The 135,824-nt window shown below is 53.3% G+C and overlaps 9 protein-coding genes, 2 long non-coding RNA genes and 4 other non-coding genes across 21 annotated transcripts in view; 10 read left to right on the forward strand and 5 right to left on the reverse strand.

The window, feature by feature from the left end:
* The window catches only part of OTOP3 (otopetrin 3), a 6,686-nt gene extending 187 nt beyond the window's left edge, over window positions 1-6,499 (forward strand). The window contains 7 exon segments of the mRNA XM_040244506.1: window positions 1-418; window positions 534-670; window positions 1,602-1,660; window positions 1,935-2,053; window positions 4,073-4,241; window positions 4,243-4,888; window positions 6,057-6,499. The exon segment at window positions 1-418 is cut by the window's left edge and continues 187 nt beyond it. Of these exon segments, the coding sequence (XP_040100440.1) occupies window positions 1-418; window positions 534-670; window positions 1,602-1,660; window positions 1,935-2,053; window positions 4,073-4,241; window positions 4,243-4,888; window positions 6,057-6,227 (1,719 nt within the window). The 3' untranslated portion in view covers window positions 6,228-6,499.
* A 943-nt stretch (window positions 6,500-7,442) lies between these two features.
* On the reverse strand, window positions 7,443-27,642 carry HID1 (HID1 domain containing). 4 transcript variants are annotated; one of them, XM_040244507.1, is made up of 19 exons: window positions 27,468-27,642; window positions 21,819-21,968; window positions 20,925-21,095; window positions 20,215-20,331; window positions 19,645-19,751; window positions 19,071-19,187; window positions 16,735-16,957; window positions 16,479-16,535; window positions 15,228-15,368; window positions 14,985-15,075; window positions 14,617-14,768; window positions 14,439-14,517; window positions 12,975-13,139; window positions 10,501-10,728; window positions 10,158-10,264; window positions 9,604-9,684; window positions 8,928-9,019; window positions 8,630-8,788; window positions 7,443-8,411 (listed from the first exon to the last, which is right to left on the reverse strand). In XM_040244507.1, the coding sequence occupies exons 1-19, from the start codon at window positions 27,531-27,533 to the stop codon at window positions 8,348-8,350; spliced, it is 2,367 nt and encodes a 788-aa protein (XP_040100441.1). In that variant the 5' UTR covers window positions 27,534-27,642; the 3' UTR covers window positions 7,443-8,347. The 4 variants fall into 4 exon arrangements, 2 of the variants coding, with proteins under 2 accessions (XP_040100441.1, XP_040100442.1); XM_040244508.1 differs by having other exon boundaries at window positions 20,215-20,328; window positions 27,468-27,636; XR_005721721.1 differs by having other exon boundaries at window positions 9,604-10,264; window positions 20,215-20,328; window positions 27,468-27,636.
* Window positions 27,643-37,679: 10,037 nt separating this feature from the next.
* Window positions 37,680-48,620, forward strand: CDR2L (cerebellar degeneration related protein 2 like). The gene is made up of 5 exons (XM_040244509.1): window positions 37,680-38,166; window positions 43,680-43,792; window positions 44,111-44,259; window positions 45,931-46,095; window positions 47,168-48,620. Exons 1-5 carry the CDS (start codon window positions 38,088-38,090, stop codon window positions 48,054-48,056), a joined length of 1,395 nt encoding a protein of 464 aa, XP_040100443.1. The 5' UTR covers window positions 37,680-38,087; the 3' UTR covers window positions 48,057-48,620.
* Window positions 48,621-52,738: 4,118 nt separating this feature from the next.
* On the forward strand, window positions 52,739-60,540 carry MRPL58 (mitochondrial ribosomal protein L58). 2 transcript variants are annotated; one of them, XM_040244634.1, is made up of 6 exons: window positions 52,739-52,956; window positions 56,550-56,586; window positions 58,681-58,740; window positions 59,650-59,732; window positions 59,826-59,995; window positions 60,217-60,540. In XM_040244634.1, the coding sequence occupies exons 1-6, from the start codon at window positions 52,771-52,773 to the stop codon at window positions 60,299-60,301; spliced, it is 621 nt and encodes a 206-aa protein (XP_040100568.1). In that variant the 5' UTR covers window positions 52,739-52,770; the 3' UTR covers window positions 60,302-60,540. The 2 variants fall into 2 exon arrangements, with proteins under 2 accessions (XP_040100568.1, XP_040100569.1); XM_040244635.1 differs by having other exon boundaries at window positions 52,740-52,869.
* Window positions 54,389-55,884, reverse strand: LOC120866787. Its single transcript, XR_005721735.1, has 2 exons — window positions 55,431-55,884; window positions 54,389-54,574 (listed from the first exon to the last, which is right to left on the reverse strand). It is a non-coding gene; the product is annotated as an uncharacterized LOC120866787 (long non-coding RNA).
* Window positions 60,541-69,476: 8,936 nt separating the features above from the next.
* Window positions 69,477-69,549, forward strand: TRNAR-CCU. Its single transcript has one exon. It is a non-coding gene; the product is annotated as a tRNA-Arg (tRNA).
* A 430-nt stretch (window positions 69,550-69,979) lies between these two features.
* Window positions 69,980-70,052, reverse strand: TRNAR-CCU. The gene has a single exon. It is a non-coding gene; the product is annotated as a tRNA-Arg (tRNA).
* Window positions 70,053-70,379: 327 nt separating this feature from the next.
* TRNAR-UCG lies at window positions 70,380-70,452 on the reverse strand. The gene has a single exon. It is a non-coding gene; the product is annotated as a tRNA-Arg (tRNA).
* Window positions 70,453-70,918: 466 nt separating this feature from the next.
* Window positions 70,919-70,991, forward strand: TRNAR-CCU. The gene has a single exon. It is a non-coding gene; the product is annotated as a tRNA-Arg (tRNA).
* A 3,931-nt stretch (window positions 70,992-74,922) lies between these two features.
* ATP5PD (ATP synthase peripheral stalk subunit d) lies at window positions 74,923-79,811 on the reverse strand. The gene is made up of 6 exons (XM_040244646.1): window positions 79,710-79,811; window positions 78,124-78,254; window positions 77,757-77,853; window positions 76,244-76,315; window positions 75,329-75,391; window positions 74,923-75,178 (listed from the first exon to the last, which is right to left on the reverse strand). Exons 2-6 carry the CDS (start codon window positions 78,243-78,245, stop codon window positions 75,047-75,049), a joined length of 486 nt encoding a protein of 161 aa, XP_040100580.1. The 5' UTR covers window positions 78,246-78,254; window positions 79,710-79,811; the 3' UTR covers window positions 74,923-75,046.
* A 196-nt stretch (window positions 79,812-80,007) lies between these two features.
* On the forward strand, window positions 80,008-95,077 carry KCTD2 (potassium channel tetramerization domain containing 2). The gene is made up of 6 exons (XM_040244624.1): window positions 80,008-80,382; window positions 82,024-82,132; window positions 85,638-85,729; window positions 89,765-89,860; window positions 91,241-91,366; window positions 92,445-95,077. Exons 1-6 carry the CDS (start codon window positions 80,041-80,043, stop codon window positions 92,472-92,474), a joined length of 795 nt encoding a protein of 264 aa, XP_040100558.1. The 5' UTR covers window positions 80,008-80,040; the 3' UTR covers window positions 92,475-95,077.
* A 5,547-nt stretch (window positions 95,078-100,624) lies between these two features.
* Window positions 100,625-108,674, forward strand: LOC120866537 (E3 ubiquitin/ISG15 ligase TRIM25-like). Its single transcript, XM_040244315.1, has 8 exons — window positions 100,625-100,631; window positions 101,205-101,393; window positions 101,687-102,354; window positions 104,498-104,593; window positions 106,325-106,558; window positions 106,795-106,957; window positions 107,181-107,243; window positions 108,091-108,674. Exons 1-8 carry the CDS (start codon window positions 100,625-100,627, stop codon window positions 108,648-108,650), a joined length of 1,980 nt encoding a protein of 659 aa, XP_040100249.1. The 3' UTR covers window positions 108,651-108,674.
* An 85-nt stretch (window positions 108,675-108,759) lies between these two features.
* LOC120866789 lies at window positions 108,760-119,732 on the forward strand. The gene is made up of 3 exons (XR_005721738.1): window positions 108,760-110,712; window positions 113,658-113,662; window positions 119,720-119,732. It is a non-coding gene; the product is annotated as an uncharacterized LOC120866789 (long non-coding RNA).
* Window positions 119,733-119,791: 59 nt separating this feature from the next.
* The window catches only part of SLC16A5 (solute carrier family 16 member 5), an 18,833-nt gene continuing 2,800 nt past the window's right edge, over window positions 119,792-135,824 (forward strand). Inside the window, exons 1-6 of one of the 3 annotated variants that reach the window (XM_040244579.1) lie at window positions 119,792-119,834; window positions 123,580-123,787; window positions 125,312-125,465; window positions 128,344-128,590; window positions 131,730-131,873; window positions 134,896-135,705. In XM_040244579.1, coding sequence (XP_040100513.1) covers window positions 128,392-128,590; window positions 131,730-131,873; window positions 134,896-135,705 — 1,153 coding nt within the window. In that variant the 5' untranslated portion in view covers window positions 119,792-119,834; window positions 123,580-123,787; window positions 125,312-125,465; window positions 128,344-128,391. Of the gene's footprint in view, window positions 119,835-123,579; window positions 123,788-124,060; window positions 124,131-125,311; window positions 125,466-128,343; window positions 128,591-129,536; window positions 130,353-131,729; window positions 131,874-134,895; window positions 135,706-135,824 lie in introns of those variants that run through there. The other 2 variants (XM_040244578.1, XM_040244577.1) reach the window with 2 other exon arrangements.
* The window catches only part of ARMC7 (armadillo repeat containing 7), a 32,666-nt gene continuing 20,723 nt past the window's right edge, over window positions 123,882-135,824 (forward strand). The window contains exon 1 of the mRNA XM_040244638.1: window positions 123,882-123,894. The gene's annotated coding sequence lies outside the window, so the exon portion shown is untranslated. The remainder of the gene's footprint in view (window positions 123,895-135,824) is intronic.

The raw sequence follows: 135,824 nt of genomic DNA on the forward strand, positions 1-135,824 counted from the left end.
GCCCCTACTGAGGCTCCACCCATGGCCACTCCAGAGGCTCAGGCAACTGGAGAGGCTCCGGCCAAGGAGAACCAAGTGGCCTTGGGGTCCGAGTGGACCAGGGCCCCCGCCTCGCCGGTCGAGAGGTCCTGGCTGGTGAGGCACTTCTCACTGCTGCTGCGGCGGGACCGGCAGGCCCAGAAGGCCGGGCAACTCTTCTCGGGGCTCCTGGCGCTCAACGTGGTGCTCCTGGGCGGAGCCTTCATCTGCAGCATGGTCTTCAACAACGTGGCCGTCACGCTGGGGGACGTGTGGATCCTGCTGGCCGCACTGAAGGTCCTGTCCGCCCTCTGGCTCCTCTACTACACTGCAGGGACCACCCGGCGGCCGCACGCCGTGCTCCACCGGGACCCGCATGCGGGGCCCGTGTGGGTGCGGGGTGAGTGTCCGGGCACCCGGAGCGGGGGTGGGGGGTGTAGGTGGGTGCAGAGGCCGGGGGAGGGACGGTCCCCACTCCGGGAGGTGCCAATGGCCCCCACCCGCTGCCCGGCCAGGTTCCCTGGTGCTCTTCGGCAGCTGCACCGTCTGCCTCAACGTCTTCCGCGTGGGCTACGACATGAGCCACATCCGCTGCAAGTCGCAGCTGGAGCTGGTCTTCCCCGCCATCGAGGTCATCTTCATCAGCGTCCAGGTGACTGGCCTTGCCCACCCCCACTCCGCACCCTATGCCTAGAAACAGCCACATCAGCAAACGTCTACACGGCCCAGAGGAGGTGCCCACACACACCACGCCCACCCGCCACCCCGACATGCCCCCTGTGCCCACACCCACGCCACCCAGGAGTATCAGCATCAGCGCTGCTCACGGAGTCTCTGAAAGGCAGACACCTGTTGATACATCTGCCAGTACATACCTAAATCTACACCCCCACCTGGGTATACAGAGCTTTTTTTTTTTTAAATACAATTTATTTTTTATTTGGTTGTGTGGCATGTGGGATCTTAGTTCCCTGACCACAAAGGGAACAGGTGCCCAGTGCAGTGAAAGTAGAGTCTTAACCACCGGACCACAAGGGAAGTCCACAGAGCTACTCTTCTTTTTTAATAATCTTATTTGTTTCGGCTGTGCGGGTCTTCGTTACTGCAGGGGCTTTCCTCAGCTACAGGGAGCAGGGGCTTCTCTCCAGCTGCGGTGGCTGGGCTTCTCTTGTGGGGCACGGACTCTAGGGCATGTGGGCTTCAGTAGTTGCAGCTCCCGGGCTCTAGAGCGCAGTCTCAGGAGCTGGGGTGCACCGGCTTAGCTGCTCCAAGGCATGTGGGATCTGCCCAGATCGGGGATTAAAACCAGAGTCTCCTGCCCTGGCAGGCAGATTCTTTACCACTGAGCCACCAGGGAGGCCCAGGTGTTCCCATTTTAGAGACGAGGAGACTGAGGCTCAGAGATGTTTTGCCACTGGTCCAAGACCACACAGCAAGGAAACAGTGGAGCCAGGAATCCAGGCCAGGTGTCCTCACCGTCTTCTTCCACTGTAAATACACACGAGCCACTGGTGCACACACACCATGAACCCACCACCCACCTCCACCCCAACCCTTCGGGCTCAGAGCCTGTTCTCTTTCAGACCTGGGTGCTCTGGAAACACTGTAAGGACTGCGTTCAGATCCAGACCAACTTCACTAGGTGAGATGTGGGCCCCTTCTCTCCTTGTAACAACTCCTGGGACACCCCCATCCCCCACCCACGCCAGCCCTCCACAGCTTCCCTGGGCAGGGTGGCCCTGGGACTATGGACTGGTTGGGTCCCAGTGAGCCCCTAGGGCCACCCCCCCTGAAGTTCTGACAGCAGGTCGGATCTGGCTTTGGGTGAGAGCAGTCCCCCCAAAGGCAGTGATGGTGAAGCGCGGTACCCAGGGCGCTGGCCAGGCTGTGTGGGCAGAGTGTAGCACTCCCTCCAGGTGTGGCCTAATGCTGACGCTGGCCACGAATCTGCTGCTGTGGCTTCTGGCCGTCTCCAACGACTCCATGCACCATGAGATCGAGGCTGAGCTCAGTGCCCTCATGAAAAAGCTCTCAGGTAAGAGGAGACGGCAACCTCCCCATCTCTGAATGTGCACACACACACGCATACATTCGCTTCCGCAAACGGGTGAGGCTTGGTGACTCTGTACAGTTGGGAGCAAGCTCTAGAGTCCAGATCAAGACTCAACAAAAACACTGTTGCCAGGGGTACTGACTTTTGCCTGCATTCTGGGCCTGCCCCACCAGGTTCTAACGCTCCACAAGCCCTCTCCGGGCACCATCTTGCTATCACTGAGCTAGCCACTAATCCACCGATAAGTCCAGGTAATCCCTACACCCCTGGTATCTTCATTGTACTTGCAAGAAACTGAGAAGCCTCTACAACTGAAAGGAATGTCTTCCTAACACACTTGTAGGCCCCCGGACTATCAGATATCAGGAGGAACAAGATGTTTCTGGGCAGAAAGAACGCCCTGGATTCTCCCATGTACGCAGTACCCCACGTATACGGGGTGCGCTTAGAGGCCATGTCCTACATGGGAAGGAGCATTGCTGTCTGTGGGATTCAGCCACACCTGTGTGTATACAACCCCCCTCCCAGGTGCCAACGCTGTGTTGACTTGTGTACAGCCACGCCTTCTCAGCACACTCATGCACTCACACACCCATTGCATAAATCTTGGCACGCCTGGATACTGTGGCATTCTTTATGCTCCAGATCCATTCCTCAGAAGAGCTATGCAAAGAGAATTTTTGGCAAGTGACATCACGCATTTTTTTATTATTAAACAATTCAGACATCTAGATGAGTAGAACAGGACATACCCATAACCTAGATGTAATCATTTTTAACACTTTGCCGTATTTATTCCAATATTTTTGATGAGTTACTTATCTTATAGAAATCCTGTCATTTCATCTCAAAACATTTCAGTATGCAAGCCTTTAAAATAACATATTTCCCTACATTAGCAAAATGCTATTATAATCGCTAACTTCCTTAACATCATCCGCATCCCCATTTATATGGATAAATCTATATTTGACTTTGTCCAATCAGCCTAAGAAATGTCATTTACAGATGGTTTGTTCAAACATGCAATACACTTGGTGGCTCAGTTAAGTCTCTTTTTCCCTAATGACATTGAGGTTGGTCAGGTTGCTTCCTCATGGTGGCATTTGACTTGTTCCCCTCTTCCCTGCTTTTCCTAGAAATGGGAAGTGTGGACTGAAGTGTTGATTAGATTCAGGGGGAGCATTCTGGGCACCAGCATTCCACCGGGGATGCTGTGTCTTTGCAGGGCACCTCATCACAGGAAAGATGTCTGATCACCGCACGGTGGATGCTGTTGGCCGACCAGGTGTAGCAGCCAGAGCATCTCAGTGCAAAGTTACAGACCTCCCCTTGTGCTCAGCAAGTCATCCGTAGAGCTCTGGCCCTGAAGACATCACATGTCAAATGCTTTATCTAAGCTTGGCCCCTGAGGTCTAGAATCCTTTTGTCAAGAAATGATCATCCTGGGGACTCCCCTGGAGGTCCACTGGTTAAGACTCCATGCTTCCCCTGCAGGGGGCATGGGGTTCGATCCCTGGTTGGGGAGTTAAGGTTCCACAAAAAAAATAAATAAATAGAAATGAGCACCCTGTTATTTCTGCTCTATGTGTGTGTGTGTGTGTGTTGTCGCGCTGGGCCTTTGTTGCTTTGTGAGGGCTTTCTCTGGTTGCTGCGAGAGCGGGTTTCTCCTCGCAGTGGCTTCTCTTGTGGCACACGCAGGCTCAGTAGTTGTGGTGCATGACCTTAGGTGTTCCGAGGCACGTGGAATCTCCCCATACCAGGGACAAAACCTGTGTCCCCTGCATTGGCAAGCAGATTCTTACGTGCAGCGCCACCACCCATTCTGTGATTTCCGACTTCCCTCTCTGGGCCTCAGTTTCCACATCTGTAAAATGGGTGGCTGGGTCTCTTCCACCTCGGCCACACTCCAGGAGGTGAACAGGATTGATTCGTGCCTCTGGTTTCCCCTGAGCAAGGCCCATCTGAACCTCTGTCCCTTCCCGCCCTGCCCCCTCCCAGGCAACGGCACCAACACCTGTCTGTGCCTCAACGTCACCATGTGCGAGGTCTTCCGGAAGGGTTACCTGATGCTCTACCCCTTCAGCACCGAGTACTGCCTCATCTGCTGCGCCGTGCTCTTCGTCATGTGGAGGAACGTGGGCCGCCACCTGGCACCCGCCGCGGGCGCCCCCCCCCAGCGCCCCATCCTTCCACCTGCATGGGGCCATCTTCGGGCCACTGCTGGGCCTGCTGGTGCTGGTGGCAGGCGTGTGCGTCTTTGTGCTCTTCCAGATCCAAGCAAGTGGCCCGGCCATCGCGCGCGAGTACTTCACCGTCTACTATGCCTTCTACGTGGCCGCGCTGCCCGCTATGAGCCTGGCTTGCCTGGCTGGCACGGCCATCCACAGGCTGGAGGAGCGAGAGCTGGACACGCTCAAGAACCCCACCCGCAGCCTGGACGTGGTGCTACTGATGGGTGCGGCGCTGGGCCAGATGGGCATCTCCTACTTCTCCATCGTGGCTATTGTGGCCACCCATCCCCACCAGCTGCTCAACTGCCTCATCCTGGCCTACTCGCTGCTACTCATCCTCCAGCATATGGCCCAGAACCTGTTCATCATCGAGGGCCTGCACCGCCGCCCGCTCTGGGAGGTGACTCCCGAGAGCCTGGCCGGGAAGTGGGAGGCCGAGCCGCCCCGCAGGGGCTCCCTGCTGGAGCTGGGCCAGGACCTGCGGCGGGCCTCGCTGGCCTACATCCACTCTTATAGCCACCTCAACTGGAAGCGGCGAGCCCTCAAGGAGATCTCACTCTTCCTCATCCTCTGCAATATCACAGTGAGTGCTGGGGCGGGAGACGTGGGGGGTGGAGCTGGTGAGATAGCCCCAGAGAGCCTCATTCAGGAAGGAATGGATCAAGGTGCATTCACTGCACGTCGACAGTCCCCAGGGCGACTGGCTTGTTCTCTGATTGCCAAGGACACAGGCCTCTTTCCAATGAGCTCGATGCTGCTTGAGAGTGCCCCCCAGCTCCCTGCAAGGTACCTGGCATGGATGAAGGTGCCAAGCCTGTAGCTAAGTGCTCTTTATAAACATGTATGTAGGATTTCTCTCTAGGGGAGCTTACTGCTTAGTTGGGGACACACAGGGGGACCAGTTAGAGTTATCAAATATTTAATTGTCCCCTGAATTCAGTCAAAGGAAGAGATCAGAAAATGCCTGTATTTCTACAGAACCTCTAGGGGAAGGTCTTAACAGTAACACTCAATACCTGGTGGCTGCTAAGTCTCAAATCCACCTTTCCGTGCACCTCGCTGAATCATCACCCTAACACGTGAAGCAGGCACTATTGCTGTCCCCATTTAACAGATGAGCAGACTGAGGCTTAGGCTGTTTGACCTGCCCATATTCCCAGAGTCTGCAAGGGGCAGTCCCGGGACGACTCCAGGTTGTTTGAGCCCATGCTGCTACTGGCTGTGCTGGCAATGCCTCCGATGGCAAAACCTCTGGTCCAGGCAGAACATAAGTAATAAATTGGCCCTAAAGGGAGGTAGGAGCTCAAAGAAGCAAATGTGGACCCAAGTGTCCAAGGAAGGCTTTGTGAAAGTTTGGCCTGGGCCTTGAGAAATGGGCAAAATTTGGACAGGAGGCAGGGTCGGAGTGGAGTGGGCAGAGAGTCATGACAGCGGAAGAATGGACCCAGAGCAGAAAAGAGGGATGGAGATCGAGGCCAAGGGGACCCCGCTTGATGGAGCAGGTTATCCCGTGGGAGTGGCAGCCGAGGGTCTCAGCTGGAACTCAGGCTGGCTAGCCCCAGGCAAGCTGAGGAGGGGGCTCAAGGCCTTGAAGGGGAGGGAAATATAAGGGCAGAGGGGCTGGCTCTGACATCCTGAGGAGGAGGAGGCGTGGAGGGGGCGCAGGTTCGGGAGGCCTGCTTCCCCTGAGCCAAGGGCCGTGGGGGATGGGAGAACTCCCTGCCTCACTAGCACCCTCCTTTCCTTCCCAGCTCTGGATGATGCCTGCTTTCGGCATCCACCCGGAGTTTGAGAACGGGCTGGAAAAGGACTTCTATGGCTACCGGACGTGGTTCACCATCGTCAACTTTGGCCTGCCTCTGGGGGTCTTCTACCGCATGCATTCTGTGGGGGGGTTGGTGGAGGTCTACCTGGGGGCCTGAGGGCACCCAAGGAACCCATGCCCTGCAGACCCCCGAAGTGCCAGGGCCGGGGAGAATGTCACCCAGATGCCCCATTCCAGGGGCACCTAGACCAACCTGGCATCCCCAAAGCCTGCTCTGCCCTGGAACCTCACTGGGGGGTGGTGTCACTGTCTCCAGGCCCAGACCGAGGGCGGGGTCTGGACACTGAGCTGCTAAAGCCCACACCCAGGACGGAGCACGAGCCTGCCCCCTGCTCCCCACCGCAGTCAGCGCAGCCCAGGAGGAAGCCCTCCCTCACAGCTACCCTCTGGGACAGCCCTGCGCTGGGAGTTTGGGAAGGCACAGCCCCTCCCCAGCCAGGCCTGGGGGCTCGGCCTCCTGCCTGGCCCAAGCTCGGCCCAGGACATCTGGAAGCTCGCGGCTCGGCAGGCCGCACTGCCCTTGTCTCCCCACACGCCCTGTCTCCTAATGAGCTCCTTAATTAGCTGCCAGGCAGGGTTCAACAGCCCTCTCTCCCGCTGCCATAAACCCTGTTTGTTTGATCGATTCCATTCGGGCTTCGTGGCATTTGTTCCTGGGGACAGAGCTGCCGCTCCACATACAGTGGGAAGGGAGTCCCCCTGGGCGGGGCTGTGGGGCTAGAACAGTCCTACTTCTGGGCCAGGAGGGGTCTAAACCCTTTGTCTGGTCCTCCCCTTGTCTGATCCACAGCAGGAGAGGGGAAGAGAGAGGCTGGGGCTTCCACATCCTCCCACCCCTCACCTACCCCTGTATTCCCCAGGACACAGCCCTGGGGGACTTTCCCCAGCTGCTGGGTCCTCTGCGTCTTCGGGCGGGAAGGGAGGGCACTCCTAGCCCATCCATCTCCCTGAGCCCAGTGCAAACAGTGAGCTGTGCCCAGGGTGAGGCCTGGGGTGGGGCCTGGGGAGGGCAGCTCCGCCCCTGCTGGCCGGCTTGTACCCCACAAAGCTGGGTGCTGGTGAGCACACGGCTAGAGTCCCAGGGACCCCCAGGGTGGCCAGCAGAGCCCCTAGGGGCCATACAGGAGGTTGGGAGGCAGACCCTTCGCCTCTCCTGTGTGAACTCTTTCTCTGAGGGCACCACAGCAAGGGAAGCCCAACCCTCCACTTCCTCACCCAAGAAAATGATGGATGCTGGTCGTGTGCCAAGGGCCCTCTGGGCCTGACTCTGGCAGGCAGAGCCCCAGCATCCCTGAAAACAAGAGCCATGGACTGAACCCCCTGTCTCCCCTCCAAGCACAAGGACGCAGGGCCTGGAGAGGGGGGGTTTATTATGTAAAGAGGCCGATTGTACAGAGCAAAGATTGTACTGACACAGACGGGGTGAGGGAGACCAAGAGGTCAGAACCAGGAGGAGGGACAGGTGGCCTCCCAGTACCCCTCCCCCCTGAACATCCAGGTGGTGGGAAAGGGGAGGGAGGGCTGAACAGCGGCTTCCCCTCCCCCACCCCCTCACCCCCGTTTCTGTGTACGAGCCAGGCAGGCTACATCCCTTGACCCAGAAAAATACAACAGGAGACCCTCAACCCCCCACTCCAGACCCTAACACGCGTGAGGTCCTCCAGTCTAGCTGCTGGCGTCCGTCTGTCCCCAGTCCCCTCCGTGAGCATCCTGGCCTCCCTTCTTCCCGGGCTCCTGGCAGTGGGCGGGAGCTGGACCAGGTGGTTTCAGCATAGGAGGCCTGGAAAGGCTCCCCCCACCCTTGCAGGCGCCTCCAGGAACGACGGCCCAAGACTTCCTTGTGGGCAGCATTAGGGCACAGCAGCCTGGTGCCCTCCAGGACCGGGCAGCCCAGGAGCCAGGCGGGCACTGAGGGCCAGCTTAGAAACGGGTCCTGAAGGGCAGCCAGAAAGAGGTGGGAGCTCTGGGCGTGGGGCGGGGGCTGCAGCCCCAGAGAGAGAAGGTTCCGGCAAGTCCAGCCTGCAGGCGGGGGGCGGGGTGGGTCCCCACCAACCCAGCCACAGGGGGCCTCTGGGACCTGCCGCCCAGGACTCGGCCACTCAAGCTCGCAGCCCTGATTGGAGTCATTTAAAGCTCAGAACGGGGGATCGGGGGTCAGCACTGGGGACCCCGGGTCCCTGCCCTCCCCTGGCCCCTGCCCCTTGCAGGCTTCCATCTTCACACCCGCTGGATCTCAAACAGCTTCACGTCTGTGTCGTACCAGACAGGTGGGTCCACGTTCCTGCAGAGCGGGTCGACAGTCACCCGGGGGCCAGGCGGCCTCAATAAAAAGACTGGGGCTGTCTGCCTCCCACCCTGGTGTCCCCACCGCCCCAGGCAGTGGATGCCTGCCCCCATCAGACAAGACCACCCCGGTGGACGGTCTTGACATCAACCCCGCTAGCTAAGGCCGACCCTCAGGGGGGGACAGCAGACCCCCAGAAGCCCCGAGGGGCCCACCTCAGGTAGATGACGCCCCACATGTAGGTGCGGAACCACATGGCCGTGCCCGAGTTGGCCTGGTACTTGCGGATGAGGATGGGGTGGGGCACGGGCAGCAGCCCCACCAGGGTCCCGTGCTGTAGGAACCGCAGGATCTCCGACTCATCCGTCAGGCCCCTGCCAGCGAGACGGGGGGTCTCCAGTGTGCCCACTCCGAAGGTCGAGGGGAGCAGGGGGCTCACCCGTGCTCGCAGCCCCAGCCCCGGCCCGGGCTGGCCCCCGGAGCCCACCTGCCCGGCCACGCCCCCAGCCTTACTTGTCAATGCAGATCTTCTCCACCTGGGGAACCAGCACCTGCAGCAGCCTCATGATGGTCTGCAGCGGCAGCTTCGACTTCCAGGAGAGGACCTGAGGGAGGGACCAGGGGTCCCAGCTGGCAAAGCAGTGCCCCAGAGGCTCTGGCACAGACCTGACCCCTGGCCTGGAACCAGGAGCCCCCCAAGGCAGAAAGCATCCTGGCTCATCACAGCAAGGGCCTGGCAACCGGGCAGGGCCCATGAATAGTGACTGCTATTCGTGCAGGGGCTGCGGCCTCTCATGGAGCGTGTACCGTGTACCGTGCCTTTGATCCTCATGATAGAGTGATGAGGCTGGGACATTTAGTATCCCCGTGCAAACACAATTAGTGGTGAGGTCAGGAAACAAGCTAGGGAGTGAGCAAGTGATGCAAGGAAGGAAACTGGAAAGGGTGATTTATTGAGAAAGGGCTGTGGACAGCCACACCTTAACCCTGCTGGGGAACCAACTCTGGACAGTGTAGACAGAGGAAGCAACCAAGCCAGAGAGGCCAAGGTCACGAGACAGGACTGACCCCAAACCTGAGCCCAGGCCAGTCCCTGGAATTGGACCCATTGCCATCCAAGCCTTTCCTGAGCCAGGAGCCCCCAACTACCCCCACAACACACACCTTACGCCACCTGCCCCACCCTCACCCACTCCGACGTCGGGCTCCACTGCCCACCGGCCGATGCACTGGACAGTCGCCGCTGCTCCCGCCAAGGCTGGCTGGGCTCCTGGTCCCCGAGAAGGAACGAAAGTGAGGGATGGCGGGAGAGGGTATGGATGGGGGGTGGAGGGCAGGCCATCAGGTCCTCGAACAGTCCCTCCCACAGCCTGGGACCCGGAGGGCAAGGAGGTCTCTGCCCTGGCCCATGCTGGGGGGAGGGGGCCCTCTCCCAAAGGAGGGGATGGCCCAGCCCAGCACCCTTTGCCCTGGGCCCCGGGCCCTGCCCGACCCAGCCCAGCCAGGTGACAGGTTTAGGACCAGGGGCTGACTGGGCAGATGGGGTAAAGGCCAGCCCAGCCTTGATAAGGCTGATGGATGAGGAGGCTGAAGGCCAAGGGCTTGAGCCCATGACCAATAAACGAGGGAGGGGTCTGTGAAAGACAGCCCCCACCCCCGCGGAAGAGAGTCAGCAATGCCAACCCGGATGCCCTGAGCACCAGGTGCCCAGCCCCCTGCGGCAGAGGACCCCAGGGGGCCCACCTCCGTGGCTGGGCTGTCCTCTGCCGAGCTCTGCTGGGGCTCAGACTCCAGAGATCGCAGGGTGCCGTCCTCCGACACCTGGGATTTCTCCGTCAGCTTGTCAATGCCTGGGGGTTGGGGAGGGGGGCAGTGAGGACTCCTCCCCCAGCGCCCCTCCTCGAACACCTCTGCGCAGCCCTGCCCCACAAGTCCCCAGCTTCCCTCCACTTTAGAGATGCTGTGTCTGACTCCCCACCCTGTCCAGCACGGAGGCTCAGTCCCCCCACCCAGCTAGCCCTCCCGGGCCCCCCCCCCACCGATACCTCCACCCGACCCTTGCTGTCACTTTCCACAGCCCCCGGACCTGGAGTGGCCACCAGGCTGGTCTTGAGGGTGCCTGGCTCAGCGGGCGCGGCGGGGCGGGACCCCTCCATGGAGGCGCCCTCCTGCGAGCCCGCGCGGGACAAGGGTTCGGGCGGCCGGCGGCGCCGCTGCAGTGCCTTGTGGATGGCCGGCGGGTCGGTGGGCAGGTTGGCCAGCTGGTGGAAGGCACCGCGCTTCCGGATGATGGCATAGACCAGGTTGGAGTTGCCTGTGGGAGGGGAGTGGGGGGTGTCTCAGCGAGGCCCCCTTGCCATCCCCTCCACCAGAGCGGCTTCCTGGGGTGGGGAGAGCTTGGAGGACCAGAGGGGTGTCCACCCCCGGGGGAGGCGACAGCAAAGGGCACAGAAGACGGGGAGTGTGGGCAGGGTGGGGGCGGGGGGACGGGCTGAGGCGACTCCAGGATGCCACCTGTCAGCAAAAGAGCTTCTGGGCTGAGCTCACCCCTGCCCCTCCCTGGTACCTGGGGGACCCTCTCACCACCCAGCACGAAGGGGCAACACCAGGCAAAGCTGGGTGGGCCCAGCATGTCAGGGTCCCACTAAGCCAGCTGTTCAATATTTTGACAGTCCCCCAAGCCAGGTCACTGAGAGGAAGGACCATACGGCGTGTGCCCACACTGAACGCCCTCGGCTCTGAGGGAGACAGGAGGGCTTTCCGGGCCTTCGGTGCCCTGCCATCCCGCCGCGCGTGCTGCCCCAGCCCCGTCCCCGCCCCGGCCCCCAGCCCGGCCCCCCCGCCCCGCCCCGGCCCCCCGCCCCCCGTCCCCGCTGCCCCATCCCGCTTCCACGGCCACGTCTCGCCCCAGCGTCTGTGTGTAGACTGTGCCCCTCCGTGTTTTTCTCCTGTTCCCACCCCACTCATCCCTGATGAGTTAGCGTCAGTCACTCAGTCGTGTTCGACTCTCTTGTGACCCCATGGACCCCACTAGGCTCCTCTGTCCCTGGGATTCTCCAGGCAAGAATACTGGAGTGGGTTGCCATGCCCTTCTGCAGGGGATCTTCCTGACCCAGGAAGCAAACCCAGGTCTCCTGCACTGGCAGGTGGATTCTTTACCATCTGAGCCACCTGGGAAGCCCTTCATCCCCGGTCGATTAGTGCAAATATTACTTATTCTGGAAATGATAACAACTGCTAATATTTAAGTCACAGGCAAGTGCTCAGTGCTTTCTTGAATTATTTCATTAGTCTTCGCAACACCCTCTGAGATAGGGACTCTCAGTACTATTATTACGATCACCTTACAGATGAAGAAACAGGCTCAGGGAGCTGGTGTGTACACAGTCACAGAGCTAAGTGTTCCTTGCTGTTCAGTCGCTCAGTCGTGTCCAACTCTTTGCGACCCCATGGACTGCAGCATACCAGGCTTCCCTGTCCTTCACCCAGAGCTTGCTCAAACTCATGTCCATTGAGTCGGTGATGCCATCCAACCATCTCATCCTCTGTCGTCCCCTTCTCTTCCTGCCCTCAGTCTTTCCCAGAATCAGGGACACGAGTTAGCAACTAAACAACAACCATCCTAAGCTATACAATAGGTCCTTGCTGCTTATCTATTTTATATTTAGTAGTGTGCATATGTTAACCCCAAATACACATAATTTTATTATTTTTAAAAATGGAGAAGGAAATGGTAACCCACTCCAGTATTCTTGCCTGGTGAATCCCATGGACAGAGAAGCCTGGCAGGCTATAGTCCATGGGGTCACAGAGTCGGATGTGACTTGGCGACTAAACCACCACATTATAGCAAAAAGGGTTGCATTTTAGTTACGTGTGTACACATCTGCCTCCTCTAAACACACAGAGCTTTTGGAGGATGAGAATGTATCCTATTGATCTCCAACAGTCTAGCACTTAACAAAATGTCTGATTCCCAGATATCATCAAAAGTGTATCCATTGTTGTTTTCAGTTGCTAAGTTGTGTCTGACTCTTTGTGACCCCATGGATTGCAGCATGCCAGGCTTCCCTGTCCTTCATCATCTCCTGGAGTTTGCTCAAACTCATGTTCATTGAGTCATGGTGCCATCCAACCATCTCATCCTCTGTTGCCCCCTCCTCCTCCTCCCCTAAGAGCTAAGTGGCAAGGCCCTAACTGACACCAGGCAGCCCAGCATCTCTGACACCCAGCAGGCCCGTGACACCCTGAACTTCCCTCCCGTCAGACTGAAGATGACCTGTTTGTCTGGGTGACCATCTGTTTAGAGTCCCCCTCCATGCCTCCCTCCCCAGCTGCGAGCTCCATGGAGCAGGAGGCACTCTGCTTGGTTTCCCACTGAATCCCCTCACTGGGCCCAGGGCTTGGTATACAGCAGGCACTCAATAAATGCATGCAGGACAAACAAACTGGGGAGCGGAGGGCTGTGTCCTCCTCAGATGGGAAGGAGTCCTCGCCCACTGCCCACCCCGGTTCCCCCTGTCCCTGAAGCTAGGCCAGGGGCTTGGGCTGGCACCTCACCATCAAACTGGTACTGGATGATGTTGTTGAAGACTTCCAGGAGGAAGAAGACCAGGTGGTGGTTCTGAGCGGCAGAGAAGAGGAACCAGGTGGTGGAGAAGGCCTCCAGCAGGTGCAACAGCTTGTTGGCGGCCACCATGGACAGGCTCTTGAGGTAGGGCGACACTGCAGGGGAGGGGCTGGCTTACTTCTGGGGCCCCACCAACCAGGCCTGCACACCCAGGGCCTGGGAGGGACACGGTGCTCCCGCTCCCACATCCTCCCTGCCCCCTGTCTGGGAAGTCCCCCTCAAAATCAGGAGGACCGAGCCCCAAAGGGCAAGGCCACACTGGCCATGCCTCCTGCAGAGCCCCAGGGCTCCACCTGGGCTCCGCCCCTGTGGACAGCCGTGTTTACAAAGCCACTCCATCTTCCCCACTCCTCCTCGAACCTGAGAGGGAGGCAGAAACAGGAGACCATTCCCATTTTGCAGATGAGAAAATTGAAGTTCAGAGAGGTTCATAAACTTGCCCAGGATTGCCCAGTTATAAAGTGACGGGCAGGGATACAAACTCAGGATCTTTACATCTTTCTAGAATATCAAGCTGGGAATTCCCTGGTGGTCCAATGGTTTGGACTCTAAGCTCCCACTGCAGGGGGCCTGGGTCCCACCCCTGGTTGGGGAACTGAGATCTTGCAAGCCATGCAGTACAGCCGAAACAAAACAAAAAAAAAAGTTTTTTTAATTAAGTAGAATATCAAGCTGATATTCCACATATAACTATATACGGATCTTCTGCACAGCCTGTGAAGGGGAAGTCAGAGACGCAAGGCTGCCCACGGCTTGACTTCACAGACAGATCTGTCATAGACTGGTCTTGCCCCGTAACTTTCTCCCTCACCGGGATGGGGCAGGGTCGGTGGCTGTCTTGTTCACAAATGCATTCTCAGGTAAGATCTGTGGGATGGAGCCAGTGATGCAAGGCCCAGTTTTGAGCCCTGGTTGAGGAAACAGGATGCCACAGGCTATGCAGTGCAGTCAAAAAATTAAGAAAGAAAAAAGGGGGAAAAATGAAAGCGAGAGAGAAGGAAGGAAGGAAGAAAACTGACCAGCAGGTACTTCGTCTGTTGTGTTCTATGCTCAGTTGTGTCCAGCTCCTTGCGACCCCAGAGACTGTAGCCCGCTAGGCTCCTCTGTCCCTGGGATTCTCCAGGCAAGAGTACTGGAGTGGCTTGCCATTCCCTTCTGCAGGGGATCTTCCCAGCCCTGGGCTCGAACCCGCGTCTCCTGAGTTTCCTGCATTGGCAGGTGGGCTCTTTACCTCTGCACCACCTGGGAAGCCCTGTAGGCACTTAGCTGCCCTTATGTTAATATATCTATTGGACCCAGCAGGTTTGAACCAGGGAGCCCGTGGCAGGTCAGCCTGTGGCCGGGCGCCCCCTGGTGGTGATCGTGGGAAAGGCGCGCCCTGGTCCGCCCCCTACCGTTGACCACGATGGTGAGCAGACAGTCGAACAGGGGCTGCAGCCGCTGGTGCCCGCTGGTGATGATCTTGTGGAAAACCTACGCGGGGAGCAGGGGGTCAGCCACGGGGCCCCCGCTGCCTCCAGTCTCGGCCGAGGGCACGCCACCCCCAGACTTCCAGGTCCCCCGCTGACTTACCACGATGAGCAGGTCGGCGTGGGTACCGGTGAAGACCGGGATGTCCATGGGCACGCGCACGGAGTAGGGCTTGTTCAGCCGTACCCCGAAGTTCCGCTCCCCGCTCAGAAGCAGCAGGATGAAGACACCGATGTGCATCAGGCCCACCCGAGCTGCGGCGCGGGGCGTGGGAGGGTCATCTCGCTGGGTGGGACAGCGAGGAAGGGAGTCCAGGGCAGGGACCCATCTTGGGGTGGAGGTGGGGGGAGAAGCCCTTCCCCGGAGGTCAGGGCACAGGGCCCGAGCTGCTAGGGGGCAGGAGAGGCTGGCCGCAGCTGCCCCTCGGCGAGGAGCACCCCACAGGGATCCCGAGCCCACCCCAGCCTTACACTGATCCGCTCGAGCGTCGTTGAGGAAGTAGAGGATGGGAACCAGGATGTCTAGGACGTCACTGCTCTTCAGCACAAAGAAGAGGAATTTCTGGGGGGCGAGCGGAGACGGGTGGGCGGGGTCAGGAGAGGGGCTGCTCTGCCCCGCCCCTCCCAGGAGTCTCCCTAGATGCCCTCCGCATCCCAGGGGCGGACCGCTGCTGGCCAGCCCGTGCCCCCGCACCGCCACAGGGGCCGGCCCACCTTGTTGAAGTCACAGAGCTTCCAGAAGAGGACCAGCAACTCCTGATGGAACTGGATCTTCTTGGTCGAGTTGGGCAGGTAGGTCTGGAGCAGGGGGTTGGAGAGCAGCCGGGCTATGCCCTTGAGGATGAACTGGAAGTCCTGGGTGGGGTAAGGGCAGGGACCTGTCCAGTCCGGCTCCCTGGCCAGGCCCCCCACAAATGCCTGCTCTACGCCCACTCCCACCCTGCCCAGAGCCTGATTCCCACCGTCAGAGCCAGAGGGGCCCAGGTTCCAGCGTCATCAAGAGCTGTCCTGGGGGTAGCCCCTCAGAAGCTGGGTCCAGGGCAGGTCTAGAGAGCTTACTCCTCCACCAGATGACAGGCTCCCCATCTACACACTGGACTCCTGCCCACCTCTACTCCTGTGGACAGGTGCAATCCTCCCGCCCCTTCCCAGCACCCTGTCACATGTGAGGAACAGTCTATTCTGGAAGAGCTGTCCATCACTGAGCACCTGCTACCTGGACAGTGCTCTCAGCCAATCCTCACTACAAGGCAAGGATGCGGTTCCTGTCCCTGCGTCACAGCTGCAGAGCTTAGAGTCCCAGGGGCACAACACCCTCCCCCAAGGTCACAAGACACATGAACCCAGGTCTAACTGACCTTTCCATCCACTGTAATTCCCCTACCAAACCCACCATCAGAGCCACCTCCTCCCAAAGGTCTTCCTGGCTTCCCTCCCCTAGTTGAGGCCATCAGCCCTTTTCTGAGGCTCAAGACCCTTGCGGTCCAACCCCAAGTCCACCGGGACTGTGGTTCCTTCAGGTAGGGGTCAGGACTCTTCCCTACTCCCAATCGTATCTGCATCCTCTCGCCCCCTGCAAGGTCACAAGCTTTGTGGGGAGTGGGCATCAAGAACCCATAGGAGGACTTCCCTGGTGGCACAGTGGATGGGAATCCCTGCCAAAGCAGGGAATATGGGTTCTACCCCTGGTCTGGGAAGATCCCCAAAGCCACGGAGCAGCTAAGCCGGGGCACCACCGCCACTGGGTCCGCGTGCGGCAGCTACTGCAGCCGGCGAGCCTAGAGGCCGTGCTCCACACACAGCAAGAAAAGCCAGGGCAGTGAGAAGCCGGTGCACCGCCACAAACAGCAGCCACTGCTCAGGCAAGTAGCGAAAGCCCGAGCAGAGCAAGGGAGGCCCGGCGCAGCAAAAAATTACTTAAAAAAAAAAAAAAACCTGCCAGAGCAAGAGCATCGTTCAACTCACCTCCTCTCGATGGATGCGGGACAGGTAGTTCACAAACAGGTTCTCGGGCCCTGGAGGCTGCGGAGGGTGGAGCCGGGGCTCAGCGGGTGCCCTCATCCCCCACCCCCGCCCTACCCCAGGCCAGGTGGCAGTGCCCCCTCTGACTCCAGACACCCCCACGAGGTGCCCGCCGGGTATCCCTTGCCAGGGCTGCTGGAGGGGGTGCCACCCGTGCACAGCCTGGCAGGGCCGGCGGCCCACCCTCTCCCGTGCTCACGTCGGCATCGTCCATGGCGGTGCCCGTGGTGGTGCCGTCCACGGTGGGGCTGGCGCTGGTGGCGCTGTCGTGGTCCAAGGTGACGATGAGCACCTGGGCCGCTTCCTCCACCAGGGGTTCCCGGTAGTCGGAGAAGAGCAGGTGGTTATAGGGGATCCCGTAGCCCACAGGGTCATAGGCACACACGGTGTTCAGGAGCGAGGTGAACAGGGGCAGGGCGTGTCTGCGCGGGAGAGGGGGCGGGGCCTCAGGGACTCCGCCCACCGCCCACTCACGGCTGCGGCGGGGTGGGGGGCGCGGGGGGCAGGTCGGCCAGGACGACCCCTCATCCCGCACTGTCTCAGTGCCAGGCTGTGGTCTGGGGGCCAGCGAGCAGCCCCAGGAGCTCATCCCCATCATTCCTGGGAGAGCAGTCCCCCCTCCTTGCCTGTATCTGGGACCCCGGCCGGGATGGTTGGGGGCCAGAAGGAGTTCATTACCAAGACAGGGATGGCCAGTCCTGAGGGGCTCTTTGTTGAATATCATGTCCACACCCCTTAGATTTTCACCTCCAGAGGTTGAAGCCTATTATGGGTGTTTTTCAATTTTTTTTTTTAATATATATTTTTGTGACTGCTCCACACACTACAGCTGGGATCTTGGTTCCCCAGCTGAGGATAAACCTTCACCCCCGTGCACTGGAAGTGCAGAGTCTTAACCACTGGACTTCCTGGGAAGTCCCTAAAAACTACTTTATTCTTCTAGAGCAGTTTTAGGTTCATAGTAAAACTGAGGGGAAGGCAGAGATTTCCCATAGATTCCCTACTCCGACACACACGGTCTCCACCACCATCCACATCCCCACCAGGGTAGCATATTTGTTACAACTGATGGCCCGACATCAACACACGACTGTCAACCAAAGTCCACAGTTTACATCAGGGTTCATTTCTTTCTTCTTTTTTTCGGCTGTGGAATCTTATTTCCACCAGGGCTCGAACATGCACCCCCCGGCACTAGAAGTGTAAAGTCCTAACCTCTGGACCACTAGATAAATCTCCAGAGTTCACTCTTGACGCTGTATAATCTACAGGCTTGGATAAATGTATAAAGAACATGCCTCTGAGGTTTCTGCAGGGCAAGTACCCTCCCTCGGGGCCTCAGAGAAGCATTGGAGGCCCACAGGGAAGGCAGGAAGCAAAGCACGTGCCCCATTCCCCAGCTCCCAGGCCACAGAAGGCCTCCATTCAGAGATTTGTGAGGTGTCAGAGGTCAAGCTCCTCATCTTACAGATGAGGAAACTGAGACCCTGGGAGGTTCATCAAGTGGCAAAGGTGGCCGTTTGCCTGATAAGGCTGGGGAGGAAGAAAACCCCGGACAGCTTTCAACTGTGCCTGGTGGGGGAGTCACCTGGACTCTCTCTACTTCTGGGGGTTGTGCCAGGAGTGAGGTTGGGCGGAAGGGCTGCAAGACCTGAAGATGGGGTGTGTTATGTGGGAGTCAGAGTCTGGAAGAGGGTGAACCACGACACTTAGCGGCACTAACCCCGTGCTGCCAGTACAGCCCCGGGCACAACAGGAGCTGCAGAGCTGGAGCATACAAACCCGCTGTAAGTATGCAGTCCTGGCATTTGACACCTCCATGAACTCATACGCTCCCCAGAGCCCTTAAGTGCCCCCACGTGGGCCAGGCTTCCCCATTCTTTAGAGTATTCAGGACACCCCCACCCACCCACCATTTAAACAGCACTGCCCAGGAAATTCCCTGGGTAGGACTCAGCCATTGCCGTGGGCCTGGGTTCAACCCCTGGTCGGGGAGCTAAGATCCTGCAAGGCCACACAGCATGGCCAAAATTAAATAAACTGTCTAATACAAGCTACATGTTGCTACGGACAGCTTAACATGTGGCTGGTCCAAAGTGAGATGTGCCGTAAATGTAAACTACACACCAGATGAAAAGTGAATGCAAGACATTTCAATAACTTTGTTTAGTGATTACACCTCAAATACTGATGTTTCAGATGTATTGGGTTAAAATAAATACATAATTAAAATTAACTTCACCTGTTTCTTTTTAACTTTTTAGATGCTGCTAATAGAAATGTCTAAACTGCATGTGTGGTTTGCATTATCCTTCTACTGGACGGGGCTCTAGATGGAGGACCCAGGCACCCTTCAACCAGGGCCCCCAACAGGGACCGCGCCGGTGTTACGGTGCGGCTGTTGTTATAGGTCATCACCACCAGGGGGCAGCGTGCCTCCTCAAATAAGACACATTTGCCAGCAAATGGCCTCGGTGCTGGGCTGCTTACAAGCGGGAGGTGGGAAAATCGAAAGGCAGGCCAGGGCCCCCTCACCTGTTTTCTGTGGAACAAAAAAAGTGCACCCACGGGTTGGTGCTGCTGCTGTCCGGAGCTGGGGGCAGGTACATGGCCTCAGAGAAGCAAGTCAGCAGCAGTTTCAGCAGCTCCATCCTTGGGCAGAGAGGACAGGAGAGAGCCTACCCTGAGGTTCCCAGTTCCCCTGAGGGACTGCATGCCCACCCCACCCAGCTCTCATTCAGGTCCATGAAAAGAAGTGACTCCGTTTTATCCCTGTGAGGCTGAAGCTGGGTCACGAGCGAGCAGGGTCTCCTCTGTTATTGTTTAGTCTCTAAATCTTGTCTGACTCTTTGCAATCCCATGGACTCTACCCTCCAGATTCTTCTGTCCATGGGATTCTCCAGGCAAGAATACTGGAGTGGGTTGCCATTCGCTTCTCCAGGGGATCTTCCAGACTCAGGGATCAAATCCAGGTGTCCTGCATTGCAGGCACATTCTTTACCCCTTAGCCACCAGAGAAGCCAAGGGTCTCCTTGGAAGACCCCCACACATGGCTCCCTCTCTGAGCTGTGCAGGGGCCAGGCCTGGGGTCCAGCCTGAACAAGCTCACCGATTCATGTCATGGATGTAGTTGGGCTGGGGAGAGTGAGCAAAGCCCACGCCAGCCTCCCAGATGTATTCACAGCTGTCCAGGGAGTGAATGTCCTCTGCCGAGTCCTGGGGACAGGGTTAGGGAGAGATCAGCCCCCTACTCTCCTTGGTGGGAGTGGGGGCAAAGACCCTCATCTCTCCTAAAGACAGACCCTCAAAGCACCCCGGGTGCTAGGAAAGCTCATGTTCCTTCAGTCTGGTGCTTGCTCAGTCCAGTGGGAGACAGGAAGAGAGACAGGGAGTGAGCAGAGTGGAGCTGGGGGCCCCTGATGGTGTGTGGGTGTGCGGGGTGGACAACCCTCAAGGTCAGTCCACTGCCCTCCGGAAGTGAGGGGCCAGGCCTCCAGTGCGCCAGCCCCACCCCCCACTGCGGCCCAGGCCAAGACAATGGGCGCTTGTGCCCTGCCTCCCGGATACAGAGGGCAGGGCCCACACCAGCTGGCTCCCCTCCAGCCGTGCCAGCCACCACCCCCTCCTGGGACCATGCGTGCCAGGAACTTCAGGGCCCTCCTGGGCCAGGGGCTCTCACCACAGTGTTCCTCCGGTGGCTCTGCACCGTGAAGTCTGGGCAGAAGAGCAGGTCAGCGATGGCCAGGAGCAGGGACTCAGCCAGGGGCCGGGCGTTCTCATCGTCATCCTCTCCCTGCTTGGGACACGGCCCCCAGAGGCCCCTCAGTCGTGGCTGCCCAGGAGAGGCGGCCCCAGCACTTGGGGAGGGGTGGAGGACAGGGTCAGCCCAGGCACCCACGGCGGTGGGAGAGAGAAAACAGGGGCGGGGTGGGGGGGAGGAACAGGAAGTGGACCCCTAATCACCCCAAAACCTCCCAACGGAGAAGGGGGACAGTGGGGAACAGGGCTGGGAGCAGTCAGGAGGCCTCCCCACTGACTGGGAGGGGCCAGGTGAGCCCCCTAAACTCAAGAGCCTCAGCCCTGCTGAGAATCACTGGGTCCGCCCACCCAACACCGTGCACGCCCAGTTGCCTAGACAGAACCCCAGGGAGGGAGTGGGGTAAGTGGGGGGAGGGCCCAGCTGCCATGCCCCCATTTCTGCCCAGCTGCAGGGGCAGGGACCCCCATGGGGAAGAAACCCAGGACTCGAGGAGGAGTTGACCGCCTCCTCCAGCCCCTCCCAAACCCCAGAAGAGGTTTGGAGGAAGGTGGCCGGCCCTACAGCTTTCTTCCCCTTCCCTGCAGCCCCACCTCCCCCTGCCCCCCAAAGTCCCGGCCAGGCCCACAGACCCCTCCTCGCCCGGCCCCAGGCACTGTGGACCAGAAAAAGCCCCTCCAGTCAGGGTCCTCGAAGATGTAGGGCAGCACGCGGGTGAGCAGGCGGCTGCAGTTCAGCACGGTCTGCCTCTCCTTCTCCGAGTGGCAGCCACTCTCAGCTCCCTGCACCAGCTTCTCGACTGCCTGCAGGGGTGGGCAGAGAGGCGGGGGGTGGGGGGATGAGGCCCTGGCACCTGGGGTCAGGCTGGGCACCCCGGGCTTCAGAGGGGGAGGGAGTGTGTGGCCAACCTGCAGGGCCACCTCTCCAGACAGGGTCAGCCAACCCCGGGGGGACAGGACTGGGCCGGGGGCAGCCAGAGCATCTGGGAGTGAGACCCAGCCCACCACTCACTGGCCAAGACCTTGCGAAGTGACCAGCCTCAGTTTCCTCATCTGTAAAATGGCAACACTGGCAGTACCAACCACACTTGCTCTCATGCTCGGCCGCTCAGTCGTGTCTGACTCTTTGCGACCCCGTGGACTGTAGCCCGCCAGGCTCCTCTGTCCCTGGGACTTCCCAGGCAAGAATACTGGAGTGGGTTGCCATTTCCTTCTCCAGTGGATCTTCCTGACTCAGAAGATCTAATTGCATTGTCTCCTGCTTTGGCTGGCGGAGTCTTTATCACTGAGCCACCAGGGAAGCCCACCAAACACACAAGGTGAGCTAGACGAGGGGACTTGCGGCAAGTGTCCCCCCAGAGCCCAGCCCGGGGGAGAAGTGGGTGAAGCCTTGGGGTCACCTCGACTGGGTGGGGATGCCCTGGGTGCCGGCCCTGTTGGACCACAGGGCTGGGCCAGCTCCAGCCTCGCTGGGATTGTGGGAAATGGCTCGGGCTGGGGTGACAGCGAGGGGCTGGGCCCCCTCACCTTGTAGCACAGAGTGGCCAGGTTGGAGGGTGACTCCTCTCGCACCGCCCGGATCTCCGCTGCTGGCACCAGCGCAAAGACATCCTGCACGGAGGTGGCCGTGTCTGCCCAGAACTGGTCCCAGAAGGCGTCATCGGTGGCTTCCACGGGCTGCGGGGGGACCAAGTGTCCAGAGTTGCATGGTCTCTTGCCAGCAGGCCCACAGTGTGCCCAACTCTGTAACCAAGGGAGCCCCAGAAAGGGAAGCCCCCTCCTCCACTCCTGCTGGTGCCCAGGAGTCTTCCCCCATGGAGACATCCTTCAGTGGCCACGAGCCCTGGTTGGCACAGGCAGGCTGGGGACACTTGACACAGATGGTCAGGGACCGGCTGGCACTGAGTTCAGTAGGCAGAGCCTAACCCGGTCCCTGAGAGACTTATGACCCCCCAGTAACTCACCATCCCCTTTGGTAGATCCTCCCCACTTAGGCCACACCCCTAAGTCATGTGCCCAGGGACCAGAGCCAGGCTGTGCCCCTTCCCCTGGAAAGAAGCCAAGGGGACATATGTCCGCTGCCAGTCACTCAGGCTGCCCCCTAGACCTCAGCCTCCACCCTCACCCGGTGCACCCAACTAGCGCCAAATCTAAAGGAGTAAACCACGGCTCTCTGAGGACATCCGCTCTTCTCAGTACCCACCACCGGCGCTGCAGCTCAGGCCACTCTTGCTAGGGCCCCCCTTCCAAACCTAACCCCTCAATCCCGCCTCCACACTGCCCCCAACCAGCTTCCAAAGCAACAGCACCAAAGGCATTGCTCCCTCAACAAAGACACTTAGGGCTCCCCGCTGCCTGCTGAGTCCAGACCTTGGTCGGACAGTCAGCCAAGATCACACCTAAACACCTACAAGCACACATCTGGGCACACAGACACGCACACAGACATGCAACAAACACACACGTGCACACGGATGCGTGCACAGGATACTTGTATTCACAATCCCAGCAACACAACCCTGCCGTATTTTCTGGTTGCCCTTGCACAGACCATCCCCTCTTCGCCTGCATGCCCACCCCACCCAACACTGTCCAAAGTCCAACCAGACGTACTGAGGCAACGTGCCTTCAGTACACTTATGCCTTTTAAGTCATATAGTCAGCCATATGATCACCCAATTTGAATCATGAACCCTAGAAGTCTTTCCTAAGGAAATGATCTGAGACATGAAGGTATGAGAATGTTTACTGAAGAGCTGATGTGAAAAGTTAAAAGTTGGAATCAACCTAAACAGCCGACAATTGGGGAATGCTTAAAAAGTTGCTGCTGCTGCTGCTACTAAGATACTTCAGTCGTGTCTGACTCTTTGCAACCCTATAGACTGCAGCCCACCAGGCTCCTCTGTCCACGGAATTCTCCAAGCAAGAATATTGGAGTGTGTTACCATGTCCTTCTCAGGAAATTACCGGGCAGTCTAGCGGTTAGGACTCTGTACTTCCACTACAGGGGGGACGGGGTCAATCTTTGGTCAGGGAACTAAGATCCTGCATACCACTCAGCCAAAAAAATAATTAAGACATAGTCATACAATGCAATATTATGCAGCCATCAGAATCATGTCTTCAAAGAATACGAATGTATGGAAAATTCTCGTGGTACAATGTTATGTGAAAAAGAGAAGATATAAAGTAACTATAGGATGATCATGATTTTTTATAAAATTATAGAGGAATAAAAGCCTAGAAGAAAATGACAAAGTGGCAATAGCAATTATCTTGTGGGCTGGCTTTTTTGTTTCTTTATATTTTTTCTGTACATGCACGTATTGCTATTTTTTTCTTTTGACTGTTCATCTGTTTGAGGGTCAACCAAGGTCCTCTTACCCTTTTGAATAGCACTTTCTGCAAGAGACCTTCCCAGGCTGCTCCAATCAAATTAGACTTTTGCCTTCTCTGAAAGAGCCGATAAAGGGCTGCTCTACCACAAATCAGCATGTAATACACATCACTCTTATTATCAGGAAATAATGTGAATCTTACTTAAAAAAAAAAATTCTGTTGGGACTTCCTTGGAGATCCAGTGGTTAAAACTCCTCACTTCCAATGCAGGTGGGGGCAGGTTTGATCCCTGGTCAGGGAACTAACCTGTACGGTTAGTTTGGCTATGTGATGAAGCCAAATAAAAAAATACTTTAAAATAAAAACTCTGTTCTCTAAAGCCACTTCTTCCAAGAAGTCTCCCAGAGTTTCTACCAGTGGGCTCGATCCTACCTTGGAAACCTGCTCCCCACCCACCACAGTCACTCATCACGGGCCTGATTCCACTCTTGCCTGGAGGCTCCATTCCTCCACCAGCCCTTCTCCCGGGACCGTGCACTTGAGGCATACGGCAAATGCTCAGCCAGTGTTTGTCCAGCTAAAGGCTGTATCAGTCCCAGAGATTCCCTTCAGCTCCTTCACTGGGCAGAGCTGAGCACAAGGTTGGGTACAAGCCTCCCCAGGGTCCAGTTTACCCCAGCCCACTCCCCAACAAGGCCGCCCTCCGAGGCACAGGGCAGGCTGTGGCCACGGCCTTCAGGACTGGCCTGGCACCAGGACAGCCTGGGTCCCAGAACTGGTAGAGCAAGTTAGCTCGGGGAGAGGAACAAAGACCAAAGCTGCGCCCTGGGGCTGCTCTGGCTGGTCCTCATGCCCTCCGACTGTCCTGGGGTCCAGGGAAGCATGCCCCCTGTGTGGGTGGCCAGGTGGAAGTGGGGAAGGAGCCTCCCGGAAAACATTCATGACCCCCGCCCACCTCCCATCTGAGAGCTCCTCTGGGAAGCCATTTTCCCCTCCTCCCATGTAGCCACTACCCTTTAAGCTTAAAGGGGCAGAAACTCATCGAGTGCACTTGACCTCTGACCTAGTTCATCAGGCAAGTGTCATCTGGGGACTGACTTAAAAATGAGGAGAGAGTCTTAGGGGGGAACTTGAGAGGCCCCAGGACAGCCCAGCTCTGAAGCAGAGGGAAGTCCCAGTTCTGGGAGCTGGCCTTGAACTTCAGGACTAATGATTTCACCTCCCCCATCCCCAACTTGGACCTCTTCTCCAGGTCCCAGCTCCGATCCTTCAGTTTGGTGGCTGTTACCAGAGCAAGGGAGGCTAGCTTGATGCCATAGGTACTGGCCAGGTTGGCTGAAACTTTTGAGTGGCGAGGGAACTTAGCTTAGATCCTGCCTCAGTTATTCCAGCCCCACCCAACACAAAGAAGCTTCTAAAATCCAAGCTAGTTTCTTTAAAAAGAGTATTTCTGGTGGAGGTGAGCAGGCCTGTGCCACCAAGGGCATAGGGACTGAGCTCCCCTGGAGGGAAACCAGATATTCTTAGAGTAGCTTTGCTGGGACCTGCTCAGGCCAGATGCCCACCAGCCTGGAGGACCAGCTGCAGCTGCTGGACCTCTCTTGGGGGGAGAAGGGAAGGACCAGCAGTGGTCTAGCCTGCCAAGGGTGACCTGTACTGAAGGAGTGTGTCACCACGGCGTTCACACACTCATACGTGTGCACATGTGTGAACATGGACCCACTAGGTATCCTCTGGCCTACGACAGAGAATCTCCAAAAGGACAGGATCTAGGAGAGGGTCCCAGATCCAGGAATACGCCCCTCGAGGGCTCCACCCACACCGGGAAAGGCTTGAAACACAGCCAAAGCTGCCGGCTTCAGGACCGGGGTCGGGCCCAGCCCGAGGCAGGAAGAAAACAGGATACAGCGCAGGAAGGCTGGGAAAGCCAACCAGCTTGGGCCCAGGCCACGGGGAAAAGGTGCTAGGTTGGCTTGCCTGCAAAACCCTGTGATTACAGAGGCCCTGGGACAAGAGGACACTCTGGGGACAACTGGCCTGAATCTCCTTGGGGACACTGAGTGGCAAGGTCTGAGGACCATCTGGGATTTGGCTCTGACTCCCAAGCTGTCTGAGCCAGGTCACTGCACAGGGTCTGTGGCTTCAGGCTCTGAGGGTCTCTCCCTCCAGGCAGCCCAGGTCCCCTCCCACCTGCAGGGCCCCCGGGCTCTCCCGAGAGAGACTCAGGCTGGTCTCTGGCTCCAGCCCTGTCCCAAGTCAGCTCACTGTCCCCAGCTGTCCCCAGCTCAGTCCACCCTGTCATAGGGCCACAGCCAGGGAAAGATGGAGGCCCAGTGTAATTTGGGGAGGGGGCCCAAGCCTGTAGGAATCCTTTGGGACCCAGCTGAGCCGGTCCTACTGGCCTGGCAGAGACCCTGGCTGCCGAGCCTACAGCCCGTAGCAACAAGGTGGTTTCCTCCAACAAGGTGTTTCCCTCCCCAGGCAGGTAAACACAGAGGCCTCCCTCCCCTCCTCTCCCTGTGGTCCGCCACAGAGAGGTGGGCCCACCTGCCACCCTCAGATCTAGAAGCCCCATACCAAGAAAGCCAAATGCCAGAAACAGCCAGGAGCCTTGGGGGCAGGGGCGATTAGCAAGGCCTGGTTTCTATCAAATGCCTCTCAGCTGGGGCTGAACGCTACAGAGCCCCTGGGCGTGTGCCGGGCTCCTGACCTTTCTCCTGTGGGAACCAGAGTGTGTGGAACCAGAGTTCTGGCCCCTGGAGCTGCGACCAGCTGGCTGTGGGGGAAATGGCTCCCTTGAACCTACTCTACTTGCCGGGAGCATGAGAGAGCCCTGGGGGTGCAGGTAGAAGGAAATCCCTGGCTGGCAGCAGGTCCTGACTCCCTCGAAAGTGGGGGACCTGGAGAGGCGGAGATAGGCATCTCTTTGGCCAGAGTGGCCTGGCTCAAGGAGTGAGAAGAGAGGGGGTGGGCAGGGAGATAGCCTTGCTGGGGCCAGCCCTTGTGCTGGGGTCAAGGAGTTGGCCTTGGTGCCACTTGTGGGCTCAGGGGCCTGTGCAAGCCTGGACGGGTACCCCCAGGCCCCACAGTATCTAGTCCAGGGGCAGCCTGGACGGTTCTTAGCCCTGCCCCAGAGAAAAGGGGTATGGCAAACACAGCCACCTGCACCACAGGGCCTGGAAAGGGGAGCCCATGGAGCAGTGGTCCCCAGCTGGGAATCTGGACTCCATGGGCCTGGGGACAGCTCCCCTGGCCAGGCTGCAGCGCTGCCCGCCACTCTGCGTGTTCCCATCAACACCTAGGCCTTCTCTGGCCGTGGGCATCGACCCGGCCGAGCGAGGCCAACCGCGCACCAGCTGTTTCCCGATCCGGGAAGGCAACCGCCGGCTTTGTTTGCACTGAGTCAACCGGGTCTGTGCCTCCCGGATCGCCGGCACCGAGGGGCAGGGAGGAGAAAAGGAGATGTTTGGGTGGGTGGGGGTGGGGAGAGGCTGGAGATTGCGGGGCTGGAGGGGCGATGAGGGGGCCGACAGCGGGGCGGACAGCGGCGACGCCGGCCTGGGGAGAGGCACACGTCAGCCTAAGGTGGCAGCAGCAGCTGCGGGAAATAGGGATGTTCCCGGGAGAGAAGGCTGGGGGTGGGGGACTAAGGGATAGAGCCTTGGGGTACAGGCCCAGGGGTCTCGTTCCGGCCCTGGCTGCGGCGTCACCCTCCTGGCCAGCTGGTCCCCCCAGCCCCCGGCTAGCCAAGTTCTTGCAGCTGTTCCCCCAACCCCGAAAGCCCTGCCCAGCCCCCAGCCCGGCAGGTGGGTGGGAAGGCCGGGGCCCCGGGCGCACCTGCGTCTTGGTGGTGAGCTGGATCACCGCCTTTCGGAAGTTCAGCTTGGAGTCGGCCGACCCCATTTCGTTGGAGCCCGTTCCGGCCTGGCCCCGGCCCCGACTCCCGCCCGGGTTCCGGCTCGGTATCCAGCTCCAGCCCCGCTGCCCCCGCGGCTCTCGCAGGAGCCGAGCCGCGCGCCCCGCCCGCAGGCCGGCGTCGGCCCCGCCCCCTGGGCCCCGCCCCGCCGGGCCCCGCCCCCCGCACCTGCTGCTCCCGCGCCGCGTTCCCCAAGCCGGCCCCGGGTCTGGCCCGCGGACCCACCCCCAGCCCCTTCTCAGCTGGATCGGGTGCCTTCTGCGTGGAAGCGTTATCCTCCTCGGTCTCTCCCATTTACACTCAGCGCCCCCCTCCGGGGCCCGCAACCCTCCCAGCCTCCGTCCCCTGGCCCCCATCCTTACCCTCGGTCCCCATGCCATCAGTAGGCCAACAGTTTCAAAGCCGGTCCTCTCCAGCATCTTTCTTGTCCATCCCCAGGCATTCTGGGCATCCGCTTGTTTGGTTCCCCTTTTTCTGACCTGTCTCATCCGGCTCCGCGGCCTGGTGAGAGCGAGGGGTCCCTTCTGAGTCCTACCATTCCTTTCTGGCCACTTGCCTTTCCTGAGAATCCTCTTAGATTCATCCATTTCAACAGATATGTCTAGGGACTAGGATTTATCAACACGGTGTCAGGGCCGGGGGGCCGAGGAGGCTTAAGGCACAGGGTCTGCCCTTTAAGAGCAGTTAGCTAGAGAGACAAACAAGGAACAGATTAGCCATGGTTCAGCCCAGTGAGACCAGGATAGAGGCAAATTAATAATAATAATAAATAGTGACAACCTCTTCAGTTCAGTTCAGTTCAGTTGCTCAGTCACGTCAGACAATTTGAGACCTACTGAATTGCAGCACGCCAGGCCTCCCTGTCCATCACCAACTCCTGGAGTTCACTCAGACTCACGTCCATCGAGTCAGTGATGCCATCCAGCCATCTCATCCTCTGTCATCCCCTTCTCCTCCTGCCCCCAATCCCTCCCACCATCAGGGTCTTTTCCAATGAGTCAACTCTTGGCATGAGGTGGCCAAAGTACTCTTACACAACAAAAAACCTACCTCTGAAGTAGGTATTATACCCACTTTAGGGAAAACTGAGGCTCAAAGCAGTTAAGCTGCCCAAAGTCACACAACTGGTAAGGAACAAAGCCAAAAAAGTAAATCCAACTCTGGCCCCAAAAGAGGCCACATTCTTTCAACAATATCGCCTTGCAGGCTATGTCTGGAAGCTTCTAGAAATCCTAGCTGCTTCAAAAGGAGGTGACGTTTAGCTTAAATTGGAATTGCAAGGGTAAAAAATGTGGGGTGCACTGTCTAGGCACAAAGGCAGGGTAGGACAGGGGTGGGGTAGCAAGGAGGGGGACAAGGGTGTCCCCACGGCACTGAATGAGCAGACTGGACGGGAAGAGCTCTGTGTTTGCTACTGAGGTGGGTTTTCCCTGGATGAAATCTTGGACAGGCTCCATGTCTTTTATAATCACTTCAAGATAACAAATGAATAGTACCTTTATTTGGCATTAAAAAAAAAATCCAGTCTACTCTACAAATCACCCATTCCCAGTCCAGGCCAGTGTGACATTTAAAAATCTGAATCTTATTCATTAGGGAGATGCAAACTGAAACCACAGTACAGTTACTGCTACAGACCTACTCAGTTCCGGTCAGTTCCGTTCAGTTCAGTCGCTCAGTCGTGTCCGACTCTTTGCGACCCCATGAATCGCAGCACGCCAGGCCTCCCTGTCCATCACCATCTCCCGGAGTTCACTCAAACTCATGTCCATCAAGTCGGTGATGCCATCCAGCCATCTCATCCTCGGTCGTCCCCTTCTCCTCCTGCCCCCAATCCCTCCCAGCATCAGAGTCTTTTCCAATGAGTCAACTCTTCACATGACGTGGCCAAAGTATTGGAGTCTCAGCCCCAGCATCTGTCCTTCCAATGAACACCCAGGACTGATCTCCTTCAGAATGGACTGGTTGGATCTCCTTGCAGTCCAAGGGACTCTCAAGAGTCTTCTCCAACACCACAGTTCAAAAGCATCAATTCTTCTGTGCTCAGCTTTCTTCACAGTCCAACTTTCACATCCATACATGACCACAGGAAAAACCATAGCCTTGACTAGATGGACCTTAGTCAGCAAAGTAATGTCTCTGCTTTTTAATATGCTAACTAGGTTGGTAATAACTTGCCTTCCAAGGAGTAAGCGTCTTTTAATTTCATGGCTGCAATCACCATCTGCAGTGATTTTGGAGCCCAAAAAAATAAAGTCTGACACTGGTTCCACTGTTTCCCCGTCTATTTCCCATGAAGTGATGGGACCAGACGCCAGGATCTTAGTTTTCTGAATGTTGAGCTTTAAGCCAACTTTTTCATATTAGGATAGGTCGAAACCAAAAACCTAATGATGCCAAAGACTAGTGAAGATGGGGAGCGTTTGTATTTTCTTCTAAAGTTAACTCTAGGGATTTCCCTGGTGGTCCAGTGGTTAAGACTCCGTGTTTCAAATGCAGGGGCACAGCTGCGATCCCTGGTATGACCAAAAAATAAACAAATAAAGGTAAATATACAATCACTGTATAACTCAATAATCCCAGTTTTAGAATTTACTCAGGAGAAATGAAGACATAGATCCACACCAAAGACGGAGTAACTCATGTAACAGTTTCATTCATAATCACCAAGACCTGGAAACAAGCCAAATGTCCATCACCTGTGGTTCATCGATACAATGGACTAGTACTCAGCAATTGTTGTTTCGTCACTCAGTCGTGTGCGACTCTGTGCGACCCCATGGACTATAGCCTTCTAGGATCCTCTGTCCATGGGATTTCCCAGGCAAAAATACTGGAGTGGGTCGTCATTTCCTTCTCCAGGGGGTCTTCCCCGACCCAGGGATCAAAGCTGCCAATCCTGGATTGGCAGGCGGATTCTTTACCACTGAGACACCTGGGAAGCCCATACTCAGTAATAAAAAGGAACAAATTACTGGTACAGGCAGCAACAATGTGGATGAATCTCAAAAGCGCTGGATCAGATACAGAAGACAACGTACTGTGCTACACCATTTATATGACATTCTGCAAAGACAAAATACAGGAACAGAAAAGAAGCCAGTGATTGCCATGGGCTGGGAGCAGGATGAGGGGATTGGCTGTGAAAACATTTTTTGTTTTGATTGTGGGGGTGGTTCTGTGATTGTGTATGTTTGTCAAAACTTGCATGACTCTGCACCTAAAAGGGATGACTTTTACTGTAAGTTATAGCTCAATTTAATTAAAAAAAAAAAAAAAAAACAAGAGCAGATACTAATTGACCATTCAAAGGGAGGAATTGTTTTTTGCTTTTATTTCTTGACCATGCACCATATGGGATCTTAGTTCCCCGACCACGGACTGAATTTGCACCCCCTGTGTTGGACGAGCGGAGTCTTAACCACTGGACCCTCAGGGAAGTCCCCCAAGAGAGTATTTGTGAGCCCTCTGGTCTTGTCCGTTGTTCAGAGCCATTTCTGTGGTTTGCAACCAGGAACTCCAGGTGGCACTGAGATATTACTGGTCACCCATGGACACTTGGACAGATTGGCCAAAATGAGTTTAATCAAGGGGTGATTTATAAGGAGAAGGGAAACCAACAAGGGTCAGCAAGGCACTCTGGGGCTAGAAACAGTAGAGAGCCTCAGCTATTAAGGTGGTGAGGGGTGGAATGGTTGCTAGAGCATAAAGAGAGCCCGGCCACAGGAGAGGGCCAAGAAGAGCAGAGGCTCCCAGGATCCGGGAGGGATGGAGCTGTGAGACAGACACCCACCTTCACTCGTCTCCTGCCCCCAACATCCTGCTTCCCTCAGTGGACCAACAGAAAGCAAGGGGGATAAAGGGAGTCCACAAGACTTGATGGATTCCACAAGACTCGATGCAGGCCACAAAGAGCTTTGGCCATCCAGGCATGGAGTGGATGGAGCAGATGGAAAGAGATCTTAAAGGGCAAAGGGAACGTGTCCAATATGCAGGTAGTGGGAGAGAGTGGAAGCAAGGCCCCGAAGTGGACAGAGCCTTGCTCATCCAGAGAACAGAAAGAAACTGGCGTACAGTGGAGAAAGTGATAAGAGATAAAGCTTGAGAGGTGGGCCAGGGCCAGGCCATAGGGGGCTGCTCATACCCCATCAAGGAGCTTTTATCTTATTCTATGGGCTTCCCAGGTGGTGCTAGTGGTAAAGATGGCACCTCCCAATGCAGGGCATGGAAGAAACGCAAATTCAATCCCTGGGTCGGGAAGATCCCCAGGATGAGAGCATGGCAGCCCACTCCAGTATTCTTGTCTGGAGAATCCCATGGACAGAGGAGCCTGGCAGGCTTCAGTCCTCAGGGTTGCAAAGAGTCAGACAAGACTTAATGACTAAACAGCAACACCTCTGCTGCTGGCACCTTTGCCAGGATGCCCATCACCTCCCATCTACCACAGCCCCCTCTCCTGCCCCCTCTAATCTATTCTCTGCACAAGAGCCCGAGGAAATGTACAATACCGCTTAAGATGCTCCCCCACTGAAAACACCTCGGGGCCCATGGTTAGGGTCAGTTTTTTCTGAGCCCCACTGTGACCTCCAAGGACCTGCACCGTCCTGAGTCTGCCCTGCCTCCCCGGAGCCCCGAGGTTCCTCTCACACTGGTCTGCCTTTATTTCCTCAAAGCCTCCAAGCTCTTTCATCCTGAGATCTGTGTACAAGTTGCTCCTTTTGACTGAGACATCCTTCTGCCCACTCTTCATGTCACTGCCCTTCTCATGCTTCAGGGTCCTGTCTCCTTTCCCAGGGGCTTTGCTGGTGGTCCAGCGATAAGACTCTGTGGCATGGGTTTGATCCCTGATCAGGATCCTCACAGGCTGCACAGCTCAAACCCCACTGCCAAAAGAAACTCTTCCTGAGTGATTTCTCATCCCCAGATGTTGCTATTTCATCCCTCAGTGTGCTTCCTAAAACTTTCACCACCGTCTTCAATGTTTTTGCCTTTTTGCTTGGTTTATGTCTCCTACTGAAATGCAAGCTTCATGAGGGCAGGGGCCAGCTCTGTCTTGTTCTTTGTATTACCAGCATTCAGCACAGGCCTAGCACACAGAGTACCAAGTGAAGAGGACTCCTAGGTGATCACAGAAGATGGAGCCACTTTGGTAATCCACTTCAATCAATAGGAAAGGTACATTTTCACCAACTGCTTCTCAGATTCAGTTTTTAGTTCCTTTGAGAGGATTTCAGGGCTTGCCAGCTGGCATTAGTGGTAAAGAGCCTGCCTGCTATTACAGGAGATGTTAAGAGACAGGGGTTCAGTTCCTGGGTGGGGAAAAATCCCCTGGAGGAGGGCATGGCAACTCACTCCAGTATCCTTGCCTGGAGAATCCCATGGACACAGGAGCCTCACGGGCTACAGTCCATAGGGTCGCAAAGAACTGGACAAGACTTGAAGCGACTTAGCATGCACACACACGTCTTTGAAGTGGTGCAAGTGTTCTGGAGTGGAGACGGATAAAGAAGGAGGGTCAAGGAATATGATTCTGCCACTGTCTTTGTTTTATTTCAGCCACGCCGGGTCTTAGGATCTTCAATCTTCATTATGGCTGTGGGATCTAGTTCCCTGTCCATGGCTCAAACCCAGGCTCCCTGCGTTGGGAGCTCAAGTCTTAGCCACTGGACTGCAAGGGAAGTCCCCTGCCACTGGCTTTAGAGCACTCATTTGTTCCTTCATCAGGCATCTGCTATGTGCCAGCTGGAGTCCCGGCCCTCAAGGAGCTCTCAGTCTGCTGGGAGGTAAATGGATTCCATGCAGGGGGGCCAGTGCTGCGATGGGAGCCCAGACAGCCAGTTCTCTTAGGCCCATGTCTCAGGCCTTGACTGCAGGCCTGAACTGACCCCTTGACCCCCCACCAGGAAGGTAAGGCCCTGGACTGTCTCCCCAGCCCCATCAGGGGCCCTGCCAGAAGAGGAGTAGTGATGGGCAAAGAGTGGATTCTCCAGGTAAAAACGTTACAGTAGGGACTTCCCTAATGGTCCAGGGCTAAGACTCCATGCTCCCAATGCAGGGATCCCAGGTACAATCCCTGGGCAGGACACTAGATCCCACATGCCACAACTAAAGATCCTGCATGCCGCAACTAAGACTCACAACAGCCCCCCCAAAAGTGACAATAATAATGATCCTAAGAGCAAATACTGAATAGTGCTCCCTGGCCCAGTCACTGTTCTAAGCATTTGGTCTGTGTTAACTCAGGGCCCTCCCAACAACCCCAGGAGGAAGTATTGAAGGAGTAAGAATGACGCCACCGGAGAATACCCCCGCAGCAGAATCCTAAAGGTCACTGCTGACGGCAGGGATTAACTGTAGGGATTTGAGGCAGACACACAGCAGCACTTCCTGACCACAAGGACTCATGAGACTAACATAACTCCTCTTTCAGAACAGACCGTTGTCTGGAACACACTGAGATGGTGGAGGGGGTAAGGTGGGGTGGACCCCGGATGACCCCACTCATCCAATGTATTACTGAGCGCCTTACCCCGCCAGGGGCTGACCTCAGGCCGCTGGAAGGGATAGAAGGGGTGAGATCTTTCAGTGCAACGTTAAGCCCAGCGCTGGAATGACAGGTCTGGGGACAGGGAGGGTAGAGAGGCCTGCAGGGGTGGGAGCACCCTAGATGCGCAGCGTGTGGGGTCGGTGGGTACCCCGAGGGCCCAGAGGCGCGGGCTTGGCACCCGGCCCCTCCCCCAGCGTACTCCTATAACTGGGAGCGCCGGGCCCCTCCAACGTCAGCGCGGCCTGCGCATGCGCCGTCACTTCCGGTGGGCTGGGCTCGGGGGGGCACTAGAGGGAGGGCGGTTCCGTCAAGTCCGGATCCTAGCTACCCCGGGGTTCCGTATCTGTGCTCGGGTTCCAGGCCCAGGATCCGGGCTGCATTTCCCAGGAGCTCGGGTGTGAGCTCAGTAAGCGTGCCTGGTCAGTATGAAACTGATTCCCCCAGGGGAATCACGGTACCCAAGGCTGGGGGAGTGAGGGGCGGGGGGCGGGGCGGCGGGGGATGTCGAAGCTGCCAAGGCTCTGACCATCAGCGCTTAATCTTGATGCTCCTGACGAGGAACACCACGAAACAGGTCTGCCTGACCCACTGGGGGTTACCAAGGTCGGGTCGTTGCTACTTACAACCGCTGGGCTTGACTGTACCCTGCTTAGAGGAAAGGCCTGAAGTGGATTGAATCCAGGGTTGTTGTCTGGTAGCTCAGGGAGGCTGAGAAATTTCCTTCTTCAAATGCAGATCTGATTTTCTTCCTCCTGGAATAGTTTTGAAAGTATTAAAACTGTCTGCCCTGAAGGCACTGGGAGTGGCCCCACTGGCCAAGGAGCCGACCAATCCAGGCAAAGGGCCCAGCACAGGCCCGGCATGTAGCAGGCACTGCACCCCAGTCACCCCAGCCTCTACCCTCGGCTCTGTGCAGGCAGGACAAGGAGACTCCACCAACCTGGAAGAGTTGGTTGCCCAGCTGTAGCTCACCTCCCGCACCAGCCTCCTGAAATCTAGGGGCTCCAGCCTGAATCACTCTGCCCAGTACTCAGGCAGCAACAAGAATCCAGCCTTTGTGACAGGCTTATTTATCCCTGCCAGGCGATGCTTCCGTGGCTGGGGCAGGGAGCGAGTGGCTCCAGGAAGGGAGCATATTTGGGTCATGCTGAGGATGTGGTCGGTGTGGTAAAGGTCCAAAGCTGAGTGATGACCTATGAGCTGGATGTTTTCAAACATGGGGGTCTGCTAAGTCAGCGGTCCCCAACGTTTTTGGCACCAGGTGCCAATTTCATAGAAGACAATTTATCCGCCAGCCAGGATTGGGGTGGGGGGCTGTGATTTTGGATTATTCAGGTACATTACATTTATTGTGCACTTTATTTCTGTTATTCTTACATCAGCTCCACCTAAAATCACCAGGTATTAGATCCCAGAGGGTGAGGGACCCCTGTTCTAAGTCCTTACTGAAAGCATTCTTAACTACAGGGGTTGGGGTGAATTTTCAGGTTGATGCGTTTGCTTTTCATTGCTAGCATCCTCACTGCCCAGGTCCTGGCCCCCAGCCCTTTGCCCCTGCTCTTCTCTGGGGACTCCTGAAACTCTCTGGCTCCTGTGGGTACATGTCCACCGGCTGCAGAATGAAGAACAAATGGAAGGGGATTTGGTGGTTTGGGTGTGCTGACCAGTCCCCTCTGGATCTCAGTCCCCCAACCTGTTTGTCCCTTAGACTCATTTTGTCCCCATCTCAATAAATGGCATCACCATCGCCCAGTTACTAAAGCCACACATTTAAGGGATCTTTCTGATTTTCCAGTCAACTCACCTGTATACCTTCATTGTTGTTCAGTCGATAAGTGGTGTCTTACTCTTTGAGACCACATGGACTGTAGCTCACCAGGCTTCCGTGACCTTCACTATCTCCTGGAGTTTGCTCAAACTCATGTCCATTGAGTCGGTGATGCTAGCCAACCATCTTATTCTCTGTTGCCCCCTTCTCTTGCCTTCAATCTTTCCCAGCATCAAGGACAGAAACTGACTATTTTTCGGCCATAGGATTTTTTTTCTTCTTGAGTAAACTATTGTATTAAAATATAACTTATTCAGAGAAATGCATGTATCATAAATGATTTTACAAATGAACACACCTGTATGTAACCAACACCCAGATCAGAAAATAAAACACTTCCAGCCCTTCAGTGTTTCCCCACATGTCTCCCCAAGGCCAAATATTATCCTGATTAGATTTGTTTTGCCAATTTTGAACTTTGTGTAAATGGAATTATGACACACTCCCAAATGCCCACATTCTAATCACCAGAATCTTTGAATATGTTACTTCACCTAGCAAAAGGTATTTTGCAGATGTGGTTAAATCAAGGATCTTGAGATGAGGCAGATTATACTGGATTATTCAGGTGGTTCCAGTGTATACACAGGGTCTTTAAAGTGGAAGAAAGAGGCCAAAGATGTCAGAGTGATCCAGCATGAGAAAGGTCATTTTCTGTTGGTGGATTTCAAGATGGAAAACGGTGGCTATGGGCCATGGAATGTGGGCAGCCTCTAGAAGGTGGGAGCAGCAAGGAAAGAGATGCTTGCCTGGAGCCTCCAGATGGGAACAAAGCCTTGCAGATAACTAGATATTAGTCATCGAGAGCCATGTCAATCTTCTAACTTTCGGAACTGTAAGATAATAAATTTGTGTTGTTTGAAGCGACTAAATTTGGAGTATTTTTTTACAGAAACAATGGTGCCTCCTTTCCCCCTACAGGTGTCGATTCTTCTAAAGAAGTTCAATGCCTTGTCACATGTTTATTGGGTCATTTATGAAGTGCTTGGTCAAATCTTTTATGCACTTTTCCACTGAGCTTTCTTGTGGATTTGCAGGTGTTCTTTTTTCTGTTCCGGATACAAGTCTTTTATCGGATGTTTTTGCCACATGTATATAAAGTGGGTTATGGTCAGGGTGCTTTAATAGTACCAGCGCGTGGTAGGTCCTAATAAAAAATGAGTTACAGGTATACTTGATTCTGAAAACTCCTTTAAGGAAAGAATGTTCGGAGAGGTGACACTATATACACTGTAAGCAGTGTGATTGGGCCTAAGATATGGTTCTCAAGTAGAGGGAAACAGGATCTTAAAGGGAAAGACCCAAAATGCGGGTAACAGTCAAAGTTCACCACTCCTAGCGTGAGGTTTCAGGCCACAGGTATTTAAGCACAATTTCCTAAAGGTAATTTTAAATTAATTTTCATTCATTCCAAGAATGTCCATGGAAGCTAGCAATGGGTCAGCCTGCTCTAGGCACTGAAGAGCCAGCTTAGAACGAGAGACAAGATCGTTGCTGTTAGGAGATCTACAGGGAGAGAGAGACAACAATAGGTAAACATCATAAAACGATTTCACATTGAGATGTAAACTGGAGTGAGACTAAAAGGGGAGGGTTGGTTCAGCAACAGCCCGACCGCCTCTTCGCGGAGATCCCGCCCTCGGCCCCGCCTCGTATTTTGCATACATCTCCTGATTGGCCGGCAGCTTCTGGCTCCACCCCTCGGAGCGGGCAGCTAGGGAAGCGCGGGGCGGACACCACGAAGATGCAGCGGCGGCTCCGGGTGTCGCCGGCCGGGCCTGGGGCATCGCGGGCAGGAACCGGGCTGGGGGCGCCCGCCGCGACACCCGCGCGCTCCTAGCGCCCCAGACCTGCCGGTCGCGCCGGGGGCCTCTTTGTCGCCTTCCCGCTCGCCGTCCCCGCCCCTCCACCCTTTGTGCAGCCGCCGCCCGGTGCGCCCCTCTCTGCAAGACCCCGGCCGGGCCGGCCCGCGGCAGCGAGCCAGCCCCGCGTGGGCGTCCGACCCGCGGCCGATGGCGAGGGGGCGCGGCGCGGGCGGGGGCACTGCAGCCCGAGTCCGCGACGCCGGAGGCTCGGCCCGCCTCCGCCGCATTGTCCCGGGCCCCGCGCCCCGGCCCTGAGCCGCGCCGCCGCAGCGCCCGCCCGCCACCCGCCGCCTGCGGGGCCATGCGGAGGGCCGCTAGGATGGAGGACTTCACGGCAGAGGAAGAGGAGGCCTGGTACGACCAGCAGGACCTGGAGCAGGGTGAGCGCAGGGAGCGGGAAAGCGGGGTGCGCCCCGCGACTCCTGTCCCCTTCTCCATTGTTGGGAGGTGTCACCCCGGGGAGGGCCAGACTGCACCCGGCGTGCCAGACTCCCAGGGGAGATGCGTCTGGAGAATGGGGACGTGGAGAGACGGTGGCCTGCCCCGGAAAAGCGGAACCAGACCTGTAGAGACCTGCAAAAGTCGGGGGAGCGGTCTTCTTTCCCTAAACAACAGGGGCGGACATCACCCAGTTCGCCCACCTCATAGAGACAGGAACTGCCCAGGAGCCCCGTGTATGGTTGAGGGGTCTGAGAATGCTAACTGGAAGTCTTTGGAGGCCAGGAGGCGGCTTGTTGGTTCTGTTTTGCTGAGTGGGGTTGTGTGTGGGGAGAGGTGAGGGGAGGAAGTTAATCCCATTCTAAATCCAACGGCACCATTCCCTGGCCAGGATTCCGGAGCTCACAGACTCCTGGAAAGTTTCCCCAGCTCCCTTCCCCTCCCCCGGGGGAGGTGATGAGGGTGCGGGCATCTTGCGGGTGAAGACAGCAGAGACAACTAGGAGTCCAACCCGCCTTCTGGAGGGAGGAGTCCCCGGGGCCCTTCCCCCTGCTGGCCTTCTCCCAAATGGCGCATGGTCTGGAGCAGGGCGCATTTGGGAATTCTGAGCAGTGCCCCAGATCAGAGCCTGAGTAAAGAGGGAGCCACGTTTCCATTTCTCCCATCTGAGGGCAAAGAGGGCGACTGGAAGGGGGTTGGTGAGGTGGCCGAGGTGACATCACTCCGAGGAGGGGGCGGGGCTGTTAGGACAGGAAGGAGGAGAAGGCTTGAGAGGGTCAGGGCCACAAGGCCTGCTGGAGTCCAATCCACCCTCTCTTCCGCAAAGTGCCTCCTTCTGGGATGGTCAGAATTGGAGGGGCTAGGAAGTGTATCCTAGAAGCGACCATAGTCATCCAGCAAGCCGGGTGGGTGTGGACAGTCTGGGTGTGGGCTGACAGCCTCCGCTTTGGGTCTCCAACTCTGGGGCCCACATATCTGCCTTTGCCCCTGTGCGAAGCATCTACCCCCATCCTGGAGCCTTTGTGTTTCAGCCCTGACCCACAACCCCAAGTGGCCAGATTTGCTGGTAGATGAGGCTCTGCCCTTGTGCTCCGGGGTGTGGGTTAATCAGAGCCTCTGGGGGACCAGCGTGGGACTGAGGGTGCTGGGCTAGACCCTGCCTCTACTCTCAGCCTCCCTGCCTGGAGTGAAATGCCCGATCCTGGCTGCAACAGCTCCTTCCCCCACCCTGGGCCAACTACTCCCCAAACCTCACATTACACAAAACACCTATCAGGCTCTACTGTGTCAGACGCCATCCTGGGAACTAGGAGCAGTCCTAGCCCTGGCCTCCTAGGTGCACCCGGCTAGGTGAAGTTGGGCTTGTAACTGAGTGGGGCCGACAGGATGCAATGAGAGGGCTTCACGGAAGAGGTGGGCCTGGAAGAAAAGATTGGAAGCTGAGTGCCTGGGAAGATGGCCTCCTCGGAGGCAGATGCTAATGTCATTGCTGTCTCATTCCGTTCCTAAGCCCCTGAAGAAGGCTCTGGCACCATGCCCAGCCCAGATGTGGGAGGAAGGAGCCAGGGAGAAAGGCTGGCAGATGTGCTGCATCCGGAGAGGGAGGGATGCCCAGATCCCAGGGTGGCTGGGCAGCCAGACTCTGGGGCCAGGGTCAGGAATGGGCCCCACAGGCCCCTGCTTTTCTGGCCTTGCTGGTCTGCAGCAGTAGGCCTAGCCTCATGGCCTGAGTAGCAGCTGGATCCCAGCAGCAAGGAGGGAAACCAGAGACAGTCTCAGAAGAAACGAGAGCTTTCGACCCAAACCCCAACATCTGCTTGCCAAGGGCCAGGTGCGAGGCCAAGCCTGGGGACTTGATCTCTACCCTCTGGAGTCTCCACAACCCAGCCTAGGAGGCAGGAATGGGATCAAACCAGTGCTTGTGAGTGAGCCACAGGGGCTCTGCAGCAGTGAGCCCTATAGACAGTGAGAACAGACTTGAGGGCCCTCTGCTGTGAGATGCACAAGATTTATGCACCCCCTTGGAGCTGGAGGGGGAACAGCCACACCCCCAAACCCCTACCGCCCCGGCAGAGGAAGGAAGGCCAGTGGTCTAGTGGAGACAGTATGTGTACTAAGGCACAGAGTGATGTGAAAAGACCGCACTGGAAAGTGGGAATTATCCAGAGTGTCAGGGGTGGGGTTGGAGGAAGGCCCAGGCACAGCTACTGCAGCACCACCCCTGTGGGGCCCGGCATGAAGCACCGGATGGTGGGGTGAACTTGGACCAGAGGCCAGCCACATGGGGGATCCGGTGCCTGTTGCTTCCCCCTTCCCCTCACCCAGTGCCCAAATTCTATCCTGCCCAGCGCCCCCTAGTTGCCTCTGAGCATCCCAGGACCTGGTTTTTCTCAGCCAGCTCCACCCCCGCTGAGGATGGGTCCCAAATTTACTTTCAGATGCTTCGCCATCAAGCTCCTGTTCGACTTTGACGTTGTTCTCTCCTAGTGGAGGGAGGCAGTGGGGACAGACAAGGCCCTCAGTTCTCGCTGTGCTCCCTCTGCCCTCTGCCACAGGCACCGTGAAAATAGAAAAAGCCATTAATTATTAAGCGCTGGCACTCTCTCTGCCTGCCTCCCTCCCCCACCTTGGACCAGGTGTGGCTGGCCCTGTGGGTACCTCTTTCCATACTGAGAGATGGCTGCTGAGTCACACATTGGAAGTCTTGGGCTCCTGACCTTGAGTCTCAGCCTCAGGGCCGAGCTCTGACATGGCAAGGGGAGGAAGGTGAGTGGACCCCAATTCCGCAGACCCACAGTTCCCAACATTGGTGCCCTGAAGGTTGTGAACAGACCCCTGCCACACTGCCAGGTGGTAGCTGGCCTCCTCCCATCCCTTTTATCTTTGTCTTTTCTTCCCTGTGTCTGCCCTCTGTCCTTTTCTTGTCTCTCTTCTCCCGAGTCTAGGGGGCTCCATGCTGACCCCAATGAGGAGGGGCAGTGGGATTTCAGGGTTTCCTTTCAAAGACATCCCCCTGGCTTCCAGCCATTGTCTCTCAGGTTCTGGGGCATTGCTCCCAGGTAACACCTTGACTGGCATTCAGAGCCCACTGCAGGAGACCCCAGAAAACTTAGGTCCAGGCAGGGGAGATGCCAGTTCAGACCCAGTACCTTCCCAGTAATGGTCCAGTGTAACCATTATTCTGGCTATGGCAGGATACTGCCATATTACTCCAGATTCCACTTCCAGCTTAGCCAGCTCCTCTGTTCCCCTACTCCTAGGCACCCCCTCCCACTCTGGTCTGGGGTCTGCACCCTCCCCAGAGCCATCCCCAGCCCTCTTCTAGCTGGGGTCCTTTCCCCAGCACTTGGCTCCACTCAGTCCCCTGCCCTGAAGCTTCTAGACTTTTCTTGTGATCCCTCCTGGCTGCTCTGACCAGCTTAGCTTCCACTGTGATCCAATTTCCCTGAAACAGTCCCTGAGATTCTCCCCCACCCCAAACTACTTCCACTGTGTGCTCTTCCTCCCCTTCCTTGGGATCACTAGGCGGCTCTGATCACGTCCGCTGCCTTCAACATCCCCAGTTTACAGTGTGACTTGCAGCCACTCCAGCCCACCCTGCTGGTGTAGGACTACATATCCAGCTCAGATGCTCACTTGGAAGAAAAAGCACAAAGTGCAGTTGTTCTCGGCCCTGACTGTGACCTTGGACTCTAGCTTAAGGTTCAGGGGTTTCATGCAGGTCATCCACAGAGCCTGTCCCCTGAAGCCAAGGCAGGAGACAGCATCAGTAGCAATGGCCCCATTGCAGACCACCTGACCCAGTTCCCAAGGCAAAAAAAAAAAAAAAAATCTGTGTGGAATGTGACCTTCTGTTTTTCCATTTATACCTGAGTTATTAGAAAAGGTTTGTGGATGAGCCAGTTGCTCACCATCTCATTACAGAGAAAAGGGAGCTGGTGTGCTTCCCTCATCATGAACCAGGGGTGGTTGGTCCTGCTGAATTTCCACCAAGCACACAGCAGAAATTGACCTGCCCTCCTCTTTGAGACCACAGTGTGATTCTTGGCTTCCCTTATAAATATATATTTAAATATAAATGAATAATATATATATATATATTACTCTTTGCTTCTTTTTAAAAAACAATTTATTGGAGTAGAGTTGATTTGCAATGTTGTGTTAGTTTCTGCTGTACAGCAGAGTGAATTAGTTAGATATATATCTACTCTGTTTTTAGATTATCTTCCCATATAGGTCATTACAAAGTATTAAGTAGACTCACCTCTGCTATGGGCTTCCCAGCTGGCATTAGTGGTAAAGAACCCGCCTACCAATGCAGGAGACATAAGGTGGTGCAGGTTCGATCCCTGGGTTGGGAAGATCCCCTGGAGAAGGAAATGGCAACCCACTCCAGTATTCTTGCCTGGAGAATCCCTTGGACAGAGGTGCCTGGTGGGCTACAGTCCATAGGATCACCAAGAGTCGGACGTGACTGAAGCGACTTAGCACACATGCACCTGTGGTATACAGTAGGTCCTTGTTCATTATCTTATACATTACCCTTTGTGTCTGAAAGGAGGTAGGCATATATATGTGGAAATATCCACTCCAAATGTCATGATACCCTCACCCAACTCCAGACCCACTTGAGATAATTTTTAGGGATTCTGGCACCTGCCACTTCCTTCTAACCCCTGCTCCTCTCCACCACACAGCCCCCTAAAGACAGACCAGGCTTTGAAGCCTGGTGCAGTTCTAATACCCAGCAAACCCTTCCACCCCCTCTCCTATTGAGTGAGCTCCGGTCGTCATTCCAAGCCCACCTCCAAAGCTGCTCCTGGTCCTAGATTCCCACCATCCGTGCTGTGAACTCCCCTTCCCTATCTCCCAGGGCACTTTGCCCCTCTGTAAGCTGATGCTCTTATCACGTTCCACTCACTTCATTGTTTCAAAAAAGATTTATTGTTCACCTGCTCTGTGCCGGCTATTGTTCTAAGTCCTCAGGGTATCAGTGACTAAAACAGGCAAAATCCCTACCCTGTAAGCTTACCATTAGTCAAGGGGCAGGAGCAAGTTAAGGAGCAAATTGTTGGGTAAGTTAGATGGCGATAGGAGCTAAGGAGAAAAATGAAGCAGGGAGGGCATGGGGGTGGGGGAGGGTGCGATTTTAAATCAGTGTTTGAGAAAGGCTTCCTGGAGGAGGTGACATTAAAGCACAGACTTGAGGGCACAGAGGGAGGAACCCTGGGAGTGTCTGGGGAGAGGGCATTCCAGGCCAATGCACAGGTCTCCTCAGGGCTTACATCTCCTTCCAGGCCTAGAGTCTCCCCAGAGGCGGCCCCTGGGTCCTGGTTCTCGCGGGGTCCGCAAGGCTCAGCCCAGAATGAATGTTCAGAACAGGAATGGGAGGGGTCTTCTGACTCCATTCTCAGTTGCTCATGCTCCTCCCACCCTCTGCCTGCCCCCCCACCAGACTTGCACTTGGCCGCAGAGCTGGGGAAGACGCTGCTGGAGAGGAACAAGGAACTAGAGGAGTCTCTACAGCAGATGTACTCCACCAACGAGGAGCAAGTGCAGGAGATCGAGGTGAGGGGCCCCCTGGGCCCTATACATGCTCCCCGACCCATCGAGGGCCTCTTAGTCTGTGTGTACCTGTGTGCAGCTTAGGAAAAGGTACCCCATCTTAGCAGACCCAGCCTTGACCCAAAAGCCTTTTGCAGTCCACAACCTGCACAACTGTCCCAGGCAGCCCTGTTGAACCACCAGCTCAACCCCCTCCCTCCGCTGCAGATAAATACCCCAAAGCAAACCTGTTCCTGAAAGTGGGAGGAGGGCCCAGGCAGAGACATTTTCCCCAACCCAGTTCTGAAAGGTAACTATCCCACCCCTACACCCACCCCCCAGTACCTGACCAAACAGCTGGACACGCTGCGCCATGTGAATGAACAGCACGCCAAAGTGTACGAGCAGCTGGACTTGGCGGCCCGAGACCTGGAGCTGACCAATCAGAAGCTGGCACTGGAGAGCAAGGTGGCCCAGCAGAAGATCCACGGGTGAGGGCCAGTGGAGCTGGGAACCTGGGTGTGGGGTGGTGAGGGGAGGCCCCAGGCCTGGGTGTACCTGTGTGTGTGTGTGTGTGTGTACCAGTGGGTGTGACTCAGATTCCCTCTCCCAAAAGCCCAGGTCTGGGAACCTGGGATGGTAGTGACTTTGCTCTCATTGATTTGGGCTGGTTTAACATTCCGGCCACAACCCTTCTTTAAGCACCAACTATATTCCAGGCTCTGTTTATATAGTGATGGGGATGCAAAGACACTGTCTGGCCCTCTGGGAGGGAAGGCAGGTACGTGAATATTTTATTGCAGTGCAGAGTGATACGTGATAGAAGAGTGTACAAGGAACTGAGGCGACAGGGCTTCCCAGGTGGGCCAGTGGTTAAGACTCCGCACTTTCACTGCAGGAGGTACAGGTTTGATCCCAGGTCAGAGAACTGAGATTTTGCACATCGCATGGCCCCAAAATAAATATAAATTAATTAAGTGAGAGTGGAAGTCGGTCAGTCTTGTCCAACTCTTTTCAACCCCATGGACTATACAGTCCATGGAATTCTCCAGGCCAGAATACTGGTGTGGGTAGCCGTTCCCTTCTCCAAGGCATCTTCCCAATCCAGGGATCAAACCCAGGTCTCCCGCATTGCAGGCGGATTCTTTACCAGATGAACTACCAGGCAAGCCCAATTAAATAAAGTAAAAATCTTTAAAAAAAAAAAGAAAGAAAGAAAAGAGCCTTCTTGTGGTCCAGTGGCTAAGACTCCTCGCTTCCAATGCAGGGAGCCCAGGTTTGATCCCTGGCCAGGGAACTAGATCCCACAGGCAACAACTAAAGATCCCACATGCCAAGACTAAGATTGAAAGGTTGTTGTTGAATTACGACGCCGGGATTCTTGGCCCCCGGAGGAGAATTCAATCCGGGGCCAGAGATGAGGCTTGATTGCTCAGAGCTTTTGTGTAATAAAGTTTTATTAAAGTATAAAGGAGATAGAGAAAGCTTTTGACATAGGCATCAGAAGGGGGTAGAAAGAGTACCCGCTTGTTAGTGTTGGCAATGGAGTTATATACTCTCCAGTAAATCCAAAGAATGTCTGGAGGTTGTATAGACCTCACCAGACCTCCTCCCATAATTTACATTTTAAGATAACAGAATTAGCCAGAAGGTTTAATCCAGAGACTGTCCTCAGGCATAATACATTGTTGTTATATAATCCTAAGGAATGTAGAGAAGGAAAAAAACGTTGTCCTTTCTTCCTCCTTGAGAATTCCAGATCCCTCTCTCCTTGGGGACCCCTAGACTTCTTATCAACCTGCCTAGGAAATGACTCTCTCAAGATCAAAGATTCTGTGTGCTGCAACTAATACCCAGCACAGCCAAATAAGTTAAAAAATAGGTAATAAATAAGTAAATTTAAATAAATAAGTAGATACATTTAAAAAGAAAGAAATGGAGGGAGGAAACACGGAGAAGTGTCAGCTCGGCCTGGGAGGTGGAGCAGAAGCGTGGGTCCTTGGCTGCCCAAGGAATTCCTCGTCTGACCTCAGCCCCAGGCAGTGTGGCTCAAGGTTGCCTATCTGGCCCCAACCTCCAAGCCCCACCAGCGCTGCAGTGAGGAGGGCTGGCCCCGTCCCCTGAGCATCCCTCCCATCCGTGTGTGTCCCACTCCACCCCAGGCTGACAGAAACCATCGAGCGCCTGCAGACCCAGGTGGAGGAGCTGCAGGCTCAGGTGGAGCAGCTGCGGGACCTGGAGCAGCTGCGCCTGCGGCGGGAGAAGCGCGAACGCAGACGCACCATCCACACCTTCCCTTGCCTCAAGGAGCTGTGCACCAGCCCCCGGTAGGTGAGGGCGCGCTGGGCCCGTCTCCACGGGGTGAGGGGAAGGCAGGGTTGGCGGCAGGCAGCAGGCAGGAGGGTTGTTGCTTCCTCTGGGCTATTGCAGAGGCAGGTCGTGGAGCTAACAGCAGTCAGCAGCTGGCTGCATGAGCCCCGGCCACGTGCCCACCACGCTGCTAAGTGACTTAATTCTCATGGCAATACAGTGAGGTGTGGTTAATCATCCCTGCTACTCAGAAGAGGAAAATGAGACACCAAGGTCACCTGCTTAGTAAGTCAGAAGTCTCACCCAGGAGGGATGAACCACTGTCCCTTTCAGTTCCCATTAAGCCTTTTGCATTGGGATGACTTACACGGTGGGGGACTTTGCTGGTGGTCCAGTGGCTAAGACTCCACACTCACAATTCAGGGGGCTTGGATTTGATCCACGGTCAGGAACTAGATCTCACACGCCACAACTAAAGATCCTGCGTGCTGCAATAAAGATTGACGATCTAAGACTCGGCACGGCCAATTTTTTTTTTTTTTTTAAATAAGAATACACACCGTGGATTAATGGGTGTTTCAATAAAGGTCCTGGCAAGAGACAGATAGCACCCCGCCCAGGGTAACTGAGGACAGATCAATAAAGAGGGGTGGCCAAGGTGTGGGGAAACTAGGCGGACACTGCTACACCCTGGGGTTGCAATAGTTAGGAGCTGATACCATCCTGAGACCTACAGGGACCAGGAGAAGGGAGGATACTGGAATCCAGAGGGCATGGAGCAGGCTTCCTGCCTGCCCCGCAGTAACCAGGGAGGAAGCCCAGGGAGAGACATTCCTGGAGACCTCTCTCTGCTCCCACCCCTGGACTTCCTGCTAGTGGCTCCCATCGGCTGAACCCAAGAGAGAGCCAGGACACCTGGCTGAAGCGAAGGGCAAGCTCCCAGGGCAGAGAGCCGGGGGAGAAGGCCCAGAAGTGACTCTAGATGGGCAGAGCATGCAGCCCAATGGGGCAGAGAGATGCAGCTGGGCTCCAAGGGCCTGGCCTGAGTGCGCCCTCACCCTCTGCCCACTTGCCCCTGCTCCCTCCCAGGTGTGAAGATGCCTTCCGCCTGCACAGCTCTTCCCTGGAGCTGGGCCCACGGCCCCTGGAGCAGGAGAACGACCGGCTGCAGACCTTGGTGGGCGTGCTGCGCTCCCAGGTAAGCCAGGAGCGGCAGCGCAAGGAGCGGGCCGAGCGCGAGTACGCGGCGGTGCTCCAGGAGTACTCCGAGCTGGAGCGGCAGCTGTGCGAGATGGAGGGCTGCCGCTTCCGCGTGCAGGAGCTGGAAGCCGAGCTGCTGGAGCTACAGCAGATGAAGCAGGCCAAGACCTACCTGCTGGGCCGGGAGGACCACCTGGCCGAGGCCCTGCTGGCGCCCCTCACCCAGGCACCTGAAGCCGACGACCCCCAGCCCGGCAGTGGCGACGACTCGGGCTCCCAGGACGGGGTCCCCTCTCCGGCCGCCTCCCCGGGCCATGCCGTGCGCAAGAGCTGCAGCGACACGGCGCTCAACGCCATCATGGCCAAAGACCCGGCCAGCCGGCATGCGGGCAACCTCACGCTGCACGCCAACAGCGTGCGCAAGCGGGGCATGTCCATCCTGCGCGAGGTGGACGAGCAGTACCACGCGCTGCTGGAGAAGTACGAGGAGCTGCTGAGCAAGTGCCGGCAGCACGGGGCCGGGGTGCGGCACGCGGGGGTGCAGACCTCGCGGCCCATCTCCCGGGACAGCTCATGGAGGGACCTGCGGGTGGGTGAGGAGGGCCTGGGGGAGGCCAAGGCGGAGAAGAGCCTCAGCCAGCACGTGGAGGCCGTGGACAAGCGGCTGGAGCAGAGCCAGCCCGAGTACAAGGCGCTCTTCAAGGAGATCTTCTCCAGGATCCAGAAGACCAAGGCCGACATCAACGCCACCAAAGTCAAGACGCACAGCAGCAAGTGACGGTTTCCCCCCACCCCGGGTCAGGCCAGTGGGGGTCCCTCGAATCTGGGCCCTTCAGCCTCTGGTGAGTGAGGGAGCCCTTTTAGCAGCAATACACCCCGGAGGGAGGTTGTCCTCTGACCCAGGGAGCACATGGGGGAAGCCCACTCTCTGCTGATGATGGAGGCCTTCACCGGTCCTGGACTGATGGAGGTCCCAGGACCCTCCGTCACCCGCGCCAGCCCCCAGGCGCAGCCCACAGATTGCAAGCCAAACGTCCCCACTCCCCTGGGGATTCTCAGCTCTCCCAGCCCTGACCCCTGACCCCGGGCCTTGCTCTCAGATATGTGGCCAAGCTTCTGAAAGCCATTCTGGACCCGTTGACTTTTTTATTTCAACGTTGGTTTTCCTGAGAGATTTTTTTGCAAGGCAAGTTCTCCTTGACCCCCCCCCCTTGCCACAACTGGAAACACTTGAAGGGGGCCCCCAGAGCCAGCTGTTGCAGGTTCTAGGGGTCTCCCGGACCACCCACTGCTTCTCCCCAGCTGCGACATGCTGTCATTCCCTTCGCACCAGCTGCCCTGCCTCAAGGGTCCTGACCAGGTCGGAGATGGCCCCTGCCAGGCAGAACAGAAAGCCTGAGCCAGGCCTGAGCAACCCTCAGTGCCAGTCCTGGTGAGGGGGAGCTTTTCCCTGGACACCCTCAGCCCACCGCAGATCTGTAGCCAATCAACTCAGAGCCAGCCTCCCCTGGTTCCAGCCCCAGAAATGCCTTCTGGGTATCAAGCCTTCCAGGGGTCCGGGCGATGGAAGCTCCCATCTCTGCACGCCTCCTCTGACTCACCGAGCTTGGCCTCTGCCTGTCCCCATCTCAGGGACCATAACGTGTCTCGTTCACCCCCACGCTCCTCACCACCAGGCCCACCCCACTGCAGGTCATGAGTGCCACCCCTAGAATGTCCTGGGCGTGTCCCACCAGCTCATGGTCCCAGCATCCTCCCCTGCCCCTGCTCCTCCCAGGATGCTTACCCCACCCTGGGCAGTATTGAAATGGGACTAGATGGAGAACATGTCTCCTCCTTCCCCTAAAATGCCTGCTCTTAACCACTCAGCTTTATGGGGGGGCTTTTGAGGACCCAGGAGGATCAGGGACTTTATCTTATGTTAAGGCTTCAGAAGATCCAGCTTCAGCTAAGAGAGGCCCAGATCCCCAGCTTGCCCTTCAGGGCTCCCAGTTCCTTCTACCACCCATCCTGAGACCCTCGGGATTGGAAGAGGGAAGTCAGTAGCCCTGGCCTCTGTGCTGGGAGCCCAGTGGGGAACCTTCATGCCTTATCTGTTTCTAAGGGGTTTTCTTAACAAGCCTCCCAGCCTCCCTGGAGGCACCACCCTGCTCTCCGGGCGGCACTGTGATGAGACCTGTCAGCTGGTCCTTCCGTTCACACATCTTGGAAGCTTTTGTCCTTTGGAGCCAGACAGCTCCCAGCCCTCCGTGTATCTCTGTCATCTAGGGTGGAGGGGGTGGGGTAGGACAGGACAGGTGGGGGAACGGCTCCTGCCTCTTTGCTCCCTACTTCTGTAGCTGCCGACCAGCGTCATCTTTGAAGTATACATGAGAGAAATATATTTACAAATGCTTTATTCTCTTCTTTAATAAAAAAAAAAACCACACCATTATTCTAAAAGCAGAAATGGCTCTGGAGCCAGTGGTCCTGTCTGTGCGTCTCCTACACCAGCCTCCCATCACACAGGCGGGGGCACTTCCTGACTCCACTCCCTTGTGATTGGCAGCCAGACAGCAGACTCTTGGAAGTTTCCATATTTGTTGAGTGCCAGCCATGCCAGAAGTGTTGCCTTGCCAGGTGCCCGGTGGGGTAGACTCTCCTCGCTGTACCGATTTTGCAACTCCTTCCCCCCAACCCACACCTGCCAACAGCCCGGGTAACCAGAAGTCAAAGAAGATGCTCCTGAATCTTTGGGGGAGTCAGTTTCTTGCACCCTTCTCCAACCTCCCCTTCCCGAAAATTCGATCAGCTTTATGGATCCCAGTCCCACATGGAAAAGCGTCCAGTCTTCAGTGGGGGTATGCTCAGGGACCTCCCACCAACCCCCGTCTTCCCCCACATTCCAGAATGAGCCAGAAGCAACTTTCCTTGAACCTGGGAGGTTAGGACTGTGGTGTGGGGAGGCCAGAGCTGGGTCCCAAACTGGCAAGGAGCTTTTTACATTATCTAAATAGCAAGGGGGTTTTTACAGCATGCAAGCGGCTGTGGGATCTTCCCATCCTGCTGTGACTTGTGACTCCCAAAGCCATCAGACCTGAGAAGCAAAGGAATCGGGCCTATATCCAGCCAGGCCTTTTAAATCATCCTTACCCTCAGCCACCTTCCCAGGCAGCAATACAACCTCTGACGCGGATCCGATCCTGAGACTCAGAGGTTAAGTCAGTAACTCAAAGTCACAGGAACGGTGGAACCCAGACCTGATGAATTCCAGTACGCGATACTGCATGTTCCCTGTCTCCGCACGATGCTGAGTTCTAAAAGCCAGACTGACCTAGTGAAAGTTAGCCACTGAGTCACGTGCGACCCTTTGAGACCCCAAGGACTGTAGCCTGCCAGGATCCTCTGTCCCTGGGGTTTTCACGGCAAGAATACTGGGGTGGGTGGCCATTCCCTTCTCCAGGGGATCTTCCCGACCCAGGGATGCAACCCGGGTCTCCCGCATTGCAGGCGGATTCTTCACCATCTGAGCCACCAGGGAAGCCCCTAGGGCCCTCAAAACGAGAAGAAAGGAAAACCCTGTGGACCCTACATGAGGGTGGTACCCCAAATCACAGCTATAGAGAAGGGCTGGTGTCAGCAAGTTCCTTGGCTTCCAGGAATGGCTTGACGGTCCCTTATCTTCCCCTCTTCTCACCCCTATGCACATCCTGAAGCACCCTTTCAGCCTATGGAGAACCAGAGAAGGGAAGAAGGCTGGCCTCCAGTTTCAGCATCACCCTTTTAAGAGAACAGGTGGCACCTCTCAGGCCTGTTTTCTCCCAAAAGGGCCTCAATTCTGGAGGGTTCATGGCAACAGCAGGTAAAAGGAGCTTGCCAGCTGCTCTTCCCTCCACCCCAGGGTAGCTGGTTCCATTCTCTCTGCTACCCTCCTCCTCTCCCAGAATCCAGGCCACCAGATGGCCTGAGCAGGCTGTGTTTATTTGGGGCCATGGAAACCTGCAGCTTCCTTTTCCTATCACTCTGAGTCAGGCACAGAGCTGGAGCCCAGCCTTACAGCAATGATGCCACTGGATGGTGCGTTCATTATTCATAATCCCTGAGCCGTCAACCTGGGCGAGTCCCTGGCTTTACCTCCCTGAGCAGCTTTTCCCAGTCACCATGGAGACGCCTCTCTTCACTCTGAGGTCTTGGGACTAAGTCAGGCAGGGAGAGTCCCAGGAGACTCCCCTTAAAGCCTACAGCCCCAAAGGCATATGTCAATTGCCATTCCCTTCCTAGTTTGGGTTTACAAAGCCAGTGCTTGTATTTCTTTTTTTTCCCTCCAAAAGAATTTGCCTTTATTAGTGAGGCAAAAATGATAAAGCCTTGACCTGATGAAATCTCCTATTTCAAACAGCTAGCACTCCTAGGGGCATGTTTTTCTAGGTAATTATGTTCTTCCTAAAAATAGAACCTGCTATTAAGAAACCAACACTAGTGTTACTAATAATCACCAACATTTATTGAGCTCTGTTTTCGTTTTACCTCTCTGCCTCTCAGCAAAGCAACTGAGCTAACCTTTAACTGTTTCCAAACACTGCTAGCTCTGTTTTAAACCTTTCTCAGAGTAAGAACCTCTTAGTTTTGGAGTTCTTCTTTTAATAGTTCTCTAAAAAGAGTTCTACTTAGCCTATCTGTAGCTGTCTGAATCTGTACCTGTTTCCCCATTCTCCTCTTATCTTCTGGCTAGAAGAAACTGCCATCTTGCTCCACAGATCCTGGGGGTCGGAGAGGGTGGAGGTGGGGTGGGAAGAGACTGCCCACTTTTTAAAATACTTCTGGACCTGCCCCCTCTTGTCCCACCTGGTGTCCGTCATGCTGAGCCTTCTTCACAGGTGCTCTCCAGGGATCTGCTTTTAGGCTACCTTATGAAGGAACCTGAAGTTACTAAAACTCACCTCTGGTGGAACTCAACTTTCCAAAACACCTTTCCAGAGAATTCCTTTTATCAGTATCTTTTTTGAATACCTGTGATGCGCCAGGTTCTGGGTACTGGAGATTCAACAGTGAGCCACTGCTCTCCTAGAGGTGACTGCATTCTGGCTGGGAGATAGGCAACAGAAAAATAAGATTGAAAGATGTGAAGGGGCGGGGGGGAGAATAAAGTGGATAAAAGAGTAAAGGGGGTGGAGATGAACCTGGACAGGCCTCGTTGATGCTGTAAGATTTGGGGTAACCGCGGTCCAGGAGGGCACAGACTAAAGGGGAGAGAAGTGGTATGTCTGGGGTTCTTTTCACCAGGAGTCTGCCTTGAGAGGTCGCCAGCGTCTTCTCCATCGCGGCAGCTACGCTCAGGGGCTTCCGGGACCAAGGAAGCCTCTAACAGGCTTCTCGTGAGGGAAACGCTGGGCGTTCTCGATTCCTGCCGACAGCAGGAGCTCAAAGCCTAGCGGAACCAAAGTCCCGAGGGAAGCGCGGGCCCGCGGACCGCGAGAGGAAGAACACACCGGAAGCGGCCCCGAGGGCCGAACATGGCGGCCGCCAGGTGCCTGCGCTGGGGTCTCAGCCGAGCCGAGGCCTGGCTGCTGCCGCCGCCCACGCGCTGCTGCCACCGGGCCCTGAACAGACAGGTAGCGGGCACCGAATTCCGGAGCGCTTACAGCCTGGACAAGCTCTACCCGGAATCGCGGGGCGCGGACACCGCCTGGAGGGTCCCGGTGAGCCAGGAGCCTGAAGGGGCGTTTCCTGGACTCCGCCGGGCGACGCCGGGGAGCCAGGGCCCCGCGCGCGAGGCGAGGGGCTGGTCCGGGGGCAGACGCGCTCTGACGCGGCGATTGCCGCGGGCCGAGGCCGGTTGCCCGAGCAACCGCAGGGTTGGGGCGGCGGAGCGGATGGCGTCACCCGGTGTCGCCTGAGGTGTGCGGGCGCCAGGAGGGCACGCTGGCTCCGCTTCTTCCAAGACCATCAGCGTTTCCTCCTTCATTTCCCGTCCCTCAGACTCACATTCTTGTCCTCAGGGGAAACTGCCCTCCAAGGCGGACAGTTAATGCAGGAAGCTGCCAGGTAGCTCTCTTTGGGAGCCGTTTGCCGAGTTACGCGGTCCCCGGCCTCCAGCACGCCTGAGGAAACAGGGCTTCTGGTCGCTTCCTTAAGATGCTCGCTGTGTGCAGGCGCTGTATCAGGGCCCGGGGCAGGAAAATGAGGACGCACGCAGTTCTGCTAAGTTTCCACCTACAGGACTGGAAGAGAGCGTTCTGTCATTCACTCGCTCTTTCAACAAACTTGTGTTGAAAGCATGCTGTGTACACTGTGCTGGGCATGGGGATAGAGTAGTAACCAAAGCACAAAAATCCTAATGCTAGTTACCTTATCTGCTAATGAAGGGAGACCAGCAACAAATAAAAGCAGTAATATAGAGTGTATGACACGTACTTTGGAGAAAATAAAGCCCAGAAGGAAGGAGTGCTAAGGTCGGGGGTGGGGTTACAGTTGTTTGTTTGTTTTCGGGGGGTTACAGTTTTAAGAAGGGTTGTCTGAGGAGGCCTCTGAGGTGATGCTGGAGTAAGGACCTGGAAGGAACACGGCAGCAAGCCATGAGGAGAGGAGCTTTCCTTGTGGGGGGACCAGCAAGTGCCACCCTCTAAAGGGGTAGCATGTTCATCTGGTTCAAGGAACAGCAAGAAGGCCATTGTGGCTGAGCGGGGGAGTCAGAGATGAAACTAAAGAAAGAGGTGAGGGGAGGTCTGTTTATAGGGCTCATGGGCCTTTAGCTTTACTCTGAATGTGATGGAGGCAGAAGAGTGGAATGATCCTAATTAATTTTACAGAGATCACTCTTCTAGAGAATAGACTGCAAAACGGCAAGAACAGGAAGACGAGTGAGGAGATTGCAGTAATACAGGCAACAGATGATAAGCAGGGGGACTTCCCTGGTGGTCCAGTGGCTAAGACACTGCATTCCCAGTGCAGGGGGCCCAGGTTTGATTCCTGGTCAAAGAACTATTAACAGATCCCACATGCCGCAACTAAGACCCAATGCAGAAAAATAAAAAAGATAAGCAGGGTGGAAGCAATAGGAGTCATGAGACTTGGCCAGGTTCTAGATAAGTTTTAAAGGGAAAGCCTACAGAAGTCCTAATGGATTTTCTAGGAGAAGTGTGAAATAAGAGAGGAACTGAAGTCTAGGGCACTGAGCAATGTAAAGATTGAGTTGCCATTAATTGAGATGAGAGAGTGGCATGCTACCCCTTTTACTCACCGAAAAGTGTCTTGTGCACCAACTGTGTCAGAAACTTTCAAGCATTGCAGATACAACCACAGTAAACTAGTTTCCACCTCATGAGAAACGCTGGGCTGGAAGAAGCACAAGCTGGGATCAAGATTGCTGGGAGAAATATCAATAACCTCAGATATGCAGATGACACCACCCTTATGGCAGAAAGTGAAGAGGAACTAAAAAGCCTCTTGATGAAAGTGAAAGAGGAGAGTGAAAAAGTTGGCTTAAAGCTCAACATTCAGAAATGGAAGATCATGACATCTGGTCCCATCACTTCATGGGAAATAAATGGAGAAACAGTGGAAACAGTGTCAGACTTTATTTTGGGGGGCTCCAAAATCACTGCAGATGGTGATTGCAGCCATGAAATTAAAAGACGCTTACTCCTTGGAAGAAAAGTTATGACCAACCTAGATAGTATATTCAAAAGCAGAGACATTACTTTGCCGACTAAGGTCCGTCTAGTCAAGGCTATGGTTTTTCCAGTGGTCATGTATGGATGTCAGGGTTGGACTGTGAAGAAGGCTGAGCACCGAAGAATTGATGCTTTTGAACTGTGGTGTTGGAGAAGACTCTTGAGAGTCCCTTGGACTGCAAGGAGATCCAACCAGTCCATCCTAAAGGAGATCAGCCCTGGGATTTCTTTGGAAGGAATGATGCTGAAGCTGAAGCTCCAATACTTTGGCCACCTCATGCGAAGAGTTGACTCATTGGAAAAGACTCTGATGCTGGGAGGGATTGGGGGCAGGAGGAGAAGAGGACGACAGAGGATGAGATGGCTGGATGGCATCACTGACTCGATGGCCGTGAGTCTGAGTGAACTCCGGGAGTTGGTGATGGAGAGGGAGGCCTGGCGTGCTGCGATTCATGGGGTCGCAAAGAGTCGGAGACGACTGAGTAAACTGAACTGAACACCTCATGAAGTTTACGTTCTAACAGAAGGAGCAGGCAGTAAATAAATGAGGCAAACGCGTCAGAGAGTGTGAAGTAATGACTGGAGGGCTTTGACATGAGAGCAGGGAGAGGGTTGTCAGGAAGGGAAGTCTTCTTTGAGGAGGCGGAGATTTGAGGCATCGGTTAGGCACCTGAGAGGAGACATCAAATAGCAGTGGGCTCTGCGGACGTGGGGCTGGAGAAGGAGGTTTGAGTTTGAGCCAGAATTATCACCAAGGATGATATTTTCAAAGGAGATGGGTGGAAAAGAGTAAGAGAAGAGGCAGGCTCTCAGGGACATTTCAGTGTTTCAGGTTTGCAAAGAGCAAGTAGAGGAGAGTGAAGAAAGTCACAGGGAAGTGTGAGGAAACTGGAGAGGCCAGCTCAAAAGAGGGAAGAGCGCGCGTGAAGGAGGGCGCCGCCCTGGGTCTCCAGCACTGCCCACGGGGAGTACGCTGAGGATTTCACCGCCAGATAATTCTAAGATAAAAAGGGATGAAGGACAGCAGGGACAAGGGAAGCACCTTTGAGCTTGGGAGGCCAGAAGAGCCTCCAAGTGGGTGATGTTCGCACTGGGCCCGTGGACGGGAGGATTTAAGGCCACAGAGGAACAACTCAGGAGAGACGTGGGGCGGGAGGTCCTGGAGTGAGTAGTTCAGCTTGACACAAACCCTCAGGGCCCCTGTGCTGGTCACTGTTGAAGGCAGACAGCCCCGCACTCGGGCCTCCCACGTCTGCGGCTCGTGGGGGGAGGGGCAGGGGGTGTTTCTCGGAGTCTCCCTGATGCTCATGTACTGTAGCCCCTTCTCTCCTCCGAGGCTGCTGACGGTGCCAACCCTAGCTGAGTGGGCTGGGGCGCAGGGCAGGCGGCAGGGAGGGCTGAAGAAGTCAGTCCCATTTCCTGGAGGAGTGTTTGTGAGGCGGTACCTCTGGAGCCTGGGGAAGCTTTTTCTATCATCTCAGCAAGATTTAGCTGGACCTGAAAATAGCTGTACTGTATTCACGTTGTAACTTGACATCATTTCCTTTTTGTCTCTCTGGACCAGTTAGGAGTCACTCAGCAGCTAATATTCACCTGGCACTGTGTATGTTCTATTACAGGGCGACGCAAAGCAAGGTAACGATGACATTCCTGTAGGTGAGTGGTTTTGTTTCACAGAAAAAAACCCGATCGTTTCCTCCCTCTATCACGCATTCCTCCCCAGCCCAGGAAAAGTAAAGAAGCCATCTTTGAGGGTGCAGAAGGGGAGTCCTTGCAGCTTTGTTGAGAAGAGGAAGGAAACAGAAAGTGATGAGGCAGCCCCCCCGGAGCACTGGGCAGCCCCCAGCACACGCGGAGAGCTCTTGATGGGCTGGGGACCTGGAAGAGTCTACACTAGATGAACTGGTCTCTTTCTGAAAAAAGTCAGGTACAGAAGCATCTCTACAGTGAGCTGCCGTCTGTGCCTTACTTATATGTCTGTCTATCTGAGGCACGTGTTTCTGGATGTCCATGGGTCTGAAGGATGTGGAGGGCACTGGATACAGGGGTGCCCTGAGCGGGGAGCGGAGACAAAGTTGGGAACTTGGTGTCTCGGAAACAGGAGTGAGGACTTCTCCCTGTAAACCATTTGCATAACTTCAAAGGTTTGTGCTCATCGAGCCTAAGATGTGGTCTGTAAAGAAACAAGCGGGCCTCTTGAGAGTCAAAGAGTTTCTGGCACCCACGGACAGTGAAAGGAGAGCAGCCAAAGGCGCCTGCTCAAGGTGACCCCGAAACAAGGAGGCCAGGTGACCACGGTCTAAAGCAGAGGAGCCGGCAGCCTGCTGCTGCTTGGTAGTTTGAAGCCGGCGTGGGTGCCCTGTGGCAGGAGGAGGCAGAGAACCAGGGATAACAGAGCCAGTCTCCTGACAGCCTGGGCGGACAGGCAGGCAGCGGGAATGGCCAGTCACCGTTTCCTCTTCACCTGCCTCTCAGAGGGTCCCAGGCCTCTGCAGACGCTGATGAGGCGCCCCCCCCACACACACACACTGAACCGCAGGCATTCATCACCTGTTGGAAAAAATAAGTTCATTTGATTTTTTCAAAAGGCGGAAAACCTCTCAGAAGCTGTCCGGAGATGTCCCCACTCCCACTGAGGCCCGCTTGCCACAAGCACGGGGCCACAGTGCCCCTTGAGCCCCTGTAGCCCACCTTCCTGAAACTTGCCCACTGCCATGCCTCCCCGGCTCTCCTCAGACACTATGAGGCTGCTTTTCATGAATTATAAAAGTAGAAGGGATGGAGAAGGAAATGGCAACCCACTCCAGTATTCTTGCCTGGGAAATCCCCTGGACAGAGGAGCCTGGTGGGCTATAGTCCATGTGGTTGCAAAAAGTCGAACATGACTTAGCAACTGAACAACAACAACACACAGTCAGGCAGATTGTGGTCTGGGGAGATACTTCCTGATGGAAATGTGGCATAAAGCAGAGAGTGAAGTGACCTGGCAATATGGAATATAGAGTTCTATAAGAAATGAAAATTGGTGTATAGAATAATAGTTGCAAATATTCAAACGATAAAGTCTTAGTTGCTCAGTTGGGTCCAATTCTTTGGGACCCCATGGACTGTAGCCCGCCAGGCTCCTCTGTCCATGGGATTCTCCAGACAAGAATACTGGAGTGGGTTGCCATGCCCTTCTCCAAGGGATCTTCCACACCCAAGGGTTGAACCTGGGTCTCCTGCATTGCAGGCAGATTCTTTACAGTCTGAGCCACCAGGGAAGCCCATTCAAACAATAAAATTCGTGGCTAAAGGGAAAATAAAAAGGAGAAGGAAGCAACCTCAGTTTACAGATTCAAAACAAAACCAAGACTCAGGGAAGCAGCGAGGCTTTGCTGGGGTCACAGAGTCAGTATGTGCTGAGCTGGCTGGGCTGTGCTGGGACTCCCAGCTGCAAGTGGAGTGCTAATTGACCCAGCAGGTGTTCTCATCACTGACACAGGCTTGGCCCAGGGACGTGCGTGGAACACGCTAGGAAGGACACACACCTGCCAGCCGGTGCGTCCACAACCACCGCATTTCGAAATACAACTGAAATTCAGTTTGTCCCTCCATTTGGGCTTTTGAAAGGGTCCTTGCTTTAAAACAAACAGCAAAAAGTGAGGGCAGTCAGATCTAGCAGAGCATGCTAGACCAGGAGTGGACAACATCCCCTGCTGTCTCTGGCCTTGGGGAAATCACCGTGATGATGTGCGTGCTGTTTTTCAGATCGCTTGACGATATCTTACTGTCGGAGCAGTGGTCCTGGGGGCCAGAACGTTAACAAAGGTACGAGGTGCCTTCTTTTCTTTAGCGCGTAGCTGAGAGATGGGCTTGAGGATTCTGTGTTTACATTCATGTGGAAATAAAGGGATTTTTTTTTTCCAGAAGCTTAAATACTGCCAGTTTATATAATAGCTCCCTTTATTCTTTTGAATGTGGTCTGATCCTCGGACTCCCAGCTGCGGGTTGCCAGGACTGGGGTCGGTCTGGGAGTCTGAACAAAGGGACCGCACAGTGTGAGTTGGCAGCCAGCTCCCAGAACAGGTTCCTTCATTCTTGTGGGGACTTGCGCCCCCTCCCCCGCCGCATTCTTGTCAGAACCCAGTAAACTGAGAGAAAGAAACTGCTGGGCGTTTCATTCCTGAAAGTTTGGGTTCTTTTGCTTGTTTTCTAACTTTATATTGGAGTATAGCCGATTAATAAGGTCTGATAGTTTCAGTTGCACAGCAAAGAGACTCAGCCATCATATCTATGTATCCATTCTCTCCCAAACTCACCTCCGTCAGAGTTCCCTGTGCTGTGCAGTAGGTCCTGGTCGGTTATCCACTTACCTGGAAGTTTGTTTGTATTTTTTTTAATATTTATTTATTTAGCTGTGCCAGGTCTTGGTTGTGGCATGTGGGATCTAGTTCCCCGACCGGGGATCAAACCTGGGCCCCCTGCCTTGGGAGCTTAGAGTCTTAACCCCGGACCACCTGGGAAGTCCCGGAAGTTTATTTTTGTCCAGAAGCAACTCACTGTCCTGGCAGGCTCATTCCACGGCCAAGTTGGTCTCCTCGAGTTCACACAGGACGGGAGCGTCCCTGGGTGGGCGTCTCATCTCCCTGTGGTTCAGAGTCCAGTGATCACCAGCCACCCGGATGCTGAGGGTGCCCGAGTGTCTCAGTGACCCTCGCTCCCTCCCTTTACCGACAGTGAACTCCAAGGCTGAAGTCAGGTTCCACCTGGCGAGTGCCGACTGGATCGCAGAGCCTGTGCGGCAGAAGATGGCCCTCACGGTAAACCGCCAGCCCCTGCTCTCCCTGTTAACTCCTCAGTCTCTTCGAAACCTCTTCTCTGCAGAACTCTGGTTTTGCCTTTGTCTTCCACAGCACAAAAATAAGATCAACAGGGCGGGAGAGCTGATCCTCACGTCTGAGTGCAGCCGCTATCAGTTCCGAAACCTGGCAGATTGCCTCCAGAAGATTCGAGACATGATTGCCGAGGCCAGCCAGCCAGCCACGGAGCCGTCCAAAGAAGATGCTGCACTTCAGAAACTCAGGTCCTTCAGAACACGCCCCAAGCTTCTGTAAACCGATTCATGTGGGCGAGGGGGCCACACAGGGAAAGGAGGCGGGAGAGGCCCGAGACTGGCCAGTGGGCAGATGGACCTCAAGTGGAGGCCCTGGCCCGGCACCTGCTGCCTTGGTGCCAGGTCCTCTCGCCACCTTGAGAGGCTCTGATTGGGCATCTGGGCATAACTGTGTTCTTCTTTGTTTTCAGGATAGAAAACATGAATCGCGAAAGGCTCCGAAAAAAGAGAATAAACTCTGCCATCAAGACAAGCAGGAGGGTCGATGTGGACTGAAAGCATCCCCTCGAGCAGGCAGAACCCCTCTTCAGGGCACCCAGGCGGCTTGGACACCATCAGGAGACCGGTGTCTGTTCATGTCAGTGGTCGTCTGTCACATCGGAACCGTCCCCAGAACGTCCATCGGGAATGAGAGTTGTAGGCCCTGGTTGCCGAGGTCTTTAGAGGCAATCACCATGTTGTCACACCTTCATTATCCATGTACTATGTTAGTTGCAATAAAATTCTAAACTCAGCGGGCTTCCCCTTCTCATTCAGAATGCATCAGGACAGAATTCCTACCTTTTCTCTCAGTTGAAATCTGCCTGATAATTATTGACCAGCACTGACTGTACAGTCCAGAGGGGCACAGAGAGGTGAACTGTGGGGTCAGCCCTCAGGAACACAGGGCAGAAGGGCTGAGCCAGGTGGGTGGGCATTAGAGCTGAGCCTGGAGATGGGTGGGGAATGATGATCAGGAGAGAGCCAGGAGGACATGCCAGGTGAGGGGAACGGTGTGAATAAAGGAGACCAGAGAGCAGGCTGGGGCGCGGTGCTGAGGAGGAGTCTGTCAAATGGGTGATCTGTGTGGGGCCTTGTGGAGGTGAGTCTGGAGAGGGAGACAGAAGTTCACAGTGAAGAGTCGAGTTCAAGTGGAGAAGTTTAGGTTCTAAGACACGTGGGTACTAAGCCACTGAGGGCCTTGAGTGGGAAGGAGTGTAGTGTGTTAGGTGCTACTGCAGGCTGTGGGCTTTTGGAGATAGGAAAAAAATGAATTGGGGGACTTTGCTGGGGGTCCAACAGTTAAAGACTCTGAGCTTCCACTGGAGAGGGGTGTGGGTTTGATTTCCTAGTCAGGGAACTAAGATAGGTCACTTGGTAAAGAATCCGCCCACAATGCAGGAGACCTGGGTTCGATCCCTGGGTTGGGAAGATCACCTGAGGAAGGGAAAAGCTACCCACTCCAGTATTCTGGCCTGGAGAATTCCATGGACTGGAGAATTCCATGGGGTTGCAAAGAGTTGGACACACGACTGAGCAAATTGCGCTTCAGGGAACTAAGATCGCACATGTCGTGATATGGCCAAAATTTTTTTTAAAAAGAGTTGGGACTGGAAAGAGGTTCTTGAGATCCTATTGGATGGGAAAGCACCCAGTTCAGTATACCAACTGCAGATTACTCAGACACGTATGGATTCTCAAAACGTTCTGTTACTTTGATGTAGTTTATTCCTTTGACAGTGGACTGCACTGTGATGCCCTAAATGCAGGATTGAGAACGGTAGTAGCATGTACACTCCACGTGAACAGGGACCTCATCATTCTGTGAGTATAAACAGGGGGAGTCACTGATAAATGACTTATGAAACTGCAGTGTGGAGGACAGGGTTAAGGGACTCAGAGCCCAGTAGGGAGCTGAGGCTCATATATGAGGAAGTGCAACATTCTTTGGTTCATTAATTCAACAAATACTGAATACCAGGCACTGGGTAGGGTCCTGAGGAATCAGCAGTGAACAAAAGTCCTTTCTCCCAGAGAACTCACGTTCAATCAGAATGATAAAAGCTGAGAAGCAAAATGGATTCTTGTTAGGGTAACATGACCTAAAACATGATAACACGAGGAAGGTCTAAATAGTTTTGGGGAGTAACTGGTTCCAGCTGGAGGGTCAGTGAAGATGTTCTTGAGGTGCTTCAGGTGGGCCTGAAGGAGGGGAAGGGCTGGCCATGCGAGCACAGTAAGAAGCTTATCGCTTGGAGACCCCGTGGTGGCCAAGGGCCCTGCCTGCAGTGGGGACAGTGAACCATCACGTGGAGAGAACGGGCTGTGGAGCCAGCTGCCCTGGGGTCAGCTCCTGAGCAGCACCACTCCCAGCTGTGGGGCCTCCGGGAAACTACTCAGCCTCTCTGAAACTTAGCTTTTGTTGTTGTTCAGTGCAGAAGTAGGAAGTCAAGAAATACCTGGAGTAACAGGCACATTTGGCCTTGAAGCAGGGCAAAGGCTAATAAGAGTTTTGCCAAGAGAATGCACTGGTCATACCAAACACCCTCTTCCAACAACACAAGAGACGACAACACACGGACATCACCAGATGGTCAATACTGAAATCAGATTGATGATACTCTGCATCCAAAGATGGAGAAGCTCTATACAGTCAGCAAAAACAAGACTGAGAGCTGACTCAGATCATGACCCCCTTACTGCCAAATTCAGACTTAAATTGAAAGAAGTAGGGGAAACCACTAGACCATTCAAGTATGACCTAAATCAAATCGCTTACAATTATACAGTGGAAGTGAGAAATAGATTCAAGGGATTAGAGCTGACAGAGTGCCTGAAGAACTATGGACAGAGGTTTGTGACATTGTACAGGAGGCAGGGATCAAGACCATCCCCAAGAAAAAGAAACGCAAAAAGGCAAAATGGCTGTCTGAGGAGGCCTTACAAATAGCTGAGAAAAGAAGAGAAGTGAAAGGCAAAGGAGAAAAGGAAAGATAAACCCATTTGAATGTCAAGTTCCAAAGAATAGCAAGGAGAGATAAGAAAGCCTTCCTCAGTGATCAGTGCAAAGAAATAGAGAAAGACAATAAAATGGGAAAGACTAGAGACCTCTTCAAGAAAATTAAAGATACCAAGGGAACATTCATGCAAAGATGGGCACAATAAAGGACAGAAGTGGTATGGACCTAACAGAAGCAGAAGATATTAAGAAAAGGTGGCGAGAATACACAGAACTATACAAAAAAGATCTGCATGACCCAGATAGCCACGATGGTGTGATCACTCACCTAGAGCCAGACATCCTGTAATGCAAAGTCAAGTGGGCCTTAGGAAGCATCACTATGAACAAAGCTAGAAAAGGTGATGAAATTCCAGCTGAGCTATTTCAAATCCTAAAAGATGATGCTGTGAAAGTGCTGCACTCAGTATGCCAGCAAATTTGGAAAACTCAGCAGTGGCCATGGGACTAGAAAAGGTCAGTTTCATTCCAATCCCAAAGAAAAGCAATGCCAAAGAATGTTCAAATTAGTGCACAATTGCACTCATCTCACACGTAACGCTCAAAATTCTCCAAGCCAGGCTTCAACTGTACGTGAACCGTGAACTTCCAGATGTCCAAGATGGGTTTAGAAAAGGCAGAGGAACCAGAGATCAAATTGCCAACATCTGCTGGATCATCGAAAAAGCAAGAGAGTTCCAGAAAAACATCTACTTCTGCTTTATTGACTATGCCAAAGCCTTTGACTGTGTGGATCACAACAAAATATGGAACATTCTGAAAGAGATGGGAATACCAGACCACCTGACCTGCCTGTTGAGAAATATGTATGCAGGTCAGGAAGCAACAGTTGGAACTGGACATGGAATAACAGACTGGTTCCAAATAGGAAAAGGAGTACATCAAGGTTGTATATTGTCATCCTGCTTATTTAACTTCTATGCAGAGTACATCATGAGAAACACTGGGCTGGAAGAAGCACAAGCTGGAATCAAGATTGCCAGGAGAAATATCAATAACCTCAGATATGCAGATGACATCACCCTTATGGCAGAAAGTGGAGAACTAAAGAGCCTCTTGATGAAAGTGAAAGAGGAGAGTGAAAAAGTTGGCTTAAAGCTCAACATTCAGAAAACTAAGATCACAGCATCTGGTCCCATCACTTCATGGCAAATCGATGGGGAAACAGTGGAAACAGTGACAGACTTTTTCTGGGGGCTCCAAAATCACTGCAGATGGTGATTGCAGTCATGAAATAAAAAGACACTTGCTACTTAGAAGAAAAGCTATGACCAACCTAGACAGCATATTAAAAAGCAAAGACATTACTTTGCCAACAAAGGTCCGTCTAGTTAAAGCTATGGTTTTTCCAGTAGTCATATAGGGATGTGAGAGTTGGACTATAAAGAAAGTTGAGCACCAAATAATTGATGCTTTTGAACTGTGGTGTTGGAGAAGACTTTTGAGAGTCCGTTGGACTGCAAGTAGATCCAACCAGTCCATTCTAAAGAAAATCAGTCCTGAATGTTCATTGGAAGGACTAATGCTGAAGCTGAAAATCCAATAGTTTGGCCACCTGATGCAAAGAACTGACTCATTTGAAAAGACCCTGATGCTGGGAAAGATTGAAGGCAGGAGGAAAAGGGGATGACAGAGGATGAGATGGTTGGATGGCATCGCCGACTCAATGGACATGAATTTGAGTAAACTCCAGGAGTTGATGATGGACAGGGAGGCCTGGCGTGCTGCAGTCCATGAGGTTGCAGAGTCAGACACGACTGAGCGACTGAACTGAACTGAACTGAGTGGCTAAGTCATGTGCAAATCTTTGTGATCCCATGGCCCCTCTACAAACTAGGGATGTTTAGTGCCAACCTCTAATAGGGTGGTAGGGTGGTAGTCATTAGTGGTGCTGAGCCTGTACCCCGGGAATATTAGCCATGATTAATAGCCCAGTTTGGCTGGAACCCAGGGGATGAGGCGCTGTGGAAGATATGTCTGCCACCTTGAGTGGGAGCCAGGTCTAGAAAGGCCTTCAATGTGACACCTAAAACGTTTGGTCTCTACCCCTATAGAGGCTGTCAGAGGAAGATTAATCTGACTGGGATTGGATGAGAAAAAAAGACTTCAGGGAAGTGGGCACAACTCAGTGGACAGATCCAATGAGCAGTTAGGGACCCATCCTGGAACCGGGCCAGTGGCAGCAGTGATGGAGAGAAACCCACGGATGCAAGAGGGTTCGGAGGACAGAAAGGTGACTGATTGTAGTGAGAGCTGGTGTGTGACAAGGAGGTGGTGCTCTGAAACAGGAAAATCACCAAGGGAGCAGGCTTGGGAGGCTGGTTGGATGATGGGTATGGTTTTGCCTGGGAGGAGCCGCTTTGTGGGGCCTGAGGAAGAATGCCTACATCGTGATGCCCAGAACAGGGAGTAAAGCGGGAGCTGGGGAGTGAGGTCGAAGCAGGGATGCAGGACAGAAGGGGACAAGCAGTGTCTTGGGGACTTGGAGGAGCAAAGCAGGAGGATGCTTGATAAGATGACAGCAGCGGGAAACCAGAGCGAGCATCCTCACAGTTTGACTCTGGACCTGGGGGCTGGGCCTGTGAGGCTCTCACAAGACATTGGTGGCTAGTGACGGGGCTTGCAAGAGCATTTAAAATACAGAGGAGGGGAAAGAGAGGTGAAGAAAAACAAAACTAGGCAAGGGGACACTAGAGAGTGGAGAACAGGGGTAGGACCCGTCATTAAAACAACAACAGAGCCTGTTACACAGTGAAGTCAGTCAAGAAAACAAATATTGTATACTAACGTAATGCTCAAAATTCTTCAAGCCAGGCTTCAGCAATACATGAACCGTGAACTTCCAGATGTCCAAGACGGATTTAGAAAAGGCAGAGGAACCAGAGATCAAATTGCCAACATCCGCTGGATCATGGAAAAAGCAAGAGAGTTCCAGAAAAACATCTATTTCTGCTTTATTGACTATGCCACAGCCTTTGACTGTGTGGATCACAATAAACTGTGGAAAATTCTGAAAAAGATGGGAATACCAGACCACCTGACCTGCCTCTTGAGAAACCTATATTCAGGTCAGGAAGCAACAGTTAGTACTGGACATGGAACAACAGACTGGTTCCAAATAGGAAAAGCAGTACGTCAGTTCAGTTCAGTTCATTTCAGTCACTTAGTCGTGTCTGACTCTTTGCGACCCCATGACTCCCAGCACGCCAGGCCTCCCTGTCCATCACCATCTCCCGGAGTTCACTCGGATTCATGTCCATCGGGTCTGTGATGCCATCCAGCCATCTCATCCTTGGTCGTCCCCTTCTCCTCCTGCCCCCAATCCCTCCCAGCATCAGAGTCTTTTCCAATGAGTCAACTCTTCGCATGAGGTGGCCAAAGTACTGGAGCTTCAGCTTTAGCATCGTTCCTTTCAAGGAAATCCCTGGGCTGATCTCCTTCAGAATGGACTGGTTGTATCTCCTTGCAGTCCAAGGGACTCTCAAGAGTCTTCTCCAACACCACAGTTCAAAAGCATCAATTCTTTGGTGCTCAGCTTTCTTCACAGTCCAACTCTCACATCTATACATGACCACTGGAAAAACCATAGCCTTGACTAGATGGACCTTAGTCGGCAAAGTAATGTCTCTGCTTTTGAATATACTACCTAGGTTGGTCATAACTTTTCTTCCAAGGAGTAAGCGGCTTTTAATTTCATGGCTGCAGTCACCATCTGCAGGGATTTTGGAGCCCCCCAAAAATAAAGTCTGACACTGTTTCTGCTGTTTCCCCATCTATTTCCCATGAAGTGATGGAACCAGATGCCATGATCTTTGTTTTCTGAATGTTGAGCTTTAAGCTAACTTTTTCACTCTCCTCTTTCCCTTTATCAAGAGGTTTTTTAGTTCTTCACTTTCTGCCATAAGGGTGGTGTCATCTGCATATCTGAGGTTATTGATATTTCTCCTGGGAATCTTGATTCCAGCTTGTGTTTCTTCCAGCCCAGCATTTTTCATGATGTACTCTGCATATAAGTTAAATAAGCAGGTGACAATATACAGCCTTGACGTACTCCTTTTCCTATTTGGAACCAGTCTGTTGCTCTATGTCCCGTTCTAACTTTTGCTTCCTGACCTGCATACAGTGTATATTGTCACCCTGCTTATTTAACTTATATACAGAGTACATCATGAGAAACGCTGGGCTGGAAGAAGCACAAGCTGGAATCAAGATTGCCAGAAGAAATATCAATAACCTCAGATATGCAGATGACAGCACCCTTATGGTAGAAAGTGAAAAAGAACTAAAAAATCTCTTGATGAAAGTGAAAGAGGAGAGTGAAAAAGTTGGCTTAAAGCTCAACATTCAGAAAATGAAGATCATGGCATCTGGTCCCATCACTTCACGGGAAATAGATGGAGAAACAGTGGAAACAGTGTCAGACTTTATTTTTGGGCTCCAAAATCACTGCAGATGGTGACTGTAGCCAAGAAATTAAAAGACGCTTGCTCCTTGGAAGAAAAGTTATGACCAACCTGGATAGCATATTCAAAAGCAGAGACATTACTTTACCAACAAAGGTCCGTCTAGTCAAGGCTATGGTTTTTCCAGTGGTCATGTATGGATGTGAGAGTTGGACTGTGAAGAAGGCTGAGCACCGAAGAATTGATGCTTTTGAACTGTGGTGTTGGAGAAGACTCTTGAGAGTCCCTTGGACTGCAAGGAGATCCAACCAGTCCATCCTAAAGGAGATCAGCCCTGGGATTTCTTTGGAAGGACTGATGCTGAAGCTGAAGCTCCAGTACTTTGGCCACCTCATGCGAAGAGTTGACTCATTGGAAAAGACTCTGATGCTGGGAGGGATTGGGGGCAGGAGAAGGGGACGACAGAGGATGAGAAGGCTGGATGGCATCACCGACTCGATGGACGTGGGTTTGGGTGAACTCCGGGAGATGGTGATGGACAGGGAGGCCTGACGTGCTGCGATTCATGGGGTCGCAAAGAGTCGGACACGACTGAGCGACTGAACTGAACTGAATGCATATATATGAAATCTAGAAAAATGGTGCTGAAGAACCTATTTGCAGGTCAGGAATAGAAACACAGATGTGAAAACAGACTTGTGAACACAGCACAGGAAGGAGAGGGTGGGACGAGTTGAGAGTAGCCTTGAAACATACACATTACCATACATAAAACAGATAGCCAGTGGGGAGGTGTGTAATACAGGGAGCTCAACCAGGTGCCCTGTGACAACCTAGAGGAGTGGGATGCAGTAGGGGGCAGGAGGGAGGTTCCAGAAGCAGGGGATATATGTATGTGAAGTGAAGTGAAGTCACTTAGTTGTGTCCGACTCTTTGTGACCGCATGGACTGTAGCCCACCAGGCTCCTCAGTCCATGGGATTTTCCAGGCAAGAGTACTGGAGTGGGTTGCCATTTCCTTCTCCAGGGGATCCTCCCGACCCAGGGATCAAACCTGGGTCTCCCGCGTTACCTATAGCTGTTTCATGTCCATGTATGGTAGAAGCCAACACAACACTGTAAAGCAATTATCCTCCAATTAAAAACAGCAACAAGAAAAAGATGAGGGCAGAAGAATGAACATGGGTGGACCTCATAGACACAGTGATGAGCCATAGAGGTCAGACTGTAAGAGTATGATTCGTTTATACAAAGTTCAAATCAGGCAAAACTGCCTTATGGCGTTGAGAGTCAGGGAAGTATTTACCCTGGGGGGCAGTGGGGAAGAAGCAGAAGGGAGCCTTCAGGGGCGCTGGCAAAGTTCTGTATCTCCTCCAGCCATGACCTTGAGATATGTACACCTTACTGCATGGATGTTACACCTCAACAAGCAGACCAATTAGTTAACTGAAAGGAGGACAGGCTCAAGGAAGGAGACTGGAGCCAGGTGGGATACATTCCTCTTTCTTGTTGGTATTACAGGTTTGTGCAGACTCTGTAAGTGGGAGAGAGAAAGAAAAAAGAACGTCTCCAAGTCCCTGAGAGCTAAGATCTCAACGCAAGCACAGGCGGGGAGTAGACACTGACTGCCCTGGGCTGACTCTCTTTCCCTTACATTTTTCCAATAGGTATGGATTTTAGTAGTGGGTTTTCAACATGTGTAACATTTTAAAATGCTTTTTCTGTATTTGTATTCCATTTTGTATAACAGTCCTAAAGAAACGATATTAAAGTGTCTAGTTGGGTGATCCATTTCTTTTCGCTCTATTCTGAAATTGCGTACCTATATATTTCTACTATCAAGACGGAAAGGATGTGTTCCTTCCGGTTGTACATTGTTTCATGACGGGGGAACAGTGTTACTGTTTCTGTTTCAGGACTCATGCTTGAGACGAGTTTGCTCTCGTTCACTTCCTGCACTTAGCTATGACGGTAAAATTTGGAAATGCCTACAAACCTCAGCTTTCGCCCGCCATCCATAGTCTTAGGTGTCCGGGCAGAATCAGCGCCGCCCTCCCAGCACCCGTGTTCTTGCCAGTGCGGCTAACAGGGGGCGGCAGTTCTCTTCCCACCATGTTTCTTCCTCGCGGGTTTCCGTGAGCATCCGAGGTCTCGCTTTGGCGCGGCCCGGGCACCGCATTCTAGGGCGTTTGCCTCGCTAAGCCTTGCTTTGCAAGGGCCTGGATCGGACCGCCTACTAGAGGCAGAGATGTCGCCAAAACGAGCCGCAGGCCCCAGTGGCCTAATGGATAAGGCACTGGCCTCCTAAGCCAGGGATTGTGGGTTCGAGTCCCACCTGGGGTAAAGCACATTTTTGGTCTTTGCACCTAGAATCTATGTGCTAATAGTTCCGCCGCTCGAAAGACTCGGAACACACTGGGCTCCGGCCTGCGGGTGGAAAACCGGCTAGATTCCAAAGCAGAAACCTGAAGAACCTCTGCCTCCCTGGAAGCCGCTGACTTTTGGACAGCGCACAGGCCGAGCGGACAAGGCGGGAGGATGGATGCGAGGTCACCAGGGCGGGAAGAGGGGGTGAGGGACACTGAGTCCCCGGCCGGGACGCGCCGACTATTTGACTGCAAACGAGGCCGGAGTCAGCTGCACAGCAGAAGGCGAGCTGAGAGCAGGCGGGTGGGGCGCCCCTGAGTCCCCAGATCCCTAGGCTGCAACCTCGGAGGCTCGCTCTCTGCAGACGCAAAAGCTAACGTGGGGCTAGGCGAGCCCGCCCCGACACCACCCCAGGTGGGACTCGAACCCACAATCCCTGGCTTAGGAGGCCAGTGCCTTATCCATTAGGCCACTGGGGCGCGATGGCCAGGGCCGACCACGTGGTCCGTGGTAACGCGCAGCGGCGCGCGCACAGGCCTCAATCGGCCCTATGACAACACCGGCCGGACCGCGGACCCCGAGGACCAGGGCTGGGCCCGGGAGGCCTGCAAGACAAGCGGGGGGCGCGGCCGCGGGGCCACGCGAAAAGTTAAAACTTCACGGTGAGGCGAGACTGAGGACGATGCCGGACGGCAAGGGGCGCGGAAAGGGAACGCCTGAAGGAAGCAGAAACAGGGGGGATGAAACCGTGAAGAAAGCGGGTACGCATTTTGAACTCGGGAGGAGCTGCTCGTCCAAAACGAAGCCGACCACGAAGGGACTCGAACCCTCAATCTTCTGATCCGAAGTCAGACGCCTTATCCGTTAGGCCACGCGGTCCCAAAGCCTACTACTTCGCGGGAAGATAGTTGAGCGCACTCTTCCGGAGGCGGCGTTGGCCCGAGGGAGAAAACCGTGGGCTTTTGGCCCCAGGGCGCGTCCTCGGGGGTGCTGAGCAACAGCCACGCTGCGCCAGCCCCGGGGCGGCCGCAGGTAGCTCCCATTTAGCGAGGAGGCAGCATGCCCCAAGAAGTAGGGTGTCTGATTTCGGATTAAGCGTTTGCGCCCCTTCGTGGTCGAAACGCTTTAATCCTGATAAGAGGGCGGCACTCTTGCGCCGCAACCAAACCAGCCATTGCCCTTGTTTCAGGCTCAGAGGCAGCGCGGGACCTTCTGGCAGCTACTTCCATCGCCTGGGGCTCGAGTCCAATCGGCCTTTGCACCTGGGAACTTCCGGGTTGACGTCACTACGCCGGTCTGCGGCGTCATAGTTCAAGAGACATATGATCGACGCCGTTTTCGTGAAGCCCCAGTGGCCTAATGGATAAGGCACTGGCCTCCTAAGCCAGGGATTGTGGGTTCGAGTCCCATCTGGGGTGGGGGTGGAAAAACCACCAAAAATTCTCCTTTATATCCCTTCACGACCACCAGACGGCGAGATTTTCTCCTTCCTTCCGAGACCGTTTTCGTGTCTGTGGATGCCACTTTACCGTTTCATTTTGATCGAGCCTGACTCTACTTTGAAAGGTAGACTGATATATGAGGGCAAATGGTTCCCCATTTAGTGTTTCCTCTCTGGGTTGCCTCTAAACAGTCACGTGGCGCACGGGCTCCGCCAGCTACGAATCCCTGTGCAAAAGAAGCGAGCGTGTTCAGTGCGAGTCCACCGCTGTGAAGTTAAAAGCAGACCACGCAGTAGCGCCCCCGTCCCTCCCTGCGCCTCGGAGACCCCAGTTGGAGACAGTCAGGCGGGGTCGGGGTGGGCGCTGACCAGCTCCGTGCCCTTCGTTTGAGAGCGCGCCCACCAGTGCCCTATGCTGCGGCGAGAAGAGGTGCAAGGAAGCTTGTGTGTGCACGCTCCTTGGACAGTGGGGGCGACAACGGCCGGTCTCTTGTGTGCAGAGGGTTTTAAGCAGAGGAATAAGATAACTATATTTGCATTTTGAAAAGATCCCCTTGGCAGCACCTTAAAGAATGAATTAAAGACAAGACTGTAAATCAACTATACTCCTACATATATGTACATTTTAAGAAGGAATTACAGGCAGGTGAGGGTACAGGCAGGGAGACTCTTAGGGAGAGACTGTGGTTCAGGGAAGAAATGACCAAACCATGAATGGAGGCTCTAGTAGGTCCACGAATGATCTTTGCCTGAATAAACTACAGTTGACCCTGGATCAATTTAGGGATTAGGGCTGCCGACCCTCCTCAGTCAAATAATCTTGAGTTTAACTTTACACTCGGCTCTCTGCACCTGCAGGTTTAACTGACCTCAGATGGTGTAGTTCTGTAGTATGTATTAAAAAAAAAAAAAAAAAAGATCCACATATAAATGGTCCCAATCAGTTCCAACTTGTGTTAAGGGTCAACTGTACTTCATTAGGGGTTACAAAATAGCGATTTTCCCAATATTACTTTTCTTTCCACATTTATTAACTGGAATACTTTGTAAAGAACTTTTGTCATTAACTAGGTCTATTAGTTTATCCTGAAATACTTTTGTTTAAATTAAGACACGATAAATGCATATTTTTTTCTTCAATGCCAGTTTTTACAGTAAGGAGTTGAAACCCTTGATATAGCCCATCTATCCATTTTTTAACTCTCTCCCTCTCCTTTCTTTCTTTCTTTTTTTTTTTGCCACATCTCGGCTTCCAAGATTTTAGCTCCTGGACCAGGGATTGAACCCTGCTGGGCAGTGAAAGCACTGAATCCTGACCACTGAACCTCCAAGGAGGGTCCTAATTTTTTAAGAATGAACAGCTTGTACCTGGATTTTGAATTGACCCAGTTAGAAACTTTCCCTTCTAACAGAGGCATTTACTGGAGAAGGCAATGGCACCCCACTCCAGTACTCTTGCCTGGAAAATCCCATGGACGGAGGAGCATGGTGGGCTGCAGTCCATGGGGTCGCTAGGAGTCGGACAGGACTGAGCGACTGCACTTTCACTTTTCACTGTCATGCATTGGAGAAGGAAATGGCAACCCACTCCAGTGTTCTTGCCTGGAGAATCCCAGGGACGGGGGAGCCTGGTGGGCTGCCGTCTCTGGGGTTGCACAGTCGGAGACGACTGAAGCAACTTAGCAGCAGCAGCAGAGGTATTTACTGATTCATAATCATCCTAAGTGTGTTTGGTTCTGTGTTTATGCTACTTATGTTTTTGCTGATTTCTACCTTTAACTGTTGCCATGTAGGAAGTACATCTCTCTCTCTAGTGATCTGAAAAGCACAATCCTATTTTACTAGTGATAATTTTTCATGTAAAATCAATGCATGCTCAACGCAAAAACTTCAAACAATTCAGGATATAAAACCTCAAAGTGGCCCCCCCCAACTCCTGCCATGCTTCATAAATGCCTGGGACTGAGATAATGTTAGTTTTTCACTGTTGTTTCTTACTGTGAGTCTTCCAACGCCTTCCCTCAAATGCTAGGGACCCCTCCGTTAATTTTTGGTCTTGCTGCAAGGGATCTTAGTTCCCAACCCGGATCCAACCCACAACCCCTGCAGTGGAAGTGCGGGGTCTTAACCATGGACAACCAGGGAAATCCCAGGGACTCCCCTCCCATTGTTACAAAAGTTTCACAGGCCTTTCATTGATTCTTCCCTTCCTGGTTCTAACCACACTCCAAAAGATTCCCTGTTTTCACTTTTCTGCATCCCTAGATCTTCAGCTGGATGGCTGGGTGCCAATGCAATGATTCAGTGGTGGGGAGGGAGCATGTGGTACTTGTTTTGTGCATGAAAGGCCTGTAGAGCTTGACTGCTGAACGTCACGGATCACGACTGAAGCCGCTCTAAGTGGAACACGCCTTGCCCCCGTTACATTTTACGTTCAGCCCAGCCCCTATAAATCAGGGGTGACGGTGCTCCAGGATCTATTCAGCTTATGTCCTTTAAGACATTACTTCCTTGAGGGTTATCAGCCACTGTTGATCTCCTCCCATAAATCCCGTCTGCAATCTTTGGCAGAAATGTCACGAAATTGTTGAAATGTGTGTCTTTTCCTCAGTAGGTCTTTTTCCTACAAGATTTAAGCCACATCAACCTGGAGAAGGAAATGGCAACCCACTCCAGTATTCTTGCCTGGAGAATCCTGTAGACAGAGGAGCCTGGCAGGCTACAGTCCATGGGGTCACAAGAGTTGGACACGACTTAGTGCACTGTCTTACCCCAGAGATCCTGCCACATATACCACAAAAACCAAACATCCCCCAATGACCTTGGCCCCACTGTTCCAATCACTCCCAGGTGGGAATTCAGGCACATGTCCACAGAGGTCACAGACAACATACATACGGTTCTGTTATGTCCCATATATTACCCTTTCATGTCCCAAGGAAGACATTTTCTCTTAGAGATTTTCATTTAGTGTATCTTTAAAAAATCTTGTGTTAAAAAAAAAAAAAATTTAAAAGAAAAAAAAAAAAAAGCCACATCAAGTCGGATGCATTTGCTTAGATTGCTTTCTTACTGAGACACTTCTCAGATTATCTGATTTCATTCTTATTACAATCCTGATGTTTATAAATGAGGAAAGGAAAAGTCTGGAGATGGCAGATTAATCTAGAGCCAGCAATTAAATTGTCAAGGGCAGGTGTAAGCAATAGGCATACAAGCTCCTCTGACTTCAAAGACAACAGAACTTTCCCTATCATCTCATCTTACGTTATACTGCCTGTATTTCCTGGCATTGCTCAGGCATCCTGCAAGGAATTCTGCTAAAATAATAAATAAATCCTGCTATAATAATTGTTTAGTCACTAAGTCATGGTTTTTCCAGTAGTCATGGACGGATGTGAGAATTGGACCATAAAGAAGGCTGAGCGCCGAAGAATGGATGCTTTTGAACTGTGATGCTGGAGGACTCTTGAGAGTCCCTTGGACTGCAAGGAGATCCAACCAGTCCATCCTAAAGGATATCAGTTCAGAATATTTATTAGAAGGATTGATGCTGAAGCTCCAATACTTTGGCTACCTGATGCAAAGAGCCGACTCATGGAAAAGACCCTGATGCTGGGAAAGACTGAGGCCACGTGGAGAAGGGGGTGGTGGAGAATGAGATGGTATATAGCATCACTGATTCAATGAATATAAATTTGAGCAAACTCCAAGAGATAGGGGAAGTCGGGGAAACTGGGTGTGCTGCAGTCCGTGAGGTCGCAGAGGGTCAGACACGACTGAGCTACTGAACAACAACCACTGCAGCCCTGGGCCTCAGTAATTTGCTTCCTACACATCCTCACCATTAGACAGACGCACACACCTGTGAGCATACCTTTCCAGTTCAACAAAAGCTCTGCTCCCAGTGAGGTCACCCCAGAGTTTTAATTATCTCAACCACAAAGGAGCAGACACACACAGCACCATGTAATTATTTTTAATGTCCAGAGTTTGTAATTCCAGGGCCAGAGCTGTCTCCTGGACTCACGCTTATAAGCTCTCAATTGGCCTGTGAGGCCAGTAGGGGTACTTCTTCTTGTCTAATTTGGTTTCTGGGAAGACTTCATTCAAGTCCTCAATGGTCATCTGATCAAATGGAATTATGTTCCTCATCTTCTCCAGCTGAAAAAAGAGGGGAAATGTGTCAAGATAAATAGGGTTGCAGAGATACAAAAAAAGAATCCAAGGCAGGTGACCACTGCTAGATGAAAGACACATGAGTGTGAAAGGAGAGAAAATGGATTACAAGCAAAGGCCAAGGCTCATCCTTACCTCTTTCTCATATTCCTGAATCCTGGTCTTTGATTGAGTCAAAAACTCAGCACAACTTTTCACCTTTAAGAGAAGGGAGAAATTCTGTTTTGAAACCAACTTGTACCTTTCCGACCCCGAGGCTCCCAAGGTATGAGGAGTCCCGGAGCCCCCCAGTGCTTTCCCACACTCTGTGGAGAGGAGGTGGGCTCCTCTGACTACTTGGGGGATTCTGCTTTAGGGGGCAAACTGCAGCTCTCCCCAATACCCACAAAGAAGCCCATATAGGAGAACCAGCTTAAGGTGGCAGGCCCAGGGTTCTTCAGTGAGTTATTCACCTAGGCAACCTACAAATGCCTGCCTCACCTGGGCCTGCCAAATGGCCAGGACAAGCCACTGACCGCCTAGTCAGACTTCTCCTTGGTGGAGCCACCTGGGTTCCAACATTGGGCTTTTAGTACTTTCAAGCAAGCTTTGACTACTCACTACCGTGTATAATTTTCCTGCCCAGTTTCAGCTCCCTGATTGTTTTTAACAGTCATGTTGAGGTACAACTGACATACAATAAAATGCACATATTTAAAGACTACTACTTGATAGGGTTTGATATACGCATCCACCTGCGGAACCGTCACCACAGTGAAGACAGTTTAATACTTATCATCCCCTCCACCCCAACCCTAGGCAACCACTGATGTGCTGGTCACCAGAGATTTAGCTGAATTTGTTTATGTTATCCAGCAGTGGAGTCATACAGCGTGTACTCCTTTGCTGGATTCTTTCACTCACATAATTAGGTTCATCCGTATTACTGCATTTATTAACAGTTCATCCCTTTATGCGATCCTTTAAATTCACTCCACCTTAACCTTACTAGAAACAGAACTGTCAGGAATTAAGAGAATTTTAGAATTAGTAAGAGCCTCAACTACTTACATCTTCTTTTTCTTCAGCATCCACCTGGGCAGTATATTTATCCTCTGGTATAGGAACCTTCAAGGCATTAAACTACAAACACAGGAATAACGAGCTGTTGTTAGTATCACCAGGAGTCCCCCAGAAAGGACTCAAAAGCTGCTGATTGTAATAGATCATATAAAAACACATTCTCCATTCCAGGCAGTACAAGCAGGCACCTAGGGCATTCTACTGGAAAGAGTATTAGACTGGCAATGGGAGCTCAAGGTTCCTCTGCCTCATCACTAGCTGGAGACCTTGGACAATTCTCTCATTACAATGAACTTCGGTTTTTTCACTTGATAAAGACAGGCAGACTTGATGACCTCAAAGAACCCTGCGGTTCTAAAGTAATTTTGATTTTTCTCTTTTTTTAAAATTTCATTTATTTTGGCTGTGCCACACAGCATGTAGGATCTTAGTTCCCTGACCACGGATGGTTACCTGTGCCCCCTTGCAGTGGAAAAGCGGAGTCCTGACCCCTGGACCACCAGGGAAGTCCCCTGATTTCTCTGTGAAAAGAAACCCTAGTGGACAGGTAGCAGAAGTCATGCTTGCATAACAGAGATGGATGAGACCTTCTCCCTAGAAGACGGCTTAGTGTCTTGGCCCTGGCACTGAGCGCTGTTCCTAGCAGAGTGAGCTCTCAGTAACTATCTGCTGAATGAACAAGCAAACCCTGGATGATGAAATTTAACATCAGAATATAGGTGGGCGAGGGCTTCCCCGGTGGTTCAGTAGTAAAGAATCCACCTGGCGATGCAGAGGGACACAGGTTCGATCCCTGATCTAGGAAGATCCCACAAGCGGTGGAACAACTAAACCCAGGCACCACAGCTACTGAGCCTGTGCTCCAGAGCTAGGAGCCACAGCTACTGAGCACGCATGCTGCAGATACTGAAGCCCTCACACACTAGAGCTCTGCTGCTCCACAAGAGACGCCACCACCACAAGAAGCCTGCACACCATGACTAGAGAGTGAACCCCTGCTCACCGCAACCAGGGAAAAGCCCAGGCAGCCACAGAGACCCAGCACGGTCAAAACATAAATTATACAAATAAGAAGAAAGACAGGTCAGTGAAAGACCACAGCTACAAGGGACAATAAAAAAGCAGAGGAAAGAGGAAAATAGTAAAAGGGTAGGAAAAAATGTCAGCTTGATTTAAAAGGAGGCAGGTGAGGAGCGCAGAAGGGAGCCAGGCAGAAACACCCAACAGCCCTCTGGCTCTCGCATTAAGACTCTGTTATACCGTTTTCTTAGACAAGAAACCTGCTGAATGAGCAGACTCTGAATTCTCCGCACCTACTTACCATTTAAATCTGTCATCACAAGACCTTTGGCCACACCCGTCTCTCCTAAGCCTCCCTTGGGATCTGGGTGTTAACACCACTCCTCTTTCCTCACTGTCATCCCGTGTAACTGTCCAGGGTCCTGCTCCCCCACCCACAGCTGTGTTACAAGACCAGGGCTTTAGCTGCCTGAAGGCTCACCTTCTTCTCAAAGTCATCCACCAAACCAGCCTTTGTCACGTTGGCCTTGTAGTAAGCCCAGTCGATGGCAGGTGGCTTCTCAGGCAGAGTAGCCAACCTGCTCACATAGAAAAGCAAAAGTTAGGACTATTCCACAAGCAAGAGGAAATTCACACAGCAATTTCCCTGTTCTTCATTCCTATGGCCTGGAGCTATCGCCACACTCTTCCCTAAGAGGGAGATTACAGGAATGTAAAAAAATAATAATAATAATTCACTAGTATTTAGAAAATGCATGAATTTCTTTCTGCCAGAACATCAGAATTCATATATTTTGTTTCCACATGAAATCACAAGTCCAGAGGCTCCCTCTCAGCAAGGTACTGACCTGGAGGTTAGGGTCTCGTTCCAGGACTTCAAGGAGTTAGCCACGGCCTTCTGGTTTCGAGGGATGATCTCCCCAAAAGCTACCCAGTCAATGGTTTTTAGAGCAAGTTTCCGTCCAGCCATCTTGAGATCCTGGAAAATACAACAGGTCAGATCAAAACAGGGCTCTTGGAGAGAATCCTCTGAAGGGCATGGCAGAAGTATTCAAGTTTCAAGAAATAGATCAGCATCATATGAGTGGGTGTATCTGTCCACTAAAGGAATTAGGATGACAATATCAGAAGAAGACACTTTAGTTTTTAAAATTCAAGGGGTATAACCTGGCATATAAATATATTCTAGATGGTATACCCTCTCTTCCCCATCTCCTCATTTATCCTTAAAAGCCAAGTTATTAAAAAAAAGAAAAAAATCCAGTTATCCAGTGTTTGCACTCCATGTACCTTTGGAAACATTGCTAAAGCAATATTCATGCATTACATAAAAGTTAGTAATTTAAAAACACTTCCACTCAGCCTACATTTTATTCACTGATTCTCCAGTGCACAGAACCTGACACATATTCACATTTCAACAAGGCTTAGTTAGATGAAGCAGACGCTGGACCAAAATTTCCTCACCTGAAAAATGGGGATAATAAGCCCTGTTAGCCACAAAAAGGCTGTTAAAAAGATCAAATATGCACACCAATTTGCACTAAAAACTTAAGGGGCTCTCTACCCACTCCTTGTTAGACTGGTGATACGCCCACACTTTATTCATGCCTGGTGATTCCCTGTAGTGTTAGCACATACCCTGAGTATACTGGCAATACTCTTAAAAAAAAAAAATGTGTTCAATACATACGTGAATGTGAGAGAACATGCAAAGTGATCACAACCGTTAAAGATCTTTATAAACTATGGGGTGGATCACAAAGGAGATGGAAATTTTCCCCAGGGCCTTAAAAGAAAGAAGACACATGTCCAACATCTGCCTTTTCCTTTCACTCTCAAGACAGCTTATGTTCCCTGGAGTGGAGGTGAGGGGCGGGTGACCTTTAAATACACCAGATAGAATAAGTGCCCTTGCTGAGAGTTTTCCAAGCTCGGAAGCTTCGTAAATGGGTTTGTTGTCTTTTATTTACTGCTAAATCCCCAGCGCCTAGAACAGATCCTGAACACAGCAGGTGCTCAGTGAATATTTACTGAATCGGTAAATGAACCCTGCACTAGAGAAGCTCTGAAAGCTCCACACGCTCGAAAGCTGAACCCTTCAGAAGGGAAGCGCACAGCCCTCCAGCCTGCTGGGCGTCACCAAGCAGACTAAAACCACGTCCCGGCAACGTTTCCTCAGCCTCCAAACCGGACTCCTGAAGCCGCCAGGCTGGAGTCAGGCTGGACGAGACAAAGGTTACTGGAAGCCCTAAAAGTCAAGAGGCCAAACTGGCCTCTGCGGCCTCGCGCTAGAGGCAGGGGAGAGGAAGAAGGGCGCGAAAGAGCAGCCGCGCGAAGCAGGGGCGAGACAAGGGTCGAGCCGACGTATGCAGGGTCAGAGCAGAGAAACCCGCTGCGTTCAGGTACGTGCGAGGCCCCCAAGACCACTCACCTTCACCGACCCCGGGCGGCCCGCAGTCCACAGCAGCAGAGAACGGAAGCGGATCACCGGAAGCTCTCCCCTCAGCCAACCCCAAACCCAAGGGGGCGGGCCTTGTTTTGCGGTTCAGCGAATAGCGGCGAGGGCTGATTCAGGAAGTCCCGCCTCCGGGGGCGGGCGTAGCCCCTCCACAGCCCGGGGACGCGGACGCTGGTTGGGGGTGCTCCCGTCCCTCTCCCGCGGCCCCACCCCCGCCGATGGGCCGGCCCGGCTCTCCCTGCCGAGAGATGGGCCGGCCCGGCGGCGCGCGGGCAGCAAGCGGCGGCGGCGGCGGTGGCCCAAGATGGCGGAGCTGCAGCTCGACCCGGCCATGGCGGGGCTGGGAGGGGGCGGCGGGAGCGGGCTGGGCGATGGGGGCGGCCCGGGCCGCGGGCCCCCCAGCCCTCGCCCCGCTGGCCCCACGCCCCGCGGGCACGGCCGCCCGCCCCCAGCCGCCGCCGCGCAGCCGCTGGAGCCGGGTCCCGGGCCGCCAGAGCGGACAGGGGGCGGTGGCGCGGCCCGCTGGGTCCGGCTGAACGTGGGCGGCACCTACTTCGTGACCACCAGGCAGACCCTAGGCCGGGAGCCCAAGTCTTTTCTCTGCCGCCTCTGCTGCCAGGAGGACCCGGAGCTGGACTCGGACAAGGTGCGCCCCGCCCTCGGGCGCGCCCCTGGCCTTCGGACCCCCTCGTTCTTCCCAGGCTGGTCCCCGGATTTCCTGCGACGCGTTTCTCTCCGGAGGGCACCTGGGGCCGGGACCCCCTCCTCCTCGTCTTTCCCAGCCAGCCAGCCCTGGGGGCTTTTCTGCCCCAGCCCCAGACGCACGCAGACTTTCTCTCTGACCGCACCCTTCGTCCTCAGCGGCTGCTTCCCCGCGCTGTGCCTACCCTCACCCGTGAGCGTCCGCTGCACACTCCTTTTCCCCTTCCTCTCTGCACCTCATCCCAGCCCCTCAGCTGTGCGTGAGTTTTCCCCTGACTCCCTCGTTTCCCTGGTTCCTCGTCAAGACCCTCAGCGCCTATGGCAGACGCATCCAGAATTGGGTCAGGGCGAGCTAAGGCATCCAGGTAGCTTTCTGAGACATCCGCTCCGACCCCTCTGCCAAGTTGGGTGAAAGCCTGGGTGTGATGATGGCTTCGACAGTTGCAGGAAGCGCTTGTCATGATCCCACACTTCTTTCCTGTGGTCCTGGTCTCTGGGCTCGTATTTGGTACCTGTCACTGTTTTAGGTCCCGGTTTGAGCTCAGATACATTCCTAGGAAAGAGCTTGTCCTTTGCCAATGCAAACCTAAGCTGACAGATTAAGATCAGGGAAAATGAAACCTAAAGAGTACCGTTGGGCAAGATGCATGGCTGCTAACCAAAGAGTTGAGAGGTGACAAGACGCTTAACCCATTTTCAGTTTGAGCTGTTTGATTTTTTTTTTAACTTTACACGTTCATGTTTTAGTTTCTGACTTAAAAGCATTGACTGTTGCCTGCATCGCCTGTATCCCATGTAGCACTTAGCTGTTCCCTTGCAACACAGTTAGGGTCAAGTAAACATTGGTCAGTTTCATTTATTCATCTGCTACCTCTCCTGTAATCTCAGATTGAAGGCAAACTGTCCTGCCCTGACTTATTATAAAGGAACGATTGTATCTGTCCTGAATCTTCTTTGTTGCAGTAGAAGCCAGTTTCTTCTTGTTCCCTTTACTGTAAAGATGAGGAGGATTAAAATTGCTCAGAGCCAAGTCCCGGCCATGCCAAGCTTCCTCTGGGCACAGATATGGAGTGTGTGAGTTACAGCTGCCAACGCAGACTCCCACTGCCGTTGGCCCTCAGCTCAGGAGCACTGCCAAATAAACAGAGGTTTTCTTAGAATTAGGAATGTGATTCAGGGACAGTAGAGAAGTCAGAATGTCTCAAGCAGAAATTCAGATCACGCAGCTATGGCATTTTCTTCCTCTGTTTTGTTGTAACAAATATCCCACAGGAAGAATGTTGGTAATTGTATCTACACTTGATCTTACCCAAAAGGCTGAGAAGAGATTGGTAATCGTGTCTGAGTAAAGATTTTAGAAGTTCAAGTCAACGCCTAGATAATGAATATGACTATACATCTGCAACACCCTCCCAGAAATGATCTTGAAGTACAAGACCCATAAAGCTAGCCTTCTTGCCAGTAGTTAGTGATAAACATCTAATAGAACTTACCCTCTCACTTGTGAATTGTGACAGACAGTTGGAGACCCTGCCCTAATTTAGTATGAAAGCTCCACAGTGATACCCTTGTGTTTGGTTGGCAGGACGAGACAGGGGCCTATCTGATTGACAGGGACCCTACCTACTTTGGTCCAATCCTAAACTACCTCCGCCATGGGAAGCTCATCATTACAAAGGAGTTGGCAGAAGAAGGTAAGGACACTTTGTGCTGGGCATCTTCAAAATTCAGGTCAAATCTTTAAAGCTGTTTCATAGATTGGAATGTATTTTTCACAGGTTTTTTTTTCTGGTGGGGGGAGAGCTATGCTGTGTGGCATGTGGGATCTTGGTTCCGTGAGCCCTCTGCCTTGGGAGCACGGAGTCTTAGCCATTGGACCACCAGGGAAGTCCTGAGATTTGAATTTTGAGATTTTTAGCAGGCTCAGGTGCACAGGAAGCAAAGCTTTTTAACCATAAGTAGGGTTCCTCCAATCATCTCATTTAGTCTGAGAGGGTCTTGGAGGAGCCCCGTTGTTCTCATCCTCCTTTGGGAGAAGGAAGAGACACAGCTCATCTTTGGAGGTAGAGTTTTTTCTGGACCTGCAAAATTATCAGGACCTCTTTTTACATTGACTTATTACTAGCAGTGAATAGCCACAGCCTGAAACAGCAAATCTCTGACATTTAGCTATTTATTCTTTCAATTTCAGTTTGAACTTGCAGCATTTAAAAAAAAAAAAGAAAAGAATAATGAAGGCTTGGCCTCATTTCTTTAAGACTGGTCTCATGCTTCCTTGTAGATTTTTGCAACTGACCTAATTCATTCTCCAGCCCATTGTCAGGGGCATCATTAGTTGACTCATCCTTTTGGTTTGTAGGACACTTGGACTATAAGTGGGTCTAAAAGGCTATCTTCGTCTCCCTGAGACATTCAGTTGAAGATGGGAACCTGTCCCTTGATGCAGGGCACCCTGACCTGGGAGCATTCTCTCTGCATAAGAAAGCTGAAATGGCTGTGCTTGCTAATGAAACGGCTGAAGAGCATTGCTGTTACAACCAGTCAAAAGAGGAGTCGGTCTCCTTTTTTATTTTTAATGCCCCCCCCCTTTTCTTAACATTTCAAATATATACAAAGTAACTGAATAGTACAATAAATTCTGTGCACCCACCATCCACAGCAATTACAGCTCATGGGTAGTCTTGTTTCTTCAAAAGAAGAATCGTAAGCATCTTTTCTAACGCCTTAAAAAAAAAAGATTTTGAAGGGCAAGAATAGTACAAAGAACTCCCTTTATCCAGATAAACCAAAAGCAACAGTTTTGGTTATATTTGCATTATCATTCATTCATTCTCTCTCTCCTCCTCCCCCACTCCTTCCTCTCCCCTTTCCACAGTTTTATTTCTGAACTTCTTGAGTCTAGATTACAGACTTGACCCCTTACGGCTTCTCGGTCTATTTCTTAAGCGCAAGGACATTCTCTCATGTAACCACCATATAGGTATCAAATTCAGGACATTTAATATTGATAAACACTTTAACTATAGCGTACTTTCTAATTTTGTCAATTGTTTCAACAAAAGTCTTTATAGCAACATTTTTCCTGGTCCAGGATCTAGTTGTCCTGTCCCAGGTCTTTGATTTTGTTAAGCATGGGATTCTGTTTTTTTTTTTTTTTTGACATGCCACACAGCTTGCAGTATCTTAGTTCCCTGACCAGAGATTGAACCTGGGCCCTTGGCCATGAAAACACTGAACCCTAACGACTGGACTGCCAGGGAAACCCTGTGCGTGGGATTCTTTCATTGACTGCTTTTTACATTGCTCCGATAATAAGCATCTTGTTAAATTTGGTCCACATAATTTTTTTTTCTTTTTTAAAAATTTTATTTATTTTAAATTGAAGGATAATTGCTTTCAGTTCAGTTCAGTCGCTCAGTCGTGTCCGACTTTTTGCAACCCCATGAATCGCAGCACGCCAGGCCTCCCTGTCCATCACCATCTCCCGGAGTTCACTCAGACTCACGTCCATTGAGTCCGTGATGCCATCCAGCCATCTCATCCTCGGTCATCCCCTTCTCCTCCTGCCCCCAATCCCTCCCAGCATCAGAGTCTTTTCCAATGAGTCAACTCTTCGCATGAGGTGGCCAAAGTACTGGAGCTTCAGCTTCAGCATCATTCCTTCCAAAGAAATCCCAGGGCTGATCTCCTTCAGAATGGACTGGTTGGATCTCCTTGCAGTCCAAGGGACTCTCAAGAGTCTTCTCCAACACCACAGTTCAAAAGCATCAATTCTTCGGCACTCAGCCTTCTTCACAGTCCAACTCTCACATCCATACATGACCACAGGAAAAACCATAGCCTTGACTAGATGGACCTTAGTCGGCAAAGTAATGTCTCTGCTTTTGCATATACTATCTAAGTTGGTCATAACTTTTCTTCCAAGGAGTAAGCGTCTTTTAATTTCATGGCTGCAGTCACCATCTGCAGTGATTTTGGAGCCCCCAAAAATAAAGTCTGACACTGTTTCCACTGTTTCTCCATCTATTTCCCATGAAGTGATGGGACCAGATGCCATGATCTTCCATTTCTGAATGTTGAGCTTTAAGCCAACTTTTTCACTCTCCTCTTTCACTTTCATCAAGAGGCTTTTTAGCTCCTTTTCACTTTCTGCCATAAGGGTGGTGTCATCTGCATATCTTAGGTTATTGATATTTCTCCTGGCAATCTTGATTCCAGCTTGTGTTTCTTCCAGTCCAGCATTTCTCATGATGTACTCTGCATATAAGTTAAATAAGCAGGGTGACAATGCACAGCTTTGACGTACTCCTTTTCCTATTTGGAACCAGTCTGTTGTTCCATGTCTAGTTCTAACTGTTGCTTCCTGACCTGCATACAGATTTCTCAAGAGGCAGGTTAGGTGGTCTGGTATTCCCATCTCTCTCAGAATTTTCCACAGTTTATTGTGATCCACACAGTCGAAGGCTTTGGCATAGTCAATAAAGCAGAAATAGATGTTTTTCTGGAACTCTCTTGCTTTTTCCATGATCCAGCGGATGTTGGCAATTTGATCTCTGGTTCCTCTGCCTTTTCTAAAACCAGCTTGAACATCAGGGAGTTCACGGTTCACGTATTGCTGAAGCCTGGCTTGGAGAATTTTGAGCATCACTTTAGTAGCATGTGAGATGAGTGCAATTGTGCAGTAGTTTGAGCATTCTTTGGCATTGCCTTTCTTTGGAATTGGAATGAAAACTGACCTTTTCCAGTCCAGTGGCCACTGCTGAGTTTTCCAAATTTGCTTTACTGGTCCACATAAATTTACACTTACACAGAGATACATTGGTCACTTTTAGGACAAACTGGGTAGCAATTGCAAGCTCAAGAGTTATCCAGCGGGACTAGCTCCAGGAACTGAGTGACATATGGTTAAGGCGTCCTGCAGCTGATGGGCAGGAGCAGGAAGAGCCAGGGGAGGTGGCAGGTGGGAACCGCAGGGGCGAAACAGTAAACGGAGCAGACCCTTGGCGCCTGCCTCGCTGACGTTGGGGAACAGGTCACGGGCACCCAGCAAAAAGCAAAGGAGCGCTCCCCAGGCTGCAGGAAGGAGAGGAGACTTGCAGTGAGAGATGCAATTCTTAGCAAGCACGTGTTCTTCAGCCTCTTTCTGCTGTTTTCTGGGGAGTTCACACACCTCTAACCTCGGGTCGGTCTTCCTTCTAGGTGTGCTGGAGGAAGCGGAGTTTTACAACATTGCATCTCTCGTGCGACTGGTTAAGGAAAGAATACGAGACAATGAGAACAGAACTTCACAGGTAATGGGTTTTGAGCTCTTAAGAGGAAAATGTCCCATGTGTCAGTCTTTGTCCCCATGTCTGGGGTAATTAGAAACGGACAGTGTACCATTTGAGAGCCCTGCGTCTCCCCTGTGAGCCGGAGGTCTCCGTTTGGCATACGGTCCATCTGCCAGACAGGCAGCACATACTCCGCCAGACTTGTTCAGAACAGTGAAACAGAGGAGAAATCACAAAGAGAACGAAACAGGCCCATGTCCGCTTAGAAGAACGGGAAATAGTGGCTGCTTGCCATATGGCAGTGGGAGGAGTCACCGTACTTGAGGTTCAAAGCCTGTTCTCTCCAGCAGAGCATCTGCCTCGCTCCATGTCCACATGGGGGCCGAGCGAGGTCTTGCTTCTACCTGCTTACCTGTTGGCTTCTCTATGAGGACCAGCCTTCAGCCTGTGACCATGTCAACAGCCAGCTGCTAACAGACACTTGCATGGCATAGACTTAGCACATGGCTTGTGAATCACGCTTCTAAGAAAATAATACCAAGCTTCTCTTTCTTTTAGGAAGTCCAGATTTTCTTAGTAGATTTGGTGACAAAAATACAACCGAATTTGCTGTGTAGTTAGAGCAGGGAAGGCAGTGAGGCACACTTGCTTGTTTCATGGCACATCACCCATTGTCAGTCTTAAGCAAGTGGCCACAATAACTTCTGTTAGGCCCTGGGGACCCCGACTGATAGGAGGTCCATGCCCTCAAGAAGCTTAAAGTCTAGCAGGAAAAACAGGCAGGTATTTTAAGAGGGTTTAACTGCACTAATGGGACAGAGTCCGACTCCAGCATGACTTGTCTCCTGTCCCATCAGATACTGGTGATGGTTGCTTTCTTGAGATCTATCGCAATACAGAATTTCAAAAGTAGAAACTTGTTCCTTGCATGTTCTGTGTTAGACTTCACGAATCAGTTTTTTTTTTCTGGCTCTGAATGGAATTATCTGGATGAACACCTGACCCCTATGATAATGAAGTCTGTTCTCCGTTTTATCTCCAGCACTTTGCGAAGGTGGAAAGGAGGCTTACTCATTTATTTCTTCTCCATCTGGCCAGTAGCTGAAAGGCTTTTGTGTGTGTGTGTATGCTGAAACCTGGGATGAAAGGCTCCTTTTTAATGTTCAAAGATGAACTCATAGTTGGTTTGCAGGTTACCATGTGGAATATGATCAGCGTCACCAGTTTTTTTGCCATCTCCTGGTGTGTTTACGTGGCTTCTTTCACTATGACAGATACCTAATAGCTTAGACATTCTGCGAATCTCATCCATCCTCAGTTTTTCACATTAAACAAAAAAACAAACCTTTGATTGCTTAATATAAGTTTTGATGGTACCATCAAGTATAAAATTTGAAACCATTCAAATGGCACCTGAACAATCTCAGTTCTTCGCCATCAGTGAATTCCTTGAGAGTGTTGTGAGGTTTTTATTTGATGACAGTAATTAAGTTAATTAGTTTTTTCAGTTTTGAGGCTCATGGATTTATACCTAGCTGGAAGCTTTTTTATTCTAGGAATGTCAAGACCCTTTTGATGTTAACTGATCTTTTCCACCTGTCCCCTTTATTTAGTGGGACTCTTGGTGGGCAGTGGGTTTGACGTCGTTCAAAGATGTCCCCTTTTACATTTGTCCCACATCACCTTAAGGCTGCGTGTGGATTTCCGTGGCTGCCTCCTCAAACTCGGTATCTGCTTCACCTTGTCTGTGTTGAAAGGAGACACGCCTGGCAGGCAGTCAGGTAAAGCCCGGGATGTAGAGGGCCTCCCCAGTTTTTTTCAGTGGCCTCGCTTCTCTTCAGCGGCTGCCACCATCCTATAACTCTGCTATCCCTGGAAGTGTTTTTTGCTGTGAGATGGATCTTGGTGCATTTGAGAGTGGTGATGGTTTACTTGGGAAGAGGAGAGTAAAGAAGAGGCAGCACGGTTATCTTGAATAACTGGGACCTTGACAGCTGCGTCCACTGTCGGCTCTTCGTGATGCTCTGCACCTTAGAGTGTGAGACGCCTGGTCGTTCACGCAGTGCGCAGCTGGGGTGATTGAAATTGTCACAAGATTTGTCCTGTGTCTTATATGGAAGGAATTTTCTTTTTTTGCATCTTGGCACCTTATTAAATGGAACCTCGTTCAGAAGGACAAAGTATACGAGAAAGACTGTAGTGTTGCCAGGCGGATGTGGGCTCACATCCGAGCTCTACCTCCAGTCACTAGGTCGCCACACTGCTTGGGTAAGACATTGTGCCCTGAATACCAGTGTCCTCCGTGTGGAAAGAAGCCGACACCTGCCTTCCAGGTCTGCAGTGAAGACTAGAAGAGACTGGCACAGCACCTGGGGCCTGTAGCCCTCGGTGCTTAGCAGCTGCTTTCATTCGTCCAGTATTTCCCAGATTGTTCCAGTTTTCCAGACAGCTAAAGCCAGCTCATCCTTTTAAAAATGGGCTGAGTTTTCATCATTCTTAAGAAAATGGTCCAGGTTGTCTTAAAATCCGATAGAAGGTAACTGACCCTTGCTCCATGACTGGGCGTCATTGTTCTGAACCTAGGCTGCTGTGTGGTTCTCTCCCCCTCTCGGATGGGCAGTAAGTGTGCAGCTTTGGACCCAACACCGATGGTCCCTGACTGCTAAATACTGATTCCTGTGCACCTGGAATTGTCCTGTGAACAGGAACACATCTGGCGAGCCTGTTTCCCTGCAGCCACCTTAGCCGTCTCACAACCGGCTTCTCGTTCCCTGTGGGCCAGGTTACAAGTGTCGACGTAGGTCAAGCATGGGGGCCTTCGTACTGTGGCTCTGGGGTGTCCATCTCAGTTGCTCAGCCTTTTGGCTTCCTGATCTAGCTTCTGTTCTAGAGAGTTGAGTCTGGCCAGCACACGACCTTTCTCATCTTTGACACCCTCCAGGTGATCAACAGTTCAGTTCTGTCCTGACACCAACCACCCAAGTCAGTGTCAGACTGCCCGGGGCATGGATGCTAGTTGTGATCTGGGTTCTCACAATGCCTATTTCATGTTTAGTAATTCACTAGAATAATTGGTGCAACTCGGGAAATGCTATACTTACTATAGTTTATTATGAAGGATGTAAATGAACAGCCAGATGCAGAGATTCATGGGATGAAGGCCTAAAGGGTCCTCTGTCCCCATGTAGTCCCCAGCATCCGTTAGCCCCCCACCAAGCACATGGATGTGTTTGCCAACCTGGAAGCTCCCTGAACCCCGTCATTTAGGGATTCTTCAGGATGGTTCATTTGGTAGGAAAGGTTGTCTGTGTCGCTGGCCTTTGGTGATTGAACTCAATCCCTGGTCTCTCCTCCTTCCCCCATGGTCAAGGAGTGGGGCCACAAGTTCTAACCCTCTAACTCCCTGGGTCTTTCTGGTGACCAGCTTATTAGGATACAAAAGACACTGCTGCGGCTCAGGAGTTGACATAGTTTTTTGGAGGTCTGTGCCAGGAACCACCGACAAAGGCCAAGTATTTGTTTTTTATTATAGGCTTGTCTGTCACAGGAATGTTACCATGTAGCACTGAAACAGTTCCAGGTAGCTTCAGCAGAGGGTAAAATAGCTTGAGCGTTTATACCCTGTAGAGCCCTGTTCAATGTATTGTTTCCATATAAGGTATCATTTTCAGCATGTGCATCAGCTATAAAGACTGAAGAAGAAAATGGGACCTTTGTGTCCTGAGTAATTTTACTCTGTTTTCTCCTTTGCGAAACAGATGAAGTCATAAGTTTATCAGCATGGCCGCTCACATAATTCATATTTCTGAAGTTCAAGATTATTTTGTTTTATTCATGTTCTTGGACCCTGTATTTTCTTTCTTTCTTTCTTTCCTTGGATAAGTTTTTATTAAGAATCTACAGAGCGGCTTGAAAGGGGGTAGTTGTGGCTGCCAAGAAAAAAATTCCAAGCACACTCCTTTCCAGTCTTTATTCTTTTGAAGAGCTTCACCAAGGCAGCTGCAAACTGTTGTGTCCCTGAAACTGTCGCTCAGAGCCTGTATGTGGTTGTCGCAGGGCCCCGTGAAGCACGTGTACAGAGTCCTGCAGTGCCAAGAGGAGGAGCTCACGCAGATGGTATCCACTATGTCCGATGGTTGGAAATTCGAACAGGTAATGTTTCTTGGGGCTTCCCTGGTGGCTCAGTAGTAAAGAATCCACCTGCCAATGCAGGAGACATAGGTTCGATCCCTGGGTTGGGAAGATCCCCTGGAAAAGAGGATGGCACCCCACTCGAGTATTCTTGCCTGGAGAATCCCATGGACAGAGGAGCCTGGTGTGTGACAGTCCATGGGGTCGCAAAAGAGTCAGACACAACTTAGCAACTAAACAACAACATTTCATAGGGTGTATCTCAGCCTAGGAGCCCACATTCTGTCACCATGTGGCCAGTTAAGTTACCCTAGGAGTCGGGTAGGGCTAGGGGCAAAGAGCCCTTCCGTGTGGACTCTGCATGGTAGGGTGTGATGAGCTGGGTAAAACTGAGAATGGTGTCATGTCTCCAGGCTTCATGTCCAGAACTTGCGCGTGATTCTGCCCAGAGGGAGCCAGCCAGCTTCTTTAGGCTTGAAAGCGCCTCTTTGGGTTTTTCTCTTTCAGGGATTCCTTTCAAAAGTGCTTTGTTGACACATTCTAGAATAAGTAGCTGAAGAAGACCAGCGCTTAGCAGTGACCCTCCCTGTTCACGTGGTGTGGTGAGCAGGCATGGCATGAAGGAGCTCAGACGAGCTCCTTCCCCGGCAGCCTGTGGATCTCTGTTCTTTAGCTTTGTGCTCACAACCACAGCATCGAAACAAAGCATCTGAGAACCAGGATTTTACGGTTTTCTTCCATTAGATGGCAGAGTTGTTCATCTATTGTCTTCAAAACACACAGGCTGAGCATGACTCGAACAACCATATTATAAATTCAATGAACCATGCATGTTTCTGTGTAGAGTTTAAGAGGCCAGCTGAACTGTAACCATATAGTTGCCTTAAATGACAGTTACTGGGTTAACAGTATTACATTATAGAGCAAACACAGGCTTCTCTGTCTTCAGCACCAATACTGGGTGACTCCTCACAGTTATCTTCCACGGCAGAATCAATTCTGTGTGCGCCTCGTTCTTGTTCAGCTTTGGGTTGCAAAATGTCATACGTCCACTTCAGAAGTATTTTTTCCCTGGTATGAAATTTTAAAGACAAAGTTGTTTGTTTGTTTGTTTAAGAATTCGTGTTTTTTCGTTTGGTTGGTTGGTTGGTTGATTTTGTGGCTGTGCTGCATGGCTTAGTTACCAGCCAGGGGTGGAAGCCAGGCCACAGCAGGAAACCCTTGCCAGTGACGCTCTGGTGAATAACTGGGATCCAGGCATCCCCTGGGGCCTTGATAGTCCCAGCGAATTCTTCGCCCTTTGAGAAGCAAAACAAAGCTCAGTCAGGAAGAGGGTTTGATTCTTGTGGCACGTATTTTAAGATCCCTGTTTGTATGTTGACCATGTTCTTGTTTGATCAGCTAATCAGCATCGGATCTTCTTATAACTATGGGAACGAGGATCAGGCAGAGTTCCTCTGTGTTGTCTCCAGAGAACTAAATAATTCTACCAACGGCATTGTCATCGAGCCGAGCGAGAAGGCGAAGGTGAGCCGCCCTGCCCGGCATTTGCCCCTGACTGTGTTCCCAGCCCCTGCTCAGCCAGCCTGTACTGCTGCTCGCCGGCTCTTCCTTTCCGTCTCAGACCAGCTTTGCATTTCCCCTTCATTGTGGCCCTTTGACTAACGTCATTTAAACCAGGATTTTTGAAGCAGTGACATAGGCTTTTAGTTTAGGACACATGAACTAAAGTAGGGTAGTCTTTTTCCCAGCTCTGTCAGATCAGTGAAGAAGGAAAGCTAAGGGCCACTGATTGCCTGTAACGTGAGAATTCTGAAACTCAGAGTTGGAGGTACTCTGCCTTTATAGTTGGAGACCGTTCTCTCTCTCTCTCAAGAGAAAAGGTATTTGGTCACTTCTGTGCCCCCCACCCCCTACCCCAACTCCCTGAGGCTGTTGGGAGCTTGTGCACACTGTTCTCTCCCTCCACTGTGCCCCTCGCACACACAGCCACAGTGCTTCTCCGTCTTCAGTGTATGGCGAGCTGGCCTGTGTCCTGCTCAGGACAGGCGGTCTTCCTCTGCGTGTGGTGAGCTGGCCTGTGTCCTTCTGCTCAGGGGAGGTGGTTCTCCTCCATGTCAGGGGATCCTCCACTGTGTGTGGTGGTCCTCCTCCCTGTGCGGTGGTCCTCCACCACGTGTGGTGAGCTGGCCGGTGTCCCTCCGCTCAGGGGAGGTGGTCCTCCTCCTCCTGCGGTCATCCTCCACCACGTGCAGTGAGCTGGCTATGTCTTTCCGCTCAGGGGAGGTGGGCCTCCTCCGCCTGTGGTGGTCCTCCTCCGCCTGCAGTGGTCCTCCACCATGTGTGGTGAGCTGGCTGTGTCCCTCCGCTCAGGGGAGGTGGCCCCACAGCACATTAAGCCCTGCCCCAGCGTCTTCACACTGCAGTGCTTCGGGGGTGCTGCCTCGCTTCCTGGGGTAATGGGTCGTCCTGCTGCTGCTCCACCGGGTCCAGTGGGAAGTGACTCCGGTCTCTTTCTCCTCCCTCAGTGGGCTGGGAAGCCACCCCACCTAAAAGCAGTGCACACCCAGGGTCCAAGCCTGTCTCCCCCGCCTTGCCCTTCCAGATTCTTCAGGAGAGAGGGTCTCGGATGTAAACTCTCGAGTCCTCAGTGACGAGCGCGCCCAACCGAGCACGTCTGTGAAGTTCAGTCTCGCTCCTGTACAGTAACCGAGCTACTGCCAAGCCAAGCTGCGCCTGGCCCCCAGCAGAGGAGAGTTCTGGTCAAAACCAAAGGAGCCCCACCCCCACCCACAGGAACCTGAAGACAGATGCCACTTTCGGCTGCACAATACCTTCTCAGAAACCTGCTTTTCTTTTCTTAGCCGGTGTTGTAACAAACCTCTCCAAGAGCACTGGGCTGGGTTCCCAGGTGGAGCTTGTCTCGGGATGGGGCAGGGAGGAGGAAGGCCTAGGTCCTTGCAGATGCTGTACTTCCTGGAAGCCGGAGCACACGCAAGAGGGTTGTCCTGAGCTGTACCATGTTTTCACCTGAGTGTGCCCTGCTGGACGTGGGCAACCGCTTCATCACACCACCTTTCTCTCCCACACACCCCAGACTACCGCAGCAGACGCAGAGGAGTCTTGTTTAGGCTGTTGAATTGAGGTTTCGGTGAAGGATAGAGTCGCCAGAGCACCCCCACATTCCTATGAACAAAGCCTCTTTGAGGAGGGGAGGATGGAGGGAGTCGCAGCTCTGGATTCAGGCCACCAGCTGCCCCATGTTCAGCTTGCCTCATTTCTCTCCAGCAGCTGGCACCCCACCCCCCCCGCCCCAGATAGCTCACCTTCTCCCCAAGAAGAGGTTCAAGGCAGGCGGTATCCTGCATGGGGTCAGATAGACAGACTGGTGAGCGCTGTAGGTAGTTGGTGTAACTGCTTTTGCAGGCTTTGCCTGCCCTCTGTTGGCCCGTCTTCCTTCCCTGACTTTTTAAACTGGGGCCGAGGATAAAGGGATTTTGAACCCTCTGATGCCTTGGGGTGGAGACAGCCGTTTTCTCTGAAAGTTGCCAAACGTAGGTTGTAGTATCCAAAGTGGCGCTGTTCTTGTGGTCGTCTCTTGGAAATGCCTTGATCGAAAGTGCGATATTTGTGTCTCTTGGTTTCTGACCTTGGCAGTGGTCGTGAGCCCCCACCATCCGCCGTAGTGTGTGTGCATTTGCCGGGCGGGCCCAGGACCCCCTCATCTGACCCGGCCCTCACCGCCACTTCCTTCTGTGGGGGCCGAGGCGTCGAGGATCCAGCGCTGTTCGACTCAGGAGCTGAGCCTCAGAGCTCGTAACTGGATTGCTTTCTGAGCTTCCGAGTCTTGGTGAGCAGTCATGGAGCTCAAAGGGGCCGGAGAACCCTCGCTTTTCCCTGTGACTTTCCCAGTATGGCAGGTGGTCCCGAGAAGGGGAGGGGCCTGTGGGGAGCGCTTTGTTCATAAAAGATCCCTCAAGCCCGTGGCTCTAAGCTGAGGTTCCCTCTGCCCCCCAGCTCAGCTGCTCACCACATGGCTCTGGGCTCATGGTTTCTTTAAAATGACTATCGACTGCCAAGTGTCTTTCGAGCCTGTGACCGGCCCCTGCCCAGACAGGAACCTCATGTTGCCCTCACACGTCTATGTGTAGAGTAGGGGAGAAGTGTGTGTCCGGGGCACCTGCTGACACGCTGTGTCTACACCCCAGCGTGAACATGCATGTCAGCACCACAGACATCTGGCCCGTGCCCAGGATTCTTACAACTGTAAAATGTTAGCGGAACTGCTACCTACAATAAACAGTTACCCCTGCAGAATGGTTGCAGGTGTCCATCCTGACCTCTTTCGGGGGGGGGTGAAAAATTGAACATGTCAAGGAAAAGCTGCCGTCAACCAGAGGACGGTGGATGAGCAACTCTGGTCAATGGGAATTAGCACCCTCAGACTGAAAGGAGGCAAGCCTTGGCATCTGGGGCCTCAAGCCCAAGCAGACCTGCTTGCCTGGGGCTCGTCTGAAAACCAGCCTCTGGTCCAAAGCCAGCGAGCAGGAGCGAGGAGGCTGGAGGGCAGAGGGGGCCAGCCCCTCTGGACGCGTCTTTCTCCTCGAGCTTCTCACAGGTCCGCCGTGGAATCTGCGAAGACCAGCGCGTGCCTCGCTGAGCGCCTGGAGGGACCAGCGGGCCACCTTTCCCCAGGTTCCCTCCCCTGGCCACCCAACGATGGGCTCAGTTGTTTCAGCGCTCCAGGAATCTCAGAGGGATTGTTTCTTAAGGTTTCTGGGAAAGTATTTTACCCAAGTCCTTCGTGAACCAAGTTGGTGGTGTTTTTTTTCTTGAAAGCCGGCTCCCTCAGAGAGAGCCCAGCTGACCACTCCAGAGAGAGGCCTGGCCATTGGCTGGGGGATCACGTGAGCAGTGCCCCACGCTCTCCAGTTGCCCAGGACCACCACGTGGGCGACTCCGGCCAGGCAGGGCCCAGCCTCCTCTGGAGTGGCTTTGTTTATGCACAGTTCTAACTGATCTCAGGGGTGTCCGTGAGGCATAGAGGAGGAAGAGACAGATGCTGAGGGAAAGGGCTGAGAAGTCACCCACACCCTCCAGGATGGCCTTAGAGCCAGGCCTTAGGGACCATGCCTGTCACTTGTGGGTGCCCTTTTTTGCCGTTTGTGTCTTTGAATAAAGTCTGAAATGCTGTGACCCTTTTCCCCCCACCTCTTGTCAATAAAGACATGAAACAGACTTCTGAATCTTGAAACCTTTGGTGTGTATTTCCCCATACTCAGAGCTCCTGGAGTCCTGTCACTCAACATTGATGATTCTCACACTGTCCTCAGGAAATGAATATCACTGCACCCTTTTCTAGCAGAGCTTCTTACAGAGTGCTCATTTCGCCTGCTGCTAAGACTGCCTGGGGGGCCAGGGAGGAGGGAAGGGGCTGGACCTTCTTTCTCCTGGCTTCCATTCTACTGCGTCTGAAAGGACCAGGTAGTGCCAAGGGACAGAAGGTGGGACAGATAGGCTTCCTGCAGGAGAGCAGGAAGGAGATGGGGTGGGGGTGGAGTAGGAGATGGTCTTTAAGGGAAAGAAGTCTTCCTGGAAGAGAAGAGGTGATGGGGTGCCCATTTTCTCTGCCAGGAGGATGAGGAAGAACGTGAGGTGAGAATCAGTGTTGATCCCTAAGTCATCGGGCAGGGTGCGGGGTCTTCTGAAGGAGTTAGGCCGTCTCTCCTACAGGGCGCTGACAGCTGGGGAGGAGGTGTGTACACAGAAAAGGGCTGAGGGGCTGTGGCTGTAACAGCTCCGACTGGAGGCCACAGCAGTTGTAAATAGGAGGGAAAGGAAAAGGCCTGGGGGACTCGGGTGTCACAGCCGTGGGGGTCCCAGGACAGTTACTGCTCCCAAGTGTGTGTGCGTGTTCAGTCATGGCCGACTCTTTGTGGCCCCATGGACTGCAGCCCACCAGGCTCCTCTGTCCACGGGATTTCCCAGGCAAGAATAACTAGAGTGGGTTGCCATTTGCTCTTCAGGGGATCTTCCCGACCCAGGGATCAAACCCAGGTCTGCATCTCCTGCCTTGGCAGGTGGATTCTTTACCACTGAGCTACCTGGGAAGCCCATTTGTTCCCAATTCTGGGGAGCAAAGAGAAGAGGTTGGCATTATTAAAAGGTCAAGATGCAGGGCTTCCGTGATGGCTCATTAGTAAACAACCCACCTGCCAAGGCAGCAGACACAGGTTCGATCCCTGATCCAGGAAGATTTCCACATGCAGAGCAGCAATTAAGCTGACACGTCACAACTATTGAGCCCGTGCTGCACAAGAGCAGAGGCCAGTGCAGTGAGAAGCTCACCCACCACGACTAGAGAGTAGCCCCCGTTCACCGCCAACTAGAGAAAGCCTGCACAGCAGTGAAGAACTAGCACAGCCAAAAATAAATAAAATGTTTAAAAAGAATGAAAAATAAAAGGTGGAAGCGGCACTTCCCTGGTGTTTCAGTGCTTAAGACTCTGCACTTCCACTGCAGTGGGCCCAGGTTCGATCCCTGGTTGGGGGATGGCAAAGATATACGTACAATGCGTACATGGTCAAGGAAGGGCCCTGCGAGGGATGCTGCCACTGGGGGCTCACCGCACTGCCGGGACCAGCTGTTGCTGCCAGAGTGAAGCTGCATTGCTGTGGTTGCTCTGACAACAGGAAGGGGCTCATCTCCTTTCTCCCCCCAGCTCCCTCGCACGTGCCTTATGGCAGCTTCTCAGCCCCAGCAGCACCCGGCAGTCTGGGTGGTTTGGGACTGAGAGGAACCACAGCCAGGCCTGTTCAGTATCCATAAACTCACTTCTGTGCATATTGGAACTTCATACAAAAGGGTAAGAATAACTTTATGCCTCCATGTGACAAGATGCAGCTACTCTTTACACAAAGACAATCTTACCCTCTCCCCTAACGTGAAAGTGAAGTCACTCAGTCATGTCGGACTCTTTGAGACCCCATAGACTGCAGCCCACCAGGCTCCTCTATCCATGGGATTCTCCAGGCAATACTGGAATGGGTTGCCATTGCCTTCTCCAGGGGATCTTCCCAACCCAGAGATCGAACCCAGGTCTTCCACACTGCAGGCAGACAACTTTACTCTCTGAGCCACCAGGGAAGCCACGACTCTCTTTTGAGGGCTTCCCAAGTGGATCAGTGGTAAAGAATCTGCCTGTAATGCGGGAGACCCGGATTCCATCTCTGGGTTGGGAAGATCCTCTGGAGAAGGGCATGGCAACCCACCCAGTATTCTTGCCTGGAGAATTCCATGGACCAAGAAGCCCTAACATAAGACACTGCAAACAGTCGTTGTTCCCAGGTCTGAGAGACAGTCACATCTATTTCTGGGCTATGTTAATTACCCCTCAAATTAGCTTTGTAGGTTTTGATGGGCAACTCAGGCCATATGGTCTCTTGATTCCCATGATGAGGGAGCAGGGACTGTTTCTCAAAAGGAGAAGAAAGAAAGAAACAAAAGAATTAGTCGCTCCATTGTGTCCGACTCTTTGTACCCGCCAGGCTCCTTGGTCAATGGAATTCTCCAGGCAAGAATACTGGGTGGGTTGCCATGCCCTTCTCCAGAGGATCTTCCCGACCAGGGATGGACTCCGGGTCTCCCGTATGACAGGTGGACTCTTTGCCACTGATGCACCTGGGAAGCCCTCAAAGGAGAGTCGCTGTAAAACAAGTCACGGGTCTATTCTGAAACCCTGGAGTCTGCATGGCGAGTCTCCTGTTGGGACTTGCTGGAGGCTCTATACGGCACTGTTTCCAGAGCATTTCAGTTCCACTGAATCTGCTCAGTCATGAACCCAGGTGGCAGGCCAAAGCTAAATTTTTTATAAGACTCATACCATGCAGAAGGATTCTCATCCGTGAAGCTTTCCCCTGGAGTGAACCGTTACTCTGTGAAGTCAGTTTAATTCTATACAATGCAATTAAATTGTTTTTCTACTTAATTATTTCTTAAAAATATTTTCATTAAGGTCATGGTTTTCCAAGAGATTTTTGGTGGAAATTTAATTCAGTTTAACCAGTTCTAGCTTTTGCCCTCGTGAGTCATATTTTTGCCCTCGTGGGCTTGCTTTTGTGCTTTTATGTCCTGTTTATTTTCCCCAAGTCAGATGTCACATTTGGCAGCTCAGAAATCTGATGGCCCAATGGTTAATAACCCACCTTCCGACGCAGGTGACATGGGTTCGATCCCTGTTCGGGGAACTAAGATCCCACATGTCGCAGAACAACTAAGCCCACCCACCACAACTAGAGAGCGTGTGTGGCAGCAGAGGCCCCGAGTGTCTCAGCTACGATCTGACACAGCCAAACAAATAGATATATTTTTTTTTAATCTAAGTCTCATATCTAAATTTGAGTATTTTTAACCGGTTGGTTTTCTGTTCATTATTTCTAGCAAAACACATAAAGTGGACAGAAGAGTGATGGTTCATTTTTCTCAGCTTTCTTGTAAGAAAATTGTGAGCAGGTTCCCTTGGATATTCTTGAATGGCTTTATGTCTAAGCTTGGGCTGTTGTTCCTCCTCACATTTCATTCTGATGGGCTCCACACATGCACTGTCCACACAGTTGGCAAAACACCCTTAAAATACGCCCTCTTTTGTGCAACTATGATGGATAGCCGATAAGCATTTATTGGAGGGGGGAGGGTTTGGAAGACGCCGCCGAGTTCTTGAATGAGACCCTGAAGTTGGAGAAGGGGGTAGTTGGCAGGTGCAGAAGGGACGTGGTGCTCAGCTCTCGCTTCTATCAGGGCTCCAGCAAACGTCCACTTCTGTGCCTGGAAATGTGCTCTGCTGGGCTTAGTCGTTCAGTCGTGTCTGACTCTTTGCGACTTCATGGACTGTAGCCTGCCAGGCTCCTCTATCCATGGGAATTCTCCAGGCAAGAATACTGGAGTGGGTAGCCTATCCCTCCTCCAGGGGATCTTCCTGACCCAGGGATCCAACCGGAGGCATGACAACGAAAGCTGAGTCCTGGAGTCCTACTGCTTGAATGGGAGAGGGGAATTCTGGAGGCAGAGAGGAAACAGCCAAGCAGCTAGCTGCCTAATGGCTAAGGGAGTATTCATCGGAACCTGGGTAGAGGCAGAGGGGTAGAAATGCTGAGCTGTAATCAAGGTCCTCTGAGATACTTAAAGGCAGCCTCATATTCAAGAATCCCTACAGGCACTTTGTAATGCAGTGGTTAAGAATCTGCCTTGCAATGCAGGGAACTCAGGTTCCATCCCTGATAAGAAACTAAGATTTCCCTGGTTGGGGAACTAAGTTGCATGTCGCAACTACTAATGCCCGAGTGCCACAACTAGAGAGTCTGCACTGCAGCGAAAGATCCCATGCGCCACAACCAAGGCAGCCAAATAAAAGAAGCCCTACAAATCCTAAGGAGGATAAATAAGAACACACATCAAACTCCAGGAGATAGTGAAGGACCAGGAAGCCTGGCGTGCTGCAGTCCACGGGATCACAAAGAGTCGAACACGACTTAGCAACTGAACAAAAATATAGAAATAACAAAATGAAATGAAAACAAATTTGGAGAAAATCTTACAAGTCACCAGAAACGGAGAGAAAGTTTACCTTCAAAGAAGCGGCAATAAGACTGACAGTCAACTTCTCAACAGTAAAATATAAACCAGAAGACAGTGGAGGGGACTTCCCTGGCAGCACAGTGGTTAAGACTCCATTCTTCCAATGCAGTGGGGAAAGGTTTGATCCCTGGTGGGGGAACTAAGATCCCATATTCTGTGCAGCATGGCCAAAAAATAAGTAACAATAAAAATAATTTTTTTAAAAAAGATAGTGGAATTAAATCTCCAAAATACTAAAAAGAAAATAGCTGCCAATTTAAAATTACCAAGAGAAAATATTCTTCAGCAGTAAAGAGGAGGACTTCACTGGTCCAGTGGCTAAGACACTCCCAAGGCAGAGGGCCCAGTTTCAATCCCTGGTCAGGGAACTAGATCCCATGTGCCAAAACTAAGATCTGGAGCAGTCAAATAAATATAATTTTTTTTTTTTTAAGTAACATATTGGGACTTCCCTGGTGGTCCAGTGATTTAAGACTCAGTGCTTCCACTGCCGGGGACACAGGCTCCATCCTTGGTCGGGGAACTAAGATCCTGCATGCTGCATGGTGAGGCCCAAAAAACAGAAAGAGTGACATACTGCAAACTTTTCAGGGCGTGTATCTTCTGGGGTGAGAAGGCTGGGTAAACAAACACTGACAAGAAGCTATCGCAGTGATGAGACTCTCTCCTAAGCTTCAGTCATCTTTTCCTTCTGAGGATCAGAACCACAGTGGAAAGCAACAATCTTGAGCATCACCAATCGGATAACGTTTGGCTCACTCAACTTCAAACCAGGAATGAGCCTTGAGATCTCTTCTACAACAACCCTGTGGATTCACCAGAGAACCAAGGTCCCAAGAGATGAAACAACTTGCCCAAGATCTCACTGCCACTTAGTTACCACTTTCCTTCTCTGCTTAGTGAACTGAGTCCCCCACGTCCACTGCAAGGGGCCCTGGGTGCAGCAGTGACTCTGTCTCCTGCCTGGAATGAAGGTTCCGGAGCAAAGAGTATCCTGGGCGGGCAGGACCCCTCACCATGCAGCATGTCCGGTGGCACCTCTTTCTTTTTTTCTGAAGTAAATTTTCCTGGAAAATATGAAAAGTCGATTTCCACGTGCACATGTGCGTGTGTGCTAAGTTGCTTCAGCCGTGCCCTACTCTTCGCGACGCCATGGGCTGTAGCCTGCCAGGCTCCTCTGTTCATGGGATTCTCCAGGCAAGAATACTGGAGTGGGCATCCATTCCCTTCTCCAGGGGATCTTCCCCACCCAAGGATCCACCTCAAGTCTCCTGCTTGGCAGGCGAGTTCTTTACCACTAGTGCCACTGAGAAGCCCTTCCATGTACTACCTTGTCCTTCCCCCCACCCCGCCCCTCAAAAAAGCATTATTCAAACTCTAGGAGGCATTTGCCATCAATTTCTATGATGATGAAGAGATTTAAAAATCCTTATAATCCTATAAAGACATTCAGGAAGAAGATAAATATATATGGTTAACTGAGGCACACAACATTGTTAATAATCAAGTGTGTACTTTTTTTGAATTAACTGGAATACCATGTTTTACTATTTACTTATCTTCCTGTCTTCCTTTATTTGAGTCTGTTTTGCCCTGCTGACATCACAAGCAGAAGGCTGGGGCTGGTCATGCTTGAATTGTGACATCAGAAGCAAACCTGTGGACAGTCTCAAGGAGGGGCTCCAACTCGATAGGGGACCACGCAACAGCAGCCAAAGGGAAAGGTGAGAAGGTGGTCATCCAACCTCGGGGGATGTAAAGGGCTGGGGTCGGGGCACACTGGGCTGGGAGACCTCCCGGCAGCTGGTGACCGGGGGGCGAGGCCCCCGCCCCAACGCGGGCCTAAGCACCCAGGTGTTCTCTTCCCTCCATCCACAGGGCAGCAAGCCTCTGGCTCTCCTTGACATGCAGAGAGTTTCACGTAAGTACTTGTGCGCTAACCTTTCTCCCAAAGTGCCAGGGAAACGGCTCGTTTCCCTTGTCACCATGTGACTTCTTCCTGCCTACCCACCTTCTTGTCCAAGATTTGTTCCAGGAATTCGGACAGGGACAAAAACACAAGCCTCAGTTTATGCCCCTGTGTGGGTTGACCAATGGCAGAGTCCCGGTACCCCATGGGCAGACCAGCTGCTTCCAACAAAAGAAAAAGGGTCCCCCTCAAAGGCCCCTCAAATCCCGCCCTGGCTTCAACCTGGCTTTGCCCCATCTTCCCAGGGCCAGTCCAGGACCAAGCTCCAGCCCTGCAGCCCACCGCCAAGCTCTCAGGAGCTCCCCAAGGCCAGTTCCTGATGAATGACAGCAGTCTCTGCATGCTGGAGGACCAAGTCCTCTGTCCTGTTTGCCTGGAGGTGTTCCGCAACCCAGTCACCACGGCCTGCGGGCACAACTTCTGCATGAGCTGCCTCCAGGGTTTCTGGGACTACCAGGCCACCATGGGCGAGCCCCTCTACTGCCCACAGTGCCGGGAGAGCTTCCCCACGCGGCCTCGCCTCTGCAAGAACGTCATCCTGGAGGAGATGGTGACCTGCTTCACCCAGGCCAAGGGCCAGACCTTGGGGTCCTCACGGAGCCTGGCCGGGCCCAAGGATGTGCCCTGCGACTTCTGTGCCCCTGAGAAGCTCAAGTCCGTCAAGTCGTGCTTGCAGTGCATGGCCTCCCTGTGCGAGAAGCACCTGCGCAGCCACTTAGAGGACCAGGTGTTCCACGGGCACCAGCTGCTGGAGCCCGTGTGGGACCTCAAGAGCCGGCTGTGCCGCAAGCACCGCAAGCTCCGGCGGCTGTACTGCCGCACCGAGGGCTGCTGCGTGTGTGGGGCCTGCCTGTTGGAGGAGCACAAGAACCACGACACCATCCCGCTGGAGGAGGAGCGAGCGCGCAAGGAGGTGGGGTGGGAGTGGGTGGATGGGGAGGGGAAAGGGAGGGGTGGGGGAGGGGAGGGTGGATGGGGAGAGGGTAAATGGGGGAGGGGAGGCCGAGGAGCAAGAGGACTCTGTGTTCCAGGCACAGCTTTCTGGGAAGGAAAGGATTGTAGCCCTTAAAGTGTCCTTAGTCTCTCAGTCATGTCTGACTCTCTGCAACCCCATAGACTGGCTGCCATGCTCCTCCGTCCGTGGGGTTCTCCAGGCAAGAACACCGGAGTGGGTTGCCATTTCCTTCTCCAGCCATTAAAATGATGCTCGGAATTCCCTGGTAGCTCAGTCGGTTAAAAAAAAAAAAAAATGCCTGCAGTGCAGGAGACCTGGATTCGATTCCTGAGTCAGGCAGATCCCCTGGAGAACGAAATGACAACCCACTCCAGTACTCTTGCTTGGAAAATCCCATGGACAGAGAAGCCCGGCAGTCTACATAGTCCATGGGGTCGAAAAGAGCTGGACACCACTTGGTGACTAAAGCACCCAAAGTGATTCTCACAAGGGTCCTGGCAAGACATGAAAAAGCACCACCAGACGGATTGAATAAGGGTCCAGGACTTCCCTGGCAGTCCAGTGGTTAAGACTCTGCTTCCACTTAGGGGAGCACGGGTTTATCCCTAGTGGGGGAAGATCCCTCGTGCGGTGCACTGCAATCAAAAAAAAAAAAAAAAATCAATAAAATGGTTAGTTCTTTATTTTAAAAAAAAAGGATCCAAAGTTATATGTGATGAATCCTATTTAAAAGGTTTTTTGCACAGAAAAAGGAATGGCTGAAAGGTAACATATCCAAGTACAAACATGTCAGGTTGGGTGAATCCCTTCCTTAAATTAGGTTTTCTCCATCTGGATTGCTTTCTTTGATGGAGTGCTTATATTTGAAACATTCTAGCAAGCATATTCTAGAACTGTGCTATTCCAGCATAGCCACCTGCAAGAAAGCTTGGGCCAGAATGTTAGCCGCCTCACCCCACTGTTTAGTTCAGCTGACACTTTTTTCACAGCAGGACCTTCTCAACAAAGGGAGAGATGTGTTGATTTACAGCCTGGCACAAGCTGCTGCTTTTGTTGCGAGTCAGCAACAGTTCACAGACAGGTGCCTGGTACCCACTGTCCTACGGTAGCTTGTGAATCTTGACAGCGCCCGCCCCGGGGACATGCTTGCGCTCAGAGGCTCAGTCCTGTCTAACTCTGCGACCCCATGGACTGCAGCCTGTCAGACTCCACTGTCCTTGGAATTTTTCAGACAAGAACACTGGAGTGGGTTGCCACTTCCTCCTCCAAGGGATTTTCCGGACCCAGGGATCAAACCCGCATCTCCTGAGTGTCTCCTTGTACAGATTCCTTACCGCTGAGCCTCTGGGGTAGCTGAGACTAAAGGCTTATGTGGAAGGACTTGGGGACACAGTTCTGCCTGGACCTGGCGGCTCTGCCCCAGGGAGCCAAGGGCTCCGCATCTGATCGACCCCTGCTTGCCCCACTGCCCCCCGCCCAGGCTTCTCAAATCACCAAACCCCTCCATAGCTGCTGCTTGTGATCTGAACCCTATGGTCATCATCTGTCAGAAGCAGAGTACCTGATCCCTAAGAATGGGGAGTCTCTCAGGGAATGAGAGAACAGGAGCAGAGTGGCCCTGAGGGACTTCCCTGATGGTCCAGTGGTTAGGACTCTGCACTTCCATTTCAGGGGGCACAGGTTCGATCCCTAGTTGGGGAACTAAGATCCTACATATGTTGCAGCCAAAAAAAGATAGAGCGGTGTCCCTGGGTCATCTACCCTTCAGCCCTACCCATCCTCATTCAGACCTCTTAAGAACATAAAAGGTGGGACTTCCCTAGTGGCCCAGTGGTTAAGAATTTGCCCTGCAATGGAGGGAACACAGGTTCAATCCCTGGTAGGGGAACGAAGATCCCACATGACCCAGGTAGAGAGTCCATGTACTGAAAGGAAAGATCTGTGTGCTGCAGCTAAGGCCTGATGCAGCTAAATAAGGGTTTTTTTTTTTAAGAGGTGTGTTTCTTCTGAGCTCTGACATGGGACTGCACAGAGGGCTTCTGCTACGGCACCTCTCTGAATCACCGGCCCTCTCCTCTTCCACCTCACCCTCTCACCCCAGGTCGAAGTTCGGAAGGTCCAGGCCAACGTGGAGAACCAGATGTTGATCATCACCTCTGACAGCCGAAAGCACCGGGGCCAGGTGGCTTTTCTCTCGGTAAGCTTGGCCCATCGCCACCTCCAGCCCAGGTGGGGATGGCATTGGCGTCTTTGGAAAAATACATATTTAATTACAGATATAGAGAGAGATTAGAAATGGATAGTGCAGTAGGAGAATTAGTGGAGAAGAGAGGCTGAATTTCAGTCAGAGAAACGGGAGCAAGAAAGAAGTGACATGGTGGAATCAGTCTTTCCGGAAACTGATCCGATTTCTTTATTTTTGGGTTTGCTTATATACCTTTTGTTACACATAGGGATGAATACAGAGTCACGTGGGGGTCTTAGGGATATTACATCATCTTCTGGCCATGAGTGAGACCTGCTGACATTCTATGATCCTTTCTTTCTGATAACCAAAAACGTCATTTCTTCCAAGGGTGTTTTTTCTTAAACCAGGCACCACCCTCCAGATAAAGTTGCATTCCTATAGGGTGAGGGTGTAGTGAGTTACAATCAAGAAAGGAATTTATTTAACCCAAGGTTAACAGGATTAATCTTAAAGGTTAATACTTATTTCTCCTATATGTTTAAAGGTTAATACTTATTTCTCCTATATGTTAGTTATATTCATTATACGGGCAGGGAATATGGAGATTTAGCAGCAAACATCAGCCCAACAAATGAAAATCCTTTTACCAATGCTCCCCTTAAGATCTATTTAGTCTTAAGATAGCGATAAAGTGACATTTTTACATAACAAAGACACAGTGATTTATAACAAAGCACAGTGATCTATTACAAAAGAGAAAATTCATTAACTCAAAAAGTCTAGTATTGCTAACATCAAAAACTACTATATTTCCTTTTCTATATTCCAAATACATTGATTAATATATTCCTAGATGCCTAAGGATGTGGAGGCCTGGTGGCAATCATTGATTCAACAATGAGAAAAGCCCTATGCTAATTAAGACTCTCAAAATACTCCAAAACTCTCTGTGCTGTTTATGGTTAAGAGGTAGTAAACAATCATGTGCCAGGAGTATGCATAATCCTGTCACACAAGCTGGTCTGTCAGCAGAGAGGTTTGACCTGAGACATCCTTGTCCCACCCAGAGCAGGGAATTAGCAGCAGTCATTGACACAATAAATGAAAAACCCTTCACCAATATAATTCCTAACCAACTCACTATACTGATAATTTCTAACTCCCCAAAAGAATTTGCCTTTTGTAAGTCTAAAACATCTCGTGCCTCTGAGATTGGGAGGCTGTAAACAATCACATGCGGCCGGACAAACCTATACAGGTGGGCTAGATAACCTTCAGAGGAGTCCGAAAGCTGAAATATTCTTGTCACACCCAGGAATTTTTATTGCCTTGGAGCTGTAAGTTAACTCCCTCTCCAAGAGAAACGGTTATGGGGGAGAGCCCCCCCTAAAGTCAGAGGTGTAGGCGAGAGCATAAAACAGACTCTGGTTTTGGGGTAGATGCTTGAGAACAGGGGGTTTCCTGAGGCTTGATCACGCCTTTGCGTATGCCAAGCCTCCTTCCTCATGACCTTTGCCATGCGCGGAGTTCCTCACGCTGGCCCCCAACATGAGGGGGCCTCTCAAGGGCTTGGAGTGGACGCTGTGGGACTAGGCAAACAGAGAGGTGATGCCTCGGCCAGCTCTATGCCCTGACAAGGAGGGTAAGGAGGTGGGGCCCTCGGCCAGCTCTGGGCCTTGACAAGCCGGGTAAGGAGCTGGGGCTCAAAGACACCTCTCTGCCCCTCCGCCCCTGCCCCAGAAATTGATCCAGACGACTCGGGATGAGGTGAACGCCTGCTTCTCAGAGATCATCCAGGAGATCAAAGAGATGCAGATGAAGGTGCTGGATTTCGTGGAGAAAGAGGAGGCCACCGCCCTGGGGAAGCTGGGCGGCTCCATCCAGCAGAGTCACAACCGGCTCCTGAAGCTGGAGGGGGACAGCATCTGGCTCCGCAGCCTGCTCGCCAACCGCAGCGACCAGCAGTTTCTGCAGGCAAGGCCCCTCCCTACCCCCACTGCCCAGGCCCATCGCAACGTCCACTGGACTGCAGGGACTTTGACAGCCCTAACTCAGATGTCCAAAAAGCCAGGAGGAGGGGAGAAAGCTGTCCGGGTTTGAACATGGGCAGCTTTCCCGCCTGCCTCCTGGTTCGGAGGAACTGCTAAGCCCGTGGCCCTTGCTTGGGGCCTGGCTAACAAGTGGTACTGCCAGCCCCTCCCTGCCTGCAGGAGTTGCCCAGGCTGAAGCACTTCCCTGCCTGCGTGGAGCCCCTGATGGGCACCAACTGCGAGGAGAAGCAGAGCTTCCTCCAGCTGCCAGAGACCTTGGCGGAGCTCCGGACCCGACTGGTGGACATGGGTCTCAGCTTCATCAACCAGCTCCTCCTGAAGGGTTAGTTAGAACCTGCTTGCCTGGGGCGACTGGAGACCCACCTGCCTTCTGGGGATGGGCTGCTCCGAGGGCAGCGGTTGGGATTCCAGGCACTTGTAAGAAAGCTGGGCCTGTCTGTGTGTACCTTGTCCGGGTGACTCAACCTCCTGAAAGCCCATGCCTCTCTCTGGAAGGGCACTGGGCTGTGAAAGTGTCCTCAGCAAAGCCCCTCTGTCTTCCCCAGGCATTAAGATGAACTCCTATGAGGTGCTGCCCCCGGATGTGGACAGGAAAATACTTCTCAAGTGTGAGTCCTCAGTCTTGGGGTCCAGCCCCAAGGTTGGGAAGGAAAGGAACAGGGCCCTTGGTTGCCCGACTGACCCAGCCCCACCTCCATGCAGGCCAGGGCTCCAGAAAGATGCCAGGTCTCTCCTGCCCTGACCTTGTACTCTGGACTAGACACCTCAGAAGGCCTGTGACTCCACGGCCCTGAGAGGAAGGGGAGAAGGCTGTCCTGTCCCACGGCCATGGGTGGCAGGGCCTCCACCAACACCCAGAGGCCAGCTCTGCAGTCCTCTGTGGCCCTGATGTGGCTCAGGCTCTGCCCTCAGCTGGGTGCCTGCCGACCTCCCCTGGACTTTAGCCAAGCCAGCTTGGATGACCCTTCTACAGTCAGGCTCCCTTTTCAGTTAATGTCCGTGCAGCCCCTCTCCCAGGCTGGGTGAGGGACCAAGTGACTCTCTAAGAAATCATTGCTGATGTCTCTTGAGGTCTCCAGGGTCACAGCTGATAAACCCTCTAATGACCCCTTCTGAGTGACCTCCTCCAGGAGCCCCTGACGCTCCCTCAGTCCCACCCAGTCTTGTGTCCTGCACAAACTGAAAATGGGGTCCTGTTAAGGTTTGGTGGAGGGGAGGGCAGATAGGGGGACTCTTGGTTGTCCACCTCTCTAGGAAGGCAGGCCTTTGGACAGCACCCAGCCAGAGTTGAAGACTTAGGGGAATGGAGGGGCCACTCCTGGGAGCTGGGGGTGGAAGCACTTGGTGACTTTTGTGCCAAAGCTGTGAGCTTTGGCCCTCCCCTCTCTAGCCCTCCAGCGCTCTGCTCCCTAGCCCGTGGACCCTAGCCCCCTTTTCCATACCCCCTCGGCCCAGGTTACTGCAACCTGAACTTCGACCCCACCACAGCCAGCGAGGAGCTCTTCCTGTTCAAGGAGACCCACTCGGTGCTGAACCTGGGCATCCTCCTGGAGCCCTTCGCGGCCAGCGGCCCCTTCCCGGGCTTCAAGCAGTGGCCGCAGGTGCTGTGCTCGCGGGGGCTGGCCGAGGGCCGCCACTACTGGGAGGCCGACGTGTCCAACTCGTGGGTGTGCCTGGGCGTCACCTACCGTCGCAGCCCCCCACTCGGCGGCCGCCCGCGCCGCAACATCGTCTATCTGCTGGGCCGCAATCCCTACTCGTGGTGCCTGGAGTGGGACTCGCTCAAGTTCTCCGTGTGGCACAACAACACGCAGACGGTGCTGCACGGTGGCTACCACCGCACGCTCGGCGTGATGCTCGACTGCGCTGCGGGTTGCCTCTCCTTCTACAGCGTGGCGGGCAGCGTGAGCCTCCTCTACCGCTTCCTCGCCTCCTTCCTGGAGCCGCTCTACCCCGCCGTCATGGTCAGCAGCGGCGCCTCGGTCACGCTCAAGCAGCGCCCCTCCGAGGCCTAGGCCAATAAAGCTGGACTCGAGCGCTGGCTGCGCCCGAGGGGAGGGGCGCGCCGGGGAGGGTGGCCGGCCCCGCGGGGTCCCCTGGCCCGGGGGTGGAGGGGCGGGCGGTGAACCCGCCTACCGACCCCGCTGCCTGGATTTCACCAGCGACGACCACCCAGGGGTCCCGGGAGGTCCTGGGGATCCCCGAAAACAGGCCGATCCTCCCGTCCCCATTGTCACGGGAGAAGGGGCTCTGAACCAGGCTGGCGATCCCACTGGGACTGGGGACAGTCCGGTGGCCTCCAGAGGGGGAATTCCTGACCAGGATGCTCGGCCTCCCCCACCCCGTGAGCTCCCAAGCCCCGTCAGAGGGTCTCAGGTTGCCCAGGAGTGGGCGGGGCTCCTCCCCGCAGATGACTCCTCCCCCGCAGGTGGCCAGAGGGAGAGTTGGCACCTGACCCACGGGGGTAGAGGTGTTCTGAGTTACTGGCTTGACTGGAGGCTAGGAAGTTAAGCCGGGGAATCATGACTGTGTCAGACCTCCCTCCCCAAAAGGCTGAGGGCCTCGGTCCAGACGGGGCTGGGGCCCCCATTCCTCTGCCCAGCAAGAGTTTTTCTCACATGGCTGGTGTTTTGCAGCTGAGGAGCATGTGGAACTGAAGCTCTCCGGGTGGGTGGGTGCCTGGAAGCTGCTCTCCCCGCCCCCCAGCCTTAAGCCCACCGCACACAGCTCCCCTGGGTAGCACTGTCCGGAAGCCAAGGGGCTTCATTCACATCCAGGTCTCTTCCATCTGACCTGCCCAGCCAAGCCAGACCGTGTGGAAGTCACAGGGAGAGGCTGGGCCCTGCCCTCCGACCACGGCAGCTGTGTGACCGGGGACTCAGTCCCTTTAGGGAAGCGGCCTGGACATTTCCAGCCTCGACCAGTCACTTGTTCCTGTGGTTTCTCATGCGGTGGGACCCCAGGAGGGTTAATGATTGGCTCAGAAGAGGAAATGAGACAGTCACGGGGGAGAAAACTCCCTGGGGCAACGTGGTCCAGAACCAGGGTGTGCCTGAATTCCATCCCCACCTGGCTTGTCGCCAGAGACGGAGTGACCTTTGTTTCTCACTCTGGGGCCTGGCAGGGTGGCCGATTGGCAGGTGGAAGGTGCGCTCGGATGGCCTCACAGAGCAGGGCACCCTGTGGCTGCTCTGACCCTGGGCTGTGGTTCTATTGACCTTCCTCCCTGGAGGCTCCAGTCAGCACCAGTCCAGTAACTTCCATTCCTCACCAGTGCTATTGGTGTGGATGGGTAGAAATGAAACGTAAACGTTTTCCCTTTTGGGGGAAAGCTTGCATGCCAAAATGCTTAAATCTTGCCTCCGCACTCCCCCAAATCAGTCCATGGACTGAGGTCAGGAAAGGCTGAGGGGGACTTCCCTGGCGGTCCGGTGGCTAAGACTCTGAGCTCCCAGTGCAGGGGGCCCAGGTTCGACCCCTGGTCGGGGAACTAGAACCCATGTGCAGCAACTAAAGATTCCGTGATGAAGATCAAAGGTGCTGCAACTAGGGCCTGTCGCAGCCAGATAAAAATTTTTTAAATGCTGAGAAGGTAAAAAGTGTGACCCAAGGAGACACAAGAGCCAGCTCCACGGATATGAGTCCTTCCCCACGGGGGAGCCGATGGAGGGGCCTCCCTCACCAGCTCCTCCAGGCTCTGAAGGAGCCTTCACGTGGTGTGTGATGCTGGAGCCTGATACCCTCAGGCACACGCTGGTGTGAAACCCACATCAAAGGCATGTTACTTGTCCCCTTAAACAGTTCCCCAAGTTCGTAAGCCCCTGGGGATCCACAATAGTAGTCCTAGTGTGTGTGGGGGGGGGTCATCAGATGCTCGCCAGTATTTCAGAAAGCCAAACAGCAAGCCTGCCTGCGTGTCAGTGAGGCTGATTAAGAAACCAAAATGTTGGGGTTCTTGGCTCAGCATTTGCCTCCTGGATGAATATATCATAGCGGATGATTCAGGGTGCAGGATCAGCCAGAGCGCTTCCATAATCCACATGGGTGAGCCCTGGCCTTGGCCTTTCCCCGTGAAGAGTCTTCTTATGCCTTCCTGCTCCTGCCTTAACACAACGAATGTTTTTTTTAATGCAAATCCAAACAGACTGTAAATTAATCTTCCCAAGTGTTATTTCACTTAAAAAATTCCTGTGTCATTTCTCACAAGAAGATTATGTTCTTATATTACTTGGGCAACTTTTAAAATATATATATTTTGCATATTTGGTAAAAGTAATTTTGCTTTTATTTAACAAACATGTAATGCCTACTGCACACCAGGGGCCCTGTTCATAGCAAATGGAATGTTGATAGCAAAACTGAGCTCATTTAATTCTAATAACAACCCCCACCCTCCGCAGGAGGAAACTGAGGATAAGAAGTGCCTTGTTCAAGATCACGAAGGCACATGAATTGCGGAGCCAGATTCAAACCCAGACAGTCTGCTTATTCAAGCACGATGCTACACCACCCCTCTAATAGCACATTCATTGTAGAAATTTTACAAAATATAGAAATGCAAAAGAAAATAAAATATTCCGGGGCTTCTCTGTTGGCTTAGTAGTAAAGAATTTGCCTGCCAACACAAGGAACCCGGCCGGGTTCCATCCCTGGTTGGGAAAACGTTGCATTCCAAGGGACAGCTAAGCCATGCACCACAACTACTGAGCCCAAGCACTCCAGGGCGCGTGAGCTGCAACTACTGAGCCCGCTCACACTAGAGGCCATGTTCTGCAATAAAAGAATTCACCACAATGAGAAACCCTTGCCCCACAACCAGACAGTAAACCCATCCCCGCCCCGCCCCATTCTCCACAACTAGAGAAAGCCCGAGCACAGCAACGAAGACCCAGCACAGCCAAAGATAATTTTTTTTTTTTAAAGAAGATATTCCTACCATAATCCTTACCACCTCTCTGCAGAGGTAACCTCTCCTGGAGAATTTCCTGGCAGTCTTCTTTTGTTATAAAGATGTAGATGTTGTAGCTAGAAGACACAACTATCATGCATTTTCCAAAGTTACTTTCAAAACGTAACATGACATAATGTTACATCCTACACATCTGTCCTACAGCTTTGTTTTATCTTTAACTCCTTCCCTGATTCCCTCTAGAGGTAGGTGGCAAGTGGCAGCCCAGCCGAAGTCAAAGATGTTGCTTCCTGGATGTTACTGAGAGTTTGACCCAAACTCATGGGGTGGGAGGGTGAAAGGATGGAGCTGAAGGACCCCTGGTAGCAGCAAAAGTTTCTGTCCATTTGTCATCCCATTGCACAGGTGAGGACAGAGCAGGAAGCAGGACCACCCGGCAGGAGCCTCAAGGAGGAGTCTTAACTCTTCCCTCCCCCACGAGAGGGTGTGCGCAGGCTGGAGGTGGAAGGGAGGGGACATTTTGTGGGAGCCTCTGGCAGAGGCCCTGCCTGTAATGCAGTAGCTACCGGAGGGCTGTCAGGAGCATCTCCCCTAAGCCCGCATAAGCACAAACCCTACAGTTTTCCTCCATAAGAAAGGCAATCTGTTGGGGACCTGGACCGGGTCCCACCAGCTCTACAGAGGTACACCGGGCTTCCCTGGTGGCTCAGTGGTAAAGAATCCACCTGCCAATGCAGGAGACACAGTTTCGATCCCTGGTCAGGGAAGATCCCACATGCCACGGAGCAACTAAACCCATCCGTCACAACTATTGAGCCTGCACTCTAGAACCTGGGAAACCAAACTACTGAAGCCTGCCAGCCTAGAACCCATGCTCCACAGGAGAAGCCACCACAATGCGAATCCCATGCATGACAAAAAGTAGCCCTCGCTCGCCATAACTAGGGAAAGCCCACGCAGCAACGGAGGCCCAGCACAGCCAAACATAAATAAATAAAACAGAAAAATAAAAAATAAAGAGGTAAACCATCTCCAGCCTTCCCTGCTGACCCAATCCCATCCCACTCCCACCCCAGCTCCTTGCCTCAAACATCAGTGTCCAGTAGTTCTCACGGACTGCGTCACCAGCCGCACTCCATTCTACTCTTCAACTCGACTCACCTCCCGCCCTTTGCCCCTGCCATCCCCTCTGCTGGGAGCATGCTTCCACCCTCACCCCCACCTTATTCTTCCTCCTCATTACTTCTTCTTTTTTTTTTTTTTGGCTAAGCCCTACAGCATGTGGGATCTTGGTTCTGCAATGAGGAAGTCCCTCAAATGAGTCTTAAGGACTAAGGAGGAGAAAGTAACAAGCAATGAGAAGGAGGGACTTCTCTGGTGGTCCATTGGCTAAGACTTTGAGCTCTTAATGCAGAGGACCCAGGTTCCATCCCTGGTCAATGAACCAGATCCCACATGATGCAACTAAAAATCCTGCATTCTGCAGCTAAGACCCAGTGCAGCCAAAAAACAAAAACCCGAGGAAACACTTAAACAAACTTAACTAAGACATGTTTTGCCCCAGGAAGCCACTCGCAAACCCTCTTTTCCCTAAGCCAGGTGGGCTCTCCCCTCTCCTGCCGTCACTTTCTACGTGCATCCCTCGTGGCACCCACCTTGTTTCATGTGGGAATTCTCCATCAGACCAGCTGCATGATAGGTATATCATGTTGGTCTCTCTTGCTTAGCACAAGTAACTCAGTTGTGTCCAGCTCTTTGCGATCCCGTGGACTGTAGCCCGCCAGACTCCTCTGTCCGTGAGATTCTCCAGGCAAGAATACTGGAGTGTACTCCATTCTCCAGGAAATCTTCCTGACCCAGGGATTGAACCTGGGTCTCCTTCACTGCAGGCAGATTCTTTACCATCTGAGCCAGCGCTTAATTGATATTGACGAAGGAACACTTTCAGCGGTCAGAGGGTGGAAGGCCACCTCGATCCTTTCCTGGGTCAGGCTGGGCTGGCTGGGTGCAAGTGGCCTGGCACGGCCGCTCACCTGGTTCCTTTTTCCTTTGCATCCTTTTCTCCATCCTGAAGCCAGGTCCATGTGCCCACTGCATCCAGATAGATGCAAAGGACCTGTGTATTCTTCCCTGGTTTCCATCTCGACCTCCCCTCTAGCCTCAAGATTCTTTGAGGCTGAGGGCCCTCCAGCAGGCATGTGAGGGGAGAGACACAGACCTCTCTGGCCTCTGTTTGCTGATCTGTAGGAAAGCATGGATTGAGATATCACTTGTGTTTTCTGAAGATTAATACAACTCCCAGGGCTTCTCAAATCAGACGGTTGGAAAACATCATGCATTTCAGGTAGAGCCAAGACTAGGATGAAGCCAGTGAGACCCTCGCCAGGGGCTCAGCATTTAAGTGCACACACGTGGGCTCAGACGCTCAGTCGTGTCCGACTCTTTGCAACCCCATGGACTGTAGCCCGCCAGGCTTCTCTGTCTATGAGATTTTCCTGGCAAGAGTATTGGAGTGGGTTCCCATTTCCTTTTCCAGGGGATCTTCCCAACCCAAGGATTGAACCCACGTCGCCTGTATTGGCAGGTGGATTTGTCACGCGAGTGTATGCTCCTCGGCTTTTGTTCCATCACAGCAAAGATTTGGCGTGACGGGCATTAAAGCCCCCTCGGCATGTTGCAGCTCTCAGGTCTTGGACAGACCATGTTATAGCTCTCAGGTCTCAAAAGGACCGTGTGATAGCTCTTAGACAAATCAGTGTTACAGCTCAGTGTTACAGATCTATTTTATTTAGAAGATAGCAGGAAAATCCATCTTCGAGGCATGAGGGCACGTCGATCCAAAGACGCGTAGAGAAGAGCGCCCCAGCGCACGGGAGAGAGAGCAAGAGCGAGCCTTGCCTCCTCTTTGTATATGTCGCCCCCCCCCCACCCCCGGGCCTGTCCTATGTAAATTGGGCCAGCCAGGAGTGTTGTTTGTTTTACCTGAGGTCCCCACTCTGGTCCTCAGACCGTCCTTTGTTCTATTTTCGTGGGCTTTTCCCTTCCTTGTCTTTTATTTTTATTTTTTTAATTTTTTTCCTTCCTTGTCTTTTAGCCACCGCCATTTTGGACTCCTTTTCCCTATTCTACCTACCTAACAGATTCTTTATCACTGAGCCACTTGGGAATCCTTCAGGATTTAAGGGGAGGAGGCAAAAAAACTCAGGAAACAAGATAAATAATATTTAAGGCAATATTTCACCAAATCAAAATTAATGCAAAAATCTATGATGGACAGAATATCAAAATTGTAAATAAAGACTCATCTTTTGGGAATTCCCTAGCAGTCTAGTGGTTAGGACTTTGCTCTTTCACTGCCAAAGGCATGGGTTCAGTCCCTGATAAGGGAACTAGGATCCTGCAAGCTGGGCAGCATGGCCTAGAAGAAGGAAAAGGACGCATTTCTAATGACCTGACCCATTGCTTGTACTACCTGCCACGTACCACTTGCACTAGTCTCAGCCCTGATTCCAACAAAATTTTACTCATGAAACCATTGACCACTCCATTGGTACTTTTTTTTTTTTTAAAGGCTGCTCTGTGTGGCATACGGGATGTTAGTTCCCTGACCAGGGATCGAACGCATTGCTGAATTGAGAGCTCGGAGTCTTAACCACTGGACCACCAGGGAAGTCCCCATTGGGCATACATTACTGGTCTGATTTTCTAAAAATATTACCTTTAAATTATTATTAGATTCTTATGTATGTATTTTAAGAATTATTTTTATATTTATATTTCGGCTGCGCTGGGGCTTCGTTGCTGCACACAGGCTTTCTCTAGTTGCAGCGAGCAGGGGGCTACTCTCTAGTTTCCGTGCATGTTGAGACGGCTTCTCCTGGTGCTCAGCGGAAGCTCCCGGGCTTAGGGGCCCTGCGGCACGTGGGATCTTCCTGGTCCAGGGGTCGAACCTGTGTCCCCTGCATTGGCAAGCAGATTCTTAACCACTGGGTCACCAGGGAAGTTCTTATTATTTATCTTGTTTACTGAGTTTTGCTGGTGTCCCTGTAAATTTTGAATTCCAGGCAAGTGCTTCTTCACTCATCTCACCCCAGACAGGGGTTTCACATGTCCAGAACTTAGTAGCTGGACCAGACGGAGATGGCATGGATGCCAACTGTCCTGTGAGCTCAGAACAATCACGCCCAAGTGCCTACAATGCTCTGTTGTCAGTAATGTGTATGTACACTGATGCTTTAGGTGAGAATCTGAATAAACTGAGAGACAGGCTTTGAGGGGCCTTGTGGCCACACCAGGGGCAGTGGGTGCTGGTGTTAATGGCAGGTTTTGGCTGATGCTGGGCTTCAGGGTCACTGGGGTACACGAGTGAAGGTGCCAGGTTGGATATCTGGGCTGAACATAGAATATGTGGAGGGGTCAGTATAAAGGTGGTGGTGGGAGCTACAGTTGGGGAGTGAGAAGAGGCGAGGAGAGGGTGAAGGTCAGAGCCTGGGGGAACTCTGCCATTCAAAGGTCAAGTGCAGGGACTTCGCTGGTGGCCCGGTGGCTAAGATGCTACACTTCCTATGCAGGGTGCCTGGGTTGGATCCCTGGTCAGGAACCTAGATCTCACGTGCCTCAACTGAAGATCCTGCATGCTGCAACTAAGACCCGGCGCAGCCAAAATAAATAAATGAATAAACACTTTAAAAAAGAAAGAGCTCTTTTTGCCATCTTTCTGGGCTGCCAGAATGGTGCTCACGAATGTCCTAACTGATGCGCTCAAGCATATCAACAATACCAAAAAGGGAAACAAACGCCAGGTGCTTGTTAGGCCGTGCTCCAGAGTCATCGTCGGGCTTCTAATTGTGATAACGAAGCACGGTTACATCGGCGAATTTGACATCATCGATGATCACAGGCTGGGAAAGTTGTCGTGAACCTCACCAGCAGGGTGAATAAGCGTGGAATGATCAGCCCCAGATTTGATGTGCACCTCAAAGATCTAGAAGAATGCAGAATAACCTGCTCCCAGCTCGTTGATTTGTCCTGACACTGTCCTGACAACCTCAGCTGGCATCACGGACCATGAAGAAGCAAGACGAAAATGTACAGGAGGGAAAAAAATCCTTGGATCCTTTTTCTAGGGATGGACTGTATACAAATAAAATGCCTCAGAGGAAAAAAAAAGACAGAGCAGGGACTGCCCTGGTGGCCCAGGGGTTAAGATGCCACGCTTCCAACGCAGGGGGTGTGGGTTCGAACACTGGTCAGGAAACTATGATCCCATGTCCTGTTCAATGCATCCAAACACACAGACAAACAGAAACAAAAGTCAAGAGCAAACACCACAGGTGGCCAGAGACACAAGAGGAAGCCCAGGAGAGAGAGATGTTCCGCAAACCAGAGAAAGAGCTGATTTCAAGGAGGGAGGGACCAGTGTGGTCTGATGCTTCAGGCAGATCAGGACTAGATGTGCTCATTGGATGTGAGCTCATGGGGTGGGAATGGTGAGTGGGGCAGAAGTTTGCCTTAGAGAGCGGAGGGGGAGTGGAGGCGTCAGGCTATGGAGGGGTGGGGGCGGGAGCCCGAGGCGGGTATGAAGAGAAGGAGGGTAGATTTTTGTTCTGGTTTCATTTTAGGAGAGGCTCGAGCTTGTTTGAATGCCAGTCTCACACAACAGCCTGCCTGCATGACGATCTGAAATTTCTCTGCGTAGATCTGTGCCCAGCAGAAATTCTAGATTTAGCAGGAAATGCTAAAAAAAAAAAAAAAAAAAAAGCGCCATAGTTTCCAAGGGAAGAATAAGGGTCAGGGGGCAGGGCAGCCTAGGAACACGAGGGAAGATCCCTCAGAGGAGGTGGACCTGGGGCTGCATCTGGAAGACGGGTGTCTCCATCAAGCCACAAATGCCCACTGGGCACCTGAGCCGTTTTGAATAGAATCTCCCCCAAGTTCATGTCCATGCAGAACCTCAGGATGTGACTTTATCTAGAAACAGGTTTTTGCAGATGTCATTAGTTAAGAGAGGGTCATACAGTAGAGGGCCTCCCACGTGGCGCAATGGTAAAGAACCCACCTGCCAATGCAAGAGACACGGGTTTGATCCCTGGAGAAGGAAATGGCAACCCACTCCGGTATTCTTGCCTGGAGAATCCCATGGACAGAGGAGCCTGGCGGGCTACAGTCCACAGGGTTTCAAAGAGTCGGACACGACTGAGCGCGCACACACACATACTGGAGTAGGGTGGACCCTAATCCAATGCCTAGTGTCCTGATAAAAAGAGAAACCAGAGACATGGAGACATTCAGATACAGAGAGAAGATGGAACAGAGAGGGATGCAGCTGCAAGCCAAGGATGGCAGCAGCCACCAGAATTCGGGAGGGAGGGGTGGGCTGGACTCCCTCTCGAAGCCTTCAGAGGGCGCTGACCCTGCCAAGCATCTTGATCTCAGACCTCTGGCCTCCAGAATGGGGAGAGAATATAGTTCTATTGCCTTGGCCTTCCACCCCCGCCCTGATCCGCCCCCTCAGCCCCTCGTTCGTGGTCCTTTGCATGACAGCCACAGGAAACCAACACAACACCTGCTGAGTGTGTGGCTCGGTGCTCTTCCAGGCGCTGGAGATACCGAAGCAGGCGGCTCCCCCAGGTTCTCAGAAAGCTGCACATATCTGGGGCCACCAGGATGTTCCAGAGGGGGTGTCACTTGGCCTTCATCCTTGCAAGCTGTAGGGGTTATCCAGAGCGATGGGAAAGCAGGGAGATGGGAAAGCAGGGAGGTGGCTGGAGCAAAGGAAGGGATGGGACCGGCCGGTCGCCAGAGGGAACCAGAACAGGCACGTGGTTCTGGCGTGCTCTGGCCATCCCAGAGGGAGGCAGGCCTTCAGGGAAATGGCATGATTTTTTTTTTTGCTTTGCTGCCACACTGCTTGCAGAATCTTTTCTTTGACTGCCCTGGGTCTTAGTTGCATCATGTAGAATCTAGTTCACTGACCAGGGATCAAACCCGGGCTGAATGCATTGGGAGCTTATAGTCTCAACTACTGGACCACCAGGGAAGTCCCCCCAGTTTTTTTTTTTTTTGGCTGTGCTAGGTCTTCGCTGCTATAGGGGTTTTTCTCTCACTGTGCTGTGCGGGGTCTACTCTCTAGACGTGACCGGAGGGCTTCTCGCTGCGGTGGCTTCTCTTGTGACAGCGAGCACAGGCTCTGTGAACGTGGGATCTTCCTGCCCAGGAATCAAACCCGTGTCTCCTGAATTGGCAGGTGGATTCTTTACCACTGAGCCACCAGGGAAGCTTCCCCTTCTCATCCAGTTTTTTTTTTTTTTTTTAACATTTATTTAGATAGTTTTGGCTTCATCGGTCTTCCCTGACCCACACGCAGCATGTGGGATCTTAATTCCCTGACCAGGAATTGAAATCGCGTCCCCTGCATTGCAAGGTAGATTCTTCACCACTGGATCACCAGGGAAGTCCCCACCTAGTTTGTTTTTAAATGGACAGTTTTGAGCGTATCAGGGCAGCCCAGGCAGGGAGAACCATGGGCTCCAGGGCCAGGCTGAGTGGGGCCAAGAGGAAGGGTGTTGGGTGTGAAGTGAGGGCCCAGGGCGTGACATCTGAGTGCAGAAATGCATGTGAGGTGGGAATGGGCGAGGAGGCAAATCCCCAGGGCCAGCCGTCAGGCGTGTGGGCTGGAGTACCGGGATACAAGTGTGCAGAACAGAGCCTGCCAGGGTGCTGGCAGAGTGTCCTGTGAACTCAAAGCCGGCACAGCCTTCCAGTGCAGCCCTGAAAAGTGAGATGCCTTTTTTTTTTTTTAGCTGCAGCACGGGGCATGTGGGATCTTAGTTCCCTGACTAGGGATCAAACCTAGGCTCCCTGTGTTGGAAGCAGAGAGTCTTAACCACTGGGCGGCCAAGGAAGTCCCCAAAGTGGGGAGGGTTTTAGAAGATGATTCTGCCATTTCAGGCAGAGAGGCTGAGGAGAGAGAGCTGTCAAGGCTCAGTGTGTGAGCTGTGTGGGCCTGAAGGGCCCCCAGCTTCAGGAAGAGATAAGACATCTGAGCAAGATCTCAAAGGGAAGAAGCAGTAGAATTAAGCTCAGCTGGATATGAAGATGAAAGCCAAGGGGCAGGAAGGAGGCCCTAGATGGGATGGAGTCAGAGAACAGAGGAAGGGCCTGCTGTGAAGGAAGAGGAAGCTGCTGTGGGCAGTGTAGGGACAGGCTCAGTTCCGGTGACGGTGAGAAAATCTCAAGAAGAAGGGCTTGGAGCTCCAGAAACGGGGGTGGCGTGGAGGAGAGACTCTGGGTAAGAAACACAAAAGGAGGACTTCCCCGGTAGTGCAGCGGTTAAGACTCTGGGTCCCCATTGCAGGGGGCACAAATTCAATCCCTGGTCAGGGAAGTTCCACCTGCCTTGCAGTGCAGCTAAAAAAAAAGAGAGAGAGAGTGAGGGGGCTGGAGTGGAGGGGAGGCTGGGGTACTAGGTACCCCAACATTAGGTCTCCAGCTATGGTCAGTCCTGGGAGAGACTTGGCCCCTCAGATTTAAGTTTAGGAGGATCTTTGGGGGATATAGCAAGCTTGGTGGCATGGCCCAGGCCTCTGGGACCAGCTGACAAGTTGATACAGGCCCTGGCAGAGGAGGGCAAGCAGGCAGAGGAGGGTGACAGGCAGAAGGTAGAAATGGAACAGAGCTGGTGGAGTAGTGGAGGGGCTTGCAAACAGGAAGGTGCCCAGGGGCCCAGTGCCAGCAGCGTCCAGAAGAGCCTGGATGGATTGTCCCCACTAAACCAGCAGAGGGCACTCTGTCCATGTCAAGGAGACCTCAGGGTCACGGGCACAGGCCAAGACCCAGAGAGGGGTGCAGAGGGACCAGCATCCCATCCTGGAGCTTCTAAAAGATTAAAATATTTTTAGAGACTTCCCTGGCGGTCCAGTGGTTAAGACTCCCAAAGCAGGGGGCATGGGTTTGATCCCTGGTTGGAGAACTAAGATCCCCCATGGAGCATAGTGTGGCCTTATATATATATATATATATATATATTATATATATATATATTATATTTATATATATATATATTTTAAAGGATCCTAAGATCCTGGAATGAGGGACTGACTTGGGGTGGGCAATACTCCATTCCTTCACCAAGCCAATAAGGTAGTATCTGAACAGTACTTAGAACTTCCTCCACACATGGTGACCATTATTGTTATATTCTATGCTACACCCTGTGTTAAGGGCTGGGGCAATGTTGATCAACTGGGCAAGAAAGTTCCCTAAGGCTCAGGGAAATTAGTGTGGGAGACACACAACACTCGTCAGGATTAGGGCCTCAACATGGGAGGTCTGGGAGGCCTTCCTGGAGGAAGGGGCTTCTAAGCTGACACGTGCAAGTCAACCAAGGGCTGACCACGTTTTTTGTTATTTGAAAAAAAAAGATCATCAGGACAGAGTATTTCAGGGAATGGAATAACCGGGCAGATCTCAGGCGGGGTTGGCAGATCAGCAGTAGAACATGGTGGTTGTTATTCTTAGTGATGTGTGGCAATTGCGTTATTCAATACTAATTGTTTAGTCACTAAGTTGTGTCCACCTCTTTGCGACCCCATAGACTGTAGCCCGCCAGGCTTTTCTGTCCATGGGATTCTCCAGGCAAGAATACTGGAGTGGGTTGCCATTTCCTTCTCCAGGGGATCTTCCTGACCCAGGAATGCAACTCACGTCTCTTGCACTAGCAGGCGGATTCTTTACCACTGCGCCACCAGGGAACCCAACTACTGACTACTTAGAATTAATTCCTAAAGGTTTATGACTCTGAGCAGCTGCCTCCCTCTCTCTTTGAGCAGATGCCTCAGTTTGCTTCTCTGAGTCCCTGGTCACCCACTCCTCATTTTACAGCTGTGATATGCTCTAACAAAACCGGGCCCGGTGACCAGGCTGCACCCTCAGAGCAACCCTTGGGGCAAAGTCACAGAGGAAGGCTGCAAGGGTGACCTGTGGGAGTCACAGACCCTAGTTCTGAGCTCTGCAGCCAGTGACTATGCCCCGACCTGATGGGAGCTTTATTCTGAAGAAGTACCCAGAGTCTGGGATGGAGGAGGGGGTTTGCCCACAGCTCTCTGAGTCTCATCTTGTTGAGCAGAGGTCGAAGATTAGAGTGGGGCTCCCCAGAGGACAGTGGGGTCCTGGGAAACCTAGTTTGATTTTTCCAGAGAGGGTAAGAGCCTCCAGGAAGTCTCTGGGCATTGAGTCCCTAAGTAGGGCCAGAGTACCCACAAATGGGGTGGAGGGCTACACCCAGCCTATTCTGAGTACCCAGGGCAGGTATAGTCAAGTTCCAGGTTTCGGGTGAGATTCCTGGGACAGGGTGCCAAGTGAGAGTCCTCGACTTTGTGCAGAAAACAAGCCATAGGAAAGCAGAAGCGAGCTTATTTAGAGAAATACGCGTTCCAGAGACAGAGGTTCCTCTCGGAAGGTGAGAGTGGTTCTGGTATACGGGTTGTTCATTTTTATAGGTTGGTGATTTCTAACAAGTAGGAGGATTATTCCAACTCTTTTGGGGTAGAGGCGGGGATTTCCAGGAATTGGGCCACCACCCATTATTTTGGTCAGCCTTGGAACTATCTTGACACCTGTGTCATTTAGCGTATGCTAACCTGTTACAATGAGCACATACTGAGGCTCAAAGTCTATGAGAAGTTGAATCTTCCCTATCTCGGCCCTGCCGGGTTCTAAGTAGTTTTTTTGTATTCTCAATAGCTGCATCATCATTTGTGCGTGTGTGTATGTGCTACTTGGAATGATTGTGGCCTGCCCCCCTACCCTCCTGTCTCACTGCCACCCAGTACTGGGCCAGGCTGAGATAAGGGGTATCCAGATGGTGTAGACCCAGTGTGACCCTCTTTTGTCCCCCACACAGGACCTCTCAAAGCCTGAGACCATCCCTTTGGGACCATGGGATAAACCTTAATCCCCTCCTCCCAAGGTTTGTATCTAGGGAACCTCAGACTAGGATGAATATCCCCCAAGTAAGAGGCAATCCCAGCACTGTGACTGTTGCCAAGTAAAGGAACCACAGGCACAGATGTCTAAGATATGACTCACAACTCGATACAGTATCTCTTACCTCACTCACCCAGAAGTTAAGCTATCCCAGTGGGTGGGAAGCGGTATCTCATTGAGGGTTTGGTTTGCATTTCCCCTGATGAATAATAATGTTGAGTATTTTTTCAATGGGCTTGTTGGCCATTCACATATCTTCTTTGGAGAAATATCTATTCATATATTTCACCCATTTTTAATGAAATTATTTGTCTTTTTACTGTTTGTAAAAAGTATTTGTAAAAATTGTTTGTCTTTTTAAGGTTGAGTTGTGAGAGTTCTTTATACATTCTCAATGCAGGTCCCTTATCAAATATATGATTTACAAATATTTTCTCCCATTCTGAGAGTTATCTCTTCACTTTCCTGATGGTGTCCTTTAGTGCACAAAGGTTTTTAGCTTTTGGGCTGCACCACGCAGCATGCGGAGATCTTAGTTCCTTGACCAGGGATCGAACCCATGGCTCCTACAGTGGAAGCACAGAGTCTTAGACTGTCAGAGAAGTCCAAACCTTTTTTTTTTTCCCTTTGTCACTTCTGCTTTTGCTGTAGTGTCAAAGAAGAACCCATTGCCTGACCCAAGGTCATGAAGAGTTGCTGCTATGCTTCCTTCTAAGAATTTTTATAGTTTCAGTGTTGTGTTTTGTTCTTTAAACGGTATGAGGTAGCAATCCAACCAAATTCTTTTACATGCAGCTATATATTCTTCCCACCCTATACTGTCTCAGCACTCTGACGGAAAATTAACTGACTGTAAATGTAAGGGCTTATTCTCAATTCTATTTCACTGATCTATACATCTATCCAGTAGTACCACACTAACTATACATTTTAAATAATACATATCAAGGCTTGGCTAGGTGGGAGAGAAGCACGAGCAGAGGAAGTGGGGGCCCTCTGACCCGCTCCCAGGGCTGAGGGGGTCCACCCTCTTCTCTGCTCCTCGACAGCTGCCTGCCCAGCCTCCTCTGGATGTGGCCTTCAAAGCTCTAGGTTTTCACTGGGAGGAAGCTAGAGCCTCCCAAGAAGGAACCCTGCACCCTGGCCGCCTACGCGACTGCCGCTGGGAGGTGCCGTCTCTTAGCCCACGCTTTCTGCTTTCCATTCCTGGGGCCCTGGAATCAGAGCGGGAAAATCAAGAAGCTCGATAGCGAGCAGGTGGGCTACGCCAATTACTTGTTAATTACGTACCTACGCGCCCGTAGGCGCCGGGAGCCGGGCCGGGGCTGCTGGAGTGGTCCGGGCCACTCGGAGGAGGGGGCGAGGTTGCAAGCATGGGGTGTCTCCCCGCCCTCGCCTCCCCGCTCCCCCGGGCCTGGTCCCGAGGCCTCCCGCCCGGCTCGAAGAGACGCGGAGGTGGTCCCGCCCACCCGCGCCCTGCGCCCGCCCCTCGGTCCCGGCTGCCGCCCGGCGTCCTGCCGCCTCCTCCGCGGGCGGGCCGGGCCGCAGGAAGCCGCTCGGCGGGAGTGGAGCCGCCCCTCCGCCGGGCCCGTGCGAGCCGGTGAGCAGGCTCCCCGGGCCCCCCCCCCCCACCACGGCCCCCGAGGTGTCTTCCCTCGCCGGGGTCCCCGTGGGCACCGTCGCGGACCCGCCCCGCCGGGGACCTCCGGGGCCCTTTTCCCGCCGGTTGGGGGTGAGGATCCTTGTCCGCGTCCTGCGGGCCGCTCCAGCCTGGGATGGCTGGGGACCCCCACGGCCTGGCGGGTGAGGGGACAGGTACCACCCAAGGCCTGGGCTGAAACCTCCCCGGGGGACGCCGCCTGGACGTCCCAGAAGCCCCACCCAGAGGAGATCCGCCGTGAGGGGGAGGGTGGGAAGCAAGCCCTGTGGAAACTGATCCGGACGGCAGGGAATATGCCAGGGTGGCAAGAGGTCATGAGGTTTCTGCTGCCTCGCCCATCCCCCTTCCAGGCCGTGGTCAACCGGAGCCCCTGTCTGGATGGTGGGGGCACCTCTGGAGGCAGAGAAGGGAGGAGGGTGACCGGCTCCAGCTGGCCCACCTCTGGAACCGCCTTCTTCCTTCCCGGGGCTCCTACCAGGTCCAGGAATTTGAGGGCTTGTCCACCCCAAGCTCAGGCTGCTCCCCTCTCTGGCAGGAATCTCACTCCTGCCTGTCCTCTGTCCTGGGCTTCAGGCCTGGCATCTTGCCTGGTGTGGAGCCTGGGGAGGGAGGGGGTCTCCAGGGTCTGGCCATCCTTCCGCTGTTGGTAAAGTTGATGGTTCCTTGTTTTCCTCTCACCAGCTCTTCCGCCAGAAGAGAGCAGAGGTCCAGGGGGAGGCCTTTGCACACCAGGACCCTAACCCCAGACCCCTGCGTGAGAGCGTCACTGCCCTTTTTCGCCTGTACCTGCAAGCTCGGGGGGGCTGGGGGTGGATTCTGAGGGCCTGGCCAGTCTCCTCGCGTAAGACGGGAAGCCCTAAAAAACAGAGCAGGCAGTGTGTGTCATGGGAGAAGGACAGGAGATGTCATCTGAACTTCCGTCCACACAGCCAGCTTTGGGTCACCTGGGCATGAAGACGGTTGTTCTCTCTGGGCAGCAGGTCCCTAAGGACTGAGGTCAGCAGCTCCCGTGGCAAGCTGCTCACCTCCAGTCCCGGAAAGTGAGAGTGAAGCGTCTCCAGCCCTGTCTCCTTCCTTGTCCCAAATGCACGCCAGAGGGTGATCATGACTCCTGGTTCCAGGTACAAAGGGAAGACAGCTTCTCTGCCGGGGCAGAGGCGGAACCAGAGCCCACACTGCTGCTCTGTTCCTCTTGAGTCTTCTGGAATGGACCTGCCTGCCCGGAAACCAGCTCACCCTTGTTCCTGGGCTTGCCCGCCCCCCCGAGGAGCACAGGTGAGTCACACTGATATTACCTTTTGGGCTCAGGTGGAGGCCAGGTGGGCGGCTGTGAACAGGTCCCTCCCTGCTCATAGTGTAGAAGTGGGAGGAGAAATGCAGGTGACAGCGATAAGCACGGAAGGATCCACTCCAGTTTGGTGTGATGAAAACTACTATTAAGGAGAGAAGTACAGGAAGAAAGGGCCTTAGAGTTGGGGGTCAGCATAGCTTCCTGGAGATGCCGCTGGGGCTGACTCTTGAAGGACTGACTGGACTTCTCTCTGGCTGAGGATTTTGGAATCTCGGCAACCGAGTTCCCGAGGAGGGACCAGCTGGCTCGGGGACGGTTTGCTGGAGGACCAACAGAAGAAAAAAGCTCTGCGTGTGACCTGGGAGTTGTCTGGGGGCTGTATGGGAGGGCACAGCCTCCTTGGAGAAGGCCAAAGTCTGCAAGCCAGCTCCTAGAGAGAGGCCAGGGTAAAGAGAGAACAAATGAGCTTAGGGTTTCCTGGGCTCTGATTGTCCCCCGAGGCCTGGAGGGAGGAGAAACCAGCTCCACTGAAAGGTTCTGAGGGAAGGTAGGTGTAGGGTGAAGGTCAGAATTCTGGACAGAGTTCACTGGAGGGGAGGCTCAGAGGAGTAATTGCTGATAAGGGCACCAGAGGCCTCTGCATAGAGGGGCAGGAGGCAAGGGCAATGGAGAGGGGACCAGAGCCGGGCAGGGGGTTGGGGGCCCCCACGTGTCTCCTCTCCCGTCTTCCTTCTCCCTGCCACCTCTGGTCAGAGACAGAGTGCTCCTTGGAAGGGGCGTTGGGGGGTGGGGTACTGGGGGTGGGGCACCGTGGTGAGGGACCAGCCGGAGGGAAGGCTGATGGCCCTTCTGGGAGGAAAGTGGAAAGTGGCAGGTCCAGGAAGATGGAGGGGCCGGGGTGTGTGGAGGAGGGGTGAGCGGAGCAGGGTGGGGAGAGTTGACATTCGCAGGCGGGATCAGGTGGCATCTGTGGCCTTTCTACTTGCTGAGGGAACAGAAATCCTGGTAGGAGTGAGAGCCAGTTTGCTGGAGGAAGATCTGAGGTTTGCCCCCAAGCTTGGGGCTGAGCCAGGAGAATCGGGGCTGGGGGATCTCTAGGGCCTGTGTGACATGCAGGAGCCAGGAGGGCAGGAGGTATTCCTAGCCCACACGCAGGACTCAAGGTCACGCACACACACTCACACTCACTCACTCACTCACTCTCCCAGGCTAGGATGAATGGGCTACTCACCATGGCAGGGCCTCTGGGGGTCCTCTGGGGAGGGAAGAGGCCTGTGCTGGAGAAGGTTAGGGGTTGGAGCCCAGGAAGGAGGCAGTTAGGCTGGATCCAGCTTGGGTGCTGTGTTGAAGCTCCAGGGCCTGGGGGGAAGGTGTGGGGTGCTGGGCTGGGCAGGAAGAGGTGTTTCCTATTTCTGATAGTTTCCTGAGTTTCCGTGGATCTTAAGAGTCGGGCTCGACTGAGCGACTTCACCTTCACCTTCAGGGCCTGGGGCAGAAAGGAGGGAGGCTGTGGGAACTGGAGCTCCCGGGATGGCTGGTTTCACGGAGACTGCTCTGCTCCCCCTGCCTGGCGTGGGTGAGGTTGGGGCCCCTGCGGGCCAGGGAGCAGGGGGAGAGGCAGGATGGAGGGGACTAGAAAAGGGCTTTGCATTTGGGAAGGGGGCTGGGTGTCAAGGCCTGGATAAGGCAGCTTCTATGATGGGGGCAGTGACCCTGGTGGTGGCGAGGAACCAAGGTGGGACTGAGCCAAGGCTGTGGGGGGTGCGTTTGTCTGCATAGCACGCGGCCCTGTTTGTGTGTCCGTTTGTCTGCAGCACGTGTCTGTCTGTCTCTGGGCTTGCCTGAGTGTGTCTGGGGGTGTGCTGCTGCATGCGTGTGTGTCTGAGCATCTGTGTCTCTGTGTGTGTCTATGCACTCTTGAACGCGTGACTGTGTGTGTCCCTGTGTCTCTGGGTTTTTCTCTGTGTAAGTGTGGGTCTGCGTGTAACTCTGTGTGCCTGGTGATCCCGTGTGTTTCTCTCTGCCTGTCTGTGTGGTGTGTGTCTGCCCATCTGTGTGAATGGGTATCTTTCTACGCATCCCTGTGTGACTGTGTGTGCACGGGTGTTATGTCTGTCTGTATTCTTCGTATGTGCGTGTGCACCTTTCTGTGTATTCATGTGACTGTGCGTTGTACGTGTTGCAAGTTATGTTTTATGCGTGTTACCTGTGGTGTGTGTGTGGGGTGTGTCTACGTGCACTGTATGTGTGGGGGGTGTGTGTGTGTGGTGTGCTCAGAGAAGCCCGCACGGGGACAGGCCTCTCTCTGGGGGCTGTGAGCTCCGCACTCGGGCGCTGCGGTGTGGCGCGCTTTGTGCAGCGGCTGCCCGCTCGGCGGCCCCCGCCCACTGGCTCCCCGGCTGTCACCGCGGCTCTGACAGCGAGCCTGGCTGTGCCCGGGGTGCTGGAAGCAGGAAGGCTGGTTGGGACGTTGGAGAGGTGTCACTGTGCGCCTGTGGCCCTGGGACTGAGCGGCTCCAGACGTCTACCGGCAGTTCTGGCGGGCGCGAAGCCACGGCGGGGCCAGGCAGTCCCACCTGCTGACCCCTAGATGACGGCACAGCTAGAAAGCGTTCCGCCCGCCTGCCTGGGCCCACAATGGTTCACCTGCTGGCCCCTCCTGTCCCTCCTGCCAGGCTGGCTCTGAGAAGTAGGGGAAAGGCGATGCCAAGGCCAGCGCGTGGGCCTCTGGCCACCTCCCAGGGGGTGGCGTCCCTCTGCCATACCCGGTGCCGGGCAAGAGGAAGGGATGGGTCCAGCCGCCCAGGGGCGGCGGCAGAGGGGCCGGGGCCAGCCGGCAGCTCCCTTCTGTCCCTTCCTCAGGCGACCCGGGCAGCGGTTAGGCTGTGTCTACAGCACTCGTAGCCGAGGATGCCCCAGGCCTTGGAGCGCTCCGAGGGCTGCTGGGCCTGGGTGGTGCTGCTGGCCTCCGTGGTGACGCAGGGCCTCACCCTGGGCTTCCCCACGTGCATCGGCATCTTCTTCACCGAACTGCAGCGTGAGTTCCAGGCCAGCAACAGCGAGACTTCCTGGTTCCCCTCCATCCTGACAGCCATGCTTCATGCAGGGGGTGAGCAGGGCTGGGAGGGACCGGGCGTGGGCTGGGGTGTGGGGAGGGATGAGAAGGAGCTCGGGGGGAAGGGAGGAAGCCACAACCTCTCCGGCTTCCTGGGTCCCTCTCTCTGGGGCCATAGATTTCTCCTGGTGCTGTGAATTCCTGGGATGTCATCTTGATTTCAGCAGGGCCAGTTCCCCGACCCAGGATCCTGTGGGGCTGGGCTGAGCTGGACTGGGCTGGGGAGGGGCACAGGGCAGAGAGGCCCCCAAGATGTAAAGCTGGTCCTCCTGATGAGCGTGGGAGGATCGAGCCAGACCATAAGAGTGCGGGAGCACGCACCACAGAACAGCGAGGCTTGCCGTGGGGTGATCTCTTGGAACCTCAGTTTTTCCCTCTGCCATTTGGGGGTAACAGCCAGCAGTCCCAGGCTGCCCACCTCCCACACAGGGTTGCAGAGAAGATCACAGAGTCCAGCCAGGTCTGAGAGCTCGGGCAGTAGAAACTGCCCTCATCGGGGCTTCAGGACAGGAAGCAGGGGTCTGGAGAAGGACCCCAGGAGCAAGAGGGGGGCAGAGCAAGAACCCCATCTCTCACCAGGAAGCAGAGGGCAGGGGAGATGGAGGGCAGTCCCCTCAGTTCCTGGTTGGCTTCTCCAGGGATGTGAAGGGCTCACCTTGACCCCAGGGAAAGAGAAGGGGCCCGGGTGGGTTCTCCACAATAGCCTTGGGCTCACAGGCCTGCCCCGCCCCCATTCCTGGGAGCTCTCCAGGGAGACACCATGGGCAGTGACCTCTGCCGGGGTCTTGACTTGACAGCCCGCCGGGCTCTCCTCACCCCTGTTTACCTGTCTCAGGTGATCCATCTCCCCGCCCTCCACCGGCACTGGGAGGGAAGTCAGACTGGGATAGAAGCCACCTTCACTGACATGACCCCTGAACCTGCTGCTTGGGGCATGGACTCGGGGCAAGGAGCAAGGCCAGGCCTGGCTCAGACTCCACAACCTTTCATCCAACAAGCACGGGCAGAAGTGTGAATCTCAGATGGTTCCTTTTCTGCAACCGGAGAGGGGTCTGGGCCAGGGACTAGGAACCGGGCATTCAGTGGGGACCCTGCTCCCCAGCCAGCTTTAGACTCACGCCCAGGAGGCATGCCAACATTCCGGTCAGCCCAGGACTCCTATAGGTCTGTCTTACATACACACGCACGCGCGCCTTTAGTCCATGCTCATTCAGAGTATTATGGAGATTTTTAACTTGCAAGTATCCTTGATCCTAAGTACCCCCAAAACCCACACATTTTAGAGATGAGAAGACAAGCCGGCACGGAGTATCCGAGGCCTTACACAAGCTGTAGAGTGAGTTTGGGGAAGAAACCGTGCCCATGCAGAGGGAGCATTTGCCTCTCAGTGCCCCACCCCAGCACCCTCTGCTATCTCAGCTAAGCTGGCACATGTCCCCCGCCCCACACACGATGACTCAGGGCTTTCCCCAATGTCACCTTTCCAAAGTCAGGTCAAAGTATGGGGGTGGGAAGGATGTGTGGGTCAGCGGTCATGTCCATTTCAAAGCTTCTCCTCTCCCTCTGTGGCTGCCTCTCCTTGATTACCTCCGAGGATGGGTCGCTCACTTCCTCTGTTACTCTCACACTCAGACTGGCTTACACCCACACACCCTCTCTCCACACCCAGCACCCAAACTCACATTGCGTGTGCACACACACTTTCTCTGTCCCTTTGGCTGTGCTCTGGGAGAGTTAACTCTGGAGAAACTCTATGGTATGTATTTGGGAGGGCGGGGTAGGGCGGGCCAGGGCAAGGTATTTGGCAAATGGGGCCCTCTGAGGTGTCAAGGAGCAGCCTGCCAGGACTGGCTCACTTCTACTCTGGGTCTGCACTGATGAGAAAGCAGCTCAGGGTAGAGGTGGGGGAGGACAGGCCCTCCTCCACCAGAAGCCAAACATCCAGCGATGCAAGACTTTGGTGGTGGCTGGAGGGGATGGGGGAGGGGAGAAGGTACCCCACACACTTTTCTCCAGAGGCTGGAGCAAGGGGGCGCAGCGTAGCCCAAGGCCCTGGGTTGCCCACCCTGAACAGGTTGAGGATGGTGGGAGGGCTGTGGCCAGTCCTCCTGAGGATGGGGGAGAGGGAAACGGGGACTGGAGGTACTCACTGTGATGTAGCCGCCCTGGGACTGTGGTCCGCTGAGACCAACCCCTGCGAGGGGCATCCACCCATGTCACGATTTCACCCAGATGGATGCGGCCTCTGGTCAGTGCAGTGAAGGGCCTTAGGCTGTACCTCGGAATCCTGGTCAGGGTCAAACTGAATATTTGCAGCACCTCACCTCACAGCTGCTCAGACATCACCCAGCCTGACCCCTCAGTCTCTGCAGGGGGAAATCAAGGCCTAGAAAGGGACTGGCCTTGCTCGGCCTGTAGCCAGTCTTTAGCAGGGTGGGTATCAGAACCCAGGCATGTGCGTTCCAGGGCTTCTGCTTTGTGCCTTTTTTTTTTTTTTTTAATTGAGGGCTTCCTCGGGTGGTTCAGTAAAAAATCCACCTGCCAGTGCAGGAGACGCAGCAGATCCAGGTTCAATCCCCGGGTCAGGAAGATCCCCTGGAGGAGGAAATGTTAGCCCACTCCAGTATTCTTGCCTGGAAAATCCCATGGACAGAGGAGCCTGGCGGACTACAGTTCATAGGTTGCAAAGAGTCAGACGTGGCTGAGTGACAGCACGCACGCATTTATTATTTATTGTTGGCTGTGCTGTCTTTGTTGCACTGCAGGCTTTTCTCTAGTCGTAGCCGAGTGGGGGCTCCTCTCTAGCTGCTGTGTGTGGGCTTCTCATCGCGGAGCACAGGCTCCGGGGTACATTGGCTTTGGTGGTTGAGGCTCCTGGGCTGTAGAGCACAAGTTCATTGCTCTGTAGTTGTGGTGCATAGGCTTCATTGCTCCACGGCACGTGGGATCTTCCCGGATCAGGGATCGAACCCGTGTTTCCTGCATTGGCAGGCGGATTCTCTACCACTGAGCCCCCCAGGGAAGCCTTTAAGCCACCTGCTAGTTGCTCCTGGAAGCCCCTCCCAAGCCTGTTCTCTCCCTCCTTCTGACCTCGTCATTCAGCTGTCACCTGCCACCTGCCCCCTCCCCACAGGCCCCCTGTGTAGTATCCTGGTGGGACGCTTTGGCTGCAGAGTGACGATGATGCTGGGCGGTGTGCTGGCCAGCCTGGGCATGGTGGCCGGCTCCTTCTGCCGCACCCTCGGCCAGCTGTACCTCACGGCAGGATTCATCACAGGTGACTGTCATTTCAGTTCGAGAGTTACTGGGTAGGTACTGGGTATGAGACTGAAAAGGGCCAGGCAAAGCTCCAAATCTTCTGGGGCTGCTCACAGCCACTTGAGGCAGAGGAACAATGAACAGATAAGTAATGAGGGTCAATCCTGACAAGTGCCCTAGAAGACAGGACTGCTGATGCCATAGTGTCCTTGTTCGGGTGAGGTTGGGCAGAGATTAGACAAGTTAAGAGGTGAAATAACTAAAACAGCCAGTGCAAAAGATACAGCAGGGTTGGAGGAGGTTGCTGCTTTTTTTTTTTTTTTGGCTGTGCCTGAGGCTTGTTGGATCTCGCTTACCGGACCAGGGATGGAACCCGTGCCCCCTGCAATGGAAGCATGGAGTCTTAACTCTGACCACCAGGGAAGTCCCAGCTTGCTGCTTTCAGCAGAGCTGTCAGGGAAGGCTTTGCAGAGGAGGTGACATTTGGCCAGAAGGAGGTGAGGCATCTGCCACCAGGCTCCCAGGGAAGAACATACCAGAAGGAGCAGCAAGACCAAAGGCCCAGGAATACTCTTGGAACACTGAGGACACAGATAGGGTAGAAGTGAAAGTGAAGGAGTCTTACTCTGCGACTCCGTGGACTGTATAGCCTATGAAATTCCCCAGGCCAGAATGCTGGGGTGGGCAACTGTTCCCTTCTCTAGGGGATCTTTCCAACCCAGGGATTGGACCCAGCTCTCAATGTGGGAGCAGATAGGGTCTCCCACATTGTGGGTGGATTCTTTACCAGCTGAGCCACCAGGGAAGCCCAATAGGGTAGAAGCCTGTGAACAAAGGTCAAGAAGGTGGGGGGTGGGGGCGGCATGGCTGCAGGGGAAAAAGGCAGATAGGGTTTAGTTCCTCAGAGGCTGTAGTGAGATGGGAAGCCCTGTGAGGGGTTTGGGCAGAGAGACATCATCCAGCCACTATTTGTGAAGAACTAGGTACTACCCTGGGGGCTTCCCAGGTGGTGCTAGCGGTAAAGAACCCACCTGTCAGTGCAGGAGACATAAGAGATGCGGGTTCCATCCTAGGGTGGGGAAGATGCCCTGGAGGAGAGCACAGCAACCCACTCCAGTATTCTCGCCTGGAGAATCCCATGGACAGAGGAGCCTGGTGGGCTACAGTCCATAGGGTCCCAAAGAATCGGACATGACTGAAGCAACTTAGCAAGCACGCATGCAGGCAGTACCCTAGCTGTGGTATTGTGAACACACCATAGGAGGTTAGGCTGGGAGCAACACAGCAGTTGTCATCACCCAGCCAGGAGGCAGCTACAACCTTAAACCAGGGTGGTATGATGGAGGCAAAGGGAAGGGGTCTCGCTCAGGATTGCACGTGAGGTACAGAGAAGGACACCACAGTGACCCAAGAGCCAAGGGTGATACCAAGGGTGGAATGGAAGAGTGGAGTGGCCGCTAACTACGATGGGTACTCTAGGGGAAGAGCAGGTTCAAGGGCGGGTGGGAAGCTCAGGTTTGGACACACCTGGTCTGGCCCTGAGCTGAAGTGGCCAGCTGGGGCGTCCTGAGAGCCCTGGTATTCCGGTCTTGAGATGAGGTTATCACCCTGCTGTCACTAAGGGAATGCGGGAAGAGGGATGATAAGGACGGGGGTCTGGGGCCCAGGACATGGACACTCCGGTGGTTCGCGGCCTGGGCAGGAAGAAGTGACAGAGAGGCAGAAGGAGAACCAGGAGAGTGGTTTCTTGACAAAGACAGTGAGAGAGTGCTCGAGGACGAGGAGGAGGAAAGAGGGGCCGTGAAGCCACTGATGGGTCAGATTGAGCGGACATCAGACTCCATCTGTGGCTTTGTAATGTGGAGGGCGGCAGCCTTGATAATTCTGGAGCAGAGTAAGGATGGAAGTCTGATTTGCTCAAAAGAGAACAACAGGGGAGTTAGTCGGGTGGCCTAGGACGATTCTGGGCTTTCACTGCCATGGCCTGAGTTGGCAGTCCCTCAAGCCATGCAATATGGCTGAAAAAAAGAACAGGAAGGAGGAAATTGAAGACAGTGGAGATAGGATTTCCAAGAAATTTTTATATAAGGGAGCAGAGACATGGTCCCTTATCCAGAAGAGACTGGGGTCAAGAGAGAGTTTTGTTTTCATGGAAGAAATCACAGTGGAGGAGAATGATCTATTAATAGTAGAGAGAAAATGGATGTGGCTGGGAGAGGGAAGTTGCTGGAGGGACGTGCCTTGAGCAGATAGGATGCAGGGAGGAAGTGGAGGGTCGCCCTTGTCTGGGAGCATGGACTGTCCATTGCCACCGATGGGAAGGAAAGTTGGTCAGCTGGGAGTGATGGGAGAGGGGTTGGGGTGCACAGAGGAAGGCTTGGGGTCCCCAAGAGTGAGGGAGAGTAGACGGTCGATGGAACTGCAGTGGCACCGTGGGAGGCCCGAGAGCCACTCTGAGGCCGGTGGTTGGGGCGCGGTGGTGAGCTTTCCTGTACATTCAGCTGTGCACAGAGTAGGTGGGGGCTGTGGCATTTGAGCTGTTAGGAGAGCAAGTTGGGGGGGAGGGTATTCCAGGTAGACAGAACGGCAGCTGCACACGTCCAGTAAGTGGGAGCTTGGTGTCCAGAGGAAGAGAAAGAAACCAATGGGGCTTTATCATGGCGAGTGGCCTGAGATGGCACCCAGAGGTGGCCAGAGGCCAGCCAGTGTAGAGCCTTCCAGAGCATAGTAAATACTTTGGCTTTTTTCCTCCTTGTGAAGGGAAGTCTCTGGAAGGTGTTAAGCAGGGGAGAGACTTCACCCGATTTAGGTGTTTGAACATCCCCTGGTGCCTTGCCCATGGGAACAGGTGTGCCCCCCGGCAGCCTTGGGAGGGGAGATGCTTCCAGGGAGGTGGTATGGTGGACTGATTCCTTCTGAAACTCCTGGGTGCCTAGAAGTGGGTCTGGGCTGGAACGGAAGGAAGACAGACCCGGGACGTGACCCCAGGGTCCCCACACCGGGTGCGCCCTGGAGCTAGCCCCCTCCTTCTCTCTCCGCAGGCCTGGGCATGTGTTTCAGCTTTCAGTCGAGCATCACCGTGCTGGGACTGTACTTCACCCGCTGGCGGGTGCTGGCCAACGCGCTGGCCTCGGCGGGTGTCTCCCTAGGCATCATGCTCTGGCCGCTGCTCTCCCGTTACCTCCTGGAGGACCTGGGCTGGCGAGGCACCTTCCTCATCTTCGGCGGGGTCCTTCTCCACTGCTGCGTCTGCGGGGCTGTCGTGAAGCCCGTGCCTGCCAGCGTGACCCCGGAGGCCAGAGAAGGCCTCCTCTCCCCTTCCAAGAGACCCGCGCGAGGCTGCCTGGCGGCATGTGGCCGGGCTATCCGGCGCCACCTGGCCTTCGACGTCCTGCGGGACAACGTGGGCTACCGCGTATACACGCTGGGGGTTGTCTGGATGATCATGGGTTTCCCGCTGCCCCACGTCTTCCTGGTCCCTTATGCCATTCGGCACGGGGTGGATGAACAAAAGGCGGCCCTGCTCATCTCCGTCATCGGCTTTAGCAACATCTTCCTGCGGCCCATGGCTGGGCTGGTGGCAGGCCGCCGGGAGTTTGCGGGCCACCGCAAGTACCTGTTCAGCCTGGCAACCCTGCTCAATGGGCTCACCAACCTGGTGTGTGTGGCGTCGGCCGACTTCCGGGTCCTGGTGGGCTATTGCCTGGCGTACAGCGTGTCCATGAGCGGCATCGGTGCCCTGCTTTTCCAGGTCCTCATGGACATCGTCCCCATGGGCCGGTTCTCCAGTGCCCTGGGGCTCTTCACCGTCCTGGAGAGCATCTCTATTCTCATCTCCCCGCCGCTGGCTGGTGAGGCCCTGGGAAGGGAGGGCAAGCAGAGGGTGGCCTGGGCGGGGTATGTGCTTGCCAGGCCGCTTCAGTCGTGTCCGACTCTTTGCGACTGCATGGACTGAAACCTGCCAGGCCCC

Source organism: Oryx dammah, unplaced genomic scaffold (assembly GCF_014754425.2).
Source record: "Oryx dammah isolate SB20612 unplaced genomic scaffold, SCBI_Odam_1.1 HiC_scaffold_8, whole genome shotgun sequence".
Classification (NCBI taxonomy): Eukaryota; Metazoa; Chordata; class Mammalia; order Artiodactyla; family Bovidae; genus Oryx; species Oryx dammah.

Bases quoted from the DNA above. Each gene is read 5' to 3' on its own strand.
- MRPL58 (XM_040244634.1), top strand. From the start codon at position 52,771: ATGGCGGCCGCCAGGTGCCTGCGCTGGGGTCTCAGCCGAGCCGAGGCC. The intron at 56,587-58,680 runs GTGAGTGGTTTT...GCTGTTTTTCAG, and splicing joins TAACGATGACATTCCTGTAG to ATCGCTTGACGATATCTTAC. The intron at 58,741-59,649 runs GTACGAGGTGCC...CTTTACCGACAG, and splicing joins GGGCCAGAACGTTAACAAAG to TGAACTCCAAGGCTGAAGTC.
- KCTD2 (XM_040244624.1), top strand. From the start codon at position 80,041: ATGGCGGAGCTGCAGCTCGACCCGGCCATGGCGGGGCTGGGAGGGGGC. The intron at 80,383-82,023 runs GTGCGCCCCGCC...TTTGGTTGGCAG, and splicing joins CGGAGCTGGACTCGGACAAG to GACGAGACAGGGGCCTATCT. The intron at 85,730-89,764 runs GTAATGGGTTTT...TGGTTGTCGCAG, and splicing joins ATGAGAACAGAACTTCACAG to GGCCCCGTGAAGCACGTGTA.
- ATP5PD (XM_040244646.1), bottom strand. From the start codon at position 78,245: ATGGCTGGACGGAAACTTGCTCTAAAAACCATTGACTGGGTAGCTTTT. The intron at 77,854-78,123 runs GTCAGTACCTTG...CTATGTGAGCAG, and splicing joins AACGAGACCCTAACCTCCAG to GTTGGCTACTCTGCCTGAGA. The intron at 75,179-75,328 runs GTAAGGATGAGC...CTCTTTTTTCAG, and splicing joins TTCAGGAATATGAGAAAGAG to CTGGAGAAGATGAGGAACAT.
- LOC120866537 (XM_040244315.1), top strand. The intron at 102,355-104,497 runs GTGGGGTGGGAG...CTCTCACCCCAG, and splicing joins AGGAGCGAGCGCGCAAGGAG to GTCGAAGTTCGGAAGGTCCA. The intron at 107,244-108,090 runs GTGAGTCCTCAG...CCCTCGGCCCAG, and splicing joins CAGGAAAATACTTCTCAAGT to GTTACTGCAACCTGAACTTC.
- HID1 (XM_040244507.1), bottom strand. From the start codon at position 27,533: ATGGGGTCGGCCGACTCCAAGCTGAACTTCCGAAAGGCGGTGATCCAG. The intron at 19,752-20,214 runs GTGAGAGCCCCT...CCCTGTCCCCAG, and splicing joins GCCACCGGAGGAACACTGTG to GACTCGGCAGAGGACATTCA. The intron at 15,076-15,227 runs GTGGGCCGGCCC...CTCGCCCCCCAG, and splicing joins AGCTCTGTGACTTCAACAAG to AAATTCCTCTTCTTTGTGCT.
- CDR2L (XM_040244509.1), top strand. From the start codon at position 38,088: ATGCGGAGGGCCGCTAGGATGGAGGACTTCACGGCAGAGGAAGAGGAG. The intron at 38,167-43,679 runs GTGAGCGCAGGG...CCCCCCCACCAG, and splicing joins CCAGCAGGACCTGGAGCAGG to ACTTGCACTTGGCCGCAGAG. The intron at 44,260-45,930 runs GTGAGGGCCAGT...ACTCCACCCCAG, and splicing joins GCCCAGCAGAAGATCCACGG to GCTGACAGAAACCATCGAGC.